The sequence below is a fragment of the Hydractinia symbiolongicarpus genome, chromosome 5 (assembly GCF_029227915.1).
Source record: "Hydractinia symbiolongicarpus strain clone_291-10 chromosome 5, HSymV2.1, whole genome shotgun sequence".
NCBI classification, from domain to species: domain Eukaryota; kingdom Metazoa; phylum Cnidaria; class Hydrozoa; order Anthoathecata; family Hydractiniidae; genus Hydractinia; species Hydractinia symbiolongicarpus.
In genome coordinates, this window is record NC_079879.1 from 22,501,499 (window position 1) to 22,609,190 (window position 107,692).

A 107,692-nucleotide genomic window follows, 5' to 3' on the forward strand; every position below is an offset into this window, starting at 1 on the left:
AAAGGAAATTTCGGCTACATCAAAGGAAAATGAACACATCCACTTTGCCTGTCACAGACAGACGGACACACTCTCCGTATTATTATAAGAGACTAGCTATTGCTTACCCAGGGTAGCCTTTTCAATTCCTAATGGACCTGTTTTAACGAGGCTCCTGCAAAGGGGGGTCCTAGTGCATTTAAAGCTTCCATTTGACTACGAAAAGCGCACAAGCACAACACTCAGCTAGACAACCGCCTAAGATATCAGTCTCATGCTGAACGTTAAGCAAAAAGCATCGGTTCACATTTTTAAAGTCTCTAGCATGACTTGGCTGTTTGAACCCAGGACCTTTCGCAATAAAGGCAATGCTCTACCACAAAGCCACCAGTCTGTCAATAAGAAATTGGACAAGTTACACTTTAAGAAGTTCCGTCACCTTTGAATTATCTTTGAATATTTGTACAGGTACACTGGGTCACCGAAAACATAATACACCTTTTTTTATAACGATAATAAAATTCTAACCAGGTTGATCATTATTCTTATCTCTCTATTGTTCTAAACAATAAAATTCCAGCCTGATATTCTTATAATGCATATTCTAAAAGAAGCATGTCAAGCAACATTAAAAGCTTTTCCTGGAAATATCAATGCTTTTCATCCAATTTGCCTTGTCAATCTTATTCACAATTCTGAACAATATGGTTTCATGTCTTTGGAACCATAGTCATAAGGAAAAGAGATAGTCTGGTAATTCCGGGCCGTCCATAATGTGTTCCTATTGTTCACAAGCAGATAAGTCGGGGTGGCCGGTTTAAGATTGCACGGAATTATCAATAATGGCTGCCCTTGGGAAGGATTTCTTTGGTGAAGATGATTTTGATGCAATCTTGCCTTTTATTGATGAAGATTTATTAGAGAAAAATCGTGATTTAACTAAAGAATTATCTGAAGGTGTTGAAGAAATAGTTGACGACCCTTCTGAAAGCTGTTTTTACTGTGATATATGCTCCAAAACATGCAAAACACAACGGGGACTCACAAGACATATGGAACTCCATTATTAATTAAATACTGGATTGATTCAATAGTAGAATGGACAGTGATTTTGATTCCTTGGTAGGTTTGCCGTTAAATAAACATATTTGTTCTAGCGTTACCAGGCCTATCAGCAATCGAATCCTTCCATAAGAATCCTTCATCATCAACAGATGTGTGCGGTTTAAGAATTTTTTCAGAAGAAGGTGGAATAAGAACTTTGCAATTTGGAGATCGATACCATTTGCTTTGATGAAGAGGTGCACTAGTGCTATCCTTGGTGTTAAATACTTTTGGAACACAGTGCTTAAGACAGATACCAGCAAAGTGGTTTGTCAAACCTGGGCATAATTTCAAATCCATAATTAATCTTGTTAAATATGTGATTGTAATAAGTTTTAGTGATTGAGAATAAATGTCGTGTTTAGCAGGAACAGACCCTAATAAAACACGAACAGTAAAAACAAGATTATTATCAACATATATCTCAAACTTTGGAACTGAGTGGATAGCATCATGACAGGTAAGAGAAGCACAATCACTTGTAGAGGTAAAACTCCAACCGACTAATTTCAATAACTGAGTTTTAGAAATAAAATCTGTAAATGACTTGTACCGATCAGTAATGACATTTTTAGCATAGAAGGCTTAGAAGATGTGGAGGATGAAGGAAAACTTTTAATAGGAAGGTTTATTGTGGGGATAGCAACGGGAACAAGTGTGGTTCTGCTAGAGTGGTTACGATTCATTTGATCTTTGCTGAAGTGCTTTTCACAAATATATATTTTCTTTCTTTGAATTCTATCCCTTAGAGCATGATCAACTTCCCTATCTCTTATCACAACATCAACTAACTTTTCTATCCACGTCTTGTCAAATTGATTCTCACCAGTAGGAACTTTAAAAATAGATAGACCTTTATATTTAGCCCTTCGTGAAACTGTGCAACTGTATATAGAGCAATTTTCGCCAGGCATGTTGAAAAGAATTCTGTTTTAATGTTTGTTAATCCTATGTTTACAGTAACTAACCACTTTAATGCGCCATTTTTCAACACGAGCGTGCAGTCAAGGCACTGGGTAGGAGGTATATTCTGGTAACAAAAACATAAACAATAGAGCCGCGCGATTCACCAGACTATCACTTTTTCTTATGACTATGGTTGAACGTAAAGCAAGAATACACCTTTCCCGAATTTATTTTCTTTGATGTGCCGCAGCTCTTTCTCAACTTTTTTAAAGAAGATGAATGTAATTTTCGAAATCCTCACATGAAAATTGATAAATCGTGAAATTTTCATATTCACACATCAAACAAACAACCTGCCACAACAGTTTTTTTAATTTTGTACTAATTAACCTTTGCTTGAAGATGAGGCTTATTAGTACAAGTCGAAAATTAAGAAGGCTTTGACCGTAACAATGATGCCACCAAAACAGCACTTTCGAATGTCATTAAGTTGAAATATTAACCCTATTCGGTCCGGGGTTTTTCGAACATACTATGACGGGGGGGGGGGGAGGGGGGGGGCGGATTAATAACTTTTTATAGGGTTGTTTAAATTGAATCAAACTTGGCACGCTTATAGTACGTCATAAAAGGAACAAAATAGCAGCAATTAATTTTTGCTTGCGTCAGCACATTTTCTGTGACGTCATCAGAAGCTAAAAATTTGTTAAAAATGCCACTCTGCTTAAAAATCAATTACTTTTGTTCCAGAGCGAATTTTTGCATTCTGTTTGAAGTTTCTGAAAGCTAAGTAAAAGTCATTCAACATATTTCCCGGTTTTTACGTGGATCGCATTAAAAATTGCCAAAAATTGCCCGAAAAACCGGTTTTTCCCGATTTTCTTGTAAAATCCGACAAAATCGGGAAATCGGATTAATCACGTGTCCAAATTATGCAAAATGATTCTTCTTAATAAAACAAAGTTGTGTTGCAAGTTTCAAGTTCTCTGAAAGGATGGGACCTAAAAATTTGGCATGCAGGTGTCTAAAACATAAATATTGAAACTCAGTAAGTTTCATAGCCATATAACATAGTAATAAGGAGTTATTAAAAAAACCGTCAGGAGGGGGGGGGGTGTTGGCGGAATCCGCCCCCCTCCCCCGGACCGAATAGGGTTAACCAATTTACTGATGCTGAAACAAGACACATATACAAAAACAAGACACATATAAAATAGTAATCAATATATCGGCATCTCATGTTCATTGTTAAATAAGACTATGGGTACAATAATTTCTTCACCGGATAAAATTTTCCAAAAAAATTTAAATGGCCCAACGGTTAACCTTATCTCCAGGGTTCTTTTTCTTTTTCTGACATACTCAGACGGCGAGATCGCCGATGGGACGAGGTTGACCTAACCCTAACAGTAACATGAAAGAATACGAAAACACAGGCTTGCGATGGAAAAACATATATTTGACTGTTTTCGCCGCCATTTTTGATAAAGAATGTGTTTTGAAATATATATCTACCATTATTGATATGAAAACAACAAGCCTTGTTCCCAGTGCTTTTTTTAGTTATCGATTAAGACTTAACCTTCGCAAGAAAACCCTGGGAACGAGGCTAAAAATAAAACTAGTTTACAAATAAGGAACGCTTTCCCCAGATGCCACGATCCTTTGGTGGACCATTGTTGACATCCAATATTTCTTCTAATTCCTTTTTAACATCGAAATTGTGTGTTATAATATCTTTGACGTATGACCGCACTATTTTCCTTCTGTATAAATCTGTGCTTTGTTGTAGCTTCGTCCTGTCATCTACACTTCTGCTCTCCGGATAAAAATTCACATTATCTTGTGACAGTTGAGAAATGCGCATCGAGTGAATTGTTGAATAATATACTGTCATCAACATAGCCATGTAAACAGGACTCATCATCATCATCCAAAACTAAAAAGTTGATTAAATGATAAAAATGTCTAGCATTAAGTGGAAACCTCGTTCCCAGATTTTTTCTAGTATGTAGTGACAAATCAATAACTCCTCCGACAACCTTTCCGCCCACAATATTGGAACAGTTCCGCCCATATTTTTATAACAATTTTTTGAAACGTTTTGGATGACTACTAAACCCGACGCGTAGATTAGATGTATTTTATTGAAATAAACAATATAGATTTGTAGGTAACGTTTAAAGTCTCTAACAAACCTTACGCTATTTTCGCTGTTATGCGTTATTGATTTTAAAATCCTGATATTTTTAAAGGAGTAAAATGCGTAACAACGCCAATAAGAAGCTTAATAACATCAATAAGAAGCTTATTATCGGCAATAAGGAGCGCATTAACGTCAATAAAGAACGTAACAACGTTGATAAGCAGCGTAATAACGGCAATAAGAAGCTTAATAACATCAATAAGAAGCTTATTATCGGCAATAAGGAGCGCATTAACGTCAATAAAAAACGTAACAACGTTGATAAGCAGCGTAATAACGGCAATAAGAAGCGGCGATAAATTATATCTACACAAGTATTAAAACTATAATAGATTGTTATTTTAGGCTTTAGCCAAAAGTCGGTCAGATATTGCGAATTAATTAGTAATTCGGGCACGTTTAGCAAACTAAAGTGTTGTAAGCTCTCACTGCCTAACCTACTCATCTACAAAATCATCATTCAAAGCATACACCACAAGTGGACACTTTTTTGCTAACGACCGAGAAAGTGGCGTAGTTAAAGGTAACTTAAGAAAAAATTTCCCTTAATATAAAACAGGAAAGAGATAACCTTTCATCCAATCCTGTCCATAGCAGTCATGCACATAAGAAGTTATACAATCTCACCTTTTCACGAGCTGAAAGAAGAACTGCTTTAGCAGAGAGTAACGATAGAAACGTTCCTTTCACACCTGCAAGTTGATAGTAAAAAAATTGTAACAAATATCGCCTTTTATATATATATTTTTCTTTATAATCAATATTGTTCTATTGCTTAAATACTTATTTCCATAGTTTCATTTTCATTTATACAATACGGGTTGAATTGCTAAGATTTTTTTTAAAGAGGAAGCAGGTGCAGGTTGACCACCTGAGAGATTTTGTAGGAGAAAGTTTCCTGTGTAATGTACCGTTACACTACGTGAATACCAACCTCGGCCCCAGGGTCTTGTGGCCCCTGAGCCGTTATTACGGAGTCGTCAAAAAATAACGCTATTAATTTTATCATGATTTTATCATCAAGGCAAAATGCCGCGCGAACGAGGTTTCTGAGTTTCCTTTGTCTGAGTTTAACATTTTCAGTTTGATTCAGGGTATATTGTAATGAGAATTCACGTTAATTACTTTACACGAGAAAATTGTTTCCGCGTTAATATCTTCCCTTTTACATTTCGTGTAACAAGGTATATCTAAAAGTTATTTTGTTTTTATTCTTTAGAAACAAGGAAGAAAAATTTAAAGCTTGAATTTGTACCTACAAAGACTTTGTTAAATGAAAGTCATGAGATGAAACAGCCACAAAATTGAATACAATTATAAATATCGTTGAACAAGATGTAGTTTTTAAAGAAAAGCTGGTGCACAAAATTTTAGTAACCTTTTAAATATGTTTAATATGTTATTTGACTTTAAGTATTTTGAATTGCCATATGCTAAGGTTCTTCTCCTCTGTCGTTCCCGATGCAATATTTAAAAATCTGTGACTAGCTTTGTACCACGTGACAAAAATAAAAAACGCGGGAGTTTTTGCGCAAAACAATGGAAAAATTCAAAAGGCTTTCAGGCCAGTGTTTTTTTTTCTATAGACAATGAATACACCATCCCTTAATAATGTTCTTTGATATACCGGTTTTATTATTCAACTATATTAAACAAAATGAATGTGATTTTAGAAATCCTCACCTGAAACTTGATAAAATATGCAATTTTAAGATTTTTAATTTTGTACTCAAAAACATGCAAAAGCATGTCGGATTAAGTTATACACACACCAATTCAATGTTGATAAATATGATCTTAAAGTCAAAACATCAAACTATGAAATTATAAATAACATGCAATTCTAAAAAAGGTGTGTAACGTTAAGAAAGGCGCTAGTTAAATCTCTTCACTTTAATCTCACTGGAAAACAATGCGTGAAAGAAATGCTGCAGGTTTAAACTTTTGATCCAATAAAAAATGTTATGCATAAAAATCGCTAAAGAATAAATAATTTAAAATCCGAAATTAAAAGGGCGGAAGCGCAAGATAGAAAATTTTTTTATCATTTCCTCTATTATTTATTTTTTACAAGAGCAAATTTACAATATTGAGCTTTGTTTTAAGGGGACATCCCTCTTTGATATGTAGATGTTTTGCATAAAAGAGGTCTGGGAGCGAAGATACTTTACTTCAATAAAGGGCGGGTTAAAACATTAACATGAAATATATTTTTGAGAAGTAAATAAACAAATACATTAAAACTGTTTAGGTTTTGGTACTCAACCAAAGAAGGAACGTCTTCCCCACAATCCTTTAAACTTGCTCGATTCAGCTTTTTTACCGCTTGATTTAAGAAGTTCTAACAATTTCTTTCTTTCCTTTATTATGGCTTGAATGTCTTTCTCTATAATATCTGTGTTTTCATATTGTGGCATTGTATCTTTCATTGTACTTCGCATGTCCGTTGGATTTAAATACACGTCCTCCTGTGTCACTCCTGATATACGCATCGAGTGAACTGCAAAAGTGCAAAAGATCAAAAATGCAACGATGTAGAAGTTCAAAGGATTCATTGTAATCTAAAAAACAATAGATTATTGACATAAATTTTCAAAATTATTTTGCAAATCATAGGTAATAATTAGAATTGCACGTAAGACACATATCATATATTTTTTTTAAATATGTCAAGAAAAAAATAAATTATGGTGCTACTAAAAACGTACTAAAAATTTCAGGAATTTTACAAAATTTCACGAATAAAGAAAGTTTTCGTATTTACAGCGATTTATTTTAACGAACAGTGCCTAATCGTGCTCTGCACAGAAGGTCGCTACATAATCTCTGTTTTTGTCCATTTCCTTTTATTCATACACTCATTATAAGCTACCTTCTGCTTAACTGACGCTTCGTCTCTTCAAGAATTTAAGCCTCGTGTTGCAAAACGTTGCATTGTTAAACAAAAAAAAAATAAAGTTCTTACCTTTTTGATGTGAAGCAAGGATATGTTATTACAGTGTATTTGAACCTACCCTCTTGCATCTAATCTCTCATTTTTATATCAACAGTCTTGTTTACGAACGATGTGACGTCATGCCTCAACATCTCACCTCTGCGAGAAGAACGTGTCTTGTTATGCAATGTCTTCGTTAAACTTTGATGTTAAGTTGTGCAATGAAACCATTCTGAAAGTGTCTCTCTTTTTGATAGGAGAATGATTTACACGCTAAAAGAACAACAACAAAAAACAGGGGAACGAACAAAAAAATAGTTGGAAGTAACGGCTAAGGCGTCAAATGTTATTTAAAATTCATCCTTGCGGCTTTGCTTCCCAGTCACAACAAAAGCAAAATTTTGCAATTCGTCGTTTTTAATCCTGTAGCATGTGGGGAGCTTTTATATGTGGTTAAAACCTAAATAAATAAGAATAATGATAATAAGCAAAAATGCTTCCTAGTGAAAGAGCTCCAGCCAGAAAAATAATAGCATCTGGTGGAAAGGTTTTAGTGAACAGATAATATAAAGTACCACTTAGTTCCCATGCTTTTTTGTCAAAGTTCTCCCTTTACCTTATTGTACTTACACAATGTTTCAATTTTTTGGAATACAATCAGTGAAAATCTGTACATTCTTTTTCATGTCAGGTAATACAAATTTGTACATGCGAAGCAAACCTCTTGAATCGCGCAAACCTTTTGTACTGATGCCCGTCATGGAACCGCTTAGTATTTAACAAACGACCAAAATCGTTGAAACACACGACCTTATTCGCTGTCATGTTCGAACCAGGATTAAAAACACTGACAACAGACAAAAGGATTAACTATTTGCTATGGTGATACGAACGAGTATTAATTATTCGCTATCGTGATACGACCGAGTATTAAGAACTCGCTTATTGATAGGACCGAGTATTAAAATTGTCGTGATACGACCGAGTATTAAAATTAACCACTCGCTATCGTAATGCGACCACGGATAGAACACATATTGCTTTTTTTTAGTCAAGGCATGAAAAATCATTTTTTAGCTATGTTAAATTAGCCTTTTCCCTCCGTTTTAAGAAAATCTTACAGAACCCTAAAAAATCTCGCGTAGTATTCGAGTACAATTGTTGACATCTGGTAATTTTACTAGTTAAAATCCTAATGTCCAAATTTAATAGTTATAGCTTTCTCAAATGTTGAAATTTCACAGTTAGTGTGTCTAAGCGCTCAAATCTGATACTTTTCTAGATGTTATAATTCGACATCTGGCTTTTTTTACTGTCACAGGTATAGCAGGCGCTAATATAAAAAAATAGACAACTGTTTATAAACCTAAAACCAGGCAGATGTATTTTTTTAGTGTTAAAATTTCGTAAGCTGATGTAGCAATACCGACAAAGTATCTTGAGTTCATATGCCCAGGAGGCGATGTGGTTACCATAAAAAGATTCCGGTTTGTAATGTGACGAATTTCATTTTTACAAATTCTGGCATAAAGAGACGGGCGAGGTGATTTTTCTGGGAAAAAAGTGGGAATGCTGTGTGGGGAATTTGTTTGTGGTTTTTGTTTTCAATAGTTTTTGATAAGATTTTCACAATGAATGGGAAGTTAAGATTTGAGTAAGGGTAGTTAGCTAAGGGCACTGGAAGCACAAATTTAAAACAGCTATGATGTAGCTAGCTGTCATAATTCTTCTATATATTTTATGTGATAAAATTTCCAACAGGGAAAAAGTATTTCAACAGACAGGTTTCCTAGATTTTTTCCCAAAGCTTCAAAATTAAAGTCCATATTTTGAAGATATTTTTTATGATAATAATTACCTGGGTACTAACTTGCGGTTCATAAAAAACTACATTTCGCCAACCTCGTCCCTACGGAATTTTGTATCTTTTCTGACATCAGGACGGCGCCATCCTGTTATAAAAAAAACAGGCGCTGGGAGCGAGGTTAACAATTGACAATCCTTGATATGATTTTGTGCGTCAGCGTTCTATTTTCTTGTTTGTAGGATCGCCCTTTTTTCATTCTGATATAGAGTTTTATATAAATTATAATTTATTATTTTTTTTTATGCCTTTCGCGCGTATTACTTTTTGCGAATGGAATCTCAAATATTGTTTTGCGGCTACATAATTTCAGGGATTTGAAAAAAAAAACAACCGCTAAACTGCATTTTTATTTACTACGATCATGCTATTTATGTCGTACGTGCTTTTTTTCGTAAATGTGCGTTATATCTACAGTACCCACCGCCTTTCTCTCAAAATGTTTCATCCATTTAAAAGTGACATGTTTTCTTAAGCATTTTGACCTTCGTGTTTTATTTTTATTATCATAAATTTTTTTTTAATTTATCTTTAGGGGCCATTTAATAATTGAGTAACACCCAAATTCGCCATTTTTTACCACTTTACACCTCTTGTAACGCATCGTAACAAATCTAGTACCACCCACCCACAAATCCCCTTGTTATGTAACATCAATTCATTTTCTATAGTACCAAAAACCTTCATGTAACAGATAATCAGGCAAACTAATTCTTGTTTTTAAAAAAAGATATAGCTGACAGATCCATTTTCGTAACACTTCGTAACGAAAATGATCATACCTTTCAGGCGTTACGTAATTATTGAATGGTTTCTACTTTATTCCGTTTTTATGATAATCTTATTTATTTTAATGTTTGATAATTTCTTAAGCTGAATTTCCACTCAACAGCAGTACTTAAATTTGATTGGTTATCTGCTAATTATTTATTTTCTGTCTTTTGTTTCAACGTTTAGCTTAAATCGAATTGGATAGGCTTATTGGCCAATAAGATTTTAGAAATAACAATTTTCCGTTCCTATCCGTTCCATCTTTTTTTACACCTTACAAGTAGCAGTTCAATAAGGTTTTACTTGGTTTTATTTTATAGCATTTTTTTATAAATAAATGTTACAAATACAACAAAATGAAATCTTTCTCGTTTTGTTTCTCGCCATCAGGTTGGCAATGTTTCTTCAGTAGAGATGGTGCAGTGGTAGCGCATTCGGTTTGTAATCATAAGGACTCCGCGCCCTGTTTGGTGCCATCTCCTGACCGCTCATCCAGTTTTGTGGCAGGCAAGCAGGTTGGAGCAGTTCTATACGTATCTCTAGTGGTAATGTATAATAGTAACAGTCGGGAGGAGGTAGAGTCAGCTGCTAGTATGGAATTTTCAAGAACATTAAAACTTCCCGTTACTTACTGACTTACCTAATTTTTCTGACTTACCTAAGTTTTTGGCATTGTACGGGCTAATTTTATACTACGTTCACGTAATTTGAAATTTATTACTTATTACATTAGGATATTTGGTAGATTCGTACGGCTTTCTCTAATTCAATGATGTAATCGTAATCTCGGTTTCAAAATGAGACCTGTATGGACAGAATTGTAAACAAGGTGGCGGCAAGCGAGGTGGATTTGCAAACTCTGCAAGTTATCAAGAATCCTGACAAAATTAGAAACATTTCTGAAACCCCCATGAAAAAAATATTCGTAAATTGTTGTTACAAAATATAGATGTTGATGTTGAAGTAAAATTGAACGCTGCAGAAGAATTATCTTGGGGTAAATCCTTGGATTTCTTGCCATTATATACTAGACGAGAAATTGATCAACATGTCAGCAAATGTGGTAAATTAAAGAAACAGTTGACTTTGGAGTATTGAACAGCCATGATGTGAATGTCAATGAAAACCCTAGTCTAAACCATGTTAAGAACATAAACAGTTGATCAATAGCCGCCATTTTAGGTCTCGGACTAGGCTTGCACTCAGGTGTAAGAAACGAAGGAGATGACAATAAATCTTCTGCCAAATTTTCTACAATTTTTTTACTCTCTGGGCAGTGATACTTAATGTTCTCACAAGCTAAGCCTGGATACAAATAATTAAACAATATCTCAAACTTTTCTTTCTTCAATCCAGTGAATGATTTGAAAAGATTGCTGTTGTCTTGATGTTATCATAAGTAAACAATCGACTTTTTAAATTTTTGTTTATTAATTTCAACTCTTCATTTTCCAATGTCAGTTGCTTGCATTTCTCATTGCATAAATTTAATTTTTGTTCCATTAATATTTTTTCTGAACTCAGTGTGTCACAGTTTGTACATTTTTCCTCTGCATCTATTGTTAAAATATCTTGGCCATCATGGTCATCATCCAAATCTTTATTTTCACTGTCAGTGGCTGAGAATAATTTCAAACGCTTACATGGGGATTTCTTGTCTTTTTCATTTGTGGCGTTTTAAATGAAAATACACTAGCAATTGCTCCTGGTTTTAATGTCTTTATTCCTCTTCTAAGACTAACTCGAATTTCCTCTGGTTTGAAATGAAATTCACAGACTTTGGTGTACTTATTAATTTGAAAATTATCAGCACCGCCTCTTTTTGTATATTTGTAAATTTCTTTGCACCAAGCTCTGGGTAGTTTGTGCTTGGTGTCTTCATTTGGAAATCAAAACAGTCCGATATTTGTCTTTTGTTTCTTTTTATTGTAGGAAGAACTTTTGCATTCTGGAACACAGCAATACATAGAACGTCCTCCAGATATCGCTATTTCAGGAACAGTTGTTTACGAAGTGGAACAAGACATTTTTTTTTCCTGTTGTGGCTTGTAAACAAGTTCAACTTTAAAAAATACAGCTATCACGTACTGTCGCTGCGCTGTTGTTTTTGTTGTGTCCATACGGGACTCGTTATGAATTCGACGTAATGATTCCATCATGGAATTAGGGAAAGCCGTATTGCTGTTGAAATCAGCATGGTTATTTTTCGCCGTTTTTAGGGCTTTTTAAACCCGTGGATGATTCTTTACAGCAGAAAATGCGATTAGTGCAATTTTAACGCAGCTGACCTAATCTAAACATCCAGAAAGGCAGCAGAATTTGCGAGTTGTTGCTGTTTGCAACTTTACAAAATGATTAAAAATGTGTCATGGCCACAATAAGGTGGCAAAAGGATATTAAGCGTTGTGCTGAAATTAAAAACAAAACATAAGAAAACTGGGATGCATAAAATAAAATCACAGCTATGGGTTGCCACTTTTTTAAATGAGTAATTCTAAATATTTGATGCAGGGGTGTCTGTTACGGCCACTTTCTTTTTCTTTTTCGTAAATCAACGAGAAGAATTAACATCAAATATATTGTCTTCTATTCAAAAAAAGATACAATATTGTGTTTTTAACACGTAATAGAGATTTTTATACCAATTCTGAAGTACCAGAGACTTTAAAAAAATAAGTTATAGCTACCTAGAAAATTAAATAAAAATAAAAATTAAGAAAATGTATGTCAATACTAAGTATGAGAGTATACAATAAAATTGTAACTGTCTTTAAGTATAGAATGTACGTTTTCCCCATAAACCTTTTGCAACTTTTGGACGCTTTTGTTTCCTAACTTCGTACAACACAACATATTTGATAAACTTTTTCAGATTTTTATTATCTAGATTATTCTTTGCTTTCACCTCCATAGTTTTGTGTTTAAACATCAAATGAAGTGGTGTTAACTCATCTTGTGCCCCCTCTCCAAGACGCATTGAGTGAATTGATAAACAGTTCTTTAGAATAAGTGCGAATAAAGATATCCAGTGAAATGATAACATTTTTGTCTAGAAAAACAATTCTTTTACTACATACAACTTCTTTGTGATAATAACAGAATGCAAATATTATTGACAGTTATAAAATTTTTTTACAATTAATCAATTTTTTTTTCTTTTTATAAGAAGTACTTTTAGCCCATTAGTACTAGACCGCTAAAATTGGGGAAACTTTCAGAAATCTAAAAAAGTGAAAGAAAAAGTATAAAGAAAAGCTCTATTCCCTACAAAAACGATAGAAAGGCTACCTGTTTCTCTTCCCTGCCTTCGCTATTGCCCTGTATTTTCTTTTTTTTTTACGCTCTCCCTTCTCTCATAAAAAATATCAAAAATGAGAAAATGATGAGTTTAGCTCACTAAACTAACAAAAATGTATACTTCTTTAAGGCGATTAAAAACCTAGAAAAAGTTCGTTTAAAATTTTTTAGCGCTTACCTGTAGCTACAATCGTGGACAAAAATATTGAGACTAAGGCAGTTTTTTTGAAAATTTGCACATTCTTTAGCACGCCCGCACACCGACATAATTCACGTCGGGGATCACGAAGGCCCCGAAATTCGTGAATAATGGCCTTGCTGACCTTCGACAAGCGAACGTCGACAAGCGAACGTCGACAAGCGAACGTCGACAAGCGAACGTCGACAAGCGAACGTCGACAAGCGAACGTCAACAAGCGAACGTCGACAAGCGAACGTCGACAAGCGAACGTCGACAAGCGAACGTCGACAAGCGAACGTCGACAAGCGAACGTCGACAAGCGAACGTCGACAAGCGAACGTCGACAAGCGAACGTCGACAAGCGAACGTCGACAAGCGAACGTCGACAAGCGAACGTCGACAAGCGAACGTCGACAAGCGAGACAAGTTCAAGATGTGTGACAAGTTCAAGATGTGTGAATCTAATATAGAATGAGCCTACGCAATTACTTGTGGTGGCGAACTTCGAACTTCGTTGTGTTGTCCCAACATATTGTGACCACGATTGTAGCCTGTAATTTTGTTCAATCAAGAACTTATGAGGGTGGTAATACAATTTTAAAATTTATACATGTTGGTAACAAAAAGATAGCGGACAAAATAATAGAATTTATTTTTAGGGAGTCTGGGAGGCTGGAGTAAGCCAAAGCGAGTTATTTACTTTCCGTTATTCTTTAAGATAAGCAATAGAAATTTGTATAAATAGGTATTGGATAACGTGGCGTTTGTTTCTTCAATATATCTTTTTAATGAAATATAAAATAAATGTGATTTATTGCTTGTACAATAACAGGCTAGCTTGTGATAATTACATTGTCTGATAACGTTTCGCAGGCTAAACCCGGGACATCATTTATTTATTTCATCGTCAACAGCGGACTTCAGAATATAGGTTATTTGGTCAGATCCAAAATCTGGAATTGTACCAATTTTTGCTACGTCGTCACGCCCAAATTTCCCATCATTTCAACATTCGGATCAATCATGGAAGCATTTTTTTTAAAAATTTATCGCAGACATTGTAAAAAGTGCAGCTATCTCATCTTCGACGTTGTTTTAGCCTGTAGTCCTGCCTACCGGCTGCAGAGTATTAGCCAAGCAATGCTATTTTGGCAATTTCGAGAAGCAGCCGAAATGCAGACATTTTCGCAAGTATGTCCAGGGTTAGAGACACAACACGTGATTAAGTAGTCCACCATATTATTCGAACACGTCTGGAACAAACTCGTCCACACGCCTCTTTAGGTTTTTATATTAGGAAAAAACCGTCCCAATAAAAAACCTAAAAAGCCCTGGTGACGAGGTTACGTGTGTTAATTAAAAGTAGTAATATATTTATTTCTAAACTGCAGGTAAAAAATAGCATTTGGTAAACAGCTACTTGCTTGCAGGCTAAAATATTTTCGCACCTACTATCTTTTAGCAAGAAACAAATTTTAACTGAAAATAATTCCCTCAACACACATTTACTTGTCTCCTCAGATTTCGCTTTAAGAATATAGCTGTTGCGAATACGATTCTAATGCCAAGAAAAAAACTCAATCTTGGCATTTAGTGTCACCAGTAGGAGGGAGGAGGACGAAAGGGGCGGAAGGAAGGGGAACGGAGGGTGGGGGCGGAGAGTGGACAGAGGAAGGAGGATGGATAATGACATCGTTCCCTAGATTTTATGAAGTTTACATTCACGTTTTTAGGTAAGAGATATCGACACATAGACAATAACGTCGTTAGAACAGTAAACACATGGGTTTAAAACAGTGTAAGAATGAAATAAACTAACGTTCAGAAGCTTGGTAACTATGTTACACTCATTATTTTGGCAGAATAACTGCAGTGTTTGAGATTTTAGAAAACGTTCTGAAAATGTCTGCATATTAGCGTTTAAAATCAAATCAAGTAAAACATTCTCTAGATAAGCCATTCGCACTTCTTCTCTGAAATAAAATAAGCTCTTTATAGAGGGCAACTCTATACAACCGAAAATTTTCTCGGAACAGAATGAAATGACAATACTCATAACAAAACTTCTATATGGCAGACATTTTTAAACCATATACTTAACTACATTGTACAACATTTCAATGTCTAAATTTCCAATACCGCTTAAATCTGACCTTCCATAGGCCTTATTTTCTAATTCACTGTGCTCAACCGAAAATAGCTTTGCCTATTTTCTAATTGCCTATTTTTTGCCTATTTTTGAGACAGGGAAGACTCAACAACTTCGACTATGGCATGTGAGCGCTTTCATGCCTTGCACGACCCTTAAAAACCTAAAACCACGTGACCTGCCTTGGCCATACAAACAAAAATGAATTCAAATATAACGAATTCTTTCAAGAAGTTTGTGTAATTTTTTTTTTTTTACTTTTTCAAATGAATATTCACAACATAGTTTTTAGGTTCTTTCTTTTTCTGGAATTAGCCTGTTGACATTTTGAGATTGCTCAAGGACAGGTTTTTGTAGCAATTTTATCTAATTTGAGATGAACCTCTACATGGCAGAGAGCTCTTTAAATAAGATCCCGATGGTGTCTGTTATATGTCTTGTTTTAAACGTGTGAATCACAACTACATCCTACCATTTTTTCAAAGTGCATTTTTTATTTTATTTTGTTACTTTCCCTTAAACATTTACGCTACCAGACATATGCACTAGCCAACAAGGCATATGATAGAAGGGTTTGGTAGCGAAGTTTATTTCGACATTTTCCGGTCACGAAACAGCAAATACACACAATAAAAATTATACAAAACCGTAAACAATATTGCAAAGTAAGTTTTTAAGCATACGTGCGCTCGAGTTTAAAAACACGTTTTATAAGTTACACTTACGTTACATAAATTACTTCGTTTTAACACATGAATGTAATATTCATTTTAATTCAATCTCTAACAGAAACAGAAGCACATTCCAAAACTAATTCATTTGTATCTCACACCCTTTTTAAAAACTTTAAAATACGTCCTTTGTTCTTTCAAGTCTACGGAGAAAAACATGACAGACTAAAAGTAAGCAAGACTAAAAGTAAGCAAGACTAATCGTCCATTTTAGTCTCTTTGTTGCATTTGCGCGTACAACTTTCGCGCGTACAACTTTCGCGCGTGTAACTTTTATTAAGTAATAATTGAGTCTAATTTCGCATGAATTAGCTTTCGAGTCAAACTTTGCCACAGAAGATGATTTTCTTTACTTTAGCCTTGCCTATTTTACAGTAATTTTCGTGCTTTTAATTTTTGCGCATACTCTTTTGTTTTTTATCCAACCAAGTCGTTGACATTCCTTTTAATAAGGTTTCATTAACTTTTTTTGCCAGCTTTCACAGTTCTTGAAAAAAAGAAGGGAATTTGCCTTTATTTTGTATGGCCTTTGTGAGACAAGCACATTTTTTTCTTACAACCTCTTATTACAGCCTCGACGTTACATATGGCATATTTTATCGATAACTCTCGGTCCCATGTATGCTGGACAAGTTGTAAAAAAAATCAATAAAGATACTTTCGTCACAACCCTAAGTCTATAAAAGCGTTTTTACAATAATTTTAACGTTGATATTTTATCTTCATTGCTTTTCCATCCCCTCTGCTAAACATGCTTGAAGTTTTTTTAGGTGTGCAGCTTTTAAAGTTTCATCTGCGACTCGTGTTAATGTGTCATGTTATCTGTATGACTTCTAAACACGTTTTGGAAAATGACTGTTACAATGACCATTTAACAATATATGTCACGGAGACTTTATTGGATACTTACAGTTCAAATGGAATCCAGAGAATTCAAACGATATAAAATTAATCATATTTCAGTTAACATGTCATTTTTCAGTCCTTCTAGAAATTTGAAGAAATTTTACAGCATCAATGGCAGAACTGAAATTTTGTATATATGTAGTTAGTTTTTAAATGACTATCCTGTAAAAAATACTCGTTTTTAATAAATAAATAATATTTAACGACTATAAAATCGTGTTCCTCTTTGTTCAGTAATCTCTATGTTAGGCCTTCTAAACATCTGCAAACAATGTTCAACACCCATTCTATGTAAAGCATGCTCTGTCACAGACTTCATTTCATTTCAGCGGCTTTAAAATCAACGACAAGTTTTTAGGGCGGTAAATTTAAAGAGCAAATTTACAATATTGAGCTTTGGTGACATCCCTCTTTGGTATGTAGATGTTTTGCATAAAAGAGGTCTGGAAGCGAAGGTGCTTTACTTCAATGAAAGGCAAGTAAAAATATTAAAATGAAATATATTTTTAAGAAGTAAATAAAGAAATACATTAAAACTGTCCAGGTTTTGCTAGTCAACTTAAAAGAAGGAACGTTTTCCCCACAATCCTTTAAACTCGTTCAATTCAGCTTTTTTACCGCTTGATTTTAGAAGTTTTAACAATTTCTTTCTTTCCTTTATGGCTTGAATGTCTTTCTCTATATTTTCTGGGGTTTTGTATTGTGGCGTTGCATCTTGACTGCGCATGTCCGATAGACTTAAATAAACGTTGTCCTGTGACACTCCTGATATACGCATCGACTCAACTGCAAAAGTGCAAAGGATCAAGAATGTGGCAATGTAGAAGTTCAAAGGCTTCATCGTAATCTAAAAAAACAATAGATTATTGACATAAATTTTCAGGGGGGGTGTTTTCGTGAAATTATTTTGCAAATCATAGGTAATAATTAGAATTGCACGTAACAAACATATCATATATTTTTTAAAATATATCAAGAAAAAATAAATTATGGTGAACGTACTAAAAATTAAGTTCAAGAATTTTACAAATTTCGCGAATAAAGAAAGTTTTTTTATTTGCAGCGATATAAATAGTACCTAATCGTGCTATGCACAGAAGGTGGCTACATAATCTCTGTTTTTGTCTATTTCCTTGTATTCATACACTCATTATAAGCTACCTTCTGCTTAACTGACGCTTCGTCTCTTCAAGAATTTAAGCCTCGTGTTGCAAAACGTTGCATGTTCAAACAAAAACAAAAATAAAGTTCTTACCTTTTTGATGTGAAGCAAGGATATGATACTGCAATGTATTTATACCAACCTACTTGCATCTAATCTCTCATTTTTATACCAATAGTCTTGTTTACACACGTTGTGACATTACGCCTCAGCATCTCACCTCTGCGAGAAGAACGTGTCTTGTTATGCAATGTCTTCGTTAAACTTTGATGTTAAGTTGTGCAACCATTATGTTGCACAACTTAACATCAAACATTATGAAACATAACATTATGAAACCATTCTGAAAGTGTCTCTCTTTTGGATAGCAGAATGATTTACACGCTAAAAGAACAACAACAAAAAACAGGGGAACGAACAAAAAAATAGTTGGAAGTAACGGCTAAGGCGTCAAATGTTATTTAAAATTCATCCTTGCGGCTTTGCTTCCCAGTCACAACAAAAGGAAAATTTTGCAATTCGTCGTTGTAAATTCTGCTTTTAAATGTGGTTAAAACCTAAATAAATAAAAATAATGATAATAAGCAAAAATGCTTCCTGGTGAAAGAGCTCCAGCCAGAAAAATAATAGCATCTGATGGAAAGGTTTAGTGAACAGATAATATAAAGTACGACTTAGTTCCCAGGCTTTTTTGTCAAAGTTCTCCTTTTACTTCATTGTGCTTACACAGAGTTTCAATTTTTGGAATACAATCAGCGAAAATCTGTACATTCACTCGCGCAATTTTTTTGTACTGATGCAAGTCGTGGAGCTGCTTAGTATTTAAAAAACGACCAAAGTCGTTGACATGGTCGAAAAACGTTGAAATACACGACCTTATTCGCTGTCATGTTCGAACCAAGTTTAAATACACTGACACGAGACGAAAGAATTATTTGTTTGCTGTCGTGATACAAACGCGTATTAATTATTCGCTATCGTGATACGACCGAGTATTAAGAACTCGTTTCGTGGTAGACCGAGTATTAGCCTCTCGCTGTTGTGATACGACCGAGTATTAAAATTGACCACTCGCTATCGTGATGCGACCACGGATAGAACACATATTGCTTTTTTTTAGTCAAGGCATGAAAAATCGTTTTTTTAGCTATGTTAAATTAGCCTTTTCCCTCCGTTTTAAGAAAATCTTACAGAACCCTAAAAAATCTCGCGTAGTATTCGAGTACACTTGTTGACATCTGGTAATTTTACTAGTTAAATTCCTAATGTCTAAATTTGTTAGTTATAGCTTGCTCAAATGTTGAAATTTCACAGTTAGTGCGTCTAAGCGCTTAAGTCGGATATTTTTCTAAATGTTATAATTCGACATCTGGCTTTTTTTACTCTCAAAGGTATAGCAGGCGCTAATATAAAAAAATAGACAAGTGTTTATAAACCTAAAATCAGACAGATGTTTTTTTTTTAGTTTTAAAATTCCGTAAGCTGATGTAGCAATACCGACAGCTAGTTTTTCTAAGGGCTTAATTTACAAATCAAAATAATTTTTATCGTATTCAAACCTCGTCCCCAGAGCATCTTGGGTTAAGATGCCGTGATGTGATGTGGTTACCATAAAAAGATTTGACGAATTTGATTTATTATAATTTCTTGCATAACAACACGGGGAAGGTGGTTTTTCTAGAGTGAAGTGGGAACGCCCTGGTATCAACTGCGTGGGGAATTTGATTTTGGTTTTGGTTTTAACTTTTACAGTAAATGAAAAGTTGATTTGAGTAAGGGTAGTTAGTTATGGCACTGGAAGTACAAATTAAAAAACAAGCCTTGATGTAATAAGATTTCCAACAGGGAAAAATTATTTAAACAGACAGGTCTCCTAGATTTCTTCCCAAAGCTTCAAAATTAAAGTCCATATTTTGAAGATATTTTTTATGATAATAATTACCTGGGTACTAACTTGCGGTTCATAAAAAAATACATTTCGCCAGCCTCGTCCCCCTTCACATCTTGTATCTTTTCTGACATCAGGACGGCGCTCGTGAGTATTGATTTAACAATTGACGATCCCTTGATATGATTTTGTCCGTCGGCGTTCCATTTCCTTGTTTTTAAACTATAATTTATCATTTTTTTTATTCTTTTTCGCGCGTATTAATTTTTAAGAATGGAATCTCAAATATTATTTTGCGGCTACATAATTTCAGACATTTAGAAAAAAAACCCCGCTAAAACCGCACACCAGATTTTTTATTCACTACTATCAAAATATTTGAGTCGTACGTGCTTTCTTCGTAAATGTCCCTTAATGTCTACAATACCCACCGCCTTTCTGTCAAAATATTTCATCCATTTAAGAGTGACATGTTTCTCAAGCATTTTGACATTCGTGTTTCTTTTCATTTTTTAATGCGCTTTTTTTAATTTATCTTTAGGGGCCATTTAATAATTGAGTAACACCCAAACTCGCCATTTTTTACCACTTTACACCTCTTGTAACGCATCGTAACAAATCTAGTACCACCCACCCACAAATCCCCTTGTTATGTAACATCAATTCATTTTCTATAGTACCAAAAACCTTCATGTAACAGGTAATCAGGCAAACTAATTCTTGTTTTAAAAAAAAGATATAGCTGACAGATCCATTTTCGTAACACTTCGTAACGAAAATGATCATACCTTTCAGGCGTTACGTAATTATTGAATGGTTTCTACTTTATTCCGTTTTTATGATAATCTTATTTATTTTAATGTTTGATAATTTCTTAAGCTGAATTTCCACTCAACAGCAGTACTTAAATTTGATTGGTTATCTGCTAATTATTTATTTTCTGTCTTTTGTTTCAACGTTTAGCTTAAATCGAATTGGATAGGCTTATTGGCCAATAAGATTTTAGAAATAACAATTTTCCGTTCCTATCCGTTCCATCTTTTTTTACACCTTACAAGTAGCAGTTCAATAAGGTTTTACTTGGTTTTATTTTATAGCATTTTTTTATAAATAAATGTTACAAATACAACAAAATGAAATCCTTCTCGTTTTGTTTCTCGCCATCAGGTTGGCAATGTTTCTTCAGTAGAGATGGTGCAGTGGTAGCGCATTCGGTTTGTAATCATAAGGACTCCGCGCCCTGTTTGGTGCCATCTCCTGACCGCTCATCCAGTTTTGTGGCAGGCAAGCAGGTTGGAGCAGTTCTATACGTATCTCTAGTGGTAATGTATAATAGTAAGAGTCGGGAGGAGGAAGAGTCAGCTGTTAGGATGGAATTTTCAAGAACATTAAAACTTCCCGTTACTTACTGACTTACCTAATTTTTCTGACTTACCTAAGTTTTTGGCATTGTATGGGCTAATTTTATACTACGTTCACGTAATTTGAAATTTATTACTTATTACATTAGGATATTTGGTAGATTCGTACGGCTTTCTCTAATTCAATGATGTAATCGTAATCTCGGTTTCAAAATAAGACCTGTATGGACAGAATTGTAAACAAGGTGGCGGCAAGCGAGGTGGATTTGCAAACTCTGCAAGTTATCAAGAATCCTGATAAAATTAGAAACATTTCTGAAACCCCCATGAAAAAAATATTCATAAATTGTTGTTACAAAACATAGACATTGATGTTGAAGTAAAATTGAACGGTGCAGAAGAATTATCTTGGGGTAAATCCTTGGATTTCTTGCCATTATATACTAGACGAGAAATTGATCAACATTAAAGAAACAGTTGACTTTGGAGTATTGAGCAGCCATGATGTGAATGTCAATGAAAACCCTAGTCTAAACCATGTTAAGAACACAAACAGTTGATCAATAGCCGCCATTTTAGGTCTCGGACTAGGCTTGCACTCAGGTGTAAGAAACGAAGGAGATGACAATAAATCTTCTGCAAATTTTCTACAATTTTTTTACTCTCTGGGCAGTGATACTTAATGTTCTCACAAGCTAAGCCTGGATACAAGTAATTAAACAATATCTCAAACTTTTCTTTCTTCAATCCAGTAAATGATTTGAAAAGATTGCTGTTGTCTTGATGTTATCATAAGTAAACAATCGACTTTTTAAATTTTTGTTTATTAATTTCAACTCTTCATTTTCCAATGTCAGTTGCTTGCATTTCTCACTGCATAAATTTAATTTTTGTTCCATTAATATTTTTTCTGAACTCAGTGTGTCACAGTTTGTACATTTTTCCTCTGCATCTATTGTTAAAATATCTTGGCCATCATGGTCATCATCCAAATCTTTATTTTCACTGTCAGTGGCTGAGAATAATTTCAAACGCTTACATGGGGATTTCTTGTCTTTTTCATTTGTGGCGTTTTAAATGAAAATACACTAGCAATTGCTCCTGGTTTTAATGTCTTTATTCCTCTTCTAAGACTAACTCGAATTTCCTCTGATTTGAAATGAAATTCACAGACTTTGGTGTACTTATTAATTTGAAAATTATCAGCACCGCCTCTTTTTGTATATTTGTAAATTTCTTTGCACCAAGCTCTGGGTAGTTTGTGCTTGGTGTCTTCATTTGGAAATCCAAACAGTCCGACATTTGACTTTTGTTTCTTTTTATTGTAGGAAGAACTTTTGCATTCTGGAACACAGCAATACATAGAACGTCCTCCAGATATCGCTATTTCAGGAACAGTTGTTTGCGAAGTGGAACAAGACATTTTTTTTCCTGTTGTGGCTTGTAAACAAGTTCAACTTTAAAAAATACAGCTATCACGTACTGTCGCTGCGCTGTTGTTTTTGTTGTGTCCATACGGGACTCGTTTTGAATTCGACGTAATGATTCCATCATCGAATTAGGGAAAGCCGTATTGCTGTTGAAATCAACATGGTCATTTTTCGCCGTTTTTAGGGCTTTTTAAACCCGTGGATTATTCTTTACAGCAAAAAATGCGACTAGTGCAATTTTAATGCAGCTGATCTAATCTAAACATCCAGAATTTGCGAGTTGTTGCTGTTTGCAACTTTACAAAATGATTAAAAATGTGTCATGGCCACAATAAGGTGGCAAAAGGATATTAAGCGTTGTGCTAAAATTAAAAACAAAACATAAGAAAACTGGGATGCATAAAATAAAATTACAGCTATGGGTTGCCACTTTTTTAAATGAGTAATTCTAAATATTTGATGCAGGGGTGTCTGTTACGGCCACTTTCTTTTTCTTTTTCGTAAATCAACGAGAAGAATTAACATCAAATATATTGTCTTCTATTCAAAAAAAGATACAATATTGTGTTTTTAACACGTAATAGAGATTTTTATACCAATTCTGAAGTACCAGAGACTTTAGAAAAATAAGTTATAGCTACTTAGAAAATTAAATAAAAATAAAAATTAAGAAAATGTATGTCAAGTATGAGAGTATACAATAAAATTGTAACTGTGTTCAAGTATAGAATGTACGTTTTCCCCATAAACCTTTTGCGACTTTTGGACGCTTTTGTTTCCTAACTTCGTCTAACACAACATATTTGATAAACTTTTTCAGATTTTTATTATCTAGATTATTCTTTGCTTTCACCTCCATAGTTTTGTGTTTAAACATCAAATGAAGTGGTGTCAACTCATCTTGTGCCCCCTCTCCAAGACGCATTGAGTGAATTGTTAAACAGTTCGTTAGAATAAGTGCAAATAACGATATCCAGTGAAATGATAACATTTGTCTAGAAAAACAATTCTTTTACTAGATACAACTTCTTTGTGATAATAACAGAATGCAAATATTATTGACAGTTATAAATTTTTTTTACAAGTAATCAATTTTTTCTTTCTTTTCACATCTTCCTAACAATAAATTAGAACAGAAAAAACAACAGTATTGGAGTAACTTGTTATATTGGTAGGTTATATTGGTAGGAATATCGGTATATTGGTAGAGTGGTACATCGCATATGACATATTTTATAAAACATATTTCATATTCATCACAGATCTTTGCACTTGACATCGACCGACTTGTGACCAGCAACTGGATTAAAAACTTTCTCGGTATCCACGGCCAAATGTGGATTGCATCTTTTGTGCGTATTTTCCAAGAAATAAAACCGTGAAGCTGGTCACTTTACAGTTGTCGATGTCCGTCTGTTCTTCTTCACGCCGACATTTTCTTGATTATTTGTGCCGGTGCGGTACATAAAACGAAAATTGCATCAATTAATATTAATGACAGTTAAAGTTTGCGATGCTTTCCACGCGACCAAAGACCGAGGCTTGGCCGAGGATACAACACGTGCATTTAAACTATTCTCATGCGCATGCGCATAACCCGAAAAATCGGGTTACATTGTAGTGCAGAATCCGAAAAGAAACTTCGTTCCCGACTTATCGCAGAACGTCGGAAACAGCACTTCTTTTCACATCTTCCTAACAATAAATTAGAACAGAAAAAACAACAGTATTGGAGTAACTTGTTATATTGGTAGGAGAGTTAAAAGAGGACCAATTTTTGTTACAATCCTAAATCTTTGCTTACAGAGAGTCGTTGAGATTTGCTATCTTTTATGTATCCGTCCCTACTGGAACTTGATGACCACCTGCCGTGTTTACTTATCATTCTGTCAGTGACGCCGTTATTTGCAGCAGCACTAGCTCCACCTGAGCGCAAAGAATGTAACCCAAAATTTTCCGGTACTTTTTGAATTGTATTCAAATGTTCGTGAAATGTTTTTCTGGCGCTTTCGTAGGATATAGAAAGATGCCCTAACACATTGTGGCCTGTCTTTGTTTTCGCCAAACGACAAATTTAATAAGAATCCGGCTGAAATTTCAAATTAGTCATACACAGATACTTTCGTAACCAGGTTACTGGACATGTGGAATTACCAGTGTGAGCTATGTACACAATGTGACCTTCTCTTAGCTGATCCGTTTTGGATTTTTTAACACTAATTTCAAATGAATCTTGTTTATCTTCCAAGTCCTTAACTTTTAAGGCTAATGCGAAAGAATCCTGCGAATCCTAGCACGCATAACACTATAAACCTCATGTGCATGAAGTTTGAACTTTCTCCATAATATGCAATTATCTCTTTAATTATGTCCACTGTGAACGGCTCTTTCTTATTGCACGTTTTACCGACTAATCGTTTTGCGCCTGCAAAGGCTAATTTAACAATTGAGTGGTCTGTTGGCGACGAAAAACCTGCATTAATGTGTCCCCAGCGTATTCCACAAAGTGCCGAAATTATTGTACTTATTGAACATCCTTCCATAACCAAGTCGTTAAAATAAATACATGCGAAAAATGGGTCGGCAGGACAATGGTTGACCTTAGTATCTAAAATCTACCCACTTTTGCCAAGCTCTTTTGTATTTAATAATCGTTTCCTTCGCGTAAGCCGCTTGTAAAAGTTGTGGTAAATTTGCTGCTTTTGACTCAAGTGCAGTGTTTTGTATCGCGTCTAGTTTTTCCCAAATACCAACATTGATGTGATCTGTTAAGAATAGAAGAATGTAAATAAGCCTCCTATATATGATTTTTTAGAAAACCTAACCATTAGTGGTTCTGGCTAATTTAATGCACACGCCCGTCCGGCGATTTAAGACATACGCCCGTCCGGCGGTTACTCACATACGCCCGTCGGCGATTTAAGACATACGCCCGTTTGGCGGTTAAGTAATATACATAAGTCTGCTAAGGCGTTTTTCACCCGTGCGGCAGTTGTCCTTGTGTCAAATTCGTTACAGAGAAAATAACAAAAGTTGATTTTTGAATCTGTATTAAATTCCACTAACAAAGCTAAAGATTTAAACTTAGCAAAGCCTTCAAATACAGTTTTACTGGCGGTATAATTATAAAAATAAGGATCTAATAACAAGTAATCTTTTACAAATTCGTAAAAATAGATTCCGTTCGGAGTTAACAATGGCCAGAAATATGACGATTGCCACATAGGGACTAATAGAACGCCTCGACCGTTACAAAGTTTTAGATGATTTAGAACATCGCCCACTAACGAAATAGGGGGGCAAAACCAATAAAAATCACCGAACCAATTGTAAGTGAACGCGTTAACACCACGCGAATTCGGACAAAAATATTTTGAGTTAAAGTTGTTAATTTTCTTATTTATGTCATCGGCGAAACGATCGACTGTAAAAATGCAAAACTTCTGTTGAATGTAATTAAATGATTCGTAATCTATCCCCCAGTTGTCGGAATCAATTATTTTTGATAAAAAATCTGCTTTGTTATTTGCCTCCCTCGGGATCCATGACGATTGTAATTTGATATTAAAAAATTATTGAAGCATCAAAAATTTCTAAAGCGAGTTTTTGTAAATGCGGTCTCCTGCTGCCTACTTCTGTAATTCGAGTGACATTAACATTATCTGAAAACCCTTGAACTGATTCATTTTTTACACGTGGGCCTACCGCTTGCAGAATAAGTTTAACAGCTAAAAGTTCCCGGTAAGTAGAACTTGTACGTCTTTCTTCCGAAGTAAAATTTCCCCTGGCGATAATATCTCCCAACCGTTGCATAACATAACCCCCATAACCACTGTCACTGGCGTCGGAGTAAATAACCTTGGTTGTTAAGGTGTTCTTTTTTATTTGATAACCGTTTGTGTTGAAGAGGTTTCTGTACCAAAAAAGAAGATCTGACTTTAAAAATTCATCTAACGTTTCTAATTTTTGCCAAGTTATACGAGATTCTATAAAGCGGTACATGTGCCTTGTAAAAAGTCTTGTTAAAGGGCCAATAGCTAAAGTCATTGAGATAATTCGTCCGGCAATTTTTGAGATAAATTTTGCGCTTACACGATCGCTGTTTAATGCTAATTTCACAAGTGAGAAAAGTTTACTTAGTTTTTCAGATGGAACGTAAAATTTGCTAGTGCGGGTATCGATGTTAAAGCCGAGCCATTTTCCAGTTTTACGAGGCTCAAACTTTGATTTTTCTAGATTAATGGTGAGTCCTGCTCTTGCTAAATCGTTTTGAATAATCGCAGAATGCTTTTTTGTTGTCTCTAATAATTTTGAACCAAAAATACCATTATCTAAATACATAGTACATCTTATACCGTCTTTTCGCCATTTTGTTAACAAAGGTCTTGTCAGCTTTGTAAACGCGTAACAAGCGCTAGCCAGACCGAAAGGTAAAACGAGAAATTGATAATATTTTACCGTGTTATCTGGAAAAGTCCAGGGAAATCCTAAATACTTTCGATCATGCTCATGAATGGGAATGTGATGGTAGCCATGTTTTAAATCAAACGTTGAGAAGTAATAATCTGTTTCAAGATGCTGTGATAAGATTTTTAAATCTTCGTATTTAAATTTTGGAAAAGTTAAGTAATCGTTCACATGTCTTAAATCTAAAACCAATCGTAATTTATTTCCTTCTGCTACTGTAAGCGGATTGCAACAATTTGGAACGTTGGAAACCTCTTCGATACAACCGTCTTTTAAAAGTTGCTTAATACTATGCGCTACAAACTCTTTATGTTTTAGACTCGAGGCATTGTTCTTAGCGGCAAACGATGGCGGTTAAAGGTTAAAAGGTAGGCGATAGCCATGCTTTATCATACTTAAAACGAAAGGTGACGTATCAAGCTCATCCTGCCAGAATCTTAAATTTTGTTGAAGTTTTCCCACTACAGAATGTTCTAAAACAAGTAAAAACGCAAAGAATTACATTAAATTAAAAACGTGTTAAACTCAAAAAGTAGATTCGAAAACTAAAATTGTTTGTCTCTTTTCAATTCGTTATGAGTGACTTGTGGTACCATCGTATTGTTGCTTCGTGAAAAAGGACAACGTGCGGAATAATGACCTAGTCTACCACAGCCCCAGCATACAATGTTTTCGCTTAGGCGAGGACTTTCTCTTGTTCCAGAATACCTTGGGCCAAAATACGTTTGAAATTGGGATGCTGGTCTACTACGATCAAAGTTCATTCGTTGGGGAAAAGTGCGTTGCTTTAATTTTCTACGCTTTTCGCTTTTAGCATTGGCTGAACGGATTGCTCGATTTATAAGTTTTTCGTCTTCTGAATCAGACGCTAAGTCGTCACTTAAATATTCATTAACCGTTACCCAATCTTCTCTGTCTGCCAACTTAATGAGTTTAATACGTTTCTCAACTAAGGTCTTACCTTCAGACAACAATTTTTGCGCTTTTTCGATGTCCTTATCCGCCAAACTGTCCGCTGCCTTGTCGAATTTGTCCATAACGTTTTGGCAAAAGTTAAATTGGTGTTGATTTCCTTTGCCTTTTAGATTGACGCTGGCCAATTTCTTTTGAGATTCCAACGCTTTATCAATCTTTGACTGTTGGCTGTCTAAGAAACGTGAAGCAATTGTTTCAGCAACAGAGGTAGCAGCTGCCAATGTTTGCTCTTGGTGACGTTGAAGTGTATCTTCCACCAGCTGTTGGATACGTGTATCGAGTTCTTCAGGATTCGACATGCTGTTTATAGTTTGCGATGCTTTCCACGCGACCAAAGACCGAGGCTTGGCCGAGGATACAACACGTGCATTTATACTATTCTCATGCGCATGCGCATAACCCGAAAAATCGGGTTACATTGTAGTGCAGAATCCGAAAAGAAACTTCGTTCCCGACTTATCGCAGAACGTCGGAAACAGCGCTCTTTTTATAAGAAATATTTTTAGCCCATTAGTACTAGACCGCAACCTCGTTCCCAGGGCAATTTTTCGCTTTTTTGATATTTGAGACGGCGCGAAGAAATGACCCTGGGCCAGGCTGGCTAAAATCAGCACGATTCGTGCTGATTTTTAATTTATGCAAAATTTGGTCATTTTTTGTTAAGAATTGCATGCGGACCGCCGTGAACACCGTATTGCTATAATTTATGCAAAACAATCTTCGATCAAAATCAAGGATAGAGTTTTATTTTTAATCAGAAACAAGTTAGCTAAAGTGTTTTGAGTTTTTGCTTCAAGAAAACATGATTGCAGTGTTGCCTTTGATTTTTTCTTCTCGCCGTCCGAGATTGTCAGAGGAGAATAATGGGCCTGGAGACGAGGTTGTACTGGACCGCTAAAATTGGGGAAACTTTCAGAAATATAAAAAAGTGAGAGAAAAAGTATAAAGAAAAGCTCTACTCCATACAAAAACGATAGAAAGGATACCTGTTTCTCTTCCCTGCCTTCGCTATTATTTTCTTTTCTTTTTTTTTACGCTCTCCCTTCTCTCATAAAACATATCGAAAATGAGAAAATGATGAGTTTAGTTCACTAGACTAACAAAAATGTATATATCTTTAAGGAGAATAAAAACCTAGAAAAAGTTCGTTTAAAATTTTTTAGCGCTTACCTGTAGCTACAATCGTGGACAAAAATATTGAGACTAAGGCAGTTTTTTTACTCATTATCCAAATATGGACAAAAGAGTCAAATAGTCAATACTCTGCAGCCGGCAGGCTGCAAAGTCGCTACTTTTGCACACATTCTTTAGCACGCCCGCACACCGACATAATTCACGTCGGTGATCACGAAGGCCCCGAAATTCGTGATTAATGGCCTTGCTGACGTCAGCAACAAGCGAACTTTGACAAGCGAACTTTGACAAGCGAACTTTGACAAGCGAACTTTGACAAGCGAACTTTGACAAGCGAACTTTGACAAGCGAACTTCGACAAGCGAACTTCGACAACAAGCGAACTTCGACAAGCGAACTTCGACAAGCGAACTTCGACAAGCGAACTTCGACAAGCGAACTTCGACAAGCGAACTTCGACAAGCGAACTTCGACAAGCGAACTTCGACAAGCGAACTTCGACAAGCGAACTTCGACAAGCGAACTTCGACAAGCGAACTTCGACAAGCGAACTTCGACAAGCGAACTTCGACAAGCGAACTTCGACAAATAGAATGAGCCTACGCAATTACTTGTGGTGGCGAACTTCGAACTTCGTTGTGTTGTCCCAACATATTGTGACCACGATTGTAACCTGTACTTTTGTTCAATCAAGAACTTATGAGGGTGATAATACAATTTTTAAATTTATACATGTTGGTAACAAAAAGATAGCGGACAAAATAATAGAATTTATTTTTAGGGAGTCTGGGAGGCTGGAGTAAGCCAAAGCGAGTTACTTACTTTCTATTATTCTTTGAGATAAGCAATAGAAATTTGTATAAATAGGTATTGGATAACGTGGCGTTTGTTTCTTCAATATATCTTTTTAATGAAATATAAAATAATTGTGATTTATTGCTTGCACAATAACAGGCTAGCTTGTGTTAATTACATTGTCTGATAACGTTTCGCATGCTAAACCCTGGACATCTTTTATTTATTTCATCGTCAACAGCGGACTTCAGAATATAGGTTATTTGGTCAAATCCAAAATCTGGAATTGCACCAATTTTTGCTACGTCGTCACGCCCAAATTTCCTGTCATTTCAACATTCAGATCAATCATGGAAGCATTTTTTTTAAATTTATTGCAAACACTGTAAAAAGTGCAGCTATCGCATCTTCGACGTTGTTTTAGCCTGTAGTCCTGCCTACCGGCTGCAAAGTATTAGCCAAGCAATGCTATTTTGACCATTTCGAGAAGCAGCCAAAATGCAGACATTTTCGCAAGTATGTCCAGGGTTAGAGACACAACACGTGATTAAGTAGTCCACCATATTATTCGAACACGCCTGGAACAAACTCGTCCCCACGACTCTTTAGGTTTTTATATTAGGAAAAAACCGTACCAATAAAAAACCTAAAAAGCCCTGGTGACGAGGTTGCGTGTGGTAATCAAAGTAGTAATATATTTATTTCTAAACTGCAGGTTATGTGGTAAAAAATAGCATTTGGTAAACAGCTACTTGCTTGCAAGCTAAAATATTTTTGCACCTACTTTCTTTTAGCAAGAAACAAATTTTAACTGAAAATAATTCCCTCAACACACATTTACTTGTCTCCTCAGATTTCGCTTTAAGTATACAGCTGTTGCAAATACGATTCTAATGCCAAGAAAAAAACTCAATCTTGGCATTTAGTGTCACCAGTAGGAGGGAGGAGGACGACGGGGGCGCAAGGAAGGGGAACGGAGGGTGGGGGCGGAGAGTGGACAGAGGAAGGAGGATGGATAATGGGATCGTTCCCTAGATTTTATCAAGTTTATATTCACGTTTTTAGGTAAGAGATATCGACACATAGACAATAACGTCGTTAGAACAGTAAACACATGGATTTAAAACAGTGTAGGAATGAAATGAACTAACGTTCAGAAGCTTGGTAACTAGGTTACACTCATTATTTTGGCAGAATAACTGCAGTTTTTGAGATTTTAGAAAACGTTCTGAAAATGTCTGCATATTAGCCATTAAAATCAAATCAAGTAAAACATTTTCCATTCGCACTTCTTCTCTGAAATAGAATAAGCTCTTTGCAGAGGGCAACTCTATACAACCGAAAATTTTCTCGGAACAGAATGAAATGACAGTTAAATACTCATAACAAAACTTCTATATGGCAGACATTTTTAAACCGATTACTTTACTACAGTGCCCAACATTTCAATGTCACAATTTCCAATGCCGCTTAAAACTGACCTTCCATAGGCCTTATTTTCTAATTCACTGTGCTCAACCGAAAAAAAACTTTGCTTATTTTCTAATTTTGAGACAGGGAAGACTCAACAACTTCGAGTATGACATGTGAGCGCTTTCATGCCTTGCACGCCCCTTAAAAACCTAAAACCACGTGACCTGCCTTGGCCATACATACAAAAATGAATTCAAATATAACGAATTCTTTCAAGAAGTTTGTGTATTTTTTTTTGCTTTTTCAAATGCTACCAGACATATGCACTAGCCGACAAGGCATATGATAGCAGGGTTTGGTAGCGAAGTTTATTTCGACATTTTCCGGTCACGAAACAGCAAATACACACAATAAAAATTATACAAAACCGTAAACAATGCAAAGTAAGTTTTTAAGCATACGTGCGCTCGAGTTTAAAAACACGTTTTATAAATTACAGTTACGTTACATAAATTACTTCGTTTTAAAACATGAATGTAATATTCATTTTAATTCAATCTCTAACAGAAACAGAAGCACATTCCAAAAATAATTCATTTGTATCTCACACCCTTTTTAAAAACTTTAAAATGCGTCCTTTGTTCTTTCAAGTCTACGGAGAAAAACAAAGTGACAGACTAAAAGTAAGCAAGACTAAAAGTAAGCAAGACTAGTCGTCCATTTTAGTCTCTTTCGCGCGTGTAACTTTTATTAAGTAATAATTGAGTCTGATTTCGCATGAATTAGCTTTCGAGTCAAACTTTGCCACAGAAGATGATTTTTTTTACTTTAGCCTTGCCTAATTTACAGTAATTTTCGTGCTTTTAATTTTTGCGCATACTCTTTTGTTTTTTATCAAACCAAGTCGTTGACATTCCTTTTAATAAGGTTTCATTAACTTTTTTTGCCAGCTTTCACAGTTTTTGAAAAAAGAAGGGAATTTGCCTTTATTTTGTATGGCCTTTGTGAGAGAAGCACATTTTTTCTTACAACCTCTGTTATTACAGCCTCGACGTTACATATGGCATATTTTATCGATAACTCTCGGTCCCATGTATGCTGGACAAGTTGTAAAAAAAATCAATAAAGATACTTTTGTCACAACCCTAAGTCTATAAAAGCGTTTTTACAATAATTTTAACGTTGATATTTTATCTCCATTGCTTTTCCATCCACTCTGCTAAACAAGTTTTTTTAGGTGTGCAGCTTTTAAAGTTTCATCTGCAACTCGTGTTGATGTGTCATGTTATCTGTATGACTTCTAAACACGTTTTGGAAAAGGACTGTTACAATGACCATTTAACAATATATGTCACGGAGACTTTATTGGATACTTACAGTTCAAATGGAATCCAGAGAATTCAAACGATATAAAATTAATCATATTTCAGTTAACATGTCATTTTTCAGTCCTTCTAGAAATTTGAAGAAATTTTACAGCATCAATGGCAGAACTGAAATTTTGTATATATGTAGTTAGTTTTTAAATGACTATCCTGTAAAAAATACTCGTTTTTAATAAATAAATAATATTTAACGACTATAAAATCGTGTTCCTCTTTTACTCTAGGAGCCTGGGGGGGTTGAGTATGCACTTCAATGTACACTAGGTCTGACTTCAAATCCTGAAAGTACATGATGGAAAGGTCAGAAAAAACTTACTTTCCCATTTTGGTTCATGGTCGTTTGGCGGGAAAGATGGCGGAAGGGCTCAAAAAATGCATAAGGGCGTAATTTCCCAAATATGGTCATGTTATATATCAATCGATCACGAATTTAATACTGATCAATAATCACATTAGAACTTGGGTCTGAAAATGTATCGTTCAAAAGTTAGAAGCATTTAAGTGAAGTTCGGTATCTTATCTTTTCAAAAAATAAGGGAAACAAGAAACTTACAAGTACAGAGAATGGAAGAAATGCTATATTTAACTGTTCAAAAAGTTTGAATGATGATTTATTGAAGGGGATACCATTGAGTCAATACGATGATATCAACTACCATGTCAATACTTGCTATCCCCGGTATGTACGTTCTAAAGAGAGATTTGAAAGTAGGAATGAAACAGCAACAAGCACAGAAGATCTTGAAGTTAAACCAAAACGAAAAAAAAACAAATGTTTCCAGTCCTCCACCTCTAGCTGAGAAGCCATGTGTTATTTGTAACCATATCAAATTCAAAGGTGATTTGAAGCGTTTTCGAATTTGCGAAATAAGACGAGCTAATTCATTTTTATCTGCAATAAAATTCAACAAAGATGCTGTTTATGACAGATGTGTTTTACTCAAGTGTCCTGGTGATATTTTTGCAGCTGACATTGTGTATCACAGAAAGTGCTTGAATGGCTATATTGTGAAATTTGAACGTGATATAGAAGCTATAATGCATGCCAGAAACGAACATCATGAAGGGGCAGTATTTGCAAATTCATTTAAAAACTTCCTTTCAACTCTGGATTTGAAAAAACATGCTTATTCAATGTCATTTTGTCGAGACCAGTTGAATGAAATTTTGGAAAAGGAACATAATAGTGGTATGAATTATTCTTTTCATTAATTTATTACTGGACACCCCTCGTTTCTTTTTTCAATTCGTAATTTCTTTCGCGTTATTTATAGAAGCCTATGTTACGAACAGAACATTGAAGACACTTCTAATTGACAACTTTGGAGAAGAATTATCATTTACATATCCAAAAGATAGGAAGAAATCACAGATGTTTTATTTATCTGACACACACACTACTGCAACAGTTATAGAAACAATGCGAACAAACAACCCAATTGAAGTATGTGCAAATAAATTGAGATCAGAGTGTGAGAACTTTGACTTTAACCTCGATAACAGCTTCAGATATGCCAGTGATTTAGAGCTAAGTTTACAGTACTATCATTCAAGTAATTGCCCAGTGTATTCACGACACATGTAAATCGAAAAATCTGATTCAAATTTTGAACCGCTTAGGACTGTGTATCAGTTATGACGACCTAGAACGTATTGACATTGGCATCACCCAACACACAATTGATATAGCTGGTACAAATAGAGTACCAATATCAAAAAGTATCACATCAACTTCCATTATTCACGGTGCTACTGATAATTTTGATCATGATGAAAACACACCATCTGGAATAGGAGGGAGCCATGATACTATCCTCATGCTCTTTCAAAATGAAAAGAAGGACCGTGAGGGGAACACAATGAGCCAAAAAACTGAAGAAATTCGTAAATTTTCACGACAGAAAAGAAGTCTTAGCTGTGCTTTAGATTGCCAGAATTTGATTAAGATGGAAAGATTTTCAAAACGTGGTGAAATTTCAAATGATTTCATCTCAAAGAAGCCTCCAAATCTAACGGCTGTTATTAAAAAATCACAAAAGTATTATGAAACATGGATTGCTGCAAGGTATTTCTCTGGTGATAGTAATGCTGGTATTCCAAACTGCAAACGCGAAGAGTGTCAAAACCCATTTGGATGAAATTAGTAAATCTCTATATCATCAACGAACAAAGGCGCATGATATTTTTGTTATAATAGTTTTTTATATATATAGTGTCGTTTTACTCTTATCGTTTGATCAAGATTTTTTATCAAGAGCCTGAATAAAATAATTTACAATACTCCAAATTATGATCAGTATTAAAATTTTTAGTTTAGTATGCTTCACTTAAATGCTTCTAACTTTTGAACAGTACCCAAGTTCAGACCCAAGTTCTAATGTGATTATTGATCAGTATTAAATTTGTGATCGATTGATATATAACATGACCATATTTGGGAAATTACGCCCTTATGCATTTTTTGCGCCCTTCCGCCATCTTTCCCGCCAAACGACCATGAACCAAAATGGGAAAGTAAGTTTTTTCTGACCTTTCCATCATGTACTTTCAGGATTTGAAGTCAGACCTAGTGTACATTGAAGTGCATACTCAACCCCCCCCCCCCCCCCCCCCCAGGCTCCTAGAGTATTTGTTCAGTTATCTCTGTTAGGCCTTCTGAACATCTGCAAACAATGTTCAACACACATTCTATGTAAAGCATGCTCTGTCACAAACTTCATTTCATTTCAGCGGCTTTAAAATCAACGACAAGTTTTTAGGGCGGTAAATTTAAAGAGCAAATTTACAATATTGAGCTTTGGTGACATCCCTCTTTGATATGTAGATGTTTTGCATAAAAGAGGTCTGGAAGCGAAGGTGCTTTACTTCAATGAAAGGCGGGTAAAAATATTAAAATGAAATATATTGTTAAGAAGTAAATAAGCAAATACATTAAAACTGTCCAGGTTTTGCTAGTCAACTTAAAAGAAGGAACGTTTTCCCCACAATCCTTTAAACTCGTTCGATTCAGCTTTTTTACCGCTTGATTTTAGAAGTTTTAACAATTTCTTTCTTTCCTTTATGGCTTGAATGTCTTTCTCTATATTTTCTGGGGTGTTATATTGTGGCGTTGCATCTTGACTGCGCATGTCCGATGGACTTAAATAAACGTTGTCCTGTGACACTCCTGATATACGCATCGACTCAACTGCAAAAGTGCAAAGGATCAAGAATGTAGCAATGTAGAAGTTCAAAGGCTTCATCCAAATATAAATAAACAATAGATTATTGACATAAATTTTCAGGAGGGGTGTTTTCGTTTAATTGTTTTGCAAATCATAGGTAATAATTAGAATTGCACGTAACAAACATATCATATATTTTTTAAAGTATGTCAAGAAAAAAATAAATTATGGTGAACGTACTAAAAATTAATTTCAAGAATTTTACAAATTTCGCGAATAAAGAAAGTTTTTTTATTTGCAGGGATATAAATAGTGCCTAATCGTGCTATGCACAGAAGGTGGCTACATAATCTCTGTTTTTGTCTATTTCCTTGTATTCATACACTCATTATAAGCTACCTTCTGCTTAACTGACGCTTCGTCTCTTCAAGAATTTAAGCCTCGTGTTGCAAAACGTTGCATGTTCAAACAAAAAATAAATAAAGTTCTTACCTTTTTGATGTGAAGCAAGGATATGATACTGCAATGTATTTATACCAACCTACTTGCATCTAATCTCTCATTTTTATACCAATAGTCTTGTTTACACACGTTGTGACGTCACGCCTCAGCATCTCACCTCTGCGAGAAGAACGTGTCTTGTTATGCAATGTCTTCGTTAAACTTTGATGTTAAGTTGTGCAACCATTATGTTGCACAACTTAACATCAAACATTATGAAACATAACATTATGAAACCATTATGAAAGTGTCTCTCTTTTGGATAGCAGAATGATTTACACGCTAAAAGAACAACAACAAAAAACAGGGGAACGAACAAAAAAATAGTTGGAAGTAACGGCTAAGGCGCCAAATGTTATTTAAAATTCATCCTTGCGGCTTTGCTTCCCAGTCACAACAAAAGGAAAATTTTGCACTGCTTTTAAATGTGGTTAAAACCTAAATAAATAAAAATAATGATAATAAGCAAAAATGCTTCCTGGTGAAAGAGCTCCAACCAGAAAAATAATAGCATCTGGTGGAAAGGTTTTAGTGAACAGATAATATAAAGTACGACTTAGTTCCCGGGCTTTTTTGTCAAAGTTCTCCTTTTACTTCATTGTGCTTACACAGAGTTTCAATTTTTGGAATACAATCAGCGAAAATCTGTACATTCAAGGCATGAAAAATCGTTTTTTAGCTATGTTAAATTAGCCTTTTCCCTCCGTTTTAAGAAAATCTTACAGAACCCTAAAAAATCTCGCGTAGTATTCGAGTACACTTGTTGACATCTGGTAATTTTACTAGTTAAATTCCTAATGTCTAAATTTGTTAGTTATAGCTTGCTCAAATGTTGAAATTTCACAGTTAGTGCGTCTAAGCGCTTAAGTCGGATATTTTTCTAAATGTTATAATTCGACATCTGGCTTTTTTTACTGTCAAAAGTATAGCAGGCGCTAATATAAAAAAATAGAAAAGTGTTTATAAACCTAAAATCAGACGGATGTTTTTTTTTTAGTTTTAAAATTCCGTAAGCTGATGTAGCAATACCGACAGCTAGTTTTTCTAAGGGCTTAATTTACAAATCAAAATAATTTTTATCGTATTCAAACCTCGTCCCCAGAGCATCTTGGGTTAAGATGCCCGTGATGCGATGTGGTTACCATAAAAAGATTTGACGAATTTGATTTATTATAATTTCTTGCATAACAACACGGGGAAGGTGGTTTTTCTGGAGTAAAGTGGGAACGCCCTGGTATCAACTGCGTGGGGAATTTGATTTTGGTTTTGGTTTTAACTTTTACAGTAAATGAAAAGTTAAGATTTGAGTAAGGGTTGTTAGTTATGGCACTGGAAGTACAAATTAAAAAACAAGCCTTGATGTAATAAGATTTCCAACAGGGAAAAATTATTTAAACAGACAGGTTTCCTAGATTTCTTCCCAAAGCTTCAAAATTAAAGTCCATATTTTGAAGATATTTTTTATGATAATAATTACCTGGGTACTAACTTGCGGTTCATAAAAAACTACATTTCGCCAGCCTCGTCCCCCTTCACATCTTGTATCTTTTCTGACATCAGGACGGCGCTCGTGAGTATTGATTTACCAATTGACGATCCCTTGATATGATTTTGTCCGTCGGCGTTCCATTTTCTTGTTTTTAAACTATAATTTATCATTTTTTTTATTCTTTTTCGCGCGTATTAATTTTTAAGAATGGAATCTCAAATATTATTTTGCGGCTACATAATTTCAGACATTTAGAAAAAAAACCCCGCTAAAACCGCACACCAGATTTTTTATTCACTACTATCAAAATATTTGAGTCGTACGTGCTTTCTTCGTAAATGTCCCTTAATGTCTACAATACCCACCGCCTTTCTGTCAAAATATTTCATCCATTTAAGAGTGACATGTTTCTCAAGCATTTTGACATTCGTGTTTCTTTTCATTTTTTAATGCGCTTTTTTTAATTTATTTTTAGGGTCCATTTAATAATTGAGTAACACCCAAACTCGCCATTTATTACCACTTTACACCTCTTGTAACGCATCGTAACAAATCTAGTACCACCCACCCACAAACCCGCTTGTTACGTAACATCAATTCATTTCCTATAGTACCAAAAACCTTCATGTAACAGATAATCAGGCAAACTAGTTCTCGATATGAAGAAAAGATATAACAGATCCATATTCGTAACACGTTGTAACGAAAATTATCATACCTTTCAGGCGTTACGCAATTATTGAATGGTCCCTACTTTATTCCGTTTTTGTGATAATCTCATTTATTATAACTAGTCGGTGACCCGTGAAAAAATCCACGGGTTCATCCGTCCTTTTTATACTGCATTGCGTGCGTCTCGCTACTTGCGCAGCTAAGCTACCATTTTGCGTGACAGACAGACAGATACACAGACAGACAGACATATACGGGTATTTTATTATAGATGTTTGAAAATCTCTTAAGCTGAATTTCCACTCAACATCAATACTTAAATTTGATTGTTTATCTGCTAATTATTCAGTTTCTATCTTTTTGTTTAAACTTTCAGTTTAAATCGGATTGGATATGTTCATCGCCGAATGAGATTCTAGAAATAACAATACGCCTTTCCCGAATTTCATAAATTATAATAATTATGACGTCATCCGAAATTTTATAATGGTTCTGTGCTTTTGAAATAAGGATATTTAGATAGAAAATTAAATTATCATGACAAAAATTAAGTTTTTAGAGCAATATAATATTTTGGTTGGATTTTATTTAGATTTGAAGAAAAAAATTATTTTGAAAACGAGGCTATTCTTGGAAAGCTTGACTATATAAAGAGTTTGACCGTAACTTTCAGCTCGGAATTGAGGCACTTAACGAACAGAAATATTTACGAAATTAGGTAATTTGTTCTACCTTTTGCTAAGGAACTCAGGGGTAAGAATCGTTTTTAATATCGACCGCTTTAATTGAGTTTGGCATAATTAGGAAATTCGGGAAAGGTCTATTGTCCGTTCCTATCCGTCCCATCTCATTACCTCATTTACTCTAATTTAAACTGCTACTTGTAACCATACCTTACAAGTAGAATAAATGAATGAATAAGAAGAGTAAATAAATGTTTCAAATACAAAAAAAATGAAATCCTTCTCGTTTTGCTCCTCGTCATCAGGCTGGCAATGTTCCTTCAGTGGAGATGGTTTTGTGGTAGTGCATTCGGCTTGTAATCATAAGGATGCACGTTTGGTGCCATCTCCTGACCGCTCCTGAAGTTTTTGGCTTTGCGCAGGCTAATTCTATACTACGTTCACGTAATTTGAAATTTAATACTCATTGGATTAGGGTATTTGGTTAGATTGGAACACTCACAATGTTCTAATTGTTGGTGAAACAGCATAATCATTTTTTCTCAATTTTAGGGGCTTTTTAAACCCCATCGTTATTATTTCTATTATTATTTCGTGCAACAGACGTATCAGAAAGTGCGACTTGTGCAATTTTCACCTAACTTTTTTAAAAAGGCAGCAGAATTCCTAAGTTTACAACTTTCTAAAATGGCCGAAAAAGTGTCTTGGCCATAATAAATTGGAGAGGGATTGTAGCGCAACGAGGGACTAACGGCATGCTAAGCGCTGTGCTGAAATCAAAAACAAAACATAACAAAAAATGATTATCACTGAATAAAATAACAGAGATGTATATAATAACCTCACATCTATGGGCCGCAATTTTATAGATGAGTAATTCTAAATATTTGATGCAGGGTCGTGAGAGCCAGGGGTGTCTGTTACGGCCACCTTCTTTTCTTTTTCGAAATCAACGATAAGAATTAACATCAAATATTGTCTTCTATTTAAAATAAAAAATACAATATTTTTAAAAGCGCTTATATACTTTCAGCTGTTGTAGTCAAGTGGAGGGATAAAAAATCTTGGAGTAAAAGCATTTGTCTCAAGTAAAAGCTTTTGTTAGGGCCGAAAGCTACAGAGAAACCATTTTTACGTTTTATTAAACCTTATCAGGTAATAGAGATTTTCATAAAGATTTTCATACCGATGCAGAAATACGGAAGACTTTAGAAAAATAAATTATAGCTACTTAGAAATTAAGTAAAAATAACAAATAAAAAAAATGTATCTCAATAATAAGTATGAAAATATACAATGAAAAATATAACTGCTTTCAAAAATAGAAAGAACGTTTTCCCCATAAACCTTTTGCGACTTTTGGACGCTTTTGTTTCCTAACTTCGTCTAACACAACATATTTGATAAACTTTTTCAGATTTTTAATATCTAAGTTCTTCTTCGCTTTCTCCTCCATCGTGTTGTCCTTATACATCAAATCAAGTAGTGTCAACTCATCTTGTGCCCCCTCTGCAACACGCATCGAGTGAATTAATAAACAATTCGTCAGAATAAGTGCAAATAACGATATCCAGTGAAATGATAACATTTCTGTCTAAAAAAAAAATTATTTTACTAGATACAACTTCCTTGTGATAATAATAGAATTCAAATATTATTGGCAGTTATAGAGTTTTTTTTTTCATCTCTTTGTAAGCGGTGTTTTTAGCCAATTAGTACTAGACCGTTAAAATTTAGGAAACTTTCAGAAATACAAAAAAATAACAATCTTAGTGAGATAAAAAGTATAAAGAAAAGCTCTATTCCCTACAAAAATGTTAGAAAGCATACCTGTTTCTCTTCCCTGTTTTTGCTAATGCCCTGTTTTTTTTTACCCTCTCCCTTCTATCATCAAAAATATCGAAAAGGAGAAAATGATGAGTTTAGTTCACTAGACTAACAAAAATGTATACATCTTTAAGGCGATTTAAACTTAAAAAAAAGTTCGTTTAAAATTTTTTTAGCGCTTACCTGTAGCCTGTACTTTTGTTCAATCAAAAACTTATGAGGGTGGTACTACAATTTTAAAATTTATACATGTCGGTAACAAAAAAATAGCGGATAAAATCATAGAATTTATTTTTAGGGCGTCCGGGAGGCGGGAGTAAGCCAAAGCGAGTTACTGATTTTCCGTTCTTTCTTAAGATAAACAATATAAAATACGAAAAGAAATTTGTATAAATAGATATCGGATAACGTGGCGTTTCTTTCTTCAATATATCTTTTTAATGAAATATAAAATAAATGTGATTTATTGCTTGTACAATAATAGGCTAGCTCGTGTTAATTACATTTTGTAATAACGTATCGCAGGCTAAACCCCGGACATCATTTACTAAAATGAAGGGCGATTTCATCGTCAACAGTGGACTTAAGAATATAGGTTATTTGGTCAGATCCAAAATCTGGAATCGCAACAATTTTTGCTACGTCGTCACGCCCAAGTTTCCCGTCATTTCAACATTCAGATCAATCATGGAAGCATTTTTTTTTAAATTTATTGCAGACATTGTAAAAAGTGCAGCTATCGCATCTTCGACGTTGTTTTAGCCTGTAGCCCTGCCTACCGGCTGCAGAGTATTGGCCAAGTGATGCTATTTGGCCCGAGAAGCAGCCAAAATGCAGACATTTTCGCAAGTGTGTCCAGAGATAGAGACGCAATATGTGATTAAGTAATCCAAAATTTTGCAAACAACCCTGAAACAACCTCGTCCCCAAGGCTCTTTACGTTTTTATATTAGGAAGATACCGTCCCATAATAAAAATCTAGTGTTAATTAAAAGTAGTAATATATTTGTACATACAGGTTACGTGGTAAAAAATAGCATTTGATAAACAGCTTTAAGGCGTGAGTATACAAAAAAAATGTTTTTTTTTAAAAAAAATTATTTTCAGTGATTAGATAGAAAAAGATCTGGGCTTTAAAATGGTGCAAAATTTTTTTTTAAAAAATGTATTTAGATAGATTATTATCCCCCAAATTTTTTTTTCATAAATTACTTTTGTGTTATGCGATAAAGATCAAATATCACACGTAATAATCTTGAGTATTAATTTTTGCTACTGAATTTTGTTCAAGGTTATAAATCATAGCCGACTCAAAGAGGAAAATGATTTTCGTATGTAGTTAAAAGATTCTTTTAAAGTTTTTCTCCTATTTCCCATAAGGATATTTTCTTCTTCTTTTTTGTCTTCCGAAGTTGAATATAATTTACTGTGAAAAACATGGCAAAACCAGTTTATCAGTACAGCGAATAAAAATGTCCTATCGTCATAAAGCTTTTATATCATCAAAAAAAAGAAGAAAATCCAAACAAAAATATTTGACTCGCCAACTAAAAGAAGATTAAAGCAAAAGGTTTCTACTGCCGATCGCCAAGCTAGCACTAGTCGAAAACATTTTCTAGAGTTTCTAGAGCTTTTGTTTTGCCCATACTCAACTGTGTATAAATGCGAATGTGAGCGAACACGTGCAGCATAAACAGAAGATGTGAAAAAAACCTGTTAACAAAATGGTCGTTACCATAGTGATCAATTATTATATATTAGTTTTGGTGAATTAAAAGCATTATAAAATATCACACCTTTTTTGTATACTCACGCCTTAAGAATATAGCTGTAGCAAATTCGAAATCTCAATCTTGGAAATCTTGCAAACTCAATCTTGGCATTGGAAGGGAATGGCGGGAGGGAGGAGAATTGAGGGGGAAGGGGAGTGGAGGGGAGGGGACTGTAGGGGGGAGGGGGGAACGGAGGGAGGGGGCGGAGGGGGGACGGAGAATTACAGGAAGCGTCTCCTTGGTTCTATCAAGTTTATATTCGCATTTTTAGGCAAGAGATATCGACAAATAGACAATAACGTCGTTAGAACAGTAAACACATGATTTAAAACAGTGTAAGAAAATATATTAAATTTCAAAATAAATAGATAATTTATGATACACGTGTACACTTATGAGAATGTACATGGATTTATTTGCTCATAACAAAAATTATATTTTGAAAGTAAACTTTCTATTATACGCACGAGAGAACCTACATTTCTCCTAAAAATACATAAAAAGGATATAGGAAACACTGAACGGTGTAAATCTAATTCTTATTCTTGCGTTCAAACAGCTTAAAGGCGAAAACCAAAAACTGTCAAAGCAGGGTCTCGCTTACGCAACATTTAATTAAAAGCACAAAAAAATCAGCATTATTCACATTGAATGCGTTTAAATGAAACTAACGTTCAGAAGCTTGGTAACTAGGTTGCGCTCACGATTTTGGCAGAATAACTGCAGTGTTTGCACTTTTAGAAAACGTTCTGAAAATGTCTGTATTTCTGCGTTTAAAATCAAATCAAGTAAAACATTATCTAGATAGGCCATAACAAACAGCCATTAAAATCCTAAACTGCGGTGGTATATCTTGCGAGTCGAGCAACGTATGCTGTGTAATCGTCCAGTCTGTAGATAATGATCACTTCTTTTTCGCACTTCTTCTCTGAAAAAGAATAAGTTAAAATCCCTTACAATGGACATCATTTACAGGGGGCAACTCTGTACAACGGAAAATTTTCTTGAAACAAAAGAAATGACAGTCAAATACTCATAACGAAACTTCTATGAAGGGGACAATTTTAAAGCGGATACTTTTTTACGTCGGACAACATTTAAATGTCCCAATTCACATTACCGCTTAGAAATGACCTCTCCATAGCGGACATTTTCTAATCTACCGCACTTAACCGAAAATAACCTTGCTTATTTTCCAACCTCTTAGTCAGGGAAGATTCAAGAACTCCGACTAGTAGTGTGTCAGCAATTGACATGTGAGCGCTTTCATGGCTTGTACACCCTTAAAACCTTAAAACCACGTGACCTGCCTTGGTCATACATATGAAAATTAATTGAAATGTACACAATAGACCTATTTCAATATCGCCTTTTCATGATTAGCCGTGGTGGCAGAAAATCAAAACATTGCATGAAAACGAGGTTAGTTTAGATAAAGTTCAGGACGCCAAGTTGTTTACTAGCTGTTCTGACCTTAGTTATCAACAAATGTTGGTTTTATAATTTTCAACTGCCATATTGAAAGGATCGTAGTGGTAAAAGTATATTGAGGGTATTAGTAGTGATAGTGTGATATTAAGTGTGTATTTATGGCAACTTTTATGTTGGTTAGCTATAGCTAGCTAGCCAACAAACGTCTTGTTTCTTACTCCTACAAAAAGTTTATATATTCTATACTGTAAGTTATAAAATATTTACCTAGTTTACTGAAACTTCATATAACTTTTATAATTATAATTTATATATATTATAATTATATAGGTTATAATTATTTTCCTAAAAAAGTTACCCAGCTTTTCATGGCAAGATTTTATAGGGTGAATGTTATAGCTAGCATGTACTCTGGAATGATGTACTGTCCAGCTATGTATCGTTGTTATTGTCACAATCCTCTGTTAATATACTTTAACCTTTCCATTTGATATACATTTATAATAAACATATTTTGGCTCAACCCAGTGTGCTCAGTAATCACAAATTGTTTATTGTTTTGGTTTGTCTGTTTAGATTCATATCAGTATTGTAGGTGTATCATTTCTTGAACATGTAAGGCTGTTTATTTTACTTAAAAATTTCTTAACTTTCTTAAGCCATATAACTTATAGGTTAAAAGTTATTATGGGAAATCGATCAAGTACTAAACATATCTAAGGGAGTGCTGCCCAGCTTACCTGCCTAAACATTATTGCATTGACACAAGATGTGACTTGAAACAAATCGTGAGCGGTTTGTTCATCTACAATTCTCTTAGCTTTTGAACGAATCACCTGTAGCTGCAACCGTAACATTCTTGCAGGCCATAATTTTTAAATAATTAAGGCTCAAGGATGGGTACTATCTTCGGTGATTGCACTGCTGTTATTACATTTTGTTGAATATATATCATGATGAAGACCAATATTTAGTCTAATACCACCAACCCAACATGCTTAGGATAGCCTTGGAGGAAAGGGATAGCCAGGTCATATGTTAATTACAGATGTTTCAAAAATATAAAATCCAAACCATAGTCATAAGAAGTACAATAGCTAGCTAGCTAAACACCGGGACAAAATATAAACCAGTAATAAGCGCAATGGGTATGAAATAAGTGCCATGTTCTATTTTTTTACCACAAGTTCATAATTTGGCCATTTGACAAGTTAATTTGAGAAAAAATAAAGGTAAACAGAATATATGTACATCACTTCGCTGGAAAATTAAATTTATCTCAAAATAACCTCGTTTTCATGTTAGTATGTCTATTCCGGCTGTGTATTTTGCGGAAGGGAAATGGATATTGAAATAGGTCTATTCTTTCAAGAAGTTTGTGTAAATTTTCTTTTACTTTTTTAAATGAATATTCACAACATAGTTTTTAGCTTCTTTCTTTTTCTGGAATTAGCCTATTGACATTTTGAGGTCGATTTTACTCTACCCTATTGCTCAAGGTCAGGATTTTGTAGCAATTTTATCTAATGTGAGATAAACCTCTACATGGCAGAGAGCTCTTTAAAGAAGATCCCGATGGCGTCTACATAGAGAGTTTTCACTGTATCGTGTTTTTAAACGTGTGAATCGCTACAACTACATTCTATGGAACGCCTTAACTGTCTTAAGTGATCAGTTACCCTTAGCATATTTTCAGCAGCAAATTTTGAAATTTTATCTGTAAGACATTTTTTTTATCATTTTTTTCTCCGCCATCTCTAAAAATCTTGTTCTGATACACACGTAAAAATTTTGTACCGATACAAGAAATCACATATTTTTACTCTCTTTCACTAAGTTTTTTACACTCCCCCGTCATATAATTGCAAAGATTCGAATAAAGAAAATTCCTATAATGCTGAATTCACGTATTATTGTGAAAATGAAAGTGAACATAATATGAAGAATTGACATCACGTTGTGACGAATAGGCATCATAAATTGCGTTTTCTATGCACAGCGTATAATGACAAACAAACCGCGTATAAATATTATCAAACCGCGTATAATGTTGTTTGAACCCCATATAATGTTAAACAAACCGCGCATAATGTTGTTTGAACCTCATATAATGTTAAACAAACCGCGTAAAATGTTATTTGTACCTCGTATAATTATTAACAAACCGCGTATAATTATTAACAAACCGCGTATGATGTTGTATGTACCTCATATAATGTTATATCAACCTGTTACAATGTTTAAAGCACCACGTATAATATGAAATGAACCGAGTATAACATCATATGGACTCCGTTTATCAACAAATGAACCTCGTATAATAAGAAAACGGCATATGCTAAGGGTAACTGATCACTTAAGGTAGTTAAGGCGTTCCATAACATTCCATCATTCTTTCAAAGTGTATTTTTTACTTTCTGTTACTTTTCTTTAAACATTCAAACCACCAGACATATGCACTACCTGACAAGGTGTATAATAGAAGGGTTTGGTAGCGAAGTTTATTTTGACATTTTCCGGTCACGGAACGGCAAATACACTTAGCGTACGCCCAATAGAAATTATACAAACCGTAAACAATATTACATTAAGTTTTTTAACACGTGCGCTCGAGTTTAAGAACACGTTTTATAAATTACACTTACGTTACATATATCATTCCGTTTTAACACATGAATGAAATATTCATTTTAATTAAACATTCTTTCAAACTTTAACTAATTCATTTGTTTCTTAAACTTTTTTTAAAAACTTCAAAATACGTCCTCAATTTTATGAAAGTAAAAAAACACAAAAACACCATAGTACAAAACTAGTTGAAACTTATCATGTTTTTAAAAAAAAGTAAAATTTCACATACATGTGTCTCTATTTTTCAAGGTCTTGAAACAATCAAATGACTTTTTTGAGCTATAAATCCAGGTGTGTTAAGTTTCCAAGTTAGTTGGGTTGTAGCAAATTACAGAGATTGTTTTAGAGTTATTAATATAGCGAACATTTAAATTACAGAAAAAATGAACATGTCACGGTAAGTGTTTTACATATCCTTTTTTTATTAGAACCATTTTACAACAACAATGAGGCTGAAATTTTATGAAAAAAATAAGAGCAGAATAAGAACAATGGCAAGGCATTCTCGTCCCCAGAGCTCTTTGAAATAAACTCGAAAGTTTATCTCACAAAGCTCTGGGGTAGAGAAGTTTACTGATTTGCTCTTTTTTCCTACAAAAAAACACTATAGTTTATTACAACCCGGGATGAAATCAAAAGAAAAACACGTTGTTTCATACCAGGATGAGGTCGAAAAATGAAATACACCCTTTTTTTGTAAGAATAGTGTTTTTTTTTTTTCGTTTCAGTCTCAATATTCTTAATTCTTTTACCGACATCAACCTCATATATTCTTAATAATATTCTTAGCATGACTACACATGAAAACATCAGCCTTGAAATAATAAAATTGCTATAATTTTGTAGAGTATATTTTACTACGCGTAATGGACACATTACGTTGTTGCGGATAAAGAAGTTTAGTTTACTTGATATGAAAAAGTAGAGCCTGAACATATTGTTAGGATAGCTCTATAATAATAGCCGTCGTCTGTCTGTCTCTGCGCAGACCCCCCCCCCGCTGAGTTAGAAAATGATGTTGCGGAAACACGAATATCAAATGCGATATATTTTTATCCACTTTGTTGCGACGGGTAAATATAAAGGACGGGCGAACCCGTGGATTTTTCCACGGGCTAACGACTAGTCTCTTTAATAATAGCCGTCGTCTGTCTGTCTCTGCGCGCGAGACCCGCGGAAAATCCCCGCGGCCCTGCAGCTTTATTTCGAATCCCCGGCAGACCCCGTTTTTTTACCGGCCTTGCTTTGCCGCTCATTGTAATAAACCAATCACGAGGCTCCATTTTCACTAATGACCAATCCAAGTGCTTCGCGGCCTCAACATGCCGACGGGAGGAAACATGCTACCCCTACGAAGGCCATTTTGGTTTGGAAGTGATGGTGTGAAGTTTGTAGGTTTCCTTTCAATCCTCCTTATTTCTTCTGAGTACTTTTTATCCTATAGGATTATTTAGTTTGTTTTCACATGTTAAGGTGAATATTTCATCACGTTTTCTAGCTACGTATAAATCTTAAACAAACCAATTTTAAGTTTTTGGCTAGCTACAAAGCGTACATTTTGAGGCAGCTAGCTATAGCTAGCTTTATTTATTCCTATACTTTTAAAGTTTTTATTCAGTTTGGTATATTATTATTTATTTTTATGTTGAAGTTGGGTCTACCTAGCTAGCTCCTCTTTCAGCTACATCCTGCTAAAAAGTGAGAGTAGCCAAATGCTGTTTGGCTGCAAGTGAAAGTAGCCAAATGCAGTTTGGCTGCAACACAATTCTTAACAATTCTTATGCTAAATGCAGTTGGCAGCGGCCACTTTTATTACTGATTTAAAAATTTATTATGCAAAATAAAATTGCTGAGTAATTTTTTAAACTTAACCGGGTTAATGCCAGGCTGTTCACTGATTTCTTTTAAAACCGAAGCGATAAGGATTTTTGGAACATGGTATTACCCCTATGCTCATGTATGACATGATTCACCTGTTAAGCGCTCAGCCTGGTGTTAACGACGGGCTGTTTCCTGTGTTTTTATTTAAACCGTTGTCATAAATTTTATTTGGAAAATTTTATTACGCCTGTTACTCATGTATGACACAATTTACATGTTAAGTGCTCAGCCTGGTGTTAATGACGGGCTTTTTCCGTGTTTTTATTTAATCCGTTGTGATAAAGTTTTTTTACCTGCAATAAACATTCAACCTGGTGTTAACAACAGGGTGTTTTGTGTGTTTTTTATTTAAATTGAAGTTGCGATAAGTTTTTTTGGGAAAAGGCTATTATGGCCATAACGCATGTGTGACACCATTTACCTGTACTAAGTGCTCAGTCCGGTGTCATGATTAATTTGTTAAGGTTTACTGAAACGTTCTCCGCAAGATAAAATAATAATATTGACTATTTTCTTTTCTTATGACGGGGTAACAACAGGTTGTAAACTGTGTTTTTATTTCGGTTAAAGTTGCAGTAAAGTTATATATATACATATATTTTAAAAAGTACATTACAACCGAAACACTATAATGTTGTGTGAGCTTTACTCAATTTACGACATATTCTGCATACCTGTACTAGAGCACTCCAATTATGGAGTTTTTTTAGTTTTTTTATGGGGTAACGACTGGATTTTTCCTGTGTTTTAAGTTAAACCGAAATTGCAGTAAAGTTTTTTATGAAAAGGGTATTATGCGTTCTCGGCCCACTGTCATGATTAAGTTTTGAACTTTTACGGAAACTTATTCCGCAAAATAAAATAATATTGCCCGATTGTTTTTGCTATGGCGGAGTAACAACGGTTTGTAAACTGTTTTAATTCAGCTTTTGTTGCGGGAAATTATTTTTTTTTAAATATCTTACAGTCGCAACACTGCAATGGTGTGTGCCCTTCACTTGATTTACGACATACTGCATACCCGTACTAAAGCGCTCCACCTCACCGGGTCGCACAGTTTGCGGTTCTTATTAAGCGCTCCTCAAGGCGATCAACAACAGTTACTTGTGGCTTAACCCGGCGTTTCGACGCCGGGTCTCCCGGCTAGTCTCTATAATAATAGCCGTCGTCTGTCTGTCTCTGCGCAACATGGCGGAGCAAGTAGCGAGACCCGCTGAAAATCCCCGCGGCTTTTATTTTGAATCCCCGGCAGACCCCGTTTTTTTACCGGCCTTGCTTTGCCGCTTATTGTAATAAACCAATCAAGAGGCTCCATTTTCACTAATGACCAATCCAAGTGCTTTGCGGCCTCAACATGCCGACGGGAGGAAACATGCTACCCCTACGAAGGCCATTTTGGTTTGGAAGTGATGGTGTGAAGTTTGTAGGTTTCCTTTCAATCCTCCTTATTTCTTCTGAGTACTTTTTATCCTATAGGATTATTTAGTTTGTTTTCACATGTTAAGGTGAATATTTCATCACGTTTTCTAGCTACGTATAAATCTTAAACAAACCAATTTTAAGTTTTTGTCTAGCTACAAAACGTACATTTTGAGGCAGCTAGCTATAGCTAGCTTTATTTATTCATATACTTTTGTTTTTATTCAGTTTGGTATATTATTATTTATTTTTATGTTGAAGTTGGGTCTACCTAGCTAGCTCCTCTTTTAGCTACATCCTGCTAAAAAGTGAAAGTAGCCAAATGCAGTTTGGCTGCAAGTGAAAGTAGCCAAATGCAGTTTGGCTGCAACACAATTCTTATGCTAAATGCAGTTGGCAGCGGCCACTTTTATTACTGATTTAAAAATTTATTATGCAAAATAAAATTGCTGAGTAATTTTTTAAACTGAACCAGGTTAATGCCAGGCTGTTCACTGATTTCTTTTAAAACCGAAGCGATAAGGATTTTTGGAAAATGGTATTACCCCTATGCTCATGTATGACACGATTCTAAAAGCCTTATATATTTGTAATATTTGTTTTCTGTTTGTTTTCAATGTTAGGATAAATATATTGTCACGTTTTTTAGCCACGTACAGATCTTAAACGCACCAGTTTTAGGATGTTTGGCTAGGAACGAAAATTAGCTAATTATAGCTACTAGCTAGCTAGAGCCTCACTTATTGCTATTCTGTTTGGTATAAGAGCTTTTTATCCTAGCCAAAATTTATTTTTATGTTGAGGCTGTGGCTATTTAGCTAGCTCCTTAAAAAGTGAAAGTATAAAAATGCAGTTTGGCTACAACAATATTCTTAAGCAATATATAATTTTTATGCTAAATGCAGTTAGCTAGCTAGGTATAGCTACATATTTTATTATTTTTCTGCAAACTTTTTCTGCAAATGAAATGGCTGAGCGATTGTTTTGGCTGGACGAGTAACGACAGGCTGTTCCCTGTGTTTTTATTTAAACCGAAGGTGCAATGAACATTTTTGGAAAAGGGTAATATGCCTTATGTGCCTGTTCAACTGCGTTTAACTGTACTAAGCGGTTAGCCCAGTGTTAAAAACAGACTGTTTTTTGTAAAAGCCTGTTACGCCTATGGGCATGTGCAACACCGTTTACCTGTATATACTAAAGTCAGCCCACCACTGTGACAATTAATTTTTAAACTTTCTTGGGAATCACGCCTGGACTAACCGCTTAGCCTTGTGTCTGCGAGAAAGTTTTTTCAAAAGGGTATTATTCCTATACGCTGTACAACACGGTTTAACTGTACTAAGTGCTCAGCCCAGTGTCACGATTAATTTTTTAACTTTTAAAAAGACTTATTCCACAAAATAAAATTATATTGACCGATTGTTTTTGCTAGGACAGGGTAACAACGGTTTGTAAACTCTGTTTTCATATCAGCTATTGTTACGGGAAAGTAATTTAAAAAAAATATTTTACAGTCGCACACTATAATGGTGTATGCGCTTAACTTGATTTACGCCTGTGCAACACGGTTTAACTGTACTAAGCGTTCAGCTCAGTGTCACGATTAATTTTTTAACTTGCGCAAAAAGTTATTCCGCAAAATGAAATAAAATTGACGATTGTTTTTGCTATGATGGAGTAACAACACTTTGTAAACTCTGTTTTTATATCAGTTATCGTTGCGGGAAAGTTATTTTTTGAAAAATATGTTACAGTCGCACACTATAATGTTGTATGCGCTTCAAATGATTAACGACATACTGTATACCTGTACTAAAGCGCTCCACCTGATCGTGTGGGACAGTTTACAGCTCTTATTAAGCGCTCCACAGAGTGTGCAATGCCGGATCACACCTTTACTTGTGGCTTAACCCGGCGTTTCGACGCCGGGTTTCCCGGCTAGTCTCTTTAATAATAGCCGTATTTTGTCTGTCTCTGCGCGGACCCCCCGCTGAGTTAGAAAATGATGATACGGAAACACGAATATCAAATGCGATATATTTTTATCCACTTTGTTCCCACGGGTAAATTTAAAGGACGGGCGAACCCGTGGATTTTACCACGGGTTAACGGCTAGTCTCTTTAATAATAGCCGTATTTTGTCTGTCTGTCCGCGAAAGATGCGTCCCGTAACGGAAACACGAAATTTTGTAAATTACGCGCCGATACCAAATGCGATATATTTTTATTGACTTTGTTTTGACCGCTCGCGCGTGGAACACCATTCACAACGCCTGATTCTTTAAAAAAAAACCAAGATTTTCGCGACCAGAAAGAATCCAAGATCTTCGCGGAACGAAGGCCATTTTGATAATGGTCGTGTTTGTGGTCAGTGTGTGAGGTTTGTAGGCCTGTTTGACTTTTTTATCTTCTAAAAGCCTTATATATTTGTAATATTTGTTTTCTGTTTGTTTTCAATGTTAGGATAAATATATTGTCACGTTTTTTAGCCACGTACAGATCTTAAACGCACCAGTTTTAGGATGTTTGGCTAGGAACGAAGATTAGCTAGCTATTAGCTAGCTAGAGCCTCACTTATTGCTATTCTGTATGGTATAAGAGCTTTTTATCCTAGCCAACATTTATTTTTATGTTGAGGCTGTGGCTATTTAGCTAGCTCCTTAAAAAGTGAAAGTATAAAAATGCAGTTTGGCTACAACAATATTCTTAAGCAATATATAATTTTTATGCTAAATGCAGTTAGCTAGCTAGGTATAGCTACATATTTTATTATTTTTCTGCAAACTTTTTCTGCAAATGAAATGGCTGAGCGATTGTTTTGGCTGGACGAGTAACGACAGGCTGTTCCCTGTGTTTTTATTTAAACCGAAGTTGCAATGAACATTTTTGGAAAAGGGTAATACGCCTTATGCGCCTGTTCAACTGTGTTTAACTGTACTAAGCGGTTAGCCCAGTGTTAAAAACAGACTGTTTTTTGTAAAAGGCTGTTACGCCTATGGGCATGTGCAACACCGTTTACCTGTATATACTAAGGTCAGCCCACCACTGTGACAATTAATTTTTAAACTTTCTTGGGAATCACGCCTGGACTAACCGCTCAGCCCTGTGTCTGCGAGAAAGTTTTTTTCAAAAGGGTATTATTACTATACGCTGTACAACACGGTTTAACTGTACTAAGCGCTCAGCCCAGTGTCACGATTAATTTTTTAACTTTTAAAAAAACTTTTCCACAAAATAAAATAATATTGACCGATTGTTTTTGCTATGATGGAGTAACAACACTTTGTAAACTCTGTTTTTATATCAGTTATCGTTGCGGGAAAGTTATTTTTTGAAAAATATGTTACAGTCGCACACTATAATGGTGTATGCGCTTCAAAAGATTAACGACATACTGTATACCTGTACTAAAGCGCTCCACCTGATCATGTGGGACAGTTTACGGCTCTTATTAAGCGCTCCACAGAGTGTTCAATGCCGGATCACACCTTTACTTGTGGCTTAACCCGGCGTTTCGACGCCGGGTTTCCCGGCTAGTCTCTTTACTAATAGCCGTATTTTGTCTGTCTGTCCGCGAAAACCGCGTCCTGTTACAGAAACACGAAATGCGATATATAAAGGACGGGCGACCCCGTGGATTTTTCCACGGGTTAACAGCTAGTCTCTTTAATAATAGCCGTATTCCGTCTGTCTGTGTGTCCGCGAAAGCGGCGTCTTGTAACGGAAACACGAAATTTTTAAAATGCGCACCAATACCAAAGGCGATATTTTTCTGTCCACTTTGTTGCAACGGGTTAATTTAAAGGACGGGCGTCCCCGTGGATTTTTCCACGGGCTAACGACTAGTCTCTATTATAATAGCCGTATTCCGTCTGTCCGTCTGTCCGTCTCTGCGCGGACCCCCGCTGAGTTAGAAAATGATGTTACGGAAACACCAATATCAAATGCGATATATTTTTATCCACTTTGTTGCGACGGGTAAATATAAAGGACGGGCGACCCCGTGGGTTTATCCACGGGCAACGACTAGTCTCTATTATAATAGCCGTATTCCGTCTGTCTGTCTCTGCGCGGACCCCCCGCTGAGTTAGGAAATGATGTTACGGAAACACGAATATCAAATGCAATACATTTTTATCCACTTTGCCGCGACGAGTAAATATGAAGGACGGGCGAACCCGTGGATTTTTTCACGGGCAACAACTAGTCTCTATAATAATAGCCGTCGTCTGTCTGTCTGTTCAAAAGGGTTACCGATATTCCTTTTATCTTTCCGCGAATTTTTAGAAAACAGGGGGTTGTTTAATCGCAAATCAAATTATTGATTAAAAAAAATCCTTAAAATTAATTTATTTCTTTAATTAATTGAATTACTTCAATTTATTTCCATAAGTAAGAAAAAAAATTTAGTGATAAAAATGAATGCATTATTTTAATACGCCATTTTTAATAATGATTACCCCCGTGACCTCAATCGCCGTTTTCGCTCAGGAGCTACAGAGAACAAATGGGACAGTTTACTGACAGTTTAACTGACTTTGTTTTGACCGCTCGCACGTGTATACCAATCAAAACGCCTTATTCTTTGAAAATCCAATCAAGACTTTCGCAGCCTAGAAATGCCAACGAAGAAACATGATGGCCATTTTAGTTTTTAAAAAGTAAATGGTGGTCAGTGTTGTTTCTAAGTCTGTTTCACCTTTTTGTCTTCTATAAGCTTTTTATATTTGTAATATTTGTTTTTTTTATGTTCTAAAATGTGAAGATAAATATACACGTTTTTTAGCTACGTACAGATCTTAAACGCCCCAGTTTTAGGATTTTTGGCTAGGAACGAATATTTTGAAGGCTAGCTAGCTAATAGTGTAGTACAATAGCCTTACTTTTTACTAATTTTGTTTGGTATAAGAGGTTTTTCTCCAACCCAACATATCGCAATATTCTCAGCAATAAATCTTATGCTAAATGCAGTTTAGCTAGGTAGCTACATCTTTACTTATTTTCTTTAAAAATTTTTTTGCAAATAAAATGGCTGAGCAATTGCTTTAGCTGGAGGGGTAACGACAGGCTGTTTCCTGTGTTGTGATAAAGTTTTTTTAGAGAAGGGTACTGTTCACATCTGTTTGACTGTACAAAGCGGTCAGCTCAGTCTTAACAATAGCCTGTTTTTTGAAAAAGGCTGTTACGCCTATGCGGGTCATCAGCCCACTGTGACAATTAATTTTTAAACTTTCTTGGGAATCACGCCTGTACGAATGTCCAACAATGTTTACCTGGACTAACCGCTTAGCCCTGTGCAAGAAGCGAAGGACTGTTTCTTGTGTTTTCATTTAAATAGAGTCTGCAAGAAAGTTTTTTTCAAAAGGGTATTATCCCTATACACATGTGTAACACTATTTAACTGTACTAAGCGCTCAGTCTGGTGTCACGATTAATTTTTCAACTTTTACAAAAACTTATTCCGCAAAATAAAATAATATTGACCGATTGTTTTTGCTATGACAGAGTCACAACAGTTGTAAACTGTGTTTTTATTTCAGCCTTTGTTGCGGGAAAGTTATTTTTTGAAAAATATGTTACAGTCGCAACACTATAATTTTGTGTGCGCTTCACTTGATTTACGACATACTGCATACCTGTACTAAAGCGCTCCACCTGACTGTGCCGCACAGTTTACAGTTCTGTTCTTTTTAAGCGCTCCTTAGGGCGTTCAACAACAGTTACTTGTGGCTCATCCCGGCGATTCGACGCCGGGTTTCCCGGCTAGTCTCTTTAATAATAGCCGTATTTTGTCTGTCTGTCCGCAAAAGATGCGTCCCGTAACGGAAACACGAAATTTTGTAAATTACGCGCCGATACCAAATGCGATATATTTTTACCGACTTTGTTTTGACCGCTCGCGCGTGGAATACCATTCACAACGCCTGATTCTTTAAAAAAAAACCAAGATTTTCGCGACCAGAAAGAATCCAAGATCTTCGCGGAACGAAGGCCATTTTGATAATGGTCGTGTTTGTGGTCAGTGTGTGAGGTTTGTAGGCATGTTTGACTTTTTTATCTTCTAAAAGCCTTATATATTTGTAATATTTGTTTTCTGTTTGTTTTCAATGTTAGGATAAATATATTGTCACGTTTTTTAGCCACGTACAGATCTTAAACGCACCAGTTTTAGGATGTTTGGCTAGGAACGAAGATTAGCTAGCTATAGCTACTTAGCTAGCTAGAGCCTCACTTATTGCTATTCTGTATGGTATAAGAGCTTTTTATCCTAGCCAACATTTATTTTTATGTTGAGGCTGTGGCTATTTAGCTAGCTCCTTAAAAAGTGAAAGTATAAAAATGCAGTTTGGCTACAACAATATTCTTAAGCAATATATAATTTTTATGCTAAATGCAGTTAGCTAGCTAGGTATAGCTACATATTTTATTATTTTTCTGCAAACTTTTTCTGCAAATGAAATGGCTGAGCGATTGTTTTGGCTGGACGAGTAACGACAGGCTGTACCCTGTGTTTTTATTTAAACCGAAGTTGCAATGAACATTTTTGGAAAAGGGTAATACGCCTTATGCGCCTGTTCAACTGTGTTTAACTGTACTAAGCGGTTAGCCCAGTGTTAAAAACAGACTGTTTTTTGTAAAAGGCTGTTACGCCTATGGGCATGTGCAACACCGTTTACCTGTATATACTAAGGTCAGCCCACCACTGTGACAATTAATTTTTAAACTTTCTTGGGAATCACGCCTGGACTAACCGCTCAGCCCTGTGTCTGCGAGAAAGTTTTTTTCAAAAGGGTATTATTACTATACGCTGTGCAACACGGTTTAACTGTACTAAGCGTTCAGCTCAGTGTCACGATTAATTTTTTAACTTGCGCAAAAAGTTATTCCGCAAAATGAAATAAAATTGACGATTGTTTTTGCTATGATGGAGTAACAACACTTTGTAAACTCTGTTTTTATATCAGTTATCGTTGCGGGAAAGTTATTTTTGAAAAATATGTTACAGTCGCACACTATAATGGTGTATGCGCTTCAAATGATTAACGGCATACTGTATACCTGTACTAAAGCGCTCCACCTGATCGTGTGGGACAGTTTACGGCTCTTATTAAGCGCTCCACAGAGTGTTCAATGCCGGATCACACCTTTACTTGTGGCTTAACCCGGCGTTTCGACGCCGGGTTTCCCGGCTAGTATATTATAATACCCGTATACGTCTCTCTGTCACGCAAAATGGTAGCTTAGCTGCGCAATAGCGAGAAGCACGCAATGCGGTATAAAAAGGACGGGCGAACCCGTGGATTTTCCACGGGCTAACGACTAGTATTCTTAATTAGAATATTCTTATTTTTTGATCCGCTTTTGTTATAAAAAAGTGTGTACACGCAATTTTATAAGAATTTACTTATAATTTTTAAATGCATATATTTAAACTGAACTTCTTTATTTGTGTTCTTAAGATGTTCTTAAAACGGTGTGCTGTTCTTATTTTATTTCTATTTTTCAACCATTCGCAGCCTCGTTTTACTTTAAAAAAATTTTCATTTTCCACTTTTAGTTCTTTCGTCGTAAATGCGATCAAAGAGGACGACGTTAAGGTACACGCGATGAAAGGGGATGGACATTGCCTGTTGTATGCCAAAGAATTTGCGATGCAGATGAAAGGCGTGTCCGCCATTCCATCCATACAAGGAATAATTGATATGATCCGATTTGAACTATTGAAAAATATCGATTTCTACGCTGAATTCATCAGAGATATCGACATACTACATCAGTTTGATGAATATGCGCACGAAACACGCTACGATAGTGATATTGTGGACCTGGTTCTCCTTTTCGCTTAAAAAAATGGTGTTCATGATTCATGACACATTTTTTGATGGTGCGTAAAGGCTATTTTCCACTATAAGGAAATTTTCTGAAGAACGGAACGGACAGAAACAAAACAGAACAGAAAATTTTCTTCAAGTATTTTCCACTTTAAAATATTGCGCACATTTCAACACAGAAAGTAAACACACTTTGCGCAATTCTCACGAAATAAAATAATCTGATTGGCTAAAAAATTTTCTACCTGTCGTTTCCGTACCCAACGCAACGAAATCGATTCTACTTTGCTCGGAACGGAACGGACAAGAAAATTTTCCGTTCACGTGATGTAAACATTCTAAGTACGCATGCTCAGAAGCTTTTCTGTTCCTTTCCGTTCTGTTCCGCGGAAAATTTTCTTGAAGTGGAAAACAGCCTTAAAACGAGACAACTCTTTGTGTATGATGTCGATTTCACCTTTCTTTAGTTTTTACAATTTTTAATAATCTTTTTTACAGTTTCTGTTTTATTCTTTTTTCAATGTGTATATATTTTTGAAATACGCCTTGTATGATTTTTATTTTTATTTTTCATCTTTTTTAGAACTTCTGTTCATTCTTTGTTTAAACATGTATACAGCACACATTGGGAATGACTACCATCGACTTATCATACTTTCCATCCAAACGGTTCTGATTTTACACATCCGATACACAGTCCCGCGAAACTCTTAAAATATGCATTTTCCAGGGATCGCGTCCTGCGTCCCGAGTCCCGACGCAACAGGGTCCCGCGTCCCACTTTTCCGATATGCCATAAAAAGGCTTTTTTAGAAAAAAGTAAAATAAATTAAAAACGGGGACTTTGTGGAAAATAATTTACATACATCTATCACGATTGTATAGAACATCAAATGAGATTTAGAAACGAAGTAGTTTTGTAAATGAAGTCACTTTTTTGAAGGCAGGGTATGTTTCAAAAATGTATCCGTACTTTTCATGAGTTAAAAAGTTTCAAATTATGTTTATACCATTTGACAGGTGGTTGAAAATGCTTTTTGGTAATGTATGAATGAATAAACTTTGATTAACTATCGCTAAAAAATCACGATTTAAAAAACTATGCTCAAAAGTATACCGTCACCTTAAAACAAAAATTCTTACTTTAGCCTGTTCAAGTGGATTCATAAAACCAATGTTAGGCGAGGTTTTGAAAACTTTGTTGAAATTTTCCTCTCTGTTGACCAACTCCAACCGATACAATTTTCTCTCGTCACCCAATCTTTTACATTCAAGATCTTGTTCTAAAATCTTTTGTTGGAGCTCGGAGATAAATAACATGTCTTCTTCACGAGATGGTCGGTTGCGAAACCTTTCCTCGCCTTCCTCAAGCCTACGGAGAAAAGCAAAGTGACATACTCAAAGTAAGCAAGAGTAATCGTCCTTTTTAGTCTCCTTGTTGCATTCGCGCGTATAACTTTCGTTAAATATGTTTAGTCTAATTTCGCGTGAATTAGCTTTCGAGCCAAACTTTGCCACAGAAGATGGTTTTCTTTACTTTAGCCTTGCCTAATTTACAGTAATTTTTGTGCTTTTAATTTTCGCGCCTCTGGGTCCTACGAATGCTGGACACGTTGTAAAAAAAAAATCAATAAAAATATTTTCGTCACAACCCTAAATTTATAAAAGCGTTCTTACAATAATTTTAACGTCGATATTTGATCTTCCAGATAACTTTGTTTTTCCATCCACTCTGCTAAACATGCTTGAAGTTCTTTTAGGTGTGCAGCTTTTATAGTTTCCATCTGCAACTGATGTTGATGGGACATGTCATCTGTATGACTTCTAAATAGGTTTAGAATAGGACTGTTAGAATAACCTTCTCACAACTGATACATTTATCTCACATGTCACGGAGACTTTACTGGATATATACAATTCAAATGAAATCCAGGAAATTAAAACGATGTAAAATTAAACATATTTTAGTTAACATGTCATTTTCCATTTCCTCTAGAAATTCACAGAAATTTTACAGCATCCATAGAAGAACTGAAATTTTGTATGTATGTACTTAATTTTCAAATGACTATCCTGGAAAAATATTCGTTTCAAATAAATAAAGAAACTAAAAAAATGAATTTAAAGACTTAAGCTTGAGAATTGTATAGCTATGAAATCGTGTTTCTCTTTGTTCCGTTTTTTCTATGTTTATCAGAGGTCTTAGGTTTCCGAAAATTCGCGGACAATGTTTAACACCCATTCTATGCGAAGCTTGTGCGCGCTTTGTCATGCACTTCATTTCATTCCAAAGTGTTTAAAATCGACGAAACAATGTCAGGGCGGTGAATTTTGAAACTTAAAAGAAATTTAAAAAACATCTATACATTATATATTGCTTTATTGAATTTCCGCGCCCGAAGGCGTAGGAAATTCTTTGAAACCGTCGTTTTTTCTTTTGGAGCATTTTTTGAGAAAAAATCGACCCTGGGATTTCACGTTCCTCTGATTTTTTGTTACCTAAATGTCATTTTACGCCAAAATTGGTTCAAAAATTAAAACTACTTTATTTTCCACAATATTTGGCACAGTTAACAAAAAAAGTATACTGAACATGATGGTGACATCAAAATTTCGATTTTTTGGCCCCCTTAAATGTCATTTTAGGCCAAAATTTGTCCAAAAATTAAAACTACTTTATTTTCGACAAAATTTTGCACAGATCACAAAAAATATGCTGAACATGATGGTGACATCAAAATTTTGATTTTTTGCCACCTGAAATGTCATTTTAGGCCAAAATTGGTCCAAAAATTTAAACTACTTTATTTTCGACAAAATTTGGCACAGTTAATAGAAAAAATATGCTGAACATGATGGTGGCATCAAAATTTTGATTTTTTGCCACCTGAAATGTCATTTTAGGCCAAAATTGGTCCAAAAATTTAAACTACTTTATTTTCGACAAAATTTGGCACAGTTAATAAAAAAAGTATGCTGAACCTGATGGTGGCATCAAAATCTTGTTTTTTTGTCAACTAAATGCCGTTTAAGACCATAAACGTTTCAACCATGAATGATAGGCTATAATTTTTGTTCGCAATTTCTTTTAAAGTTTGAGTTTATTTTGACACGTTTCGTTTTGTTTGCGTTTGTTGTAAGATGTAATGTCACTTGTGTGTTTTATCTTCAGAGCTTCAAGCACCAAACCTCTTCGAATGTTTGGCACGATAACAACGAATTAGCAGGTTGTCATCAAATATTTTGGTAGCGAGCGGAAATTCTTAGAGCCCCCAGGGCTTCTTGTTTCATTTAAAAAGAAATTTAATTAAAAGGACGACCCTAAACACTACAGTTTTCAATTCTATGTTAAAACTTTTTAAAGTTTTTTAGTTTTTAAGTTTTGACTTAGATCTACATGCACAATAAGAAATTATCTTGTTTGGAAAAACTGTCTAACATTTTATTCGTACATTTTAGACCTGATGCTAGGTAATTTACCGAAGGATAATTGAAATGTTACTCCCCCTGTTTGTACATCAATCATTGGGTACAATGTTTTTATCAAAATATTAAATTAACGTAGCAGGTTCGAAACAACAATGAAAATGTTGATGTTTATCCACGCTCTTATCTCCTTTCCTTCCTCTCTTGCCGTATTTATCTACAGGCGTACAAAGATTTGCATTTTCTCTACAAAAAACACCAAAGCGATATCATCACCTTAATCTAGAATTGCATTCTCTTCTTATTTCCAAAACTTCTTCGACTTTCGCTTCGAGTTCTTTGCGCAACGTTCTTGCTTCTTCTTCTAAGACATTCAGTTTTAATTTGAAATTCTCTACTTGCGTTTTTTCTTTGTCCAAACTTTGCACTAATGCAGATATTTTTTCTGTATGCACTAAAAACTAAAAACGAAATTTTAACAAAAGTGAACTCGATTCACTTCACTTTGGTTTATCATGTGAGTTCACAAAGCAAAATATATTTTCAATGTTACGAACTTTAAATACATAAATATACATCATAAAACAAGAATAGATATTTCCCGAAAATTTACCCGTAATAATATTACTTTATCGATAAAAGAATAAAATTTAGAAATTTTATTTAAAAAACAGCTTCAACCTGATAACTAAAAAACGGACCTTAACAAAAAACTGGAAGTTTTTTTAAAAAAAATTTTCCCTTTTATTTTGACCAGTACCAGTTTTCAGTAGCATTTTCTTATTATTATTAATTATACTACTTATTATTTACCCAAGATAGCCTGTTCATTTCCTAATGGTACTGCTATCAATAAGGGCCCTACGAAGGGTGCATTAAATCTCTCATTGGAGTTACGAAAGCCGTACAAGAACACCTTCCGCTCAACCAGACAACCAACTAAGATTTCAATCCCATTTTTCGTGTTGTATGCCGAGGAGAAAGGATCGATCTACACTAGTGAACTACTAACAGTTTCTGGCATGAACCGGCGGGGTTTAAACCCAAGACTTTCCGCACTGGAAGCGTATGCTCTACCAAAATGCCAGGAGTAGTGTTTACGCTGTCCTAGTATTTCTCTGCTATTATTATTAATAAACCTCCTTACCTCCTTTTGTCGTAACTCATTGCTTCTTCCTAATTCATTTTTAATATCCATAATTTGCTGTTCATATTCCCCTGAGAGTTGTTTAACCCGCTCCTCGTTTTGTAGTCTCAAGAAGTCTCGCAAAGTTTCTAAATAGAAAACACTGTTTTGATGCAGCGATCTACAACTACTTATTACATAATGAAATAGATTGGCCAACACCTCTATAAATCACTTTGAACCTTTGGCTAGCTGTTTTCCGAATTGTGTCTGCTAAGGTTTTTTTTTGACTGGAATGTCAAGGAAAATATCCGAGCAGTACGATAATTTTGAACATATAATTATTATATAACATATCCAAAATCAATTTATTCCATCTCATTCACATGCAGTATTATCTTTATACATTTTCTGATAAAGACACATACATAACCATGTTTTTTAAGTGGTCACGCAATAAAACCCCACCTTTTTCAGATAAAAGCTTATCATTCAAATTCTTTAATTCTGCTTCCTTTTCTACAACGTATTGACTTTTTAAAGCTTTGACCAATATACTGTGTTTATTTTGAAGTTCATCCAAGGACAGTTTCTGCTTCTCTTGTGACTCTTCTAAAGCAAGCTAAATGAAAAAAATTACCTTTTTTTAAATTTTGGTTTTAAGAGAGAGTATTTTTGGAGGTGGCTACTAATTTGCAAGAATCAAATTCCAGGAGTTTTCAGATATTTTTGCTAGGAGTTATCTGATTCAACAAAAAAAATATTTTAATAAAAAAGAAAAACGTTATGAGTTTCTATAATCTATTGACTAAGAACAATAAAAGATATTTAGAAAAAAATTATTTTCCATTTTAGTAACTTTGTTTTTTCCAGGAGAATATTTTATAAAGAAATATTAACAAGTTTAGAAGAGTAGTTGCAGACCTGCATTAGCAAACCATTTTACAGGTCTTTACGAAGTATATGCATATCTCATTTTTGGAATGAAAATCTGTTGCCAGTCTTAAATAGAATGTGACTCATGACTTTACTGTTGTTTTACTGTCCCATATGTAAATTTTACAGATCAGCAAGACACACACGCGGGGAAAGAAATGAATACTCTAATTTGAGAATATACATGAATTTGTAACACTTTATCGGAATGTTATGCTTGATGTTAGGAATTAGGGAACTTGTAAAAAAACTATTCAGCTGAACACTCCAACATTATCACACTGCAAACATCATTATCACAATGCTACTAAAATAAATATTCTTACATAGTGAGAATCGTGCAGTTGTTTTAATGACTCATTTTTTTCATTTTCAAGAATATTTTTTAACTCCTCCATTTCCGTTTTATATGATGCAATGAGTTTTTCCTTCTCTTCTTCAAATTGTCTTTGTGCATGTTCAATTTGCTCCCTCAATTTCGTTTTTTCGTCAGAAGTAGTGTGTTCTAATTCACCATAAATAGCTTTTAAATGAGAAATCTAAAATGTTAAGAAATAACATGCTACAACAATCTTGCGTATAAAGATGCAAACAAAAGTGCTTTAGCAAATTAAAAAAATGTCCAGCTACGTTTGTCCACATCTTATTGACAAATTGACAGGTTAGTATTTTTCTCTTTCGTACGTTCGTACATAAATCAAACAATTGGAAAGTGAAAAAGTGTTACCAGGGATCGTGGGATTCTAGAGGATGGGACCAGGGACGCAGGGACGCAGGTGAATTTTTTTTAGGTAAGGTGAGACCAGGTGTTTCATTTCGGAGTATGCATCTATAGCTATACAGACTTTTACTTCGTGTAGCGAAATGTCTACTTTATATACGAGGAAAAAATGTAAATAAATGCACAAGCTTTTTATAAGTATTTTACTATATTCCTGTAATGTAGTGATCTAAAACTGAAATGGTTGAACCATAGTTTTTCTTAGCCTGGAGGTCAAACGTGATTTTTCTTACTACCAGGAAGAGTACTCTAATACACTTGGATCGAAAAAAAACTTAGTTTAGCTAGGCTAAGTTGTTGTTAAAATTTCAACTCAAAATCATGCCTAACAGGAAACGGAAAAGCAACACTCGTTGTCCATAGAGAAATACAGAAAGAATTTGAAAGTTCACAGAGAACATCGAAAATGTAGACAGAGTAGTTTAACAAACAAGAGAATAACCAAAAGATTCAGCCTGATTCTTTTTTATCATCAAAGAAATTAGAGGAATAAGGTGTGGAACTCAATTTCAATCCCCAGAAAACGCTTAATTGACAAGGCTAACAAGATAAAGTGCTTAAAGATTCAAAAAGAATCCCTTGCGTGGTAAGACAAAAATGGCGGAAAATGTAAGAATAGACTCAGTTTTAGTGTTAGATGTATAGAAAGTTTATAACCTCCTTTTTTACCCTGAACCACCAATTTTTCATAATTGTATTTCCAAACACTAATGAAATCAAGAAAGTCTTGTTGTGGTGACTGATATATATAGATATTCTGTTCATGTAAATGTGCAAATGTAAAAACACAAGTTTTAATAAATGTTACACATACTTGGTTATTTAATACCACATTCTCGTTATCCATTTTTGAACGTAACACTTCAATCTCGTTCTCATGTTGTTTTATCATCTTTTTTAAGATGGCCTCATTCTCCTCTTGCATTCTTTTCTGGAGATCACTTTGAGTAAGTCTAGTGAGCAAAATTGCAGTTGCACTTTAACCTCAATTTTCAGAACTGTCACAGGACCAAAATATAGTTTAAAATATCAAGGGTTTAAAAAAATGAAGATTTCAGATGAGAGAATTAGATTACAAGATTTAAAGAAACAGGAATCATCGTACTTTGCTTCTGACATGATGACAACATAAGAAATTTGTTAAGCTGAACAGAATTTGAAATTGTTTAGTTGTACTGTCATTTTGAAATTATATAAAATATTTCCTATATAAAAGTTCGAAAAGTTCAGAAAGAAAAACTTCAAAAAATCGAAGTGTTTTTTTTTGAAAATTGAGCAGTTTAAAAATCTGATGTTCAAAAAATATGCAAGTAAATCCACAGGCCTAAAAATTGTTACAGAATTCGAAACATCTGGTTTCCAAAAATCGTAAACGTTACATGCTACTATCGAGATTCTCTTGACTAAATCAAAATAAAATATTTAAGGAAAGTCAGTCACTTTACTTTCCATAATGGCATCATCACAACACTATTATATTGTTATACCTAAATTTTTCCTTCCAATGTTCGTCTAAATGTTCTGTCTGTTCTTTAAATTTTGTCTGTAGATGTTCTTCTAATTCTTTCTTTTCCTGAATGAATCTGTCTTTTTCTTGATCTAAGCCACTCTAAAGTAAAATAAAATAAAATTTCGTTTTGTTTTGTTTTGTCAAAACTATTTTCAATAATTGTTGCACTAATATTCATTCATTTTTTTCTTCATTTGTTCCTTCATTTAGCCATTCATTCATTTTTTCATTCATTCACTTACTTGAGAAGTAGTAGTTACACTGTTAATCAATAAAAGGGCACTAAATGGAAGAGAATGCTACAGGAAGGGAATGCCACACAGGTAAGAATTTATAATAATTTCTTTACAATTTATTTCTTCAGTTTAACTACATTGCTGGATGTATAAATGCAGGAGTGTGTCACTGGTAGCAAGTGCTATACAAAATACAAACTTCTTACCTTTAAAGAATCAAGTTGGGTTTGCAATCTATTACATTTTTCTTCTGAATCCATGCATAATTTCTTAACATTGGATAACTGTAATTTCAGATCAGTGTTGATATTTTTTGTATTGTTTAACTGATCTTCAAAATCTTTCAAATTCTTAGTTAAATTTTCTACTTCAGCATTGACACCTTTAAGCTGTTCTTGTAATTTATTAATTTCTGTATCTTTCTTTGCTATTACACTGTTTGTTTCATTAAGAACATTTTCCCTTTCCTTAGCAAACTCTTCTAAAAGTTTACTTTGACTTTCTTGTAATATTTTTTCAGTTTCTTTTTTAAACTTTTTAATATTTCCAGTATGCTTATCCCTTTCATCTTGCAGTTCTTTAGCGTATCGTTTTTCTAAATCTTTGGCAGTGAAATTCTGCTGTTCCTTGCTTTCTTTCAACTTTAAAAGAAGTGCATCCAATTCCTTATTCTTCTCTTGTAATGTGGATTGTGTATTCTATATGGATATATACACAATATTAGCTACTATTAATAAAGGTTTATTATTCCTTGATCATGATAGTTTAGTAGAAGAAAATTCAACAGGTCCAAAATGATGTTGACCATCAATAGTAAATCGCAATTCATTAACAATCAAGAACATCATCATCATCATCATTCTCGGCTTAACGTCCGTTTTCCATGCTAGCATGGGTTGGACGGGGTATATTAATGACCCTCTTCCAATCTGATCTAGACTGTGTTAGATCTAAACTCAACTTCCTCTCTATCAAGTCTGTCCTTATAACCTCCTGCCAAGTCTTTCTCGGTCTGCCTCTGGGCTTTGCCCCAGGAACTATCAAGTCTCTACACTTTCTTACCCAATTATTCTCCTCCATTCTTTCCAGAAGTTCTTAACTATCTCTAACGATAGAGATAACAAGCTGTTAATTAGTAATAATTCAGTAATTAACATTTTTTTAAACCTGGACTGAAGTAACCTGGAAGGTAGTAACCTAATGAATTCACTGTAAACAAGAAATATAAATCTGTCCATGTTTACAGTGTTTTAATAAGAAGGCAAAAAAAAGTCTGTTATGACCTCCCAGATATAAAAAACATTTTTGAAGGACAGACAAGTAATACATCTTGCAAACCAAATTATGGACACAGAAAAGGATTTCATGATGTTTATTTTTAATAATTAGGAATTTTTTTAAAAGGACTTTTTCGGTTTGCAAACATAACTGTTACCTTGTACATTGCTTCAGTCTGATCTTTTTCACCTGATATCTGCATGATTTTGTTGGTGATATTTTTATTTTTTTCTTGTAATAAAGAGAATTCTGTCTCAACAGTATGGAGTTTAGTTTGAACATCTGAAAGCTGTTTCTTTGTTGATTCACAAGTTTCTTTCAACTTTAACAAATCAGCTAAAATAAATTTTAAATACCCTGCAATATTTTGCTACAACACTAGGTAGGTATTTTCATTTCAGGAAATGTTGATAATTAATCAAATAAACAATTGAAGTAAGTAGGTAAGTAACGGGAAGTTTTAATGTCCTTAGGGATTCCATCCTAACAGTTGGCTTTTTCTCCCCTCCGACTGTAACTATGTTACATTACCACCAGAGATACGTATAGCATTGCTCTAACTTGCTTGCCTGCCACACAAGTAGATGGCACCAAACGGGCTGACAACACTGCATTTAAAGTGAGCTGAAGTGGGGACTCGAACCTGAAACCTTATGATTACAAGTCGAATGCGCTACCACTACAACTTAAAAACTTAATAAATAACAATGCAACATTAAAAATTTGATTAAAGGCATCATTTAATTTTTGGAGCTCACTAAGTCATTCCCAAACCTGCATAATTATTTCTTTAAGAAAAATTCATTTTTATTCTTGTAAAACATATGCAAAAATTTTAAGGCGGATATTCTCAATTAAAATATATAAAAATATATACCATCTTTTCTGTTTACTTTAAGTAATGTATCTTCTCTCAGTGTTTCAAATTTCGACTTGTACTCAGCCAGCTCTCTCATTATACTTTCCATTTTAGTTTTTTTCATTGTTATGATATCCGTTAACTCTGTAATTGTTTTGCTTTTATCATCAACCATAGCCACAGAATTTTCACATTTTAAGTTTAACTCTGAAATCCGTTTCTCAAGAGATGTACAATCATTTTGATACTTTTCAATTAAGCTTTCTGAATCTTCCACCTTTCTCTCCAAAAAACGTATTCGATTATTTAAATCTGACTTTGCAAGTTCTAAATTATTTGTCAATAAAGATTTTTCATGTTCAAGTTTCTCCTTATCTTCATTTTTTAGTGTAATGAGTTCAATCTCTTTTTCATAAAAACTTTTCAGTTTTGCATATTTGTTTTCGTATTCACTGTTCATTTCTTGCTTTTCAGTTATCCATTGTGCTTGTAAAATATTAAATTCATTTTTTTGCTTGTTTATCTCATATTCATACGTTGCTTTAGCATCTGTCACAGCTAAAATGTCTTTCTCGTGTGATATTGACATTTGCTTTATTTCATTAAGATATTTTGCTCTTATCTCTTCCGTTAGTTGTTTTTTCTTACTTTCAATTTCATTTTGAAATGATTTAAATGAATTTACCAGCTCATCATAGTATCTCTTTTGTTCCAAAAATTTGTTTTGCAAAATTAAATATTTGTTTTCGTAGTCACTTTGTAGTTGTTTTTCGTGCAAAGTTGCTTTTTCCAGCTGTGACTCAAGAACATTTTGCAATCTCGAATTATCCCCCCTTAAATCTTTTACTAAATCTTGCAGGTGTATAAATTCCTTTTCTTTTCCCAATAGATTTTGTGATTGATTCTTAAACTTTAGGACCTTGCTTTTACACTCCAGTATTATTCTTTTAATATCATTTTCATGGCTTTCCTTGAGTTTTTGCATCATAATGTCTTGTTCTTCAGCTCGAGAGTTTAGCGTGTAAATCACCTTAGTTAATTGTGCAATTTTTTTGCAAATCTTAGTATGCATCTCTATTGGAATTTCAGTGCTTTCATTCATTGTAATTTATTTTTCTAAAATAAAAAAGCAATTGTTATAATGACGTATGATCAAGCTAGCTCAGAAAAAGATGATTAAAAAATTTTTAAAAAGAAAAAAACCCATTAAATTATAAATTTAAAGTTAAGTACAAGTTTAAGAAGAAGTTGACTCAAAAATTATTATTTTTTGTTATTTCATAAAAACAAAAAAAGTCAAGAAATTTTTAGTATACTTCTAACTTCCTAACTAAAAAAAACTTAAAAAACTTGACCCCCTTGAAAATAAAAAAGGATGATTGGTCCTGCAAATAGAAAACTTGTTAAAGAATTACATATGTCATTAAACTAAGAAAATAGCATGCTTGGTGACAATAAGAAAACAGCAAATATGTCAGTATGCTGAAAATGGAGCAAGCTACGTATTAAAAGATTAGGGTTCGCTCTTTCTAGAAATTTTTTATCTACCACATGAACCAATGCAAAGAAAAATGTGATGGTAAGGTATTGCTAAATTTGTCACTCTCTACTTTTATTCCACCTTCACTTATTCACCAAAGAAGAGTAGCCAAGTATTATTTCTTTGAAACCAGTAAAAAACATTGTGAGGTGCAGGAAATGTGTTCCCTATCTTATTAACGACACATAACAGGATTACTCTTCAGCCGATTTACCTGTCTCTGTAAGGCCTATACATAAATAAATTTAGAATATTATAATGCAAGAATATTTAGGATGGTAATAAAAAGTAATCAATAAGAAACTGACTTGTTAGTGACACTGTCCTTTAAAGGTAGGTAAGAGCTCTCACATTATGCCCCTCTACCAAAGTTTTCTGAAGGTTTTCTTTTATGAGTATAATTGGGGTAAAATTTCGGGGCAGGATTTTATGCAACCAGATTCTAAAAGTTAGTTCATTTATTGTTGCATATAGGTAGATTTTTTTCTCTCCTTGCAATGTTTTCTTTTTGCATTTGATTAACATCAATATCGTTCTTTTCGTTTTCTACGATTCTCTTTTTATGATTTTTAAACGATCTACGGCAATCTCTTAGCTTCTATGATGCCATTTTCTTGATTTTTAAACGATCTATGGCGATCTTTTCGTTTTCTACAATCCTGTTTTCATGATTTTTAAACGATCTACAGCGATCTTTTCGTTTTCTACGATCCCATTTTCATGATTTTTAAACGATCTACAACGATATTTTTACTTTCTACAATGCCGTGGAGACAATCGCTTCTTAGACCTTAGATAAAAAAACCAATTAAAATAAACGAAGTTCGTATAATGAAACGAACTTTATAATTGTTAAAAATATTTCAATATAAAGACTAGCTAGATAATAGTCCAATTATAATAAACGAAATTCGTCTTTAAAAATGATACGAACTTTACTTTAAATGCTACAAACTTTATACAAACTTGTAATTTTGATGATACGAAAAAGTTTAAAAGTTTTTGATACGAATTATACGAACTACATACAAACATTTTGAGACGGTCCCTAACCAAACATCCTTGTTATAATCAGCCATACTCAATTTTTTGATTGGGGAATCACCTCCCTGCGCTCTTTCCTGTTGGGTTTTTATAGAAGCAAGATGTTTCCCTGATGTTTTTTGTATTTTGCGATATCAGTAACTGTTCATAAACAGAAATTCAGTGTCAGAACAACTTTACCTCTACAAATAGCTCAGTTTTTTTCATTAAAATACATTAGCTCGTCTTGGAAATGCAAGTGTGTTTACATACGACTGTTAGGTACGACCTAGGTACGACTGTTAGGTACGGCTATTAGGTACGGTAAGCTTTACCTAGCTAGCTGTTTTGTGTGCCTGTCGTCGTGTGTCAGGAAAAGCAAAACAGTGCGAGCATATATAGCGGCGGAAGAAGCTACCTAGTGCTGACGTGTATAAAGCCAGATATAAAAATTAAAAAAATCTAGATATTAATGGATAGTTTCATATTAACCAACATAACATAACACGAATTTTATTTGTTGACATCGTGGTGGGAAGCGCAACTATTTGTCACATTGCAGCTTCTTCTACCATTATTTGTTTGAATTATAACTCTTTGACTACACTTTTCTATTGGTCATTGATTAAAACCTTGCAGACGCGGCCATGTTTACGGAAACTGTAACACACACAAACAGAACACGGCAGAGGAAGACACAAACAGAAACAACTTTGAAAATGTTTTTACTTGTTTTTCTAGATTTGACAGAATTTTCTTACAGTTTTCTTACAAGACACACAGGGTTCCACTTGATACCCCATTCACCCCTTAATAGCTCGGTAACCTCTCACCTCAAAAAAACCTTTTGCTCGTATATCATATCGTAGTAGTATAGATGATGTTTAAAGCTTCTTAGGCTATATAGCTACCTCCCACGTTTAAAAAAGTTTATCTTATCCTGTTTATACTATGTTGAGAATTAGTAATTTAACATTTATTAAGTAAAATTAAGGATTAGCTACATAAATGTGGCATTATATTTGCTTTTTATCGAAATAAAGGAAATATAAAAATATAAAGCCACATTTTTTTTGTGTTTTACTACATTTTACTACATTCCTTGTCAGAAAGCTGCCATTTTTGTGATATTTTTTTTTTGGAATGAACTCAGTTTGACATCATCTCCTGGATGGCAGGTAAGGCTCCTTGAACATATGTTCATTGATTGAAACTTGGATCAAAAGAAGAAGAGTAAATCATTACAATTGGCTTTAATTTTGCGAATAATTATAAAATGTATTCTTATCATATTCGGCGATTCGGTTCAGCTTTGTTGCCATAGTGATGATTGAAATTTTGCTTAATTAACGAATCGCATTTGTGCTACATCCGCTATTTTTTAAATTTCTCTGGGTGAAAACAAGTTAGTTGGTAGGGGGTAGAATGCTAAAAAATGTGGTAATGGAAAAATAATTAGATAACGAAAGGTAACCGCAATAAAAATCTATCTGGAATGATGCTTAGCTATCTAGATTTTGCTCTTATCTTTTCTCAAACTTTTTAACATTGTTCTTAAAACTCCAAAATGTGTCTAGCTCTGCATTCTCTTCACCTAAAGTACAGAAACTTTTCACCTCCAAAAAATGTTCTGACGTCAAACCAACTCACTGAATATACATACCTTTTCGCAATAAGAAGCCTTCCAAACAGGTCAGAAACAATGAGCTGCATGAACTCAATAATAGAGTCAATACTCTTCCAAATTGAGTTCTAATATAAGATGGATACTTTTTACCAGATGTTTTGGTCAACACTGGCAGAAAGCCTGTGGCAATTCTTAATCTCAGCCCACCTGGTCTTTGCGTTTCAGTACAGACTCTGTGCAAATACTGATATAGGTGCGTGCCCTTCTTTTACGTTGCACTGTTTGCATGTTTTTTTATAAGATAAAGAAATTTCTAACCAGGCGGGTCATTATTCTTATTTATTATTTGGTTATTATTCTTTAAGGTTTTAAACAATACACACACCTATTGTTTTGACCTTTAAATCACAGCGTGATATTCTTATAAAAGAAAAAGCATTTATATTGATATGCAGGGAATGTATAGCATTCTTTTGATATTAAGGATAAAATGCATACTTGTTGTTTCCTTCTTTTGTTTTTATATTACATGGAGCTAAATGAACATTTAGCTCATGTTAATTGTGGTGACTGCAGTAATGTCTCGGTTGCCTTGTACTTACCAATGTTCTTAGGATCAAATATAAGGAAACTTTACTTGAAACAATATTGGTCAATACAGGATGGGAGACTTGCCTCGCCTACCAGCTTTAAGATGCCTCGCTTATTAGGACAGGCCTATAAATACCTGTATATTACCCATTTCAAGTTTGGCTCTGCAAACAACCAGTTAGAGCTAAAGATTCCCACCCGCCCTCCCTATACTATTCATAATGCTGTGTAGGGTTTGCCAAACTAACAACAATTTTGTTTTGTTTTATGTGATGTCACTCGGTCAACCAATGCGGAGTATCATTGCCTCATCACCACATAGCGTTCGTCACCGCAACCATTGTTAAAGACACAGTTATCCGAGTTCAGTATATGACTGGTTTAAAATGGCTTATCGCTCACGCATCAACAAAGATGGAGACACTTGCTCTAGCTGCATGGTTTCCTTGAACAACTATTTGGCTAGCAGTGTTGTCAAGGTTTTAGTCCAGCAGTGGGAGCAAGAGTCCTGGCTAATTACACATTGCGCGTTTCAACTGATGGGGATGTCGGGCTTCCTAAGTCAGCCAGAAGTTTGGACAGATACACGTGTGTGGCCTGTTGATTATATCATTACTTGATATTATTACTGTATGCTATTATTAATTTATAATATTATTATTATTTATATTGAAGAATAGAAGAGAATAATGAGATGTGAGGAAGTAATGCCGTGGGAGACATTCACAATTGCAGTGCAGCCAAGATGTGCATGTCATTGTGAGTGTGTCATACCATTAAAGTGCATTATGACGAAGAGAATAATGAGATATGCTGTGGTAGACATTCAAGCTTGTCGTACCATTGAAGTGCATATGTAATGCCGTGGGAGACATTCAAGCTTGTCGTTCCATTGAAGTGCATTATGATGAAATGATGATGAAATGCCGTGGTAGACATTCAAGCTTGTCGTACCATTGAAGTGCATTGTGACAGCAGAATAATGAGATATGCCGTGGGAGACATTCAAGCTTGTCGTACCATTGAAGTGCATATGATGAAATTAATGCAGTGGGGGACATTCAAGCTTGTCCTACCATTGAAGTGCATTATGATGAAATGCCGTGGGAGACACTCACAATGGAGTGCAGCCTAGATTGCATGTCATTGGGAGTGGGTCATACCATTGAAGTGCATTATGATGAAGAGAAGAACGAGATATGTCATGGGAGACACTCACAACGGAGTGCAGCCAAGATGTACGTGTCATTGTGAGTGTCTCATACCATTTAAGTGCATATGCTGGGGTTAGTGCTGTTTTTGTATCTGCACATGTATCTGTCCTGCCTGTTATTGTTTAATCTTATTGCCTGGCATCACAATCCATGACCCAAATATACAATTGCGTTCCAATGCGAAGGATGTTGTATAAATTTATTTCATAATACAATGTTCTCTACTATTATGATGTGTTTTTACTGAGGAACCCGGACAATTAATTTATGTTTATTTGTTTTTTGTGTCATGTACCCATTTTGTCCTCATATAAAAAATACAATGGGTGCCTGGGACAAGGTTCCGTGAATTTCAGGTCCAGGTGCTAGGCTGCACCCAGCACATTACAGCTTTGCCCAGGTGTTTTTGTGTGTTTACTCACGTTGTTGTGATGATCAATGCTGCCGATAATTTATTGCTTGTCCTCTCGTATCTAGTGCTTTTTGTGAAAGGAAACATGGAAAAAGAGGCCTTTAGGAGAAAAAAAACGCAAAATAATATATACAAGGTACTTAAAAAAGAGAAGACACACACATCCTTTTTATAAGAACACAAGCCTTCGATATTTTTGCCTTATTTGATATGATATAAAATCCCATGAGATGAGGGCACATGACAAAATTCAAACTCAAATCTTGGTAGATAAAGAACTCAGAGGTCTACTACAGTCTCACTAAATCTATACGACTCCACTACATGACATGTGTAAAGGTCAGAACCATCAGTGTATAATGTTGCAAGCTATAAATGTTGTGCAGAGTTCAAATAAATAAAACAAAAAAATGCAACCCAACGGTGCAACAGTGTGCGGGGGCAAATGAATTTTGCTGCTCTACATCCCCCCTATTTTTAAACTAATTTTAAGTAATTTTTATGTTTTAGGACCGCTTGATCAAACAAACAAAAGTAACGATGCTTTTTTTTCTTATTGATAGGCCTGAGTCTCGTTATTATAATCTGTTAAGTTCAGTTTTAACATATCTTATTAAAACTTGGTCAATATAATTACAGGGGGTCAAAAAATTGAATTTTTTTTTAAAGAAGAGAGTTTTTTAAAATGTTGGTGTATATATAGTTCATATTATGGATATACCTATGAACAACTATATTTTTGATGTAGAAATAAAATGCACAATAGAAAAATGGGAATCTACTTCGTTTAGTTCTTTATTTGATATTGTGACAAACTCAGGCAATATCCAAGCTTATACAATCCTTCAAATAATTAAAGGGATCTCAATGTGATAAATGCTGGACTGTGTAATAGATTTTTTTAAAATTCATTGAAACGCTCTTTTTGTTTTAAATATATCTGCTTTACATTTAAGGTCACAGTAACCCTTTTAAATGATATGAAAAAACATAATCAGTTAAGGTATATTGTACTATAACACTCTTATTACAAGTTTATAGCTATACATATAATGCTATTAACCCTTAAAATTTTCAGCTTTAACAATTCCCTTTTAAACTTAGAATCTCTTGAATAATTATATAATTGATTATTTCTGCGAAATATATTGCTATGCGCTTGTAAAAGTATACAAAAAGGATTATGTAATTATTAAGGTGATATGTTAAAGGGAACCTGAGGTATAAAATGATGTTGGACTTATATTATAGAGCTTAAAAAGTTGATTGACAAATCTTTTTAAATTTTCAAAAAGCTCTTCTCGTTTTCAAGATATTTGCATTTAAAGAATTTCAGATTTAATTATGCTCCATAAATTATGATGTCACATTTAAGTAATAGCAAATTTTGATATTTTTTGTCATTAGTAATTTAAGACCTGTTAAGGGATGTGTGTTTAAACTGTATTAATGCATAGATATTATAAAGGGGGGATTTAGAGTCAGCAAAAAGTCTTATTATGTTACAGAATTTAATTTTGCAAATTTTTAAATTTTAATTTTTTTGCAAAGTTTTCTTCCTGAAAGAATTTCTTACAATAATCAGGAGATTTATAGTGTATGTATGATCTGTACTTATTTGATTTGTAATTATATTTTGTTATAGATGAAATTAAAAGTTATGACACATGGGTACTAGAAGAAATGATAAATTCATAATTTTGCAATGATTTGCAGGCGAAGATTAAGTAGAAACCCATTATCAATTTTTGCATTACTTATAACAGTTACAGTCATATGTATTTTTTTAAGAAAAACGGACCTACCCTTTTTATCATTTGCTAACATTAAACAAGACAATTTAAAAGCATTCATAACAAATGTGGAACATGAATCAGTGGATGCAGATTCACAAAGTGAAGTTCAAAGATTGAAGGAGTTAGATGTTGATGGGGAACAATCTACTGATAAACTAGATCTGGAGCTTATAAGAAAATATAACGAAAGCCTGGCTGCTCAGGAAGAAGAAAATGACCCATTCAAAGTAAATACAAAAAAAAACCTTGTTGATTTTATTAATTTTAAGACTGACTTTAGAGAGACAAATTATACTGCAAATGATTTGAAGTTTACTATTGATGATTTAAATAATAGACAAATAATGTATAACATAGATGAATATCCAAATTTACCAGATAGTTATCCCGTTATTGTGGTGCAAGTTCATAAAAGAGTAGAATATTTTAAAGAATTACTTGATTCGTTACAACGGACAAGAGGTATTGAGAATGCCTTGCTTGTTATTAGTCACGATTTCTATACAGACGCTATGAATGCACTTATTAGAATGATTAAATTTTGTAGGGTAAGTAAAAGTATGGATTTTGTTGTAATAAAGATCAGTTGTGAATGTTGGCATTGTTCCCTATGTGCACATGCATCCTAACAGGAAAAAAAGAAAGAAGGACCATTTCAGGAAAATTGGCTATTTACCTTAATTTATCAATTTGAATGAATAAAATGTCAAAAAAGAATCGGAATTAGTTTTTTTAACCATCATCTAATTTTAAGTAGGTTTTGGTACATCTAAGATCTTATATATACAATCACTTTCTAAGTAAACCTATTTTTTAAACTCAGTATCATCACCTGTCTACATGGTTCATTTTAATTGAGAATCTTTGTATGATTAGAATAATGATTGTGTATATACATCCCAAACAATTTATTTTGGATTCCATTTTGTAAGTGTGCAGTGAAAAAAACAATAGAATTCAAAAGGCTGATCATTTAAACGTGAAGCAGCATTAAACACATCATTTTTAAATTATTAATCAACGATCAGTTTTTCCCTTTCTTTTTATTATTAAAGTATCATTTTTATAGAAATTGATCATTTTAAATATATAAAGATATTTCAACCTTAGATGCACCAAAAAAATTTGAGTACCCTATTTATAACATATTATCTCTTGTTTTTTGTTTGTTTGTTTTAGGTTATTCAAATTTTCTTTCCTTTTTCACAACAATTATATCCTGATACATTCCCTGGTCCCAGTAAAGATGATTGTCCACGAGATACAAAAAAAGAACAGTAAGTGTGTTTTATTTCTGATGTTTCGCATCAACTCTCTTTGTCAAATTTAAATTCTGCATTTTTTGTGATAGCATTGGAAGGAAATTAAATTGGTTTCCCCAAATTGGTAACATTTGTTCTTCCATGTCTTATGTAAGAGTTTTTTATATACAATTTTTATATACAATCAGACGCAGGTTAATTTCAGAGATATTTAAATAAGTGTCCAACACAAATGAGACATGGTTTTACAATGTTTGCTTCACTTCTTTTCTTCACAATAATTCTATAGATATTTTTGATTTATTTTTTTATAGCTAATAAATTTAAATTAAAAAACAATTACTTTGGTACTGCAGGTACCATACCTAGATAATATTCTTATCCATCTATGACAATTCGATGCTGTTTCTCCACTCTGTCAGAAATATCAAAGACCAACAAGAATGGTTAAAAATGTCGGGGAAAAAACAGAATCACTGAAATAAAATCAGGAATTTTAGTAAAAAAAATGTCCACCACCTATTCTGTGTGTCCCTACTGATATAAAAATAGTGCTTATTTCTTTTTATTAGAAACAAAATGCCTATCCGCTATACTTTTACATCGAAACACAGTAGTAAACTTTAAAAAAAGAAAACATAGTCGTATATAATAAAGTTTTAAAAAATTGACTTTACTATATTCTAGTGCGTCTAAACCTTAGTTATTAGCCATGTAGTAATTGCTAACGATGTCATTTCTCTATTTTGTAAGAATTTGTAATGTGAGTGTAATACTCCTAATAAAATGGTAATTATACCTTGACTTTTTCAGAGCAGTTCAGATGGGTTGCATTAACGCCGAGCACCCTGATAAGTATGGACATTATCGCGAGGCACACATAACAATGACAAAACATCATTGGTGGTGGAAGGTAAAAATAATTTTAATAAAGCCAGATGAAATAAAAAAGCAAAAGTACTAACAAACATAGTTTAAGTGTACTAACGAGTTTGTTTGTTATAAGAAGACAAATTGTTGTCAAATGAATCGTAGAACTTTAACTCCTTAAATTAATAAGTAATACGTTTTTAATAAAAAATGAAAGTAGGCACCATCCACAAAAATAATTTGATGAAATTCAAAAAAAAATCCACTATTCGCAAAAATTTGTAGAAATTGTGAAAGTTAATAACTGACTTTTTATTATTTGTTTATGGCTCACTTTTAAACATGCTATACCGCATACCGCAAAAATAAGTTTGCAAGAATAAGTAAAAGTTGTCGTTTACATTTTAAAGGTTTCAAATAAACAATATTCCTGTTTTATGTTCTTATACTTCACTTAACTAATTTGCTGTGGTAATATGTAGAGTACAAAATTTAGGGGATTTGTTCAAAAGGTACTGTTGACAACAACAAACATGATTATTTATTTTAGATCAATGTTGTTTTTGATAAACTGCTGGCAACCAAAGACCATCATGGGCCTGTTATGTTCATTGAAGAAGATCATTATGTTGTACCAAGTTTTTATGAAGCTTTGATGAAACTGCATGAATTCAAACATACGTAAGCATATTTTGAAATCAAACCTTAAAAACATAAACTGACTTAAATAAGGCAGTTTATCAATCAATACTTATTTTTTTGTAGTACTTTTTGTGCTTTTTACAAATTAGCAGATCTTTTTATACTTGGATAGTTCCTGTCACTTTTCTTGATTTTCTTTAGTGACCCACGTTGCAAAGACTCCTGTGAGATTTTAACCCTGGGAACGTATAATAACAAAGAAAATTATCAGTTCGAGGGAAGCAAGGTAATGTATGTTTGTGTAACCTGTTGTAGGAGAAGGTGGGAGGATTACATTAAAGCAAAAACTTTGTAGTACGTTTTGTACACTCATTGTATTCATTACAAAGACTTTGTGATTGTGATAGTGTTATACTTTGTAATACTCATGCTTATAACAAAAAATTCTGTAGTAGTTGATTAATTCTGTAAACTTTTATAAGCAATCTAAAGAGTATTCCAATTATTGAATACATCCTGCTCAATATACGAGGAGCTAAAATCAGGGGTTTTTTTTCTAATTAGAAAATCCTGATTTTATTAAATTCTGCAAGTACAGGCTTTTTGCTAACTCTAACATGGGGAAAAATTTGGTTTTAGGTTCTACTTGGCTCTTGGGTATCAACTCAGCACAATATGGGAATGGCTATGTATCGTTCTACGTGGGAGAAGATTAAGAAATGTGCTAACGTAAGTTTCTTTCCTGCCGGTGTCGTCATTGCTGCTGTCGTTGTCGTAGTTGTCGGTGTTGTCGTAGTTGTCGGTGTTGTCGTAGTTGTCGGTGTTGTCATAGTTGTCGGTGTTGTCATAGTTGTCGTAGTTGTCGGTGTTGTCATAGTGGTCGTAGTTATCGGTGTCGTTGTTGATTTGATTGTGTATGATTTACATCATAAAGCATGTTAGTAATTTTTATTTTGCCCGTAGGAATTTTGTACCTTCGATGATTACAATTGGGACTGGACGCTAATGCATCTAAGTAGATCGTGTGTGGGGAAGTTTTTATCAGTACTTGTGTACGAAGTACCGAGAATGTTCCATGTTGGAGATTGGTAAGAAGGTGTTTCTTTGTTATTAGTTTTCATTTTGTTTTAGTCAGAATGAGGTAGACGTCCGAAGTTTTGGGATTGTCATATCGGCTGTTAAAACAACCTTTTGAATTTCCGTGTTTTGAATAAATTTTACATTCTTTCATGATTAAAAACCGAAATATTTGTTTACTAAAATCAGAGAGTTGGAAATTTTGAAAACGTATTACGAAAGTGTCCTGTCAAGAAAAAAAAAACTGACAATCAGTAACCAAGTGTCCCTTAACAAAAAGAATAGATTCATGGAAATAGTTTTTATACGAGGTTTTTTTTACCTTGGTTAAGGAAAGGAAAATCAATTATAGAGCTAAAATAGTTCCGAAAAGTGAAATTTGAGCTGAAGAAACCTTTTACAAGCCTTTTTACCACTTCAATGTTTGCAAGACACTTAACAAAAATATCCTTTTTTTAGTGGACTTCATCATACGAAATCGTGCAACTCAAAAGACACGTTGAACAAAGTGAAAGCTATTATTGAGCGCAACAAAGACTTTATGTTCACCGATAAACTAAATATTGTCGTGCAATCTAGTCTTACCGGCGGCCAAAATCCAAACGGTGGATGGGGCGATGTAAGAGATCACGAACTTTGCCTTCGCTTTGTTACAGCTGAACAGTCTGTGATGAAAAGGTAACATTTTGTTACCGTCAATTTAGTTCAAATTTGCAGCTAATATTTCAATATTATGTTTGGTTACAAATTATATCGATTTTTTAACTTTTCATTCTGGTTTAAATATTTTTATATCACAATTATTAAAGCCGTATTTATACTTGGAGGAAAGTTATGCGGAGATTTTTATTTTAATATTTCGGCACAAGGCCAATGGGAATGCTTATTATCTTGTTGCTCGCTTTTAGCATTATTGGATCTGCTATGAGTCAAGGATTTTTTCGAATATCACTCATTTTATGTTTCTTGGACCTAATTTTCCTACGTTTAAATATCAAACATAATTTTGAATTATTAAAAAGTTCGGGCCGCTAAAAGTTTTTTAAAATGCAAAAGAAAAATATTTTTTATATATTTATCATATTTGGCATTATTTGTAAAAAATTGTGCATGCGTACAATTTTTATTTTGGCCGATTTGCGAAAGTTTATGGTCACGAATTTTTTCCGTCACTGCTAGAGTTTCTTGTCCTTTTCAACCTTTTTTTAAGGATTTTTTCAAGGAATGATTTTATTAGAATCTATTAGAGCCAAATACATTTTTTATTATTGGTCTACTTAAAAGGCTTGGGCTTACCTTTAACCTTAATTTAACCTTTCGTAAAATGATTTACTTTGAGGACTTTTGCGAGCAGAAAGTTTCGCGAGCATGATAAAAACGTAAAATTAAGGTCAGAAACGTTAGCGAAAGACCTTTTTTATTTGCAAATTTCGCGGTTGAATATATTTTTAATATCTAATTTCTCGAGAAGAAGATGGACCAAAACAGAAACCATCGCGAAAAGCAGTTACAAATCGCGAAACTTCTGCCCTTAAAGTATTCACGAAGATTTACCACTGATATTTATCAGCAAGGTTACAACAGACGCTTCCTAAGTCACTCCTAGCTTTTAGCAAGGCTTATATAATGGAGTGATAATATTCAAGTCACTTTACTTTTTAGTTGTTATATTCATGGTATAAAAAATAAAAATAGTCGTAATTTATTTTGTATTAAATTCTTTATGTTATATAAAGAGATTAATAAAAATTAGTTCTTCGCTTACGTTGTGATGTATTTTAAAATGTTTATCTAAATTTTAAGGTAGTCCTTCTCTTTTTTTAATAATGCAGAAATATCTACGTCGACACTATGTTTTGATTGTTTCAAAAGTTGTTGGGTTGCAAGAAGTCGAAAAGTTTCGCTGTCCTGTCATTTTCATTTAAACTTTAAATTGTTTTTTACGAGTAAAACCAATATAGTAAACTCTCTTTACCTCTAACACTATCTGGAATCAAAATTTTGGTCCCCTGTCAGATTTTCTCACCTTATATTCTCCATCTCGTTTTTTCTATATCTTTAACGAATCTCTAGGTGGCTTGCGAATTCCAGATACAATTCACTTTACTTTTTCTTTTACAAAGACTTTAAGATGAAAGAAAGGAATTTATTGAATATTCGTAAAGTAAGTTTATGTCTGACTTTAGTTGAAAGTTTACAAATTACGGGAAGTAGTTTTTAAAATATTTCAGCTGGATTTAGAATTAAATCAGCAATTCTTATTTTAACACTATTTTTTTTTAGATACTCACACATACCAAAAAGGTAAAAATTTCTGGGAACGCGGATGTTGGACAGGATTCATCAAGGCTAGGCAATATGCGTAAAAATTACCCTACCTGAGCTGGAAAAATGCTTATAAACATGCTTATAAAAACAAATTTTGGCTGTTGCAGGTTCAAGGTCCCTTGTTTCGAATTTGTATAGGTCCAGAAAAAAGTAAAAAAAAACAACGCCTGAATATATAACGTAGAGAAATAAAAATGGTGTCTATGAGTTACGAGGACAATATATCAAAATACATTGGTATATTATTCATTTGATTTTCTTTTTCTTTTTTTTTTTTTTTGTTCAGCATAAAGTCAGTGTTAAGTGTTAAATTTTCGCGAAATAATATTCTCACGTAAAGAAAATTTAGCTTAAATTGCAAAAATAAATTCTCCCAAAATCTTTTATTGCTTTATTTTTGAAATTCGCGAATTCACATTAAGTAGTACCCTTGAACTTTTTCAGCGGAGTATTTTATGTTGATTAATTTTCGCGATAGTGAGGTAAAAAAGAAAATAAATTTCGCGAATATTGATTTTCGCGAATTAGTCATGTCGAGATAATTCGCGAATATTGTTTTCGCGAATAAACTTTTAGGTTTTTTGTGAAGGATTATTTTTCTTACAAATCCAATTTTGTTTTGCAATCTCTCTCAAGCCTATTTATTGAGATAAGGTAGCATTTAATTGATTTCCTTATCTCACCGAGACTGATCAGTACTACAAAAAAATTTACGAGAAAAGAACAGAGAAAAGAAATTCTTTTCAAAATTCTGCGAAGTTAATTTTAGCTAAAAAGTTATTTCAAGTAATGTAGCGAAGATTAATTTCCGAAAATTTCCATGAAAAAGTTTTTTCGCGAATACAAATAAAATTTGTAAAATTCGCGAAAATTAATCAATTTAAGGTAGCATCTGTCTCTTGCATGGATGAGTAAATCATGTTTGACGGGGCCAGTAAGAAAAGTAACAATGTAGTAATAATAGCTATGTGGGGCTAGCTATCTTTCTTCGTTAATTTTTTTACCTTAAAAGGCGAGTATTTACATTGCACTAAGATAAGTTGGGCATCGTCCATTGTACGAAATTGACTGTTCACTTCGTTACGTGAAGTCAAGAAACTTTGTTTACATGTCTTTCTCTCTGCCAAGCTATATTTCACCTGCGATTAATTCAACCACAAACGTTCATCATATACCTATTTGTCACTGCATATTGTATCTGAACGCTGTAAAGTTTCAGGAAAATAGTCCTCATCGAATTCTGATCTTAATGTTGCGCACGATTTTGCAGAAGGGCTTCTCATATATCTGTATTTCCAACGCCCAAACCAACTTACCAGCAAACTTTTAAACGCTTCCCGAAAATCCGAATTCCGATAAGCGTACACGATTGGATTCATCATGGAATTGCTGTAGTGAAGAAACTTTACAAACGGGATCGCTTTCTGCATGATAGCAACCCGGCAAGTTGGTGCATCGCAGTATACATATAAGATATTCAATAAGAAGAATGGCAGCCAACATGCTACAAACAAAGCAATGACAATAGCTATCATTCTTGCCAATCGCATTTCTTGCTGAAGCCGTCTTTGTTCTGTTGCGTGTTGCTGTGCTACTTTATAGATTCCAATGTAAGAGCCAACGATAATAACAGTAGGACTTACAAACCCGACTAAAACTATGTACACGTTGTAGCTGGTCCAGTTGTGGAAAGCTTTTACAAAATACAATCCTGAGTTGACTAACGCGAATATCCATACGAACGCTGTCGCACCAACAATTAGATGCGTTTTGCGCGATAGATTGCGATGTGATGCCGGGCGAACAACAGCGAAGAGTCTTTCCAAACTGATAACTGTAAGATTCACGATCGATGCAACACCGCACATTATATCAAATGCAACAAAAACAAAATGAGGAGCGCTGGACAGAGGAAGACTCTCTAAAAAACAATAAAATTAAAAATTTAGTATGTTGAGCAGTATAGCTTAATAATAGCTTTACAGGTTTACAGGTTTACGGCTTTACAGGTTTACGTGTTTACGTATTTACGGGTTTACGAGTTTATAGGTTTACGTATTTACGTATTTACGAGCTTATAGGTTTACGTGTTTACAGAATTACGTGTTTACACATGCACCGTTGTTCCTACAAATTAAACGGTTAGTTCCTGAAAGCATTGTTAGATTGTTTTAGATCTTTTTGCCTTCGCAAGCGTACTCATAAAATTTTGTTTACTATAGTGGAACCCGTCATACGAAGAGTTAGCTGGTAAAAGAGTCTGCTTTGGATAGGTTTAATCTAACATTTTTCAACAGTAATTGGTGAAAGTGTTAAATTAGGGGAATCTTGTTGTGATTATGGCTTAATGGGTCGAAAGAGGCGTTGAATAAAAACATAAAAAATAACCAATTTCCTAAAAAAAATCTCGTATTCCAGAGGTGACCGCTTTAGAGTAAACAGCCTAAGGGAGGTTCTACTATATTTGAATTAAAAAGATTTAGGCCACAAACAGCTAAAATCTGCTTGTTACTAAGAGTAAAACTTTCATTTTGGTCCCCAGAGCTCTTTGAGATAAAATGTTTATCTCAAAAGGGTTTATCTCACAGAGCTCTGGGGTCAAGATTGTGAGACTTTTTCTTTATAAAAAACAATTTCCTTTGCGCTTAGTACATATTTACGTGATAAATAATTATGATTTTAATTACTACACCTTATTTTCTTTATAAAAAAATTATTTATTAAGAACACGAGGCTTAAAACTGGTGATTTTCATTGTAGAGTAAGACCCTTTATCTCTCGTTATAAAGAGAGACTGACAGCCCTGAGAACGAGGTCGTTGGAAGTGTATTCTATCTGCACCGTCTTGCCAAAAGACCTCTGCAAGGGAGAGTGATAGCAGCAAAAAAGATTTAAATGACACATAATCACTGCATAATAAAAACGAACCCCTATGGAGCATAGTAATCGCAAATTTGCACCTAATCATGGAAAACAATAAAACGAATTGCAGGTTATCTAATCTTTTGGTATTTCACTCTCCTACTTAGAGCTCATACATGTTATCTTGTCTTCAGTTTCATTGGAGGTTGTAGAAAATGAATTCTGTTTAACGTCAGTAGACAGATAAAAGATCTAAAATTTATTTCAGAAGGTGCCATCTTTTACGCTTATGTCTCGTTTATACCCCGATAACACTTGATGTTATCGATAAATTTCGCTAAAATAAGGAACAAACGTTTCGAAAGTAATGTCATGTTATTTATACAACCGATCTATCTGTTTACTTTTACTTACTTATCTGAACCCACATCCAAAATGGTACGGAAAATAACCCAACCAATATGTCTGAAACAGCGAGACTAACAACAAAATAATTTGTCACTGTTCGTATTTTTCTCCCAACGATTATAAAAGCGCCAATGACTAACACATTTCCACCTATGATGCATATAACTAACAAACCCAACATAAATAAACCAAGCACGTCAACTATTGTAAAATTCTTGACAGCATCGTGAGTGCCGTTGACCAAGTTGGTGTTTGCACTGACGTTGCCTGACGTAAAATTCAACATCACTCTTTAGAGAACTATCTAGAAAAAGTTAGAAATTTGTCTGAAAATAGCTCTCAATTAGTAGTACACATGTAAATTTATGGATGAATTAATTGTGCTATGATCCCATTTGCAGGACCCTTATTGACAACAGTACTAACAAAAACTAAAAATCCTATCCTTGTTAAATGATCAGGATACTAAATAATTATATTTTTTTTAAGTTGCTGTAAGTTAGAGAGTACATAGTTAAACTAAAAGACAAAACTTTAACCATTCTCATACCCAGAGCTTTTTGTGATTAAAAAACCTCGAAAGAAGGTTTTAATCTTATCCCAAAGAGCTCTGGGGTCGAGAACGAACTTTACCAGCTTTTTTTAATTTTTGATGCGTTAACACTCTGTATGATTACGTTTTTTTAGTTTAGGATTTAGGATCGCATCGGCGATGTAGGTTACATTTGAATCCGTACACAGAGACTAAAAGGAGCCGGGGGACCATTACCAAAACTGGGAAACTATTTTCCGGCAAAATAAACTTAAAAATACAACATTTTCTACAAGGCCACATCCATGGTGCCATCCAAAGGAGATAAGTTAGTAACTTTCCCATATCAAGTTTATTTTGGACCGTGCTACTTCAAAATATTTCGGGGACCCTGCAAATACAAACTTCTTTATGGATTTTTCTTCTACTCCTCTTTGAGTTGATGAAGTCCAAAAATTAATAGCATATTTCGTTCCCCCATTATACGGTCTTTTACGGTGTATTTGCAGAATAATACCCAACTTTTTGTGTGTGAACAAAAGAGGATGCTGCGATAATAGTTTGCAAATTATTCTCTGAACAAAAGTAATTGACGCATTTTCTTTATAAAGTTAGAAAAACAATTATAATGTTCTTAAATTTTTAATATTTTTCCTCTTAACACTTTAACCTTTTACGTTGCCTGTTATTTTATTTTAAAGTTTCCCCAGTATTTTCAAATAATTGCTTTTTTTATAAACAAAGGATACTAATGCTTAAAATTGCAAAAAAGTGCAATGTACAGTTTGTATTCTTTGACAATAAATGCTAACATTTTCACAAAACCAATAGCAGCAGAAACCGAAAGAACAACAACAGCAACAACAAAAAAAAAACAATACAATACAGGCAACTAACTCTCTCCAAGTGTTTATGCGTAGGCATATAAAAGATTCAAGTTACCCTATTCTTCTGAATATTGCACCAATGCACCCCTCTCTTCTTGTTTCTGGCATCAGCTGCCACAACTAACGTTATGAAAGAAACCAAAACTCGTTTAACACAATAGTTGGCAAGCTTGTCTTAGTTTTACAACAAAAAAGAACCTCCTTATCAGTTATATTATTTTTATGTAGATATTGAATGTTGTCTTTCTCACTGGTTTGTGTTTTTATTATATTATAATATCTATCTGCAGCTGTAACTTTGAATTATGTATATCAAATTTTTGGAAGAGAAATGTGTGTTTTCAAATGATAAAAAATCTGCTGGAATAATTAGCTAGTTTTTTTTGCCATAAATTACTAAATTATTCATCTATAATGGAGAAAAAAGAGAAATCATGTGCGCGATGTAACATAACAAACTCGTACCAAATCTGTTACAAGAAAATGTATGTGTTCTTAACACAGTGGCCATCTTATAATTCCCGAACCAAGTAACGCCTTATTGGAAATGCAAATTCTCCAAAAAAGTATTTTGATATAATGAAACGCAACTTATCATTGTGGGGGTAAATAAATGCAGATTTGTGAAAATCTATCACCACAAAACTTTTGGCGTATAAAAATATATAAAAGCTTTGATCACAACCTTGTCTTCAGGGTTCTTTTATGTCTATGATATTCCATCTAATATTACAGAACCGATTAATTAGTTGATTCAGAAGGGAAAAAACGAATTCCTAAACACTCCGGTACGTGTGTGCATAGCTTTTAACCGAACTTTTTCACGCGTGCATGAAACTGAGTTTGCTCCACTTTACTAGACATTGACTAAAGCAAACCGAATGTAAAATGTCTCTGTCTCGTTTGTAACAATTAATAGGAGCATTAGTCGACACTTTCCAACTAAAGAAGTGTTCATCATTGCTTGCGATGTGTTGTGACCATTTGTTTGCATATGGTTTCGATGATGTAGTTTGCACCGCATGAGCAGGTGCCTTCGTAATTCACACAACATGTGAGATGAGATTTATCTTTAAAAATCGAATGTAAATTCTGTCAATTAGATTTTTAATGGAAAAAAGAAATCAAATTCAGTGAATAAACTCAGGCTCTCCATCTATACTTAAATAGAACATAAGTAGGGTTTATCCTATTAAATTTGGTTACCAAAAAAAGAATTTAAACATATTGTATAAAAACCGGAACAAGAAGCTACAGAGCAGACAAGCGACCAACACGTATATACAATACACCTTCAGCCTGCTGCACGGTTGTAATGCGACATTCACGTGACAAAAAAACGTCAACGGTCTACCTAAAAAAAGTTTTCTCAAAAGTCGCTGGATAAAACTTTGACGTAAATAGCCGACATTATGTCCTTTCCAATTTGTTTGTAGCACTTTCACAGTTTCAAGGTCTTTTTTCGAGAAATTTTTTTAGGCATCAAAATAGAAAGAAAATTCCTAAGCACAACCAGATCGCATGCGGAAATCGTTCTACTCATATCAAACAGGTTGTGGGTTCCAATTCCATGTAAGGCTGTTGTCTAATTGTACAGAAATTTTAGAAATAATTTTGTGGATCAAAATGAAGCTTTACCGCCCTTGTTGTCCCCCCTGAAAACAATTGACCGAGTATATCCTTCGAAATTAATAAGGATAAGCACAGATAAAAAAAATCACTTTTCAAGCTCACCTAGCTTCATTTCAAGGTTTCCAAGTTCCTGCAGACAAGTCGTGCAAAAGGATACGACGCATAATGCGTAAATATAACAACATGTAAAATATATTTTAAGGGAATTTAAATACAACAATTACAAAACTATTTTAACACCCTCCTTTCGTGGGGGTAATGGATCAGGTCTTCGTTTCGACATTTCAGAGTCTGGAAAGAAATGAGGTCTTTCTTTACCAGCAGCAACATAATTGTTCGTCTAAATACAAAAAAATAGTGTTGTTTGTAATTTAATTTGTATAGAGAAAATCAAGCTGTGGAGGATACACAGATTGGACAGAGCAAACTCTTAAACAACAAAAATTGTTTAAACACTGTTTTAGCCTGATTTATTGCTCTCCATTGGTGCCATTTGTCAATATTAAAAATGCCATTGTCGTCAAAGATTGCAGCAGCAGTATTTAAAATTTGTAAAAATTAATGACAATTTGTTATTAGGCAACCTTAGCAACGTTGATTACAGAAATATCAGACCGCTATAACAAAAGGGATTTTTTTTATAATTTTAAAGTATATATACTTACAATTTCTTCTTTAATAAAATAATAAAGTGAGGTTGGCAGAATTCCAGCCCAAAAAACAATCAGTCCAAATGTTTTCGGAGTCCATTTAAAATGTTTTGTTGTAGTTTCTCGCATTGTCATCCATCTATCAATAGCAGGATCTGCCTAAAATATGAAAAACAATTTGGATGCTGCTCTTTGTAGCAAACAGTGGACTGTTTTTTGTAGCAAACAGTAAAAATATGCAATATAATTTTACCAATTACATTTGTCAAAATATAATTTTTCCAAATGTATGAGATCTTTTCTATCAGGAAAATCAATTAAGTGGGTCAGCAACCTCACTCTAACTTTGCTAAGAATATAGTTTTACTGCATGAAAATTCAGTTATTACTGGGATTCTTTTTGGGTAATTTATCTCCCCTTTTTTATTTAGTGGTAAATAGACATGCTGAAGGTAAACTCAGGTACAACTTCCTTTGGCTTTAATAGGGCTAAGCATAAAAATCGACTTAAAAATGTTAAGGTACCAATTTGTTTTATTTTTTTTAGCCTAGAAAGCTCTGAATCTACCCAATCCTTTAAAGTTAAGCTATAGGAATTGTTAGAAGGAGGTAAGAGAAATTTTGATTTCAAATTTTGACTTTTCACAATATATATACATATAATGAGAGTTCCAAAAATCTTTTGAAGCTTTGAACGAACGTTTTTGATAATAAAAAACAGTTCAGGAGATAACTTACAACGGGAAACCATTAACTATTTGGAAAAAGGGTAACCGTTTGTCAAAAGGAAAACTAGAAGGTTTCACACTGTGACTAAAACATAATGGCTGCAGAACATTAGAAAAAATGCTAGGGTTGTTTTGGTATATAGCTAGCTAAAACTTGAACTTATTTCTATCAACTGATAGTTTTATACAATTTTAATAATTTACATAAAAGATAATCTCAGCTGTGTAGTTTAAAACCAAACAATGCCTGAAAAAAGTGCCTTTTTCCAAATGTTGTCTGCATGGTATGTTACAAGGAATTGCATTTTGGGAATGCTCCGGGCGAGTTCGGGAAAATGCGAACGGTTTCTGAGGACAACTGCCAATTTAATTCTTATGCCACCATAAAAAATATGTTAAGTTCACGTCCTGAATACCCTGCAAAAATAAGTCCGTCAGTCGCGCGGGCGTATTTCTGCCAGAGATTTTCAGATCGGAGCAAGTAAATTTGTTCCAAGGGCTAAAAAACAGTACAGCGCCACTCAACATTGTTTGTAGACTCTTTTTTGCCGCTAGGCACACAGGAGTACCCTAAAGGAATTAATTTTTACGGAAATTTATTTTTCGCAAATTTTAGTTTACGCAAATTTTTTTTTTTTGAAAAATATCCCGATAAAAATTAGTTCTTGCAAAAATTAGGTCTTGCAAAGATTAATTCCCTTATATTCCGTTTGGGTCAGAAAAATTTTTATCCAGGTTTTTTCCGACTTACCGACTTGGGTTTTTATTACCAAAAGTTTAAATTTTGCTTTACAGGCTAAGCACCTTGTGTACAAATCCTTTTTTGTTTAGTGAATTTCTCCATGTTTCTCGCTTATTTGGGGTGGTAATTAATGGTTACTCAGATAGAAAACTTCTTTTCTTCCTTAATAAAGAGTAGTTGAAGTCATAAAAATTGTGTTTTCTGAAGTTAAAAGGTTTTTAGCTAGCTAAGCTTAGCCAGTTGGCTATATGTCATAAAAAGAATTAACATAACATTGTAAGAAATAGAATAAGTTAGCTAGCTATATATACCTATACTTGCAATACACATTTACGATATTTTAATTGTAACGTTCCTACGGCTCTCCATTGTTCTACAATATCAGAAAAAGGGAGGTAAAAATCGTGCTTTTAAGGGAGATTTTCACAAAGCGAATTGAACGGCGAATTCGACGGCGAATTCGACGGCGAATTGTATCTGAGCATGCACAGTTTTGTTTATTTTGATTTTGCATCGAAATATTCGCTTCGCTGAAAAGAAGAAACAGTTCCTACTTTTTCGCGGCTAAAGGTTTCACTGCTAGTTTTTGACCAATCAGAACGCGGGTAAACTAATGGAAACAATGACCTTGGCGCCTATTTTGTCGAAAAAATTAAAAAGCGAATTCGCCTTTGAATTCGCCGTTCAATTCGCTTCGTGAAAATCCCCCTTTATGAGAGTTTGTTAGAGACGAAAGGGTGTTTTCTCCAGTTTTTTAACTTCCGTCATATCAATTTTTTTCAAATTTTCAGGAAACGTTAATAGTAATAAGATACAACTATGTGTACTTTTCATTAAAAACAAAACACAGCAAGAAAAGTTATAACAAAAAAACATGTTTTCTCCTTAATAAACTCTTATAAAAGTGTGATGTTCTTCTTTTATAAAAGTGTTGATGATACCTCCTCCGATCGCAAAATAAGCTGCGATTGAGTGTCGGTTTTCCCGAATTATCGTAAAGGTGTATATTATTATCTAGCTAGCAGCTAGCTAGTCTGGATTGCTACACGGAGATTTTTCAGTGAATATGTTTTAAAAATCGATAAAATAATTGACAAAAATATCTTATTAAGCTACTTACAATTAACCCGCCATAGTCCGCAGGTGTTTTGGGAGAAGGACGTGGTAAGTAACCTTTACCTACTCTCCGAACATTTCTCGCCAGCTGCGACGCCATTTTGATTTCGCAAATGGAGAAAGGCTAACACTTTATTTAGACTCAATCAATATATAATCACATATATGCGTGCTATATACAGTTATTCGAGACTCCCGGTTATTCGAAGCCTCAAGGGGGATAAGAATTTACTTCGAATAACCGGGAGTTCAAATAACTGAAAAATTCGTTTTCCCGCCAGATTTTCAACTTAACCTTAATGGGATGGACTTTTCTTAAGTAATTGAGGCATTGTGGTTCAATTGAGCGTGTAAACACAAAGAATTTTTACTTTTTGAAGAAAGAATAAATTTGAACAAATTGTTAACAGGTTTTAAAATATAAAAGTTATAAAGAAAATGTATCTAGTAAATACAAGGAGTTCAACTCTTAAAAAAATCTTTAATGCTACATTGTTTTTTACTATCGATGTAGTGTTTTTGACATGTACGTGTTATCATGTTTAACTGCTTTCTGATTTCAAGACCATTCTCGTCAAACAAAAACCATCTTTCCAACAATTCTAAGGCCTCTTCCAACTCTGACTGCTTTGGCTTCTTCGGGGGGATGTCATGTGCCTCAATTTCATCATCATCGTCATCTTCGAGATTCGGCGCGTTTTGATCTTTGTCCTCATTAAGTACGATTTCCACGATTTCCTTATCAGTCAATTCAATTGATTTACTCGTGCATACCTCAAAATCAATATCCACAAAATCATCTGCGTTAAAGATGTCGCCGTCAACTTCTCTTTTTTTCAACTCGCTTATGCTGTCAGAAAGAGATTTAAATGGGTCATCAGCATCATTGAGACTCGTGATCTGTGCTTCTTTTGAGATGCCTGCTTTCTTAAAGCAGTTTTTAACGGTGTCTTTTGAAACAGCGTCCCATAATTTGACCAAGATTTGCATCCCTTCAAGAATGTTAATTTTAGGGACCTCTTTACCGCCGTCAATGAACTTTATTTGACGTTTCACAAGATTTGACCGGTAATATGCCTTCAATGCTCGGATTACACCTTGATCCATGGGCTGGGTCTTAGACGTTGTATTTGGTGGTAGAAAAACTAATTCTACTGCTTTAAGACCAGTGACTTCTGGATGAGCTGGGCAATTGTCAATTATCAAGACAATCTTTCGACCCGCAGTTTCAAATTTAACATCGAGTTTTTTCACATAATCGGTAAAGATTTCAGAATCCATCCAGGCCTTCTTTTGAGCTTTGTACTGACAGGGAAGACTTCTGACTCCTTTGAAACAGCGCGGTGTAACCGATTTTTCGATAACGAACATGGGCAACTTTTCACCTAGGGCATTTCCTGCTGCAAGTCCTGTTAAACGAACTTTGCTGAACTTTCCACCAGCACATCTTTCACCTTTGGCATGATAGGTATTTGTTGGAAGCATCTGGTAGAACAAGCCGAATTCATCAGCATTGAAAATGTCTTGTAAATCATAGCGTGACAAAATGGTTGGCAGGTGTGTTTCTTCCCAGCTTGCTGTCATCCCTGGTGTACAAGACTTTTCCTCCATAGAAATAATTCTGTAAATGATGTTTTGTCTGTACTTCCATCTGTCTAGCCAGCCTTCTGAAGCTTTAAAATCAGGTTCGTTGAATTGCTTTGCAAAATCCAATGCTTTTTCTCGAATGATTTGACCACTAATCGGCACAGTTCTTTCACGAGCGTTAACGAACCACTTGTAAACTGTTTTATCAATGTTATCGTATTTTCCGGAAGAAAGCTTTTGTCTTTTAACTCCATACTGGCCTGATTCATACTTGGTAAAAATGTCACTTTTATTCTTAACCCAGTATGAAAGTGTGTTAGGTGGGCACCATACTTTTTAGCAATAGACTTTTTAGTTGTTCCTTCTTTTTCAAGCTCTTTCAAAGCAAGATATTTTTCTTTGATCGTCAGAACAGTTTTCTTCCTTGACGTTGTCTGAGCGGTTGCCATCTTTAATGTGGATTTGAAGAGCCTTTAAAAAGTTTGTTTACATCCACCCACTTGTTTTTTAATCGAGCTTTCGAAACGTTCGAAAATTAGATGAAACGTTTGAAAATCAAAGGAAACGTTCGAATTTTGAATGATCCTTTTAAAACGTTCGAATGTTATAAAACGAAACGAAACAACACAACAACCAAGCAGTCACACCACAATTAGGACGAAGAAGTGAAAATTACAATGGATCTTGTTTCAATGATAATCAACGAAACACAGCCGATAGAAATCATTCTTATCAAGTATTATGAGAGTAACTCAACCGTTATGGGATATCATGAGTATCAAAAGAAATGGAACGCTGTTATTGGTGAAGTCCTAGAAGCTAAAATGGAACCAACAAACGACATAGACAAATATGCAGTGGCGGTCTGCAAAAAAGGAGATATTGTTGGTCATTTGCCTAAAGGAAAAACAGGAAAATTTGCCAAAACGATATTTTACTTTCTGAAGTCAGAGATGTTGTGTACTTGCAAAGTAAAAGTGACAGGGAAAAGAACTAACTTTGGAGATGATAAGGGATTGAGGATCCCCTGTTTGCTTCAATTCTCTGGACCGAAGGAGAATATTGAACTTTTGAAGAAATTGCTTGAAGAGTGTAAATAGCCATGAATATTGAAACCTGATTTTTTGAAGAAAAAAAGTGTTTTAATCGCAGAAAATCAATGTTCTCACTCGACGATCTCCCAATAAGAAAAATTCGAATAACTGAGGGTGACTTAGCCTATAATTGGTACATGTTTCAAAATAACTGTTTCTTAGTGCGCATCTAAGTAGATTAACATGTAAGCTTTTCCAATACCCCTCTCCAATGAAGACCCTTAATTATTGAAAAAATTTGTGACGCGACACCTTCTTTTCCATAAAACAAAGTGGCCCTTTCTTATAAAATAAATATATCTACGAAAACTGCGGTTGCCGTCGACTTGCTGTCAAAATTTGTCGATTCTCTAATTTCCGTGGTACGAATTTTGTTCTGCCCGGATAATAAAGGCTGGCCTGATTATGCACGGCAGCTTGCTCCAGTTAAAAACAGGGCAAAAAATACATAATCAGGGTAACACAATCAGGACAGGCCAAATTATTATGTACGACAGTTAAAAACTATTATTTCGCACTTATAAAAGGAACATAATCAGGGCAGGCCGGTTTATGTACGACAGTCTAATATCATTTGTTGCTTAAAAAACAAACATGATCAGAGCATGCAGACTTATGTACGACAGTCTAATATTATTTGAGACTTATAGAACGAAAATATTCGGGGCGGGCCGGCTCATGTACAATATTTTCATATTATTCCTCACTTATTATAAAAAACGAACATAATCGGGGCCGACTGGCTTTCATATCATTCGTGACAAGCAAATAGCCTTGGTGGCAAAGTTGTTGTTGTTCTCAAATGAAACGAAATTTCGTGGAAACTAAATTTGGGGATTTGCAAGTTTAATAACCTTTTCACCAAAGTTAATTCCCGCAAAACGAATAATTTAGGTCATCCCAAGAATTCATTCAATTCCTGCGAAAAATAAAAATGAATCCACCCATCTGCAAAATCTAGTTAGTTTTCAATGGTTTGTTATCTTGCAGAGAAAAATGGCATGTGGCAATAATTCGTCAATGGTTTATTCACAAAAATTCGAAGAAAATGCCAACCACAGCCTGCCTTAGACAGCCATTATGTATCAGCGTTCATTATCCGGTCAACACAATATAACCAGAGCAAAAAAACATAATCGGACCATGCGTACATAATCCGGTCGTCCTGTTTATAAACAGGCTGTTTTCGCAATATCCGGGCGGAACAATTTCACTTGGGTTGAAGTTGGGCAATGACTTCATTTAGCACCGGGCTAAGTGGTCCCGACACACGACGTAAAACATAACTAGCACCCTTCATACTTTATCGATATTAAAAGTTCGACAGACGTTCAGTCATACTTCTCCAACCAAATGGACCCGACAAATGAAACCGCATTATCCGACATCCTCTCTATATAACAAATACATATTTTTTCTGTCGATGGTCATACCAACGTAATATCGCATAATACTGCATAATACCTTCATAATACTCTCTGTCGTTACATAAAAGATACATATTTTTTCTGTCGATGGCCATACCAACGTAATATCGCATAATACTGCATAATACCTTCATAATACTCTCTGTCGTTACATAAAAAATACATATTTTTTCTGCCGATGGCCATACCAACGTAATATCGCATAATACTGCATAATACCTTCATAATACTCTCTGTCGCTACGTAAGAAATACATATTTTTTCTGTCAATAATCCATAACCAACGTAATATCGCATAATACTGCATAATACTGCATAATACCTTCATAATTCAAAAAAGTACATAAATTTTCTGTCGATGGCCATACCAACGTAATATCGCATAATACTGCATAATACCTTCATAATACTCTCTGTCGCTACATAACAAATACATATTTTTTCTGTTAATAATCCATAACCAACGTAATATCGCATAATACTGCATAATATTGCATAATACCTTCATAATTCATAAAAAATACATAAATTTTCTGTCGATGGCCATACCAACGTAATATCGCATAATACTGCATAATGCCTTCATAATACTCTCTATCGTTCCATAAAACTTTTGGTAGGGACTTTGCTGACGTCAGCAAAATTTTTAAGCCCTTATATCTCCTTAAGCGTTTGTCAAAAACATACGATACCATACATTATTTTGGTCAACGTTTCAACCTCCACACCTTACAGACAACGAATGACTAACTTTAACCAATTTTCGTTTTGTATATGCACTGCTGACGTCAGCAAAAAATCTAAAGCAACCTATTTTTCCATTGTTCTTCTGCCTTAGTGGATTTTCCCATGGGCTTTATCGACTAGTCTTGTATAAGTAATCAGCTAAATTTACACTGAAAACACGATTCTTATACAAGCTGGCACTTTTTTCTTCATACAACCCATCACTGCACCTAAATGAACAGGGTCACTTTAGAGAAGGATCATGCACTCATTACATGCAGTCTTTTATGAAGTTTTTTTCCAACAATTTTTTTACTTCTTTATCCACAGAGACTGTAAATACATTCTCAAACACACATAACATACCCGTAACACACATTATATTGCCATTACAATCTATGGAAATCTATGTATAGTTAGTTAAAAAGCCTCAATGACACTGATTTCTCTTGTGTATTTAGTGTTAGCTTATTTCTTTTAATGGTTATCACTTCTGTTGTCCATCTTCTCTTTAATAATAGCCGTATTCTGTATATTCAAAATGGTTGTGCGCGGCTTTTAACAGAAAATTTTAGGAAAACCCCGCAGAATCAGATTTTTACCAACGAAGGAAAGATAAAGCAATTTGAGCTACGGCCATTTTAAAAGCTGTGGCATTGACGGTTATTCTGTTTTTGTCTTCAAAAAGGTTTTCATCTTTGTTTTTTTACATATTTTTACATGTTAAGATAAATATATTCTCACGTTTTGTAGCTAAGTACAAATCTCAAACCCAACAATTTCTTGATTTTTGGCTAGGAACGAAGATTTTTAAGGAGCATTCTACAACCAGCTAGCTAGCTAGCCTTAGTTATTACTATTCAGTTTGGTATAACAGCTTTATATCCAAGCCAGTATTATTTATTTTTATGTTAAAGTTGTGTTTACCTAGCTAGCTCCTTAGCTACTTCTGACCAAAAAGTGAAAGTAGCCAAATGCAGTTTGGCTGCAACACAATTCTTAATTCTTATGCTAAATGAAGTTAGGCAGCTACCACTTTTATTACTGTTATGAAAACTTATGGTGCAAAATAAAATTGCTGAGTATTTTTTTAACTGAACATGATAACAACAGCGGTTTTCTGGACTTTTTTTAACCGAATTTGCGATAAAGTTCTTTTGAAAAATAGTGTTACGCCTATACTCATGTGTGACATGGTAAACTGGTATTACATCTGTATGGATGTGTCACATTATTTACCTGTACTAAATGGTCAGCTTTAAATTTTTTAAACACTCACCGGGAACATTATCCGAAAAATAAAAAAGGTTTGCAAGAAAGTTTTTGCTATGACGGGGTAACAACAAATTGTAATCTGTGTTTTTATTTCAGCTTAAGTTGTGGAAAGTTATTTGATGAAAAACATATTACACTGGACACACCATAAAGTTGTGTGCACTTCATTTGATTTACTACATACTACATAACTTTACTAAAGCGCTTTATCTGAATATGTGGCACAGTTGACGGTTCTTATTAATCACTCATCCGGGTGTTCAACGGCGGTTAACAGTTACTTGTGGCTTAACCTAGCCTTTTGACAGAGTGTATTCTGTGTTCTGTAAACCAAAGATGCAATGTAGGTTTTTTGAAAAGCGTATTAAGCCTAAAAGCATGTGTGATACAGTTTAGCCAGCTACAACAAAATTCTTATTTAGTAATTCTTATGCTAAAAGCAGGTAGCTACACCTCTAATTACTGTTATGAAGACTTATTTCGCAAAATAAAATTACTGAGCGATTTTTTTAGCTGGACGGGCTGTTTTCTGTGTTTTCACCTAATTGGACGAAAACTTTGTCGGACAAAATTTTTGTCCGACAAAATTGTTTTCCTGGACACCTGAAGTTTTCGTCATTTTAGTCCGCGAAAAATTTTGTTCGACGAAAATTTTGTCTATTTCGGATTTTTGTTATTTCTTATTAAAACAAAGTTTGTACAATGAAAAGTTTTCAAATCAAGTGACAATTCAGTTAAAACGAGGCATTGATCCTGCGGATGTGAAGATTTCCTCAAAGTTGTTAGATTTAAAACCAGTGCACGCTTCCTGAATCGTTCAACTTTACCACTATTTAAGCAACGAAGCAGAAATTATCATCAACGGGTTCGATGCATCTTAATTACAAAAGCTGCTAAAAACGCACAATCTGTTGTGGAGATAGTTAAAATCCGGTTAGAAGCATTTAAATTCTGTAAGAAGTGAAGGAATGCTTCTGTTGTCCTTCTTCTCTTTAATAATAGCCGTCGTCTGTCTGTCTGCCATTAAAGACGCTTCCTGTTACGAAAACATAAAATGCGATATATAAAGGACAGGCGACCCCATGGATTCTTCCACGGGTTAACGACTAGTTTGTAATAATTGCTGAGTTGTTTGGTTTTAAAAGGAATCGTAGAATCGTCCTTTGTCACTGGTGCATGACCGCTCTCCACCACGAGCGTATATCCCACTGACTCAGCCCCTGGCAAACTGTATGGTACTGCCAAAGTACACAAGCTTAAAACAGACGACGTTGCCGATTTACCTCTCAGACCAATCATCTCAAAGGTTGGAACGGCATCATACGAATCATCATTATTATAAAAATCGTTGAATGTTTTAAGGGGGCTGGCAGCACATTTTAAAAAGTCCAAATATGATGGAAATCTTTTAAAAAGTGCCAGCACCCCTAAAATTCTCAGTGTTTTTATCATATTTTGTAAAAGGAAAACGGAACTGAGTTATCCCTATTGTGAGAACCAAACTTAACTTTGGAATAATAATGGTTTGAACTAATGTTTAAAATATGTAAACACTATAAAAAATACTTCAAAAGAAATAATATATGTTTTCCTTGTTTTAATTTCTTTCGTGTTAATTTCGTAGTCGTTAATTTTGTTCCTTTGGTAATTTCTCTGATAAGGTATGTCATTCTTGATTTTAATTCGGAACGTACTGGCTTCTAAATTTAATGAATAGAAAAAGTTTTGAACGATCGTAAATAAAATTGTTTCTATTTGTGTATGGATGTGTTTCCAGCATAAGTGTTTGTGCAGGGTAAAGTATAAAATTTTCTCTTTGATTGGTCTTTTAAAATATCTCAGATTTTATTTTGCACATACCTCAACTTCTAAAAGTGTTACCTCAAATGACGTATGGATGTGTCTCACATTTACAGACTTCTTTTAATTTTTCTGCTAGGATTTTGACCTTTACTTTCATCCAGGTTGTTTTTTAGCCATGTATTGTGGAATATCCCATTTACTTACTGGTTTAGGGAGGCTTTATTTGAATAGATCTATTAGGTCATTTTTTAAATAGTCTTATCTAAGATATCACTGTCGTCTCTATTGCATGTGCATAGGTATAAAACAAAACCGCCTTTTTAGTGCATACTATACATCTTTCCTCAAATCTAACAGCTTAAGACTTTTACTGTGTCATTTGCGAGGGGGTATTTGTCCAGAATATTGTTTCTATTGGTGCATAGATGTGCCCCCAACCTCACTGAATGTTTAATTTAAGGCGTAAAGTCTTCTCTTGATTGGCGTGCTTCATATTTTCGCGAAAGGGTATTCGTCCAAAGTATAGTGTCTATTTGTGAATGGATTGTTATCCAACATCAGTGTTGGTTTGGTTTATAGTGAATAGTTTTTCCTTCGATTGGTCTGCTTTGGGACTTTTGATGTGTCATTTTCTTGGAGGGTATTTAGCCCAAATATGACTTCTATTGGTGGATGGATGTGTATCCAACCTCAATATTTGTTCAATTACAGTGTAAAGTCTACACATTGATTAGTCCGTTTTAGAACTTTCATTTTTTTATATCGCGGTAAGGTACTTGTCCAAAATATAGTGTCTCTTTGTGTATTGACGTGTATCCAGCATCAGTGTTCAGGGGCGGATCTAGGATTTCTGATGTACCCCGTCATAAAATGTACTTATATTAGTGACACGCGAAGGCCCTCCATGGTTGGGCCTGAGGGGCCAGAAAATTTTTAAACATTGGAGGATCCTAGATTGTCTGAAAACAACATTCCCGCATCTAAATTGTAAATTATTTGGAAAATAAAAAGGCTATTTGTCATTCATACAGCATAAAACGAAAATCGTTACCGTGTCATCTTTTCAACAATGTTGTTTGGTTGCTTGTCTTTCTTGCTAAGTTTCTATTGTTATATATGAAGCCTATGAACTAAAGAAACAAGATTATCTCATATAATTTATAGATGTTAATAGGTTGTTTCGCTCAATATCAGAGCTCATCAGCATGCCTAGGATAACAAAAAATGTCATCCAGACATGGACAGCCAAATAAAAAAGAAGTAAAGAATTAAGATAACAAGACTAGTCGATAAATCCCGTGGAGTAATCCACTTAGGCAGAAGGACAATGGAAAAATAGGTTGTTTTAGTTTTTTTGCTGACGTCAGCAGTGCAAATACAAAATAAATATATTTTTTTAGAAATTTGTATACCTGTTGCTTTCATCGTATAGATCTTGAAATGCTGATCAAGAAAATGTATATGATCATGTATCTTTGACAAACGGTTGCAGAGATATCAAGGTTTAAAGGTTTTTTGATGACGTCATCAAACCGTCTATTCCGAAACGGATTCGGGGACCCAGGTTTGAAAAGCTTACCCAAATTGGTCCCAGGTTGTCCCTAGTTACCCACGCGGTGAAAAAACATTGACGTCACCACCTCGTTTCCAAGTTATTTGGCCTCAAAGTTTTAAGTGCATTGTAATGACTTCACTAATCTTAATTAACTTTCCTTTGACGTCAATACTATTTTATCGGTAAAGTTTGGTAAATTACAGAACAATTTTATAGGCGATGTTTTATAGAATTTGTTAAAGAAAATTTTGAAGAATGTGATCCACTTTGCAAAAGTGACAGACAGACACACGGAACTGGCGTATTATTATATAGATACAATGATGAGGAAAAAATAGAGAAAAATTTAGCTGTCATTGGCATATTTATATTTAAAAAATACAGGATAACTTGACAACTGCGACTATGTTCTACTATTTCTTGACAGTTGCCAATTAAATGATAATGAATATTGGAATGAAATGGTTTGATATGAATAAAAATGAATGCAGGATAAAATGACAACTGAGTCACCCCATAGTCCCTGCAACTATGTTCTACTATTTCTTGACAGTTGTCAATTAAATGAAAATGAACTATGGACTAAAAAAAATGGAAATAAAACACGAAATATGTTAACAATCAAAGTGATAAAGTAGTATTAATATAAGTGTTTTAATAATTTTGATAAACATATTTTCTATTAAATTAATTTTTTAAGAATACCAATAGTATAATATAATACCAATCTTTGCAACAAATATGCATAACAACTAAAATTCAAGCCTACGATTTGAAAGAGCGTATCTATCAATAACTTTATCTTTGTCAGGGATAATTTCTTGATGGATATATAACAATGCTAACCCATTTAAACGATCATTGGTCATGGTACTCCGTGCGTATTCTTTTAACCTTCTTAATGCAGAGAAACTCCTTTCACTCTCACAGGAAGTAACAGGTAGAGTCCCAAGAATACGTAGGGCTATTTTTATATTTTCAAAACCAGGGAAAGAAACTGCTTTTAATGCCAAGGATATGCTATCAGGGAGAGTATCAGTATATTCTTCCCAATATTTTTCCCAGAGCGACAGTTCAGATTGAAGGGCATTAGCACTAAGAAAATCAGACGTATAAAATTAATTAACGTAAAAAAATACTCAGAATTGACAAAAAGTTCAATGCAAGCAAGTAGCCTTAACTGTTGCGTCAAACTATTATCACCTACCAGACATAAGGATATGGAGCTAAACAAGCAATTTCCAGATGATTCGGACCTAAACAGTGAAAAATAAATAAATATTTCTTAGAGAAATTAAAGAGAATTCACTCCTCAGAGCAAAGACACTAAGTTTTAACATTTTGAGAAGAATCAAAACCATTATTAATTCCACACACATATGCCAGCTAGCTACCATAGATACGGTTGCTAGCTCTCCAAGAGTAATAATCAAAACAAAAACCACGCATACATGTAGCTAGCTAGCTAGCCATAAGTAGTTCATGGTGATGACATAGTGATGTACACTCTTAATTACTATGGTAACAAATGGTCAGCAATAATCAGAAATGGAAATTACAGAAAATAAAATCTTACCTCAATGCAACACAATTTTTGGAAGAAACTGATGCAGGAAGATATTTCAAAGCATCTTCATTCACACCAATTTCTCCACAAGAAAGTACAGCATAAAGCTGTTCTGTGTTTAAAAACACATTTTTATTTGAATTTATCCATTTCTCAGAATAAATATTAAATATTTCAATCAATTTCTGCAAATCTTCGTCTTGAAATAATTTCAAAACATCTTCTCTCACTGAACTAAACGCCATGTTGAGCAATGATGTTGAGGAAGATATGAAGATGAAGACTAGCGTGAGCATTTTGGCTTTTGCAGGGTATTGATTTTTAGCCAATCACAACTTAAGAAAACTTCTGTAATGACCAATCAAATACTGCCGGTGTTCTTCTCCTGCAAACCCGGCACTCTAGACCAATAAGAGTTAAGAATAACCTCATTGCTCCGTCAAAAACCTGCAAAACAAAGTCTATATTTTTTTCTATCCACCATTAAAGATTAGGTCTAGCCATCTTTGCGCCCTGTCTTCGCAACGAAAATGAAGCTGATGCCATCACGCGCGCCACCGCCACCACCGCGCGACCATACACACGGCAGCAGCAGCGGCGGCAATATTATTAATTTTTATATTGATGAGCGCTCAAATGAATACATTATTACACGCCCCAAATATTACTGGTTAGTACTAAATATTTGAAAATTAGATAAACTATACTTGTTATTTTTAAACCCCGTCCTTTGACCCATTTGACGGGGTTTGGATCTGCCCCTGAGTGTTTGTTTAGTTTAAAGTATAAAGTCTTCTCTTGATTGGCGTGCTTCAGGACTTTTAATATAGGACTTTTGATGTATCATTTCGCAGAAGAGTATTTTGCCATAATATCATTTTTATTGGTAAATGGATGTATACTCAACCTCAATTGTTTTTTTTTTTCAATATGTGATCACTTTGCATTAATTGGTCTACTTTAGAAATTTTGATACGTCATTTCCAGGGAGAATTCTTGTTTCTACTGCGGAATAATGTGGCATATTACGTTGGTTATAGCCTATCTACAAAAAAAATGCATTTGTTATGTAGCGATAGAGAGTATTATAAGGGTAATATGCAATATTATGCGATATTACGTTGGTTATGGATTATTGACAGAAAAATATAAATTTGTTATGGAACGATTGAGAGTATTATGAAGGTATTATGCTGTATTATGTGATATTACGTTGGTATGGCCATCAACAGAAAAATTATGTATCTTTTATGGATTATGAAGGTATTATGCATTATTACCCCACTGTTAAGTATTTTCGAATGTTTACGTTTATTCGAACGTTCTCGGAAAATTTGATTGGTTTTTTTTTTCTCACGTGACCAGTCTATATGACGCCGTATTAACCGACATCAAAACAAAAACAAAACAAGAAAGTTAATTTAAAGTGGTAGAAAAATGTCAATTACTCCTTGTTTTCGTCTGGTAGACGATAGTTTATTTGACGATTTAAATGAAATAAACGAATTCATAGCAGGACAACAGTCAAAAGCTACAAAATATTGTAATACGTATGTCCCCGAAGTTTATGTAGCCCAAACACAGTGGTCACAAAAATATTGATTCGTTAAGAAATTACAAATCAGCTAGTACCACTCACTATTACAAAATGTCAAACATCTTGAGCTCAAATAATAACCAACTTGGCGTACACATAACCAATCGACAGCTCTTAATACTTCCAGTTCCACGCAGTCTTCAACCCTCTCTTCATTTTTTTCCGGAGGAAATTTTAACAATTGTACATTTAATTTTAATACGAACACTCCACCAGCGAAACGACAAAGAATTGAATTTTAAAACTGTTTTGAAAATATTCTATTTTTAAAAGTTGTATTGTATTGTTTATTTTTGAACGAGTTGTGGATCGAATGTCTGTGTACGTTCGAAATATAAAGAAAGTTACATGGTTTCCACCTAAGCCTTGTTTTTGTTAAAGACCCCTGGACTCTAAAACCTTTTTTTCATTAATGGTTATGAAATAATCAGTGGGGTAATAAATGACTTATTAACCTTATTAGCCTGTCTATACGGGAAAATATAGACCTCTGTCACTCGCATGGACCTCACTGCGTTCGGTCCATGACGTCATGACCTCGGTCTATATTTTCCCGTATAGACCGGCTAAACGGTCAATAAGCCATTAGTATTATGCGATATTACGTTGGTATGGCCATCGACAGAAAATTTATGTACTTTTTATGAATTATGAAGGTATTATGCGGTATTATGCAGTATTATGCGATATTACGTTGGTTATGGATTATTGACAGAAAATATATGTATTTTTTATGGAACGATAGAGAGTATTATGAAGGCATTATGCAGTATTATGCGATATTACGTTAGTATGTCCATCGACAGAAAATTTATGTACTTTTTATGAATTATGAAGGTATTATGCAGTATTATGCGATATTACGTTGGTTATGGCCATCGACAGAAAAAATATGTATTTGTTATGTAGCGACAGAGAGTATTATGAAGGCATTATGCAGTATTATGCGATATTACGTTGGTATGGTCATCGACAGAGAAATTATGTATCTTTTATGGATTATGAAGGTATTATGCAGTATTATGCGATATTACGTTGGTTATGGATTATTGACAGAAAAAATATGTATTTGTTATGTAGCGACAGAGAGTATTATGAAGGTATTATGCAGTATTATGCGATATTACGTTGGTTATGGCCATCGACAGAAAAAATATGTATTTGTTATGTAGCGACAGAGAGTATTATGAAGGCATTATGCAGTATTATGCGATATTACGTTGGTATGGTCATCGATAGAGAAATTATGTATCTTTTATGGATTATGAAGGTATTATGCAGTATTATGCGATATTACGTTGGTTATGGCCATCGACAGAAAAAATATGTATTTGTTATGTAGCGACAGAGAGTATTATGAAGGCATTATGCAGTATTATGCGATATTACGTTGGTATGGTCATCGACAGAGAAATTATGTATCTTTTATGGATTATGAAGGTATTATGCAGTATTATGCGATATTACGTTGGTTATGGATTATTGACAGAAAAAATATGTATTTGTTATGTAGCGACAGAGAGTATTATGAAGGTATTATGCAGTATTATGCGATATTACGTTGGTTATGGATTATTGACAGAAAAAATATGTATTTGTTATGTAGCGACAGAGAGTATTATGAAGGTATTATGCAGTATTATGTGATATTACGTTGGTATGACCATCGAGAGAAAAATATGTACTTGTTATATAGAGAGGATGTCGGATAATGTGGTTTCATTTGTCGGGTCCATTTGGTTGGAGAAGTATGACTGAACGTCTGTCGGTTTTTTATGTCGATAAAGTATGAAGGTTGTTAGTTATGTTGTACGTCGTGTGTCGGGACCACTTAGCCCGGTGCTAAATGAAGTCGTTGCCTGAAGTTGATGCGGCTGCTACGTTAAAAGTATTCATCCAATATAAAAAAAATAAACAAAGTGTCTGCCTAATAACAATAATAAACCTGGTGTAAACCTGTCTGCCTTTGTTTGGTACTGGCCTGAGGAAAGTAGACGTAGCTAGCAATGTAATCTCTTACAGAAGGAGTTTTAATAAATTCATTTTGTAGGCTTATAACCTATTGTATTTGCTAGCTAGCTATATAATAGCCATACTCTCAATATCTCTCACCCTTACTTTGAATTCTTTTTGGAGATTTCAACCTGCAAGTTGTATTTGTTTAGTTGACTCACAGGAAAAAAATGGTTCTGTATAGAAATTTTGCATTACAACAGTGGTGTTACAGTGGATCAACTTACTTTACTGTACCATCTTTAGAGACTTAACATTTGCTACAGGCGATTGCAGCAATGCTCAAATTTTATGATTGTTAAGATGATGACTCGCATTAGTTTTAGCAATTTTATTTATTACCTAATGATGTAAGGTATTGCCTGGATTCCTCAGTAATAACACACATATAATAATAGAGATCAGTGCATTATGAAATAATTTTACATAGTTGACATCCTTTGCCTTGTAACGCAATACACCTTTACGATAATTCGGGAAAACTAAAACTTCATCGCAGCTTATTTAGCGATCAGAGGAGATCAACATCACACTTTTATAAGAGTTTATTAAGGAGAAAACATGTTTTTTCGTGATAACTTTTCTTGTTGCGTTTTGTTTTTAATGAAAAGTACAC

The 107,692-nt window shown here is 34.3% G+C and overlaps 10 protein-coding genes and 2 long non-coding RNA genes across 14 annotated transcripts; 3 read left to right on the forward strand and 9 right to left on the reverse strand.

Moving 5' to 3' along the window:
• Positions 1-3,427: 3,427 nt before the first annotated feature.
• LOC130645411 (uncharacterized) lies at positions 3,428-4,901 on the reverse strand. Its single transcript, XM_057451399.1, has 2 exons — positions 4,823-4,901; positions 3,428-3,928 (listed from the first exon to the last, which is right to left on the reverse strand). The coding sequence occupies exon 2, from the start codon at positions 3,920-3,922 to the stop codon at positions 3,611-3,613; it is 312 nt and encodes a 103-aa protein (XP_057307382.1). The 5' UTR covers positions 3,923-3,928; positions 4,823-4,901; the 3' UTR covers positions 3,428-3,610.
• Positions 4,902-17,515: 12,614 nt separating this feature from the next.
• LOC130645417 (uncharacterized) lies at positions 17,516-18,427 on the reverse strand. Its single transcript, XR_008982703.1, has 2 exons — positions 18,285-18,427; positions 17,516-17,876 (listed from the first exon to the last, which is right to left on the reverse strand). It is a non-coding gene; the product is annotated as an uncharacterized LOC130645417 (long non-coding RNA).
• A 5,748-nt stretch (positions 18,428-24,175) lies between these two features.
• Positions 24,176-25,413, reverse strand: LOC130646057 (uncharacterized). Its single transcript, XM_057452193.1, has 4 exons — positions 25,206-25,413; positions 24,983-25,135; positions 24,655-24,796; positions 24,176-24,308 (listed from the first exon to the last, which is right to left on the reverse strand). The coding sequence occupies exons 1-4, from the start codon at positions 25,411-25,413 to the stop codon at positions 24,176-24,178; spliced, it is 636 nt and encodes a 211-aa protein (XP_057308176.1).
• Positions 25,414-26,434: 1,021 nt separating this feature from the next.
• LOC130646058 (uncharacterized) lies at positions 26,435-28,611 on the reverse strand. The gene is made up of 3 exons (XM_057452194.1): positions 27,987-28,611; positions 27,733-27,810; positions 26,435-27,606 (listed from the first exon to the last, which is right to left on the reverse strand). The coding sequence occupies exons 1-3, from the start codon at positions 28,609-28,611 to the stop codon at positions 26,435-26,437; spliced, it is 1,875 nt and encodes a 624-aa protein (XP_057308177.1).
• Positions 28,612-33,257: 4,646 nt separating this feature from the next.
• Positions 33,258-35,625, forward strand: LOC130645415 (uncharacterized). The gene is made up of 2 exons (XM_057451403.1): positions 33,258-34,228; positions 34,314-35,625. Exons 1-2 carry the CDS (start codon positions 33,682-33,684, stop codon positions 34,622-34,624), a joined length of 858 nt encoding a protein of 285 aa, XP_057307386.1. The 5' UTR covers positions 33,258-33,681; the 3' UTR covers positions 34,625-35,625.
• Positions 35,626-40,799: 5,174 nt separating this feature from the next.
• LOC130645418 (uncharacterized) lies at positions 40,800-41,812 on the reverse strand. The gene is made up of 2 exons (XR_008982704.1): positions 41,379-41,812; positions 40,800-41,142 (listed from the first exon to the last, which is right to left on the reverse strand). It is a non-coding gene; the product is annotated as an uncharacterized LOC130645418 (long non-coding RNA).
• A 1,659-nt stretch (positions 41,813-43,471) lies between these two features.
• On the reverse strand, positions 43,472-69,633 carry LOC130645413 (protein FAM184A-like). Its single transcript, XM_057451400.1, has 12 exons — positions 68,512-69,633; positions 67,792-67,970; positions 66,563-67,054; positions 66,098-66,219; positions 65,425-65,563; positions 64,156-64,368; positions 63,362-63,515; positions 62,915-63,042; positions 62,044-62,228; positions 60,019-60,165; positions 59,485-59,713; positions 43,472-44,075 (listed from the first exon to the last, which is right to left on the reverse strand). Exons 1-12 carry the CDS (start codon positions 69,593-69,595, stop codon positions 44,052-44,054), a joined length of 3,096 nt encoding a protein of 1,031 aa, XP_057307383.1. The 5' UTR covers positions 69,596-69,633; the 3' UTR covers positions 43,472-44,051.
• LOC130645416 (uncharacterized) lies at positions 47,500-59,002 on the forward strand. Of its 3 annotated transcripts, none has more exons than XM_057451404.1 (2): positions 47,500-47,606; positions 58,068-59,002. In XM_057451404.1, exons 1-2 carry the CDS (start codon positions 47,593-47,595, stop codon positions 58,354-58,356), a joined length of 303 nt encoding a protein of 100 aa, XP_057307387.1. In that variant the 5' UTR covers positions 47,500-47,592; the 3' UTR covers positions 58,357-59,002. The 3 variants fall into 3 exon arrangements, 1 of the variants encoding a protein (XP_057307387.1); XR_008982702.1 differs by lacking the exon at positions 47,500-47,606 and adding an exon at positions 48,439-50,513; XR_008982701.1 differs by lacking the exon at positions 47,500-47,606 and adding an exon at positions 50,520-56,540.
• Positions 69,634-76,207: 6,574 nt separating the features above from the next.
• LOC130645414 (alpha-1,6-mannosyl-glycoprotein 2-beta-N-acetylglucosaminyltransferase-like) lies at positions 76,208-82,392 on the forward strand. Its single transcript, XM_057451402.1, has 8 exons — positions 76,208-77,244; positions 77,876-77,973; positions 78,772-78,871; positions 79,379-79,509; positions 79,672-79,756; positions 80,110-80,199; positions 80,434-80,558; positions 81,007-82,392. The coding sequence occupies exons 1-8, from the start codon at positions 76,606-76,608 to the stop codon at positions 81,227-81,229; spliced, it is 1,491 nt and encodes a 496-aa protein (XP_057307385.1). The 5' UTR covers positions 76,208-76,605; the 3' UTR covers positions 81,230-82,392.
• Positions 82,393-83,827: 1,435 nt separating this feature from the next.
• Positions 83,828-87,747, reverse strand: LOC130645419 (5-hydroxytryptamine receptor 2B-like). The gene is made up of 3 exons (XM_057451405.1): positions 87,620-87,747; positions 86,152-86,449; positions 83,828-84,796 (listed from the first exon to the last, which is right to left on the reverse strand). The coding sequence occupies exons 2-3, from the start codon at positions 86,429-86,431 to the stop codon at positions 84,051-84,053; spliced, it is 1,026 nt and encodes a 341-aa protein (XP_057307388.1). The 5' UTR covers positions 86,432-86,449; positions 87,620-87,747; the 3' UTR covers positions 83,828-84,050.
• Positions 87,748-89,372: 1,625 nt separating this feature from the next.
• On the reverse strand, positions 89,373-92,593 carry LOC130645420 (uncharacterized). The gene is made up of 3 exons (XM_057451406.1): positions 92,437-92,593; positions 89,862-90,005; positions 89,373-89,536 (listed from the first exon to the last, which is right to left on the reverse strand). Exons 1-3 carry the CDS (start codon positions 92,530-92,532, stop codon positions 89,417-89,419), a joined length of 360 nt encoding a protein of 119 aa, XP_057307389.1. The 5' UTR covers positions 92,533-92,593; the 3' UTR covers positions 89,373-89,416.
• On the reverse strand, positions 92,569-94,468 carry LOC130646059 (tigger transposable element-derived protein 4-like). Its single transcript, XM_057452195.1, has 3 exons — positions 94,276-94,468; positions 92,924-94,216; positions 92,569-92,573 (listed from the first exon to the last, which is right to left on the reverse strand). The coding sequence occupies exons 1-3, from the start codon at positions 94,466-94,468 to the stop codon at positions 92,569-92,571; spliced, it is 1,491 nt and encodes a 496-aa protein (XP_057308178.1).
• Between the last annotated feature and the right edge of the window lie 13,224 nt (positions 94,469-107,692).

Coding starts and splice junctions, on each gene's coding strand:
- LOC130645411 (XM_057451399.1), bottom strand. CDS start 3,922: ATGATGATGATGAGTCCTGTTTACATGGCTATGTTGATGACAGTATAT.
- LOC130646057 (XM_057452193.1), bottom strand. CDS start 25,413: ATGGAAGGATGTTCAATAAGTACAATAATTTCGGCACTTTGTGGAATA. Junction 25,136..25,205: donor AATTGCATATTATGGAGAAA/GTTCAAACTTCA, acceptor CTTTCGCATTAG/CCTTAAAAGTTAAGGACTTG. Junction 24,309..24,654: donor GTAAGCAAAGATTTAGGATT/GTAACAAAAATT, acceptor CAAATAATCAAG/AAAATGTCGGCGTGAAGAAG.
- LOC130646058 (XM_057452194.1), bottom strand. CDS start 28,611: ATGTCGAATCCTGAAGAACTCGATACACGTATCCAACAGCTGGTGGAA. Junction 27,811..27,986: donor CATTGTATGCTGGGGCTGTG/GTAGACTAGGTC, acceptor TACTTGTTTTAG/AACATTCTGTAGTGGGAAAA. Junction 27,607..27,732: donor TACGTCACCTTTCGTTTTAA/GTATGATAAAGC, acceptor AACTTTTAAAAG/ACGGTTGTATCGAAGAGGTT.
- LOC130645415 (XM_057451403.1), top strand. CDS start 33,682: ATGATATCAACTACCATGTCAATACTTGCTATCCCCGGTATGTACGTT. Junction 34,229..34,313: donor GGAAAAGGAACATAATAGTG/GTATGAATTATT, acceptor CGTTATTTATAG/AAGCCTATGTTACGAACAGA.
- LOC130645413 (XM_057451400.1), bottom strand. CDS start 69,595: ATGAATGAAAGCACTGAAATTCCAATAGAGATGCATACTAAGATTTGC. Junction 67,971..68,511: donor TAAAGTAAACAGAAAAGATG/GTATATATTTTT, acceptor AATTTATTTTAG/CTGATTTGTTAAAGTTGAAA. Junction 66,220..66,562: donor CCCAACTTGATTCTTTAAAG/GTAAGAAGTTTG, acceptor ATTTTACTTTAG/AGTGGCTTAGATCAAGAAAA.
- LOC130645414 (XM_057451402.1), top strand. CDS start 76,606: ATGATTTGCAGGCGAAGATTAAGTAGAAACCCATTATCAATTTTTGCA. Junction 78,872..79,378: donor AACATCATTGGTGGTGGAAG/GTAAAAATAATT, acceptor TATTTATTTTAG/ATCAATGTTGTTTTTGATAA. Junction 79,510..79,671: donor CTGCATGAATTCAAACATAC/GTAAGCATATTT, acceptor GATTTTCTTTAG/TGACCCACGTTGCAAAGACT.
- LOC130645419 (XM_057451405.1), bottom strand. CDS start 86,431: ATGTTGAATTTTACGTCAGGCAACGTCAGTGCAAACACCAACTTGGTC. Junction 84,797..86,151: donor TTGGATGTGGGTTCAGATAA/GTAAGTAAAAGT, acceptor ATTGTTTTTTAG/AGAGTCTTCCTCTGTCCAGC.
- LOC130645420 (XM_057451406.1), bottom strand. CDS start 92,532: ATGGCGTCGCAGCTGGCGAGAAATGTTCGGAGAGTAGGTAAAGGTTAC. Junction 90,006..92,436: donor CGGACTATGGCGGGTTAATT/GTAAGTAGCTTA, acceptor TTCATATTTTAG/GCAGATCCTGCTATTGATAG. Junction 89,537..89,861: donor ATTTTATTAAAGAAGAAATT/GTAAGTATATAT, acceptor TTTTGTATTTAG/ACGAACAATTATGTTGCTGC.
- LOC130646059 (XM_057452195.1), bottom strand. CDS start 94,468: ATGGCAACCGCTCAGACAACGTCAAGGAAGAAAACTGTTCTGACGATC. Junction 94,217..94,275: donor ACCAAGTATGAATCAGGCCA/GTATGGAGTTAA, acceptor TTGATAAAACAG/TTTACAAGTGGTTCGTTAAC.